We start from the raw sequence: 126,011 nt of genomic DNA on the forward strand, positions 1-126,011 counted from the left end.
TTAATACTCGAAATCGATGGGCAGAATCAATTGAATTCTCATCATCATCAACAACAAGAAGCCTTATCTCAACAGCATGAGATTTGGTTTGATAAGTCCCTGTCAATTCATCATCTTCTACCAAACAACTTTACTTCTTTCGTGTTTCCATGCTTTTGCTAATTGCTGCTGCTGCTGCTTTGCGCAGCTGGTCTTGGGATTTCCACTTGTAAAAAAGAAACGACTTTGGAACAACCTTCTTACCATATACAGCTGCATCTTTTTTGTCCCAAGCACAAAGGGTGATTAATGTGAGATGGAGCCTTTGGGTTTCAACAAATTATCTTCATTTGATTGAATAGCAAGCCGCTGAAAGATGTTCAAGGAATATTTAATTTGGGAGACATCTTTAAACATTGCTTTGTGTTCAAAACAGCATTTAAGGTATGTTTATGAAAACCCAGCGACGTTTTTGAAAGGGCATAAATGGCCTATAAAACATCGTTTTTGTCGTGTCGGCTAAACAAACAAATCATGCTTTAAAAACTAATTAAAAAACCAAGTTGTCACAAAACCTAGTTTTCACAGGACATCTTTTTTGAGGGCTAAGAGTTGATCTTATCAGATTATGTCAATAGAGATGCATTTGGAACATATCCGAACTATTAATGTCATTTAACTTAGAAGCCAACTATCCTTCTCCATCCGGTTCAGAGTTGCTTTGGTATACCCTTTAACTCGAGTGTCAATTATGCTGTTGTTTGTAGTTCAAATGAATAGAACTCATAAAAGATTGTGTTGAAGACACATAGGTCTGCGTGACCTTCAGTCCGACCATCTATGTTATGCTTCTGGAAGCCAACTTACTTCTGGCCAAAATGAACAAAGGGCATTCATGTTGGTAAGTTCAGTTCAAACGCATGGAAACCAATAACCTTTGTGATGCAGTAAATCAAGAGAAAAGTTACTGCAGTAAACTTAAGGGAATCATCATACAGATAGCACTTTATTTTTTTCCTTTTTTTTGGCGTGACGGCAAGAAGTGCTTTCGTCACAAAGTGGAGATCACAGAGTGCACTGCCATTCCGCATTTTTCATGTGCATCCCAAACTTCAATCATTGAACAGTGGCAAATGATTTTCTAGCGCGTAGAGAATCATCAAGCCAATTTTTCATGTGAGGTCAGCTTTTACGTACTTGTTACAGACAAGTGCCTCGCATTTCTGAATTTTGCTGCGACACAGGGTTCTGCTTTTGTGCCGACATGCTTAAGGTTAAGAACCAGAAAACTTTTGGGCCCTTATCTGGAGTTTCAGAAATATGGGGATATTTTCTTGAATTTAATGACAAAAGCGTACCACTGTGACCGGCATTTGGAAGATGGAAGGCAAATGAATGAATGAAGTATTTTTGTTTCTTTTATGATGCCCTTTGAGCGATGGCAAGGGACATTAGGTGGTTCTGATCAAACATTGAAAGGGAAAAATTAAACGCCAATGTTTCTCAAAAACCACGTGAGGAAATTGAATCTTTTAATTTCCCTGTGCCTTTTCTTGTAAAATTAGTTTAGATCCAATAAGGTGCAAAACAAAGAATTTTAAAATTAAAAAAAGTTGGGACCGTTTGGTACCACTTATTTTCTGTTTTTAAAACATATATGCGGCTCTTCTTAAAGATGGTTGATGGGTAGTTGACAAAAGTATGTTCTAGTCTTTTTTTTTTTTTTTTTTTTTTTTTAAATAACACTCAGTTTGCTTGCCGCCGTTTAAACTCTAAAAGTCTCCTTTTTATTTTGAAAAAATTAAGAAAGAAATTTTTGAAACTTGTATTATGCATATATCTATAACTGGGCTGGAAACACTTGCATGGTCTTGAAAAAAATTACATATGCACAACTTATAAAATGACGTCCATTAAACAGACCGGATCGAACAAGTTTTGTGCCTCCTGAATATCCATTAGTTTTAGAGTCACCATTTAAGGACTCCCTAAACTTTGACTCTAGAACTAATTGACACCAACACAGTCTTATCCATTTGATAGACCGTTGAGAGAAAAACAAGACAAGTATGTGCAAACTATTTTTATATGACAAAAATGCCCATCATCTTTTTCTCTTAACGAACACATATATTAAAATTCTTGAATGGTGACTCTAAGGACAACAGGAGACGCAGCAATCTGATCTATTTGATAGATGGTTGAGAGAAAAACAATAAGAAAAATATGTCCTCCTTGTATTTCTCTCAACTATCCATCAGATAGATTGGACATACCAAGTTTAGTCTTCTTTGGTATCCATTAATTTTAAAGTCACTATTCATGGACTCTCTCTCTCTCTTCTCTTTTATATATATATATATATATATATGTGTGTGGAAAGAGGGGAAAAGAATGGGTTTAGGAAACTGCTCACTTTTGAGGTATAGGAATGACTGTGGCATATAGGGACATGGGACCATGACCTAATGGAGAAGGACCTAACCTCGAATAGGTGCTTGCCATAATAGAGCAGTAGATAGGGCAGCACAGCACTGCACAGATAAAATGTCCCCTAAATATGTTTGGCAGGGATGAGGGGGCGCATCTTGAATTGAATTATTAAGGACCAATGAATGACTCCTGATATTCACTCCCCAAAGGGAGGGAAGGGTTGTTCGGACCCAACCATCAGTTCGGTCAAGAATTTAGATCCGTCCAACCAAAGACGCAGATCTCCATGCCGGTTTGGGCATGATGTACGTGTGAGCTTCCCGGCCTAACGTAGATCTAGATTAAATTAATTGGATATGGATTAGATTCTAGGGTACTCTTCATGGGAGCATGTTAGATTTGGTTTAGGATTCCATGTGGTTTTGAATCGAGATCCGAACCTAATGAATATTCAATCCCTGTTTTATTCCAACCTGTAAAGGGCAACGGTAGATACTAACTCCTCTTCTTGTGCCCTCCTGCAAGGGCACAGGGACATTAAAATCCAATTTTTTAACATTTTATTTAATAGGCAAGTTGGAGTTAGGCAGATCTGTACCAAATCATACCGCTAGATGCGTACAAAGGTATTAAATTCTTGACGGCCTTCAACTTGAATGTCTCGAGCCAAAAACCCTTGCTAAGTTATATGGTACTATAATTGGCAAGACCCCATTCTCCATCATGCTAAAGTAAAGCAGTTTGTGTGTGCGTCTATTTTCTTTTTCCCGTCATGTACTTTGATGTAATTGTGGGGCGTAGTACACCTGGTCATGTAGGTAGGCACGGAGAATGCATGTCGCTTGTTCAATTTTCGTCAATGGTGTACCATACTCCACCCAAGACACTAGAGGCAAAGAGAAAGAAGAGGGCCTATAAGTTTTTTTCGAGCGATGGGTTGTTAACCTCTTACTCTGCCCATTTCGGGATTGGCCCAATTTTCAACCCCTCATCATGCAGGGGGGGAACAATGCATAACCATTAAGTAAGGCGTGATATTTTGAACACCAAGATATTTACGCGGCTTCATGAAGATTATATCTGGCTCATCATGGAGATGGTTTGCTACTTAGCTGAGGCTACGTTGAAAGCGAAACCATGGAATTAGGAAAGAAGAAGAGCTTTGAAATGTCTTTTCCAATGAAAAGTGACCTTTTCTGAAATATAAGGAAAATCAAAACTCTCAGTTCACCCTTCTTCCAATAGAATGGAGCAGAGGGAGATAAAACGGAAGCCAAGCCGCGGCCCATAATATATAGGCCTGTGGCAACCACGAACCCTACCCTATATGATGATTTGAACTCTGAAACAAACAAAAACTTGTCTGGTCGAGTGACGGGTCATGGACTAAGCAAAAGCCAAAGCCCTCAACTCAATTTCCTGTCGGTAGGGTTTAGAAATGAGTCGGTCTTTAGGTTGAAGCCATATCAACTATAATTCATTGCTTTTAGAAGAACCTATCACTCAAGCCACTATGAGTTGTGTCCGCTGTTATCTGTGCACAGCTTGGGAGATATTTTAGTAAATTCTTAAAAAAACGACATTTTACTTTATTTAATTTTTATTTCCCCCTTCCCAAAAAGTTTATTTTAAAGTGGAAGTGAATGAGAGAAGTACTTTTGTCATTAACCAAACAAAGACATAGACATGAAATTTCATGCAGCAATATATATAGTGCAAAGTTACCCAAGTCGGCATCAAATTCACCTTCATGCCTAATTAACTCTCACAAACCCTTTTGTAAAAAAGGAAAAAAAAAACTTTTTTTAATATATATATATATATAAGATGAGAGTAAAGTTAAAAAGGCAAGAGCAGTGGGCATATGAATCTCATGGCCCCCCCACCAGGAAACGTGTTGCATTGTTTTGTTAGAAAGAGTGAGTCCTCCATGCAGTAAAGGAGCTACAGCTTTTCCTCTTTTTCAACATTCTTGAGTTATGAGAGGCAAACAGCCTCGGTGTTCGAACCTAACTGCGAGGTTGAAGCATCGACAAAAACTTTCCTTCGTGGGCAAGGAACAGACACTTGAAGCTAGAAACTCTACCTTGTTTTCCTACCGGCAGAGAGAGAGAGAGAGAGAGAGAGAGAGGATTTAAAATCTTGTATTTGACTTGTTCTTGAAGAGCAACTACGTGTTTGCTGCGATTTTTACGGTTGATAGATTAGATTTTTCTTTTTGGTGATTAGAAAGTGGATTAAATATTCCAAATTTTAAGAAAATAGAAAACATCGTGCCATTAAATTCCATCTACACATTGAAAAGGGTTGGTGTACTTGTAGTTTCCCGTGTATAACTTGAACCATGAAAGAATATCCGCACTGCCGTTTTTAGTAAAAGAGAAAGTTATGCCACCAATTTATATTTAAGTTGAGAACTCCGAGAGTCCTGCTGCTTCATCTTTGAGTGAGCGAGAGGATCATCCCACCGTTGAAGCAAGGCTCGAAGGCCTCCCTATTCCCCTTACATCTAGGGTCGAGCGAGTTGCGTTGGTGTCAGTGATAGAACAGTGCACCCTTCAACTTGAATGTCACACCCTACTACCTTAAGATATAGAAGCATAACACCCACGAAAATCGACATAGAGGCCTACCTTATACAGCTATGCTATGCCCCTTGAGGCCTTTCTGCTTCACCTTGGTGAAATGAAAATTCACATGTATATTTTCAAAAGTTAAAAATGGCTTATCTTTTTTCTTTTAGCTTTGGTATACATTTTGGTGGTCACTAGAAAAAAATATTTGAGCCAAAGCTCCCATTTAATCCCTTTTTCTTACCCTAGATGCCGTTTCGTCGCCCTTCAACTTACGCTTCAGTATTTTCTTTTTTTTAACAGTATATAGAGTTGACACCCCATGAATTCAAAACGAGAACTGACTACCTATCATCACATCACATAATCAAATCAACGTTGAGATTGATTAGTTTCGAACTGCGCTGGGAGAAACAATTTTTCATTCTCGGGCCTGTTTGGGAAGCAGGAGCCTGAAGATCACGGTTTCAGATGGACATTGCCATGTTAAGCAAGCAACGAGTATAGCATAGTGATGATAACATAATGGAAATCCAGGTGCGCCAACTTCCCGCCCTTATCCCCTGTTTTAGGTTCTTTCATAGAAAGAGGAGCTAGTTATCATCACTTAAGAAAGTTTTATATTTGTTTTGTTGCCTCCAACTAGATGTTTATTTTAGAAAAAAGTATTAGTAATCCTCTTTAGCATATGAACATGAAGAATATGCCTTCTTCTCTCTCCATACATATGCGTGCATTATATGTATATATATATACATATATAAGCATTAGCTAGAGTTTCAAATGCAGAAGAGCCATCTGAAAAAGAAGGAAAGACAGAGAGAGGTTTGAAGAGGGGCTGAAAGCATCTTTGCTTTCTTGTGAGCTCAATAATGAAAAGTGGAGGAAACCCAAATTGGAGTTAAAATTAAGCTCAACTACCATGAGTGTTGAAATGAGATGAAGAAAAAGCAATGAGCACCATGTGGTAGAAACTGCCCATGTCAGATGAACATCACAAAAAGAGGCCCAATAAGGGAATCACTTTGGTGGGCCAATTTCTTGACAACCACCTATAACCACCCCATCTTTGATTTCCTCTCTTTCTCTCTCTAGAAAAGCAGGCACGTAATGGGGTTGCTTTATGTGCCCACGAATTCTCAATGTGGTGTTTCTATAAAGTCCATCAAATTCCCAAAAGAAGCTACAGAAAGTGAGGTTTTGATATATATGTCCAACATCAGTGCAACAAACTCGTCGAATCAAGGCCCTTCTTAGTCCTCTCCAGCTCATGCTCTGGTGAACTCTTGTTCAATCACTTTTTATCTAATAAAAAAATAGCTTGATGGCTGGTGCCATAATCTAATCTGTACTTTATTTGATGTTTCTTAATGTTATTTGTAGGTGGATTTGTTTATATAAGTCTATTTGAGTTGGAAGCTATGTCACATGGATACGACGACTAAAAGAATACGAGACATAAGAGAGAGAGAAGGGACATAGCACTAAGTCGAGCCGCTAATAGAGAAAGTCGTCACTGTTTGTGGAAAGCAAAGAAAGTAATCGCTTAGATATGAGCACGAATTTCAAACTGTCTTTCTGCAAGTGAGCAAGAGGGTGCGGAGACAAAACTCCCCATGTTTCCCTTGTTACTGAAATCCAAGGTTGTGTCGATGTTTGGTGTCACACAAAGGTATAGTTACCGATGAAAATCAAACATTTGCGCCCTCTTAAGCTACCACATCAAAGGGAGGGAGGCGTTTCAATAATTCCGCAAAAGTTACATTGTACAGTTCACTTTTGTCCTTATAATGGGCAATTTTACTTTTTTTCACTTTCTCATGTCAAAGGTAATTTGGTCATTTTGAGCATCTGGGTATTTTTTTAATCTCTTGAAGACACAGTTTGGTAAAAATATCGCCTAACCTTAGCCTTTTATATGCAAAAGGAAAAAGAAGATTGTCGGTTTGATAATTTTATTCACAAGTCACTGATAAACCTTAATGTGGATTTGGATGATAATGTTGACAGTTTAAGCTACTTTTGGGGAGACAAAGCGTCCGTGGATGATTGTGTCGAAACCAAATTTGATGTACATTGCGCCAAACACGACTGTGGGACTAGTATGATTTGTTATGTGCCCAAAACCTAAACATTAATTGAAACCAATTAACTGCTGATTACTTCTTCATGACAAGGACTTCTCAAAAGAAAATTAGTCAATATATTATGTATTTATTGCTGTTATTGAAAAAAATGAGGAATCAAAAGAAGTGAGAGAAAATGACATGGAACGAAGAGAGAGGGAGTTGAGTTGGTGTTCCTTGTTGGGCTTATAGAACACACCAATCCGGTCGTAAGATCTGTCTAATAATCTATCAGGGGTCTGCCTAACCAAAGATTGACAATCTAGATAAAGAAAAGTCATGTATATATAATATATATGTGAGAGGTTGTTGAAACAATTTAATGTATGAAGTCTGTCCACCTGACTAGGAGATTGAGTCGAGGTCAATAGTTTAATCCTGACGGTGAATCTCTTGGCATAAACTAGTGGTGCTCTGCCTAACCTCAGCCCGCTTTAGACAGAGAAGGTCATCCCATTCAAACAGTGTGAGATTGCGGGTGGTGTTTGAATGGGCCATCCCATACAAACAGTGAGTGAGTGTGTTGATGGAGGCCAACAAGTAAAGGTAGGAATAGAATTAGCTCCCCTGTCGCGAGCCCGCTACCCGACGGGCGACCGTGCTTCGGCCGAGCCCCCCCCCTCCCTTTTTTATAAAGCCAATCCACCGCAACCAACAACATGCACATGTAATTTATGAAGACGATCCTGCTCTCGTAGTTTAATCCACCTGCCGGGACGACCTTCATCACCATCCACTCAAAACAACGCCTACGCCTCGCTTGTTGGCGCAAGCAAGGCATCTGATCTGATCTCCCTAAACAAACCTCCACTCCCCATCAATTATTGCACCTCTTCTTCATCAGCAAGGCAGCTGTTTGGAAAATGAAATCCCGGAGATTAATTATCCCTCCCGCTAATGTGGGGTCAGGCGGCAGTGAACGGGTCAACGGCCTCGTCGGTCCTGGGGAAGGAAGCGAAGGGCGTAGAGGTAATTTGGGGGTGAGGGAGGGCATATGCTGCCAGCTGCCATGCGGATCTCGAGGGAGGGAGGCTCGGAGCTCCCTTGTCCGGGAGCGGGAAGTGGGGGTCAGGCTGGCAACCCGATGACGTGGCGGACGTCAGAAAGCGGCTGGTGTGGGGACCGAGCCGAGAGTGGCTAACCGTTTCGGGAAACGCCGCGCCTGCCACGTGTACCCGCGGTCTCTGCCGGAGGCAGCAGCCTAAGACGTCCACGTCGGTTGCTTGATGACGTGGACCGTCGCTCATCCTCCACCGTCCGATCGCGTACCGCTCTTCAACCAATAATAGATGAGAGAGAGAGAGAGACAAGAGAAAATAAAAAAAAGGAAAAAGAAGAGGAGACGTCTCCTCCGCTTGGCCGGCGCACGTGCGGTGGCTTCGTACGGGGTTTCGTGGAACATGTCGTTCCGTGTTTTTCTTTTTTCCTTGAGGCTTTTTCTTTTTCGTGGTTTTTTAATTTTATCAAAACCAGCTCCCCCGTGCATTCGACATGCATTGATTGCATCACATAACATGGATGCCGACCACACACATATATTTTTGTGCCTCGGAAAATAGTGATAAGGACGAAGGCTGAAAGATTTCCGCGTGTTCTGAGTTCAAAACTTTTCGCCGGGATCGTTGGTAAAGAACGATGCTCATCGCTTTCGCTTTTGAGCCGCAAAATATCAAATTTTGTAACATAACATTTTGATTTTGAATATTGTTTCATTAGTAGATGGTCGGGTGTCAATTATTTGTTGATATTCCTCGTATTGTTTCTTTTCCTCGCAGCACGGCACTTGAAGTCTAGAAGCTACCGTTGGTGCCGGAAAACAAAAAGAGTCGACGGAAGTGCGACTGTCTTTTGGGAAAAGAGAGACGAAAGCAAGCCGGAGAGAACCGAAAGCGAGAGGCCCTTCCGTGGGAAAACGCATTAAAGTTTGCGCCGGAAGTGAATTTTGGTTTTCCCCTTCTTTTAAAAATGCCCAACAGTAAACTGCCGGGAACGTGACATTCATGTGGGCTTTCAGTCATCTTCCGGGAGAGGGGGACTGCTTTGTCCTCATTCTTTTGGGACAATGACGCGCCCGCTTCCCGCCTTCGCTCCGAACCCAGTGAGAGCAACCTTCGGCGTCCGACGCCGTTGGTTTAGTAGATCGTCCGATATCTCGTTGTCGACGTCCGCAGCTAAGCACTTCAACATCATTGACTCTCAGTCTTGTCAATTTCTGAATTGCCACAGCCTCGCTTTCTTCTTCTTAAAAGCAAGTTTTAAATTATGTTTAAAAAGTAAAAGAAAATTTCCATCCGTTCAAAATCATCCGCCGACAACGAATAATCTCTAGTGGAGACTTGTGAACTTGTTGTTAATATGTTATCTGAATGTTATATTTATGCGTACCATGGTTAATATCAGAGTAAATTCAATTCAAATGAATTTGCAACTGCTTGGATGAATTAATCACGCGACGAGTGAACAATTCAAAGACTAATTATATATATATATATGTCTAGAACGAGAGAATAGATGATAAAAATGATAATCGAGAGGTCATAATGCTACTTTATGCAGATCAGTTAGTAGTCTAAGTCCGATCGGACGCGTGCTTAACTTGGATAACGATTTTTACCTTAAATGCAGTAGGTCGGCCAACTTTCTTATGACTTGGGATTTTAGAAATTGAAAACAGGTATTACTGACGAAACGGTATTCTCTTTCCGGCAGAAAACCCCTGAAACAGCATATAGAGAAGATCTTCATACCTCAATAATTTCTCACAGGCATCAGGTCCGCTAAGTGTTTCATACGAAACTGGTGAATTGATATAAGAATAGATGGTTATAACGGCTCTGAGTACACATTTTATTTAACATATTATAAACATACAACTTTTAGCTCGTATGCAATCAGTTTATGTATCAATTTTTTCTGTTGAAATAAAAAAAGCATTGATATGCAAAGTTGAAGCATAATAAAAACACTTCTTCCCATTCACTCAATTCAATTAAATAGTAAAAAAGAAGTATGTAAAATATTGGAGCTACTATGATTTTCCATCGAGGTGGGTAGATGCGGATATGAATATGAGTCGGAGGTTGGTGGGAGGAATCCAGATATAGGAAGGGTTAGGCGAGCACGCCAAACCAATTCCCAAACGGCCAGGTCCAAAGCAGTGAAATTAGATCCACACGGAACCTGAGGAGGTACCTGAAAACCGACGGAGGACATGTCGGTCATTTCGCGCGGGGGGTCGGCGTGAGAGCGAACGGTCAAAGAGGGCGGGCGGACACGTGTACGTCGAAGAAGAGGCGGTTCGTGCGAGGAGTCACCGTCGACAGCTGTCTCCTACAACCGTTCGCTACCTAACCGTTGCACGCCCAAAGTACGGCTCTCTCTCTCTCTCTCTGAACTTTCTTTTTTGAAATTTTTTTGGTGTTTCTCCCTCTTTGCCGTTTTTTCTGTTTCTCTCACTACTGCTTCACTCTGGTGTGCGTGTAAAACCGGCAACTGCCCGTCGCGCTGATCTGGCAACCAGCTGCACCGACATCAAAATTTCAGGTGAAAAAGGAAGAGGTTATTTTTGAATCCAGAGGCCGAGGGAAATTACTTTTTACAGTCCGGGGCCGGTCACTCCTGGAGAGAAGCGCGGTAAGTTAATTAGCTCTCGCTTATCCAGCTGCGGCAAATCGAGAAAAGCTTGGAAATTCGATTTAGTTTTCTCTTCCCGCTTACCTTTCCCCTTTTCCAGATATTCAAGTCGCGAAATGGATAAACTCAGACTACACTTGCATTATCGTTGAAGCGTAATTTTCTCCAAAACAGAGATAAAAGTGCAAATGCTTTCGCTTTAATCATCTCATTATATCCGGAACCGAGATAAGTTGTTCAAACTCTTCCGTTTTGATCTTTGCTCTTTGCAGTTGAGACGATAAATGACAACCGTTGGATATTTATCTCGGAAGGACGGATGAACGAGACCTGCGAGAGAACCTTCGAAGAGAGCAAAACCTATTGAAATCTCTAGCTTGAACGCCATTAACTCTGGAAACTCGACGCTTGGAATTGAAGGACTTTCCCTGTTTTTTCTTCCTTCTCGAACGGAAGATCGGACAAGCAATTAGGTCATCCAGAAGACATCGTACAATGCTTCCAAACGCAGGCCCGTGAGTTTGATTCGAACCGCCGAACCGATAAGAACGATCGAAAAAAAAAAAAAAATATTACAGGAATCATCAAACGAGGCAGATGCACAGGAAGTCGCAATTTAAAATAGGAGGGATGAATTCGAACCGGTGGGTACGTCGGAGGGGTGACCCTTATTTTTCTTTTTCCGAGTCCACCGGCTGCGATTCCGTGTGGCTCCTCCCCCCCCCCCCACTGATTCCCAAGCGCCATTCTTCCCCGATCCGTACGACCCCACCAGGGGCAGTGTGGTCATTGAGCAAATAAAATGGGAGTGAAGCCAGGAGGAAGGTACGTACCTGCCAGTACAGTGCAGTGCAGTGCAGTGCAGAGAGAAAAAAGGGGGGAAGGAGAATTATATGCGCCCTTCGCCCCTTTCTCTCTCCACCGTCCCAATTTTTTAAAGTTGTTTTATTTCAAAATTTCCAACAATAATTAGTGAGGAGAGAGAAGGAGGAAGGTGCGAGGAAGGAGAGTCGTCTAGAAGGCCGCGCCTCCTCTCCCTCTCCGACGAGTAGGATAAAGCAAGTGTGCGTGCGTGCGAGCGAGCGAGAGTTCGCAAAGCAAAAAACCGAAAAAAAGGAAGGAAGGTGGTACGAAAGAGCGGGCGGGAGGAGAAATGGGCAATTTCGGATTCAGTACAACTGCTTCCTATGTATTCCCATATAGAGGCTCATTTTTATTCTCAAAGTCGTATAAAGGCCCGTCCGCAAACAAAGGCAGGGGAGGGGAGGTATAAGTAAAAACGAGAGAGGCTAGGGCCACTGGAAAGGATTTATGAGTAAAGCGGTGGTGGTAGGAATGAAAAAAAAGGAGGAGGGGGGAGCCGTTGGGTGGGTGGCGTCCTCGTGGGCAGGTGTACAGGCTGGCCTGACAGGAGGGCAGTAATGATCCCGCCCTCCGATTCGGCGACCCTCGCCTTTGTCGTTACTCGCCAGTTCACCTCCACCCTTTTATTTAACTCTCTCAAAATAAAAATCAAAAAAATAAAATAAATAAAAACTGATTCCGATAAGAAGAAGCGGGAGAAAACGAAGCCCAAAAAGGAAAAAAAAAAAAAAAAGATCTCAAAGGAAATGCTCTCCAGCCTGGCTTAGTCAAACTCAACACCCATCGTCTCTCCACGTGACGACGCGTGTCCCGTCGACAGTTATTCGTAAGCAACCGCACTCCCGCCCGCTACCGGTTACCCTCTTTTCCTCTCTTTCCGCTAACGGCTAGGGCGCCCCACTTATTTATACCCGACGCCCCCGACCTCTCCCATTCGCTTCTTGTGTGAGAGTAACCATTTCTTCCTTCTTGCTCATCTTACAGCGGCTTTCTCGTTTTAATCTTGGAATTTTTGAGGGATAGATAAAAAAAAAAGAACCGGAGAAGGAGAAGAAACTGGTAGACAAGATGGCAGCAACGGCAGCTGCAGCAGCAATGGCGGTGGGGATGAGTAGCAGTAATACTAGCAGTGGGAGTGGTGGGAGAGGAGGGGAGGTGGTGGATCGGATAAAGGGACCTTGGAGCCCCGAGGAGGATGAGGCCCTGCAGAGGTTGGTCGAGAAGCACGGCCCCAGGAACTGGTCCTTGATCAGCAGGTCCATACCCGGACGCTCCGGCAAGTCGTGCCGACTCCGGTGGTGCAACCAGCTGTCGCCGCAGGTGGAGCACCGCGCCTTCTCGCCGGAGGAGGACGCCACCATCGTCGCCGCACACGCGCAGTTCGGCAACAAGTGGGCCACCATCGCCCGCCTCCTCTCCGGCAGGACCGACAACGCCATCAAAAACCACTGGAACTCCACCCTCAAGCGCAAATGCGCCACCTCCGATGCCCTGGTTTCCGCCGGCGCGCCCCCGGCCAAGCGCTGCCACAGCTCGAGCGGCGGCGCAGCTGGCTCCGCCGCGCCAGCTGGCGGTATTCTCTGCCTCAGCCCCGGCAGTCCGTCTATCTCCGACGTGAGCGACTCGAGTTTGTCCCTGTCCACCCCGCCGCCCCCGCCGCCGCCGCCGCCGTCGAACGTCTTCCGGCCGGTGGCGAGGCCGGCTGTACCGCCACCGCCGTCTGCGGTTAATCTGGAGACGGAGAGCTCCACGAACGATCCGCCCACCTCGCTCAGCCTCTCCCTCCCCGGCGCCCAGGCCGATTCGTCCGATTCCGGCTCCGCGAGATCGCCGGTTAGGAATACAAATCCGCCGGCGGTCTGGCCGTGCAGCAGCGGTGGCGATCTCGGCGCCTTCGCGGAGAAGGCGGTGGTGTTCGGGCCGGAGTTCCTGTCACTGATGCAGGATATGGTCGCGAAGGAGGTGCAGAAGTACATGTCGGTGATTCAGATGAACGGCGGCGGTTTCGATCCGGCGGGTTTCGGGATGAGGAGCGCGGCCGTTAAGAGGATCGGCGTCAGCAGGCTGGACTGAACACACGAAGATTCCAACTTTTCTTTGACTTGGTCCGTGAGAGATTCGCTGTACAGAGAAATGGCGGAAGAGGAAGAAGAAGAGAGATGGAATGAAAAATCGGTGTTTGGTTAAGTGCCATTCGAGGAAGTTTCTTTTTTGTTCTGCCATCATCGTCGCCTTCGCCATGATCACTAGCACTCTAGTGATGCTTTAAATTTCCTTTTCTTTTCTTTTTGCTCATAATCTTTCTGATAAGAGGAGAAAACGGAGACCTTCGTTGCTGTATAAAAACTGGAGAAAAGGGGATGAAATTTTCCATGCAAGAACACCCAAATGTGAAAAAAAAAAACCGAGAGAAAAAATTTGATATATATGATGCATTGAGCATTTGCCCATGAAATTTTCTTCAAAATAAAGAGGACTACTGGACTGGTTTCACTGATCCGAGCAAAGATTCTTACTTTCTTTTCTGTTGCAATCTTCGAAATTTGGTGCAGGGCAAGGAACCCCATATTAGAACAAGGAAAAATGAAATATAAAAAAAACCCAAACGGGTGCCCCATGTCTAAGATTGGTGATGACTGCCAATAAGGGTTCCGTGTTCCGTACACCTGGCTTTTTAGGTAGCTGGTTCTCATTTACATCTTCCATTCGAAATAATTTTCTTCGCTTAATCTGGTAGAGATTTCTTTAATTCCTTCTCGCCAACCAGCTTTTATTATTACACTATTGTTTCTCAGCTTTCAATTTTCGGATTACAATACAAACGTTGGTCCATTGAAAAACCATGTTATGGAAGAGAATAAAAACGATTAGAGGTGATTCATCCATGAAACCCACACACAAATGTTTTCTAGTGATCTTTGTGAGTCTGTTCAGGATGCGGAAGGCCAAGGAGCCGTCTCTATCCATGCAATACAGCTGTGGTGTCTCCGCGTAATTTTTCAGAAACAAAAGAAATGTAAGGTAAACAAAAGAAAGTGAGATGGGTGGCAGACCGGCAGGCATCCACTCATCAAGATAGCGACCTCACAGAAGACCAAAATCAGCACGGCCAAGTCTTCCCCTCTGAGTTGCAGTTTCTCTGCGCAGTTAATCCAAAACAGAAAAAGGCAACGGCTTCCATAGGCCGGAGAAATAGTTGGTTTTCTATGAAATTAGAAAAGAAAAGATGGTAACGGAGAAGAGGGGGATTATGGTTGGTTTCTCTTATCCCTGCACTGTTGATTTTTGAGAACAGACGGTTAACGGTGGAGCTTCCGGACTAGGACGAGCGTTTCCTCCGGTGGATGACAGTCAAATTAGTTGTATGGTGGGAAAAAACAATCTGAACAATTGAACTGAAGAACTCTTTTTTTTTCTCAGTAATACGTTACAGAGAATAAGAAGAAGATGATGTTGGTAGCCTCTGTGCCTTTGTTTCTTTTCTTTTCATTTCTTTTCTCTTCTCAGTTGGCTGATGGCGCCACTCCGCGGAATCCTTATCGGAACGACTACCACAATAATCCCTTGGAAGATCGGATGCTCGGTTGGCTAAAGCAACTTCTCACCTACCATGGAATTCAAACCTCATTAAAGCTGCAGATTTGTGACTTAACCACAGTGTGCCCCTCAGTTTTGGTGTTCATTAAAGACGAAAGTGACTTTTATGGAAACCATTCAAATGTTTTGATATTTTGGTGGGGGCGTTGCAGATACAACTGTGCAACTCGTAGTTAAAGGTATTGAAGGCTCGGTATCATCTTGGTCATAAACAGATTGTTGGACCGAGTGGACAGATGAGGCCAGCTTGAATGGCCCATTGTTAGAAGTCCAGCTAGCGGATGAGCAAAGATGTAACTGTCTTTGCAGTTTCTTTTCTCGCTCTTAATGAGAGAGATTTCCTTTTTCGAACTGAAAGCTTCGGATTCACTGCAGAAAAACAAAAGAAGCGGGGAATTCAAGTAGAGTAGTCCCCCAACGGCAAAGGCTGAAGATCACAATGCCCCTAATCAAATCCTCGTTCGCCGGCCGCCGGAGACCGTCGGGTGAGTCCAGTTAAGACCTTCAATTAAGTGCAGGGAAGGAAGGTTTGATTATGAGGTCATGCGCCCTTGGCTGCACAGTGGAAGTGATTGGGAAGTGGGTATCAAATCCAGATATGCACCAATTTTACCTTCCAAAAGGAACACATCCCATGGCGTTGTTAAAGCCATATAAAATCAATGCGACATAAATCTTGTAAAATTTTATCTTCCATGTTTCTGACACCCAGAAAGTTAATGTTGCAAAACTGAAGAAAAGCCTTATTTTAAACCATAACCAACTTACATATGAGTTACATTGATTTGCATTGAGTTGAGATGGATGATGGGATAGATTTGGTCTTTTGAGTTGACTTGAGAGTTGAGACGGATCGACCACATATCAATTTGGGTTCTGCGATCTTTGACCTTATTGAACGGCGTTGGCGTGATTGGAAACCGGCTGTCATCTCTTTCTTTAAGGTTTTCGGCTCATATATATATTATGTTTACTAACCATTGTTCATGTTAAGTAACTAAAAGTTAGTTTTTTGTGCAGCAGAGTAATAAAGAGAATAGTGAGGGATCTTAAGGTTGTAGTTGTTAGCATTTAATTTTTTCCCTTAAAAGTCAAAACTTTTGCATTATTTGAGATTAATGTAAACACTTGCGATGAAATTTTGTACAAGACGACTTTTTACCATGTGATTTCTGGTCTATTTCAGATACTTAAGTTTCTCTTCGCTTAAAAAAGCAGATTTAAGGATAGAAACATTCAACTTTAACTTATTTTATATGTTACTTCAGTTCATAATTATTAACTCTTACAAGTTTGGATTAATTAAAGAATATAAAAGACTATTAAAAAAAAAGAAATACACACATAGGGAAAGAGAAAGAATCGTCAGATTATGCCTCCCGTCCGTGCCTTCTAATGTTTTAAATCATTTTTCATAAATCTATCTATTCAGGTAGATGCGAGAAAGCATAAGAATGTCAAAAAGAAAAACTTAGAAAATCTAATCTTCAAATGGAACTTTATGAGTTTAAAAGGTGAAAACCATTAATTCTTATTTTGAAAGTTTTGATTTGTGCACCTCACTTGCATAAATTTGATTTTTTTTAAATTATTAAAAAATTTAAGGAGTTGTTTAGGTAACAACCCAAAACCAATTTTTAGAGTGAAAAAATGATTTTGCTTCCAAAATGCCATTTTAGGAGCGTTTGAATAATAGAAAAATAAGTTTTGCTAAATCAAAGAAAAGTAAATTGAGAAACATAATTGATCGTCTCTTTAATAGAAAAAAATAATAATAAATTGAGAAACATAACTGATCGTATCTTCAATAGATAACATCGTATAATTATTCAGCCGACATGTTTTGAAAAAAAACTTTATATAAATGCGAAGCACGGTGACGCATGACGGACACCAAACGGTTGGAAGATGGGAGCGTCGCCGATGGGCCGCCTCACGAGAGCATCAGCGGCGGCATGTGGTGAGATGGAATCATCTGCCGGGGATGGGACGCCTGCGGGGCACAACAACAGCCCGAACTGGCCTCCAACAAATTGCTGGGCCAAAAGTATGGCCTCCCCCTTATTGCTTTCTTCTCCCTCCATTATTTCTTTCCTTTATTTGTCAAACACCCTCCCTTTTCCGTCTCCTCTACGCGGAGATGGCAGTTGCTCATTCAATGCTCATCCGTCACTCCAACTCCAAGCCAACCACAAAATTAATTGGTGCCTCGCCTTCTTGTGAACAGAGTCCTAACTTCGCTCAGTCTTCGTCCCCTTCACATTCATCTCCTTTGTTAATTGTCTTGCCTTTATGTTGTCAGGGGCGAAGAACGTCTGAGCGCAGAAGTCCAAGTCTTCCTCTTCTAGCTTTTTGGTCTTCTGTACTTTGTGAGCCTCGTGATTGGTGCAGGTTACAGAGAAGTCACTGCAGAAGTTGCATCGTTGACGTAAATGTCTGTGACTTGGTATATCGATCATGTAGAAGCAATGAAAATTGACAATACTTCAGGACCTTAGGTTTGAAGCGGTGACTTCGTAAACATGTAGCTTCTTTTTCTTGCTGACCACTGTCAGAGTCTTGCTTTGAATCTTGTTGGTCAAAATGAATAACCTTCTGGGATGATTGGTACCTAAATTGAGCAAGTTTTCCGGAAGATTGTTGTCGTTGGACATGTTTAGACGTGCTAACTATAACTTTGTGAAAGCTTCAAGGCTCTGGAGCAGACAAACAATTTGTTCATTTAGTAGGTTCAGGGGCTTCTTCATGGCAAACAAATTAAGAGACTCATATTCATGTCAAGACCATGGTTTGGTCATTTGTCTAAGTAGACAAAAGTTCATCAGTATAGATGCCTTTGAGGGCAGCCATGTACTCAACAGTAGCTTTTTCCTTTGCGAAGGGATTGCAGCTTTGGAAAAGCGATGTTCTTGTCGTTGGGAATCTAAAGCAAAGTGTCCCTCAACTGCAAACCATTGTTGAGCCTAACTTTAAACGCCAATGGCAAAGAATGTACCAGTTCCCCACCCTTGCAAGAAGCAACATGACTTTTGCTAAATTTATGGCATTCATAGTTTGCGCACCACTTCCTTTATCGATGTCCGTTTGGAGGTAGTACTACTCTTTACTATGAAGTATGAACCCTTCTGCAAATCTTAGTTTTCTGTCAAGTTGTGCCTTCCATGACAGGTGAGGTGATTAAAATTTCTCAGATTAATTAAGGCAAAATTTTGCAACATTTAATGCAGCAATTGGTAAGTATATGTTGATTTGAGTCGTGGAAAAGGAGGATGTGTTTGAGTGGGATGCCATAATGAATGATGACGCTTATGGTTCTGAGCTTAATAGAACATGCACAAGAAGTACACGGAATAAAACAAAGATGACAGTAAAGGAGGGCACCCATTTAGGTGGTTCAGCTAATAGTACCTGCATTGATGTGCATAGTGATGCTGCTTATCAATCATCGATTGTAAGCAAACATTATCCGTCACTGTACTGTATGGAGATTGTTTTCTCCCACAGCCTCTGAATCTTCTGTTAGTGTGTATGATATGTTTTAATAATGTTTCTGCTGCCTTTGGTTTTGTCCACTTTAATGGAATGATCGCAGGGATCAAAAGTGAGATTCTCCAGTAGATTTGCACTTACCATCTGTATCTGACTTATCATGTTGATGTTGAATCATACTAATTTGGCAGGACTCGGAGCCACCACTGCATGGCATTGTGTGGTGGTAAACACTTTTTCCACTGCTAAAGGAGATAACCACGATCAGGACAATGGTAGCCAAACTCTTCCCCTGCGATTTTTTGGAAGAAGTCATCATCTGTAACTCGTAATTAATTGTGAGAAAGAAAGTTCCTTACAAAAGCGTTGATTAATTGGTAAATCAGAAGTGGTTAATCTGTCTGATCCAATAAAATGGTTACTTACATTCTTTTAAAATTCGAATTGTTAAGTAGATATACATTTTTGAGCATTACTACTAATAACTTCAGCTATAATATTGAATCTGGAATTTTTTTTATTCTTGGGTTCAATTAAGAAGCAAACATTGCTGCTGGAGATAGGCTTGTTAGGTAAAGATTGCCACATTAATATCCGGACAAATCTCTTCCTTTTGGAATACTAACAGATGCACCACGTTATCGTTTCCCTATATTATCAATCAATCAAATGACTTTAATCATAAACAACAACCATGGTGATACTTTCTGCATATCATTATCTTGATATCTTTCAAAAGCCAGCTGATATTATTAGCAAAATATCATGATATTTTCAAAATGCCAACAAAACGCTGAGTACTGAAGTAACACCTTCATATTATTGACATTTAGCGTGATATTTCCGTGAGAAATCTTTTGATAAACAAGTCAGCTTGTGTCTTCTTCTTTTCTTATGAATTTATACTTCATTTTCTTCTTTAAAATTTGGAAAATATTTTTTTTTTCAGGTCTTCTCTTTGTTTGTTTCTTGACGTCTGTTCTCTTTAGAAAAGCCAGACCATGATGGGAATTTTCAAGAGAAACCTGTATCTTCAGACGAAGGACAGTGGCTTCATCTGCTTCGCAAGCCTCCACATAATTTTGCTAGTAATACTCTATCTTTGACAACATCAACATCATGAAATGTGATTTACACAAAAATGCCAATATTTAAGGACATGTTTTGTTTTTCGTATATTTTCTTTGATGCACCAAAATCCGAACCATATATCTTTCCAAGCTTATGTGTTTACTTACCTTGGAATCTAATCGACGTCCCAATTAGAAGGGTTTTCAAAAGAATAATACTTAATTAATATCATAATCTCCTTGTCCGTTCCTTGCAAGAATATTCCACATTGAATGGATGGTGACAGATAATGTAGTAGTGGGCTGAAGCTGCTTGTTGCGATCAATATTAAAGTGCCCTTGGTAGCATATTCTCGCAGTATCATCGATTTAATAGTCCTAAATTCAGGCATGCTCTCCTCGCTATCATAAGATCTCCATTTTGTTAATATTAAAGGTGTGTTTGATGACCTCATATCTGATTTAGTCTAGAAAGTAGGAACATGAAGTGCGACATTTACAATGAACAGCTTTTCAAGAGCTTTCCTCATTTCCTCTTAACAAATGAGCACTTCATCTCTGCAATCTCATATATTTGTGCTCGACAAGTCATAACTCAATATTTATGCGTCTTCAAGACACTATGTGCACCACTAACCTAATATATACTCAAAATGCATCAGGATAGATCATGGGGCCTCCAATGGTGCGGTTCGGCATTGGAAACAATAATAAACTGTTTCATAATCTACTCTAATGATTTAGATAGGTTCCTAGAACATTATAACATAGTGTTCAAATGAAGCTACCCCAAATTTTAAGGTAGCTGTATGAAACAATTTGTTACTATTTCTATTGTCAAACAACTTTTTTGGATCATCCTATTGAAGGAGCTGTTTGGCTCAGATTTATTTAATCATGCATTCGAGTTTGAGTTCTACCAGTTGGGTTTGGTAAATAAAATGCAGTCTAGTTGTTTACGAGGGATTTGCACTGGATAGTGTGAGAGCTGGTTGGCGGTTGGTTTTCATTTTGAGTTATTGAAGCGTCAACTCTATATGTTGTAAAAAGGAGTGATTGATGCCCAAGTTCAAGTGTGGCAAGTAAAGTATTCTCAAACATTAAAAGCATGCTCTGTACTTTGAAGTATGACTGGACGAGGGGTTGGGTGGAAGTTTCAACTCTCTTCTAAGCAGTAAAATAAAATACTCCTCTTACTTACTAGTTATGAGTCAGATCCAGATTTAATATGCAGAAAATTAAGGTTGGGTGTCAGGTCAAGTACTCGACAGGTACCCGACCCAATTCGGGCTCGAAAAAAAGGCACCGAACCAGCCCGACTATGCCCAGTTCAGCCCGATAAAATTTTTTAATACATATTTTATTGATTTTTATATATAATTATAATAATTTATTACAATTAATATTATTTATATTAAATATATAAGTTTTTTAATTTAATCAAGTCGAAGCCAGGTTTGAATTTTAGGTGTCGGACCAAGGTTGAGCTCAGGTTTTGGGTGTAGGTGTAGGGCCGATCCAAACAGAACTCCACATCGAGCCGGGCTAGGCGGAGCCTTACATAAAATGCTTCCAACTTCCAAGCCTGATCTCGTCGGGTTAGATCGGCCAGATTCACTTTCGGATCCGAATCTTAACCGAGAAGGGTCACTTGATTCACTTCATCGTGTCTGCGCGCGCGCGAGAGAGAGGCACTGAGAGATCGGAAGACTGTAGAAACCCTAAACCCTTAAAACATTGGAATGGAAGCGGAAAAGCTGGAAGAGGGGAAACCAATGGGATTCTCAATGTGGTAGTGTGAGGGAAACAATTAAGGTTTCGACGATGTCTAGGTTGAAGAGCGGGCCGGAATCGGATTGGAAGATGATTCCGGCGCCGGATCAGAAGAACCTCCCCACTTCTTCGGCTTCGGCGGCGGCGGTTGTTCCATCCGAAACAAACGCTCTGGTAGAGTACAGTAAACCAGTGCTGAAGGAGGAGGAAGAGGATCTCGAAGTGAAGCTGCGACGGATCATAGACCACGTCCCCGTTCGCGTGAGCAATACCTCCGGCAGCTCCGCCGGCTCTGGTTCCGGCGACTTCCATCAGGTTCGTCGACTCTCGTTTAACTTAGCGGAATTTCGCTTCTTTTTGGAATTTAGTGGCCTAGAATGGTTTGGGATATCTGCTGTCCTTGTTATACAAATGACAAAGCTAGCTCTGAAATGGGTTATGACATTGCGTGTTCTTTATTGCAATTGAGTCTTGTTGAATAATTTTACCTCTTTAGAATGGGATTGCTCTATAGAGGTCGTATTATTGAATGAAGAAAGTCCATGCATTTGTGAGTTTGCCTGCTTCTGTTAAATTGGCAGATGAATTTCTTTCAGACAATGAAGAGAAAAAACAAATTGAGAAACTTTTAGAGATACAAAACAGCTACTTGTTTTAGAGTTGTCTTTGAAGCTTTGTTCCTATGGTAATTTGGTTCGCCGAATATTTCGAGCCTCCATTGCTCATACGTAATTCTTCTTTCCCTTATGTCTTCTTTTTTCTTTGCAGAGTGATAACCTTGTTCATCGTTTCCTGTGACTGTAAAGTCTATGCCAAAAATCATATGCTCAATCATGCACTAGCTTGCGAATCGGGTCAGCAACTGTGCGCCTAATGACTTGATTATTTATCCTTTACTGTATAGACAACTAGTTAAGAATGAAAAAGTTTTTAGTGCTAGATATTCGGCCCTGTCTATTTAAAATGTTCTAATTATGCGTATTTTGAAGGATGAAAGCTTTTTTGTCTACGTTTAGGAACCTTTTGTTTTGTTTTGTTTCTTTTTTGGTGATGACAAGCAACCCTCTGAGGATGCCGCCACCTAGTCAGCGTACTCTATGTAAGTCCCGTATGAGGCCTTATCATTGAGCTTACGAGGACAATGCCATGGGAAAGCTCTGGGAGCAGAGTCGTGGGGTTTGATACTTGTTTCATGATGTTCAACTGAGCATCCTTCGCCACTCATTCCTTAACACCTTCTCTCCACCTACGATCATGAGACACTTTCTTTGTTGTTACTAAGAAGTCCAATATATGAATTCAAAATGAAAAACAATGAAGGGCGTGATTTTGCTTTCATTTGTTGTATACTTGTATTACATCAAAAACAGTAAAAGCGCATCTGATTCTGAATACCCTTGGATCTCGAATCCAAATAATTGTAGATCTTGGGGTCCTGAGTCCTACATTTTCTGATCTTGGGATATTAAGAGAGATTAAATCATTGTTACAGGATTGGATTTATGATTCCATGTTTGATGCTGATTTCTGACTGCACCAATATGAACTAAACTTTAGCCATCTTTCATCAAACTTGAGAGGTGAGTTCTTTTTGGATTTTTGCTATATACAACAGAAAACCTATAATGGTGCACAAGAGTTGGCAACAGATGAAAAGTCATGAATAGCTGGCTTGATGCATAATAGTCAACTTATTGGACCTCTTAGTATACGAGGGGCAACCATTAAAATTAATAAAAGCTTTTGACTATGTTGATGCTATTGTTAATAGCACGTCTTAGTTATGCTTTGATGCTATTTCCCACTTACAGATCAGAGTTTAAGAATAAACTTCGGTATTAATATTATATATTTATTTTTAATAATTAAACTATAAATATCACTGTAACTAATGAAAGCCTCTTGCAGTGAACAGATACAAGAGTATAATTGTGAATAGCAGGCTGCGTGCAACCTAATGAACCTCTTAACATATGAGGGAAAACAATTTATGATTAACAAAAACTTGTGAATATGTCAACAGAATTGTTAAAACTTAAAAGCATGTCTCAGATCCGTTTTTATGCCATTTGGCCCATTTCCCACTTGTACATGGGAATTTTCAAAGTGGAAGTGGATTCTTGAAAGTAAAATAAAGGTGATGTTTTTAGTATATCATGTTGACATAAATGGCTCTAAGTCATGCATCAGCACTTAAAACATTATTGGATGAAAAGGGAATTTATCAAACCTATTAATCATATGAGGCAGCAAAAGCTTCTTCTGGCTTGCGTTGTGTCAACCAGTATTGTCAAAATCATTTTTGGAATTGAATCAGCCAAGCCACTGATTCTGTAAATCGGGCAATTCAGCAGAATTGGTTGTGAATCAGTACAAAATATTTAAAAGGCCATTCTTTCCAATATATATGTATATATATATAAGAAAAAAATTCTTAAAATTTTTCTTCAAAAGATTAAAAAATGACACGTCAAACTTTTGAATTGGCCACTGAATTGAATTGGTTTGCCACTGATTTAATTTGAATCAGCTGATTCAGATCGATTCTGATTACACTGGTAGCAACGGCAAAGGGAGAACATAATATAAGAGAATATACCATGTCTAATCTTGACTTTACCAAGAAGTTGGAAAAAAAATAAGAGAAGATGTTTCAAAGTAATTGCCAATTGACCTGTCCGTCAATGACAATTTTGCAACAAAATGTGGATCTTTTGTTCAATACATAAGATTGATGTGCTTGGGAGATTCTATGAGGAGGCAAACAGCGAGTTTGAACATACAACCAAAGTGAAGAATTCCCTTCAAAATTTACGTGGGTTGGTAGACCACAAAAGCTTTTGACTTCACCATAGGCTTTCATGCTCTTCGATTCGGCGCTCCTTGAATGCCCTTAAAGTGAGTGAGTGCGCTACTTCAACAGTTTCCTTTTGTTGACAACTTAGACAAGATGCCTCAAGGAAACACATTGGAAGGTTGGAGATTCATCTTCAACTACAAGCAAAAGATCTATCTGTCCCTAATAAGAAGTAAAATTTTCGAAGAAATCTGATCACCAAAAAAGCCATATGGAGGGGTGATGAGACGTACTTTTATAGTCATATTTAGTTCTATAGAGGCCATGGTTGGGAAGTATGCATTTCAACTATCATATTTGAAGCTGTTTGCTTCTCAATGTGTTTGTAACATAAGTACATATTACTTCCAACAGCTGCAACAAGGAAGATGGGACTGGGTTTGCTCCTATCCAGTGGGTTGGCACAATGGCATAGTATGGGAGTGCTTCATGGAGCCTGGTTTTGAGTCTGACTAAAACCTTCTTCATCTCTATCAGTAATACAAGAATATAGATATGTTGGTATCTAGAAGTATTTCACCTCTTTCGCTAATATTATACCTGTGGAACAGACAGCAAAATGAGTTCTTTTGTTTGTCATATTATCTGTTCGTGTCTCCCTATCCATTGCCTTATCTCTCGTATTGTTATCCACCACAATAATTTTCTTGAACAAGGTAGATTTTTGCAGTTTCATATTATAACTTTTTTAGAGTGATTGGATTCATATTGAAGTATTTTAACCTTTAGGCTGCTTGATGCTTAGTTTTTTCTCTTGCATGTTTTGCTTGAAATAGTATCGACAAATGAGACGAAAAGAGCAAGACAGGCTTGCAAGGATGGATGTTGACTATCAGAGGAGGAAAGAACTTGCAGAATTCAATGCAAGGAGAGAGGAAAGGTTGAAAGCTGCTGAGGAAAGGACTGCAAAGAAGCGTCTGAAAAGGCAGAAAAAGAGGCAGAAAAAGAAAGAGAAAAAAAGTAATTCAGATGTTCAGGCTGGAGATATAAACAAAGAATCTTCAACCATGTCTCAAGATGAGTCTTCAGATGGAGGTTCTGGTGATGACTAGGAAGAAAAATAACCACGCTATTCTGCGTTGTGTTTCTCCTGGGAAAAATGTTATTCAGAGAATGTCTTGATAGATGTTCGCTTGTTGGTCGGCTCCAATTTCAGGTGTATAATGTACACATGCACCGCACTTGAATTAACTTCATGCGTCTTCATGGGTGAAGTCCTGGAGGGAAGGTTCCCTTTTAACGCTACCTGGGATGCTTGTTTAATGTTGATCAGGCGAGTAGCTGGATCTCCTTAACATGCATTTTTCTACTTTCTTTGTAGTCTCCATGTTGTTGGCATTCACAAATGACGGCAAAGGCCTTTCACTATGTAACTTATTATCCTGATGTCCTCTAGATACTTTGAAAGTGAATGTCATTTACCAAGTTTTACAGAGCACACGTTGGTTTGCAGGAGGTCTTCTGTTGTGTCATCGTGCTTGAAACCATCACATCTTGCCTGTGACCTTCATTGTTAGCTTGCAGTTTTTGGCTATTGATGATGTCAGTGCTTCCATGTGGTGGCTGCATTTATTATGCTTGTAAATGTTGCAGGTTTATCTAATCAAAGTTAACCATATAGATGTGATTTGGTTGATTTTTTAAAAAACAGCCCTTGATTGGATTTGTGTACAGGATTATCTAGCATTTCAAAATTTTATTGTCGTAGAAGTTTTGCCCGACTTTTGTGATTTAAAGAGCCTTTTTAAAAATGCAAAAAAAGAAGACCAGGTAATCACAACGTTGTCCGCTCCCTGCTTCAATAGGCAACGCATCAATTCTATCAACTTGATTCCAGAACTATTATTGAGGCCCTTTTGTGCTTCAGTTCAAGGTCGGATCTTCTTAACCCTTGGCTTTAAACGTGGCTGAGCTTAGTCCCCTTTTTCATGACTGCCTCAGTCTGAGAGCAGAATAAGCAGCTTGTGGTTGGATTTAGGAAAAAAAAAACAAAAACAACTAAGGCACGCATATGATGGCCCCAGATACCAGCGGCTCATAGCGATGTGGATGAAATGATGAAAGTTTGGAGTTGCAAACTTTATGGAAGGATAAGAAAAATTATTATCAGTGATTGGCAGTAGGGAACTCCATGGTCACATTATCAGTGATTGCATCCTTTTGGTTTATTGATATGAAAGATGACTACAGAGTGTTTTTTTTTTTTCGAGGGAGATGAATACAAGGTCAGTTGGCTTTAATGAATGGAAAAGCTATTCCAGGATTTATTTTTCTTTGAGGATGAATTTTAGCCTTAATTTTAAAGGCAGTTTGTATTTATGATATTACAATATTGCTTCTGCTAACAGCTTAGTAACTAAAAGTTCGTTCATCTAAAATGTTCATTCTTCTGTAATTGAATGAAATAATAATAACACTTTTTGTCTTCAATTTGAGGACAAAAGTGCACCTCACACCTTGGAAGAGACAATTTTCAATTGTGGAAGCTTTTAGGAACTAATAAGCGAACCAAATTCAGTAAACAAATTTTGCAATTTTTTTGGGTCAATTTGAATCTAACTTTCAATATTTTCATTTGATCTATATCTGTTCATTCCATAAGAATGAATTTAAGAAAAGTGTCTTTTGGGTTCTTGGATATCTTCAGTGAATTGAACGCATAACTATCAAACAAAAAACAAAAAAGAGTGGCTTCTTGCAATGTAATAAAAAATTGCCCAATTATATGGGACCGAGCCTGGTTGGGGTCGGACGGCAGTCAATGTGCAGCCTGCAAGCAAGCCGGCCGGCGGCCGGCCGACCGACCACTTTGCTGGAAAAAGAAAATAACAAAAAGAAAAGAAGACGATGAGAAATTGAAAAGCCTGAACTGTTTTTACGAATTCAACCCCAAAAGAGGATCGAACAAATATTTCATGGTAGTAAACTATCGGGGTTAATTTTGTAACTTCAGGTTTTAAAATAAGTCCCTTCCGCTACAAAAGCCACCCCTCCTCTTTCCTCCTTTCATCCTCTCTCTCTCTCTCCCTCTCTCTCTCTCTCTCTCTCCCCCATAGAAAGCAGGAAGCGATTCGGACTCCGTCGTCCCCTCATGATGATGGCCGAGAATGACTCTTCGCCCTCTTCCTCAGAAAAACCCAATCCTAAGAAGAATGTCCATAGATTCCTCGGTGGAGGACAAGGTTTTCATCCATTCTTCTTCTTCTTCTTCTTGAAATGAAGCAGTAGTTTGTATTTGCGTTCCATCCTATTGATCTGAGTGCTGATTAGGGTTGAATAAACAAATCTTGCAGTGGCCGATATCCTGCTTTGGAAGCGAAGAAACGTCAGCATTTCAATTGTCGCTGGCGCTACGGCATTCTGGTGGCTTTTCGACAGAGCCGGATACAGTTTCCTGTCGTTCGTGGCCAATGTCCTGCTTCTTCTCGTCTCCATCCTATTCTTCTGGGCGAAATCCGCGACTCTTCTCAATAGGTGAAGGTCTTTCCTCTCGATTTCTTTTCTTGTTGAATTTGGATTTGCTCATCTTTTTATCAAAATGTGGACGCTGGTCTTCCCAGACCGCTTCCGCCTCTCCCAGATCTCAAGCTATCGGAAGATCAGGTGGCCCAGGCTGCCGAATCGACACGGTTGTATATCAATGACGTATTGGCGATTGCGCACGATCTTACAATTAAGAAAGATGTGAAGGTCTTTCTTGAGGTAACTGCATTCTTCATTTCTCTGCTTGTCTGATGCAGGAAGTTTGGGCATTGAATTTCCAAATGCATTTGACCAGGTTGTGATTTCCCTAGGACTGATGCACGTTGTTGGTTTCCCTTTGACTAGGTTTTTATTGGTTTGTGGATTGTTTCATATATCGGAAGTTTCTTCAGTTTCCCAACAGTCGTCTACGTTGGTTAGTCTCTAAAACAACTGAATAATCATATTCAAAGAACTAATCTGCTGCTTTTTACCAGATCATATACTCTAAATAGTTCTGTTGCCATGTGCTTTTATACCTTTCAGGAATTATAATTTCTTTCACCATTCCGGCCTTGTATGAGAAGTACCAAGATAGAGTCGACGAAAGATTGAGCGCAACTCACAATGTTGTCGTAAAACAGTATAGAAATGTCCATGGAGCTGTCCTTAGCAGGATCCCAAGCTCTGCAAGAAAGGAAAAGAAGACCCAGTAGGATACAATTCTTGCTGCATGCGTCAATGCAAGTTTTTGTTCTCTCTTCTACAAGGAGCTGTTTGGAGGAAGAAGGTACTTGTTAGGTGTTTTTGCAATGGTGGACGAACATTCACTAAGGAATTTGGTTGTTCAAGATAGCTTCAGACAATAGATTAATTCTGAGTTCTGACCTCACTTTTTCTTCCTCTAATGTGTTTTGTTAGTAAGCTAGGATGGTTCATTCTGCATAATGAACAGGTTGGGTAATCTCCATGGTGAGGTATAAGCCTGCTTGCAGATTGAGCTAAGAATTGTCCTTTGACATGAACATGTATACCACGCCTGCTTGGTTAATCTCCTGCGCCACATAGCTTCATTGGATATATCTATTTTTTGGTATTTACGGGTGCCGTTGCGCTTCCAACGTTACTTCCTAAGCTAATACTTTGATGGTTAATGTGGAGGCACGTTCTGAAGGGTAACTGAAGACAAAATGTGTATGAATTTTCTTTTCATTGACCCATTCTTCGGCTTGTAATAACTTTGCTTAATCGGTCCTGGCTATACAAGTCTACTTCCCAAAATATTCATGAGAATAAGCACAAATGAAGAGAAACCATTATTATCACCTAAACAAGGTTAGACTAATCTTAAATATAGAAGAGACTAGCAGGTAAATAACGTTGAAGACTATGATTTAATGACATTGCCTTGATGATGGAATCAAACTGCCTATGATCACATAATAATCTAGTTCACGTTTTTACTTTTTTCTCAAAAACCAAAAAAGAAGAAAACTAAGGTAGAAACAGGAACATGCATGAAGCATCTTTTGACTTTTTATGTTGGGGAGTAACTCATCATCTCATTGGCCCTATCTATTTCTACAAAGGCGAATAGCTATGAAGTTTATTAATTTATCTACTTTGTCTACTATACATATATTCACTTACAGTATTTAGTTATCTAAAAGTAGTCAACACTAATCTAATACTTTTGCATATAGTCAACGCAACGTAAGTAATAACATTTTAACAGTAAAGGAATTATGCAAGTTAATGCACATAGGTGTGGCAGAATGTGAATGAACTTTGATTTACAATTCAAAACTCGAAGTTTTGCAAAAGAGGGCCGCAAACAGTTTCACTCCAATAACATGTTGGGACTTTTAAATCCTACAAAGCGATGCTGCAGAAGTGCAAGAATTTGCAGTGCATTAAAAAGTTATGCACATCATATGAGGTTTTCCTAATAAGGTATACCTGCCAAATTGTCTGTTTCTATCTTTTTAAACGATACTAGTGCTTATGCAAAAAAGAAGATTGACTCATATTTCTTTTTATACAGTCCTTTTTGTCACGTGTTTATGCTATGTTAGCGTATGCGCGTGAGTGCATGCTAGCGAATGCATGATTTTATAACATTTGACTTAAGGCATGGAAATTCTGGTAATATCTATCAATGTTGATTTCACTCTAGAGGCTACGGGCGAGCCATAATGGGTACAGAATGTGACGCACTGGCCTTGTGGATCTATGAATTTCCAAAACAAATTAAAGCATTAAATAATCAATTCCTGCCAAATCCACCATGTAAAACAGATTTGCAGGAGTAGCCTTAAGCAAATCAAACACACCAACCTCTCTCTCTCTCTCTCTCTCTCTCTCTCTCTCTCTCTCTCTCTCTCAATATGCTGACAGAAAATAAGATTGACTTTTTGTATTAAATCATGTGCAAAGATTTTCATGCACAGTAAAGCTTGATCAGGTGGCCAATGTGCAAGGAAAAAAGGAACAGAAGAACTATAAACAGAAAATGAACATGCAAGGAAAAAGGAACACCAAGAACTGTTCGTAATGATGCGAAAGATCGCTACGAATCGTCCGGGTAAAAATTGAACGCAGAAAGGCGATAAAGAGTCCACCTCAGCCTATAATAATCATCAAACATGTGGTAACCTTTGGAAGCTTCAAACCTGTCCTGCTGCATATTCAGATACAGCCGATCATGTGCAGAGATTTTCATGCACAGTAAAGCTTGTTCAGGTGGCCAATGCGCAAGGAAAAAAAGAACAGAAGAACTATAAACAGAAAATAAACATGCAAGGAAAAAAGGAACACCAAGAACTGTTCATAATGATGCGAAAGACCGCTATGAATCCTCCAGGTAAAAATTGAACACAGAAAGGCGATAAAGAGTCCCAAACAGACACAACCTCAGCCTATAATCATCATCAAACATGTGGTAACCTTTGGAAGCTTCAAACCTGTCCAGCTGCATCACCAGCCACCCCTTAAAACAACCGGCACTTCGAATTTCTGATATAGCCGAGAACAAAAAATTTATAGTAGCATGGGAACCTGCACAAAAAAGCTAAAGTTCAGGAAATTAATAGTAATAATAATAATAATAACATGATTCGCAAAGCATCCACAGCTGTTTAATTAATAATAAAAAATAACATGATTGACAAATTATTGCTCAGAGACCCTGAGTATTGATTTTAATGACAATATTTTACATTATTTATGTTATTAAGAGAACACAACCAAGATGGCCTTGCAACTGGAGAAGGCTGACTTAATGGCACATGTAATCAACATTTTCAGTTACCTGAAATCCATGGCAATCAGAGACAGTTGCAAAGCAAAATTACGTGCCTCTCGGCACTGCAACAGCTTCCAGTGGCAGTGTCACAAAGCGTAGTAACTCCAATGACAACACAAGCCCTAAGAAATGAGACAGGATGGTATTTGCAGAGGCCTGTAAAATCATTAGGAGACATGGAGACTTTCAGGTAAATAAAGCACCAATCAACTGGAAAGAAATGTAAACAATAAAAAAGATGGTCCTTTCACCAGTTAGGAATGCCATAAGTTTCTTTTAATTTAGAAGAGAAATCATAAATAAACTTTCTACATTTTTTGTTATTTCTATGTTAACAAGCACTTTAACTTTCTCTCTTCTTTCTTTCTTTTTCTTCCTATTTTGTTGCTTTAAAAGTGGTGTGAAAGAGCAAAAATCCAAAAGCGCCTGCTCTTGTTTGAAGATAATTTTGCAGAATGGAAGCTCAAGCACGTAACCATCTACCAGATTGGAAGAGTCATGAGAAGCAAAATCCAAAACGGGCCTGCTTTTGCACGAAGAACTCATAATTTGCAAAAGGGAAGCTCAGACATGTAGCCATATACCAGACTGTACCATGGTGAAAAAAAGTCGGCAATGCAACCCAAAATTGGATTCTCCATTTAAGTGTGCAACGTTATCATTTCTTGAGGATGAGATCGGCATATCAAATTGAAAAATATTGTCACCTAAAGTCCTCTCACTCTAGTTCAGCAATTTGTTTTTCCTTCACTTTGAAGTTTGAATGGAAAAGAAAAAGAAATAAACAAACTAAAACCATCACTTTTCTCAAGGCCAAAAAAGTTTTAGTATGATCCTGCATAAGTGCAACTACAGCATAAATGAGATGAGAGATGAGTAACAAAGAAACATCTCCTACATTAAGTACGTCGACTAACCAGATACTGGAGATGCCAAAAAAATTAAACAAGTTAATAGTGAGAAAAATATAAGATGATGCACCAGTGCTTACAAAATGAAAGATGAAGAAAAGATAAGGAACAGGGAACTACCTGTACCAAGAATACGTCTAATGCTAAGACAGGGCTGTAGCCAGGACGCATCCCTTGGTAATACGGAGTTGCTGATGAGGTAAGAGCCTTGGCAACCAAAAGTCCAACAGTCGATTGCATACCAAGCACTGCAGCACCCATTCCCAGAATATTTATGAGAATAGCATTTTTTAAGCTGTTGATTACTTCAGCCCGAGGAGGTGCCTGCAACAATAATATATGCACTATTATTTAGATACTTCGTTCAAAAATAGAAAAATGACCATTATTACTACTCAAAGCACCATACAGAACTCTGGGAATGACTATTTGCTACAAAATCACCTAAAGATGCTACAAAGATTAGTATCCAAACATGCAATAATAAACTCAGCACTTCTCACATCAGAAACTTACCTATTTGAGCACTAACCATGGATAACCAAAGGCAATTCAATCATCAAGGAAATGAAAGGGACGAGTTACACTACTTGCCAGTTGCCATCCAACAGATAAGTTTGTTAACACAAATTGACACAAATATTGTTGAACATCTTCACCTTCCAAATTCAAACAATCAAGGAGAATAATTCATAAGAATCATTCGACAACAATACATGATGCAGTTCCTACATTGGAGGTTATAATTAACATTTGAAAGATATCCAGGTAAACCAAAACTGGTAGCTTTCTTTGCTTTATATAATGTTGAAAATTGAAATTTGGCATGTTCAGTAGCTTACAGACGTATTGGTAACTTAACATGTCCAATAAACAAAAGATATTAGAACCTAAGAATATCTTGCTGAAAGCCCCAAAAATTCCTTATCAATGCACACAATCTGTGTCCCGGTAAGTTCAAGAATAACCCAGACAGGACTACTCAGTATGTCAGTATCATGAACCTAAGAATGAAAAACAGGAAGTGAATTTACAAAGAGCCATTGTTGCTACAACAACACAAGACTTATTACATAGCAACCAGAACACTACTGCAGAACTTTTCAAACAACAACCATAAAAGGGCTAATATACCTTCTTAGGGTCCGTAGCTGTTCTTCAGAGCTTTTCAGATAAACGCATAGAGCCAAAGGTCCAAACAATCAAGGAGCATATCCATTCGTAAGAATCATTCAACAACAATACATGAAATTAAGATTTGAAAGATATCCAGGTAAACCGAAATTGGTAGCTTTCTTCGCTTTATATAATGCTGAAAATTGAAATTTGGCATGTTCAGTAGCTTACAGCCTTACACACGTATTGGTAAGTTAACATATCCAATAAACAACAGATATTAGAACTTAAGATTATCTTGCTGAATGCCCAAACAATTCCTTATCAATGCACACAATATATGTCCTGACAAGTTCAAGAATAACCTAGACAGGACTACTACGGTATCATGAAACTAAGAATGAAAAACAGGCAAAACTGAGTTTACAAAGACCCCTTGTTGCTAACACAACACAAGACATATTACATAGCAACCAGAACACTACTGCAGAACTTTTCAAACAACAACAATGAAAGGGCTGATGTACCTTCTCAGGGTCCGTAGCTGTTCTTTGGAGCTTATCAGCTAAACGCGTATAGCCAAAGGACCAGAAGGCTGACATAAAGGCAGCTGAAATGCCTCCAGCAGTGCAATAAAATGTAACTGGAGATGTAACTCTCCCAGTGATAACAACAGAGAATGATAAAATTACAGCAGCTACCACAGTGCAGACAAGCTGGCCCCAGAAACCCAGACTGCCTAACCTTTTAAGGTAGCGAGAAGTGCTCTCCAGCCTCTTAGAAACCTGAAAGTCTGATTGTATTAGTTAGCTGATCAAATGTGTAAGATGGCATCAAATTGTTGGTCAATCAAATCCAAAATGTGTGAGATGGCGTTCAGTAGTTGGTCAACCTGGATATTGTTCATCACTATATATGTTTTATCCTTGAGGCACAAAATGTTAGGAATCTCACCTGTTGCCACGCATAAACCGTTACTTCATCCCACAAAAAATGTCAATAACAGACTGCCTGTCTGTTAAAAATAGAAAGATATAGGTTCTCCCATTCTTTATGGATGGCATCAGTGTAACTGTTATGTTATGGAATAGGCTTTCTAGACAGATTCATCAACTATTCACGCTCACATTTATGTGTGTGTGTGTGTGTATGAAAACCATGTGCACTAAATCAACTTAAAAGTTGAACAACTGTTTGTAAGGTACAACAAGATATTTTTTAAAGCTAAGTATTAATTTTCATCTATTCTATTTGTTGAAAAAATAATCAGTACCTTCAATTCAATAAAGTTGTTTAGACGGGCTCATAATCAGTAAACAGAGTTCTCATGTTTACTTAGTTCACGTATGTGTCTTTGCCTTCAGTTCCCAAATTTGAATTTTCCTTTTTATTCTTGGACCATGGTCCTGAGGAGTCACCTTCATATCAAAGAACAAGGCCCATAAGATGGATTTCTAATTGAATTGCCGGATTCCAGCCGGTTACCTTCAAATGCTTACTAGGTTTCACCAATAACCAGATATCCGGTCCTCCTTTTTTCAGGCAAGCTGGCTAGACAGAACCACTGTCAGATTGAGCCAATAGAGGCACACTGTGGTATTGACCCTGACATCCTTAAGCTCATAACTCCGATCCTATAGCCAAGTGAAGAGAATCTGTTGCTACAACACTAGGAAGTGCTTTCAGAGATGCCCCTTATTATCAAAATAAATTACAGAAAATGAAGTCGCCTATCGTGAATGACAACGAAAGTCCCATCTTATCGTGTTTCCTGAACAAATAGGTACTTCTATTTGAAGTTATTGTAAATGGCTGGTGGTCCTGAAATTTCCATAGGTTAGCTTATCTTCGGGTTAAGCAAACTAGTACTTATTCAAAATTTTAGAAGAACACCTGCATTGGCTTTTGAGAAATTCATTGATTCCTCTTGCTCCAGGCTTCGCACGTAAAACGTCACCGTAACATTAACTTTATATCTACATTTTTTTGCCCAAAAATAGCAAGCAAGACCCGAAAGCCAGAAGATGATTAGTAATAATTTGGTCTTCGGCAAACAACCAACGACTGCAAACCAATTTGGGACCTCAAAATTTTTCATACCAACAAACAGAATTACATATAAAATAAAATTGACGCATCATTTTTAGAGAAATGTCCTGGAACATAAAAAGGAAACATTATCACGGAAAGGAGACGAGTGGAAGGAAACCTGTGCAAGTTTCTTCTCCAGTTCTTCATTTGAATAAGATGATGGGGCGGAAGAAGCAGGAGACGAAACACGGAGGGGGGTCGAGGAGGACAACCGGAAGGAGAGCAGAGGCGATAGAGGCGAACAGGATAGCCTGGACAGGGTTAGTGGTGGTGGGGCTCTAGTAAGAGGAAGAGATGATGAATTGAAGTTGGGTGCCTTTGGAACGTGAGAACGGCGAGGAAGAAGAGGGGAGGAGATGGCTGTGGCAGCTCTTCCCTGCCAAGAGAGCCCTGCCTGCGTAATCATCATCACCACCAGCAGAAGTGAATTGTTAAGCAACTTCTTGCAAATGAGCTGCTGCAAATCCCTGCCCCGGCAAAAGCTCAACGCCACGAAGAATGGTAGCTTGCTTCCTCCCTCCCTCTCTCTCTCTTTCTCTGACGGAGGGCTAGTCCAGTCAGTTAAAAGAAACGCTTCTGAAGTAATTTAGCAAACCTACTAAAAGCTCTTTTACCGAATTATCAATCACTGATCAACTTTTCAAGGTAAACACTCCGGAGAAAGTTCGTGCTTTTCATGATATGATGAATTCGTGCTTTTCATGCTATGATGTATGTAACGTTTCCATCATTTACGTAACATTTTAATTCCATTTTCCCACACTTCACGGGGAGAAAGACTTCTAGTTACCTAGAGCATTTCGATCATTCCCAATCCGTGACACATGGTACTTTGTTAAAAACTTAACATATAACATGCTACCGTTATTCTTCTAACATAAAACAGCATATTAGGAGTTGGAAATGACAAAAAAAAAAGCCTTTGATGGTAAGCCAGAAGTTCCCCCTATATAAGGATAAAAAATAGAACTTAGAAATTAATATTTATACAAAACAAAAATAGACCTCTACACCATGGGTTCCTATATTGGCCACCTATTAGGAATCCAACCTATCAACATTGACGGGGAGTTTGTTGTCTTACAGTTTTGTTTTAAAATTAAAATTCAAAAGTCATTTTTTTTACATCAATGAGGAATTGAAATGAAAATTTCGATTCCTAATTTTCTTTGAGTCTAATAGTTTGGAATTTTGATTCTAAAATAAGAATGACTTGTTTGATTAAAAAATGAATTAAAATCATAGAATCAATGAATTAAAGCATTCAAACCTTGTCCCCATAAAGAGAGATGAAAAGTTTTAGAATTTTGAAATCATAATTTTACTTCCTAAGTTGAGATCATAATTCAACAATCTTGAGCATAGAACAAGCATATAATTCTCGAATCAAGATTCACTGTTTGATAATGCAGCTCCCATTATTAAAGAATGAGATTAATTTTTAATACCAACGATTCTAACCCCTTAAAAGAAATTATCAAATTAATGTTTATGAATGACAGACATTGAATAGAAAAATATTCATAAAATGCTCTCTCTTAATCAATATTTTTTTAGATAACTTTGATTGAGAAAGGAAGTTTGTGGATTACTTCCATTGTAGTGTCTTCCATCCAGCGTTGTAGAAATTTCTCAAAAACTTAAGAGCATACTTGTCATGCTTGAAAGTTGGATGATAATTTGCTTTCTTTTCTAATGATTTAGCAGTTTTTTAAACGTTACCAAGCGTTTATATTGTGGGTGATGTTTGAACACAATGTTCATGGTAAACGCTGGAGTAGAGACAAAGCTTTCCACATTTTATATAGGGCAAAAAACAAACAGAAAGGTTAAAGAAAAACACGATGCAAGTTGAAGCTTTTTTTATTTTTATGTTTTTAAGATTGTGTTTGATTTCTACGAATATCAAGCCCGATGGAATATGAAATCAATGTCACGAAATCTTAAAAAACTGTGGATTTCAGCATCAAGCCCTTCTTACATTGTAAAATATGCGGTTTTAGAGCTCGGGAAGAGGTATGAGTTAGACCTCAAAACCGCGGACCTGAAATCTACAATGATTTGTAGACCTGAAATGTATGGTGATTTGTAGATCGCAGGTCACAATAATCAAACACAAACCTAGCTTTTTCGACGCGGTTACAGCTTTGTTAACTGGCGTTTGATTCCACCGGTGGAATTCCATGATCAAAATTTCAAACGCCGTGCCGGAATCAAAATCCGACCCGGGAATTATTTAATCGCGCGTCATGGCATAAACGCGCGATTGTCTTGTGTAATTTTTTCCCGCGAAGCATCGTTCTAATCACTCTCGGGCGAAGAACCCGCGCGCCGCTCCTCCAGGCCGCAGTCGTCCGTTCGCGACTTCTTTCTCCATCGTTCACTCTCCTTCTACCTGCAGCTTGTGACTCCTACTGGCCCCAGCAGGTGTGCCCCTCTGTCTCTCCCTCTCTCTATCCACTGGTTCATTTCGCGTGCTCACCTTCCTCCTTTTCTTTCGAAAAAAAATGTCTGCGCTCCTTGGTCGGCCATGACCGACGGATAGAGGTCTTCCTGAGGGGAGGTGTGCATCGGTTTCTTCTTCTTCCTTTTCTTTTACTCTCTCTCTCTCTCTCTCTCTCCTGCATCGTGCCCTAACCCCTTTCTTCCTCTTTGGTGCGTGAGGTTATTAGATTTATCAATGGTTGTTTTCTTTCGTCATCCTATTTCTATTTTCTAGCAACTGTTGGTTGGCTTGCCAGTAAGGATTTATTGAATGAAGTATTTGTTTTCTATTTCAGATTTCATGAACCGTTATGTTTCGTGCTCCGGTTTGGAAGTTCTCAGTCAAATTCTTGTTTTTTTAATGGTCTTTCCTATCGTTCGGGTATTTTCTCTTCTGGTTTTAACATGACAGAAAGCGTTATGTTTGCAGTTATTTTTTCTGCTTATGCCTTGCTTTACTTTTTAAATAAGATCTACCTTTGTAAGTTTTCTCATCATGTACTATGTATTAGTGCCCCTCAGCCAAAAATTCCTGTCCGCCACTGCGGTGGACACAACCAAAATGCAGCTCTTTCTGGTTTTCTAAAAGAATGAGAAGGATCTTTAACAATGGAGATGCCAGTCTGACCAAGGTAGGTTTCCGCAGTAGAACGCAGCTACGGGGATCATATCGTTGTTTACACCGACAAGAGAAGGCAAATCTCAGAGAAGAAGTGCTTGAGAATTGGAGTGCTAGTTCTTACGCTTTTCTTCTTGGAGAGTGTGCAACAAGGAGATGGGTTCAAGGAGGAAGGTGGGTTCACTCCCACATGGTCCGCACTGGTTTCCCCTATCTCAAATTGAGTATCAAGCTCATCGACATGTACTTGAAATGCGGTCGCATCGACGATGCCCGCAAACTTTTCAACAAAATGCCTCCTCAGCATGTGGTTCCCTGGAACGCCATGATTTCGGCCTATGCCCAACATGGGTGTGGCAAAGAGGCACTTAGGTTGTTCATGATTATGCATTTTGGTCATGTTTTTCCAGATGAATTCACATTCACAAGTGTGTTTAAGGCTTGCGCAGACCTCGGTTATGCTTTGGGTGGGAGGGTAGCTCATGGCCGGATGGTTGTGTCCGGTCTGAAAGCCAATGTCTTTGTGGGTAGTGCAATCATAGACATGTATGTGAAGTGTAGCAGGGTCAAGGATGCCAGACTTGTGTTTGATGGAATGGATGAAAGGGATGTGGTCCTATGGACAGCACTGGTTGTGGGGTATGTACATAACGAGAAGGATGAGGAAGCATTGGAGATGTTTGGTGAAATGGTTCATGGTGGAATGAGACCAGATGAGTACACAGTTGCTAGTGTCCTAATTGCATGTGGAAACTTATTGGCACTAAGGGAAGGGATTCAGATCCATGCAGTTATCATCAAAGAAGCACTCGAACTAGATAATTCTTCTCATACCTCTTTATTGAGCATGTATGCAAAATGTGGCAGTGTTGGAGACTCTTTCAAGGTTTTCAATGGGATGAGCAATGCAAATATGGTATCTTGGACTGCCATGATAACGGGACTGGTTCAGAATGGGCAGGAAGAAGATGCCTTGTCACTCTTTCACAAAATGACATCATTCTCCATAAAGCCAAATCAGTTTACATTTTCAGTAGCACTTAAAGCATGTGCTGGAGTTGCTCTGTTTGCGGAAGGTAAGCAAATCCATGTGCTCATCATGAAAGCAGGCTTTGACACAGACGTATTTGTGGCTGCAGCACTTATTGACATGTATGGGAAGTGCGGGTGCATGGGAATGGCACTCTTGGTGTTTAATAACAGGTTGCTGGAAAAAGATGTTGTTTTGTTTAATGCAATGATTTCAGGATATGCACAGAATGGACATGGTCAGGAAGGTCTGCAACTCTTTGAGGAAATGCAACAATTAGGTATAATCCCAAATTCTGCAACCTTCATAAGTCTTCTATCAGCATGCAGTAACTCTGGAATGCTGGAAGAAGGTCGCAGAGTTTTCCGTGTGATGTTTGCCCTTGGCATTGTGCTCTCAAGAGAGCATTATGGCTGCATGGTTGATCTCCTTGGACGGGCTGGGCAGTTGGAAGAAGCTGAAAAGTTGATACGCAGCATGCCCATGGGACCAGACACTGTAATTTGGCGGACATTGCTCAGTGCTTGTAAAATTCATGGTGAGATTGGGATAGGACAGAGGGCAGCTGAATCTGTGCTTCGATTGGTAGAGGAAGATGATGGAACTCATGTCTTATTATCTAATCTTTATGCTTCCGCAAGCAACTGGACTGAAGTTGCTAGGATAAAAAATAAGATGAGAAACATTGGTGTGAAGAAGGATCCTGCACTAAGCTGGATTGAGGTTAATCACAAAATATATGTTTTTGTTGCTGGGGACCAATCACACCCAAGAAAAAATGAGATATATGCCAAACTAGATGAACTAATTTTAAGAACTGAGGATCTAGGTTATGTCCCTGATACCAGGTTTGTATTGCAAGACTTGGACGATGAGATGAAAGAGAGATCTTTGCACTACCACAGTGAAAAGTTGACAATTGCTTTTGGGTTGCTTTGCTTACCACTTGGTGTCCCTATTCGGATATTCAAGAATCTAAGAGTTTGTGGGGATTGTCATAACTGGATAAAATTTACTTCTAGAGTTGTACAAAGAGAGATCATTGCTAGGGATGCAAAGAGGTTCCATCATTTCAAGGATGGAATCTGTTCCTGTGGAGACTATTGGTAAGATCCATCAAAAAGTTATCTATATCAGGGGTGAAATGATGTTTTTATCCAAAAATTAGCAGAGCGACTGATGCATTTCAAGCACAAAAGTGAAGAATATGAAATGTGGCCCGTGGTTGCTGCATTAGATGCTGTCGTCTTGTGATGATACTGATTTTCCTTGGTTCCTCTTCGAATGTTTTCTTACAGTTGTCAATCAACTGAGTGACTAATGCATTTCATGTACAAAAATTTAGGCTTCAACACCAATTCAAGTTTTTATCTATGTAAGAGTTCCTAGTTCACTGTCTCTTCTTGGTAAAAGAACCCATAACACGTGTAAGTGGAGTTATGGCTGTGCTTGGCGATATTTAGAAAATTTTCTTATGCTTGTTGGAGTGAAAACTGGTCAGGCAGCTTAAATTTTCCTTGAGATGCTTCATTGCAGGTTTGAGTGATACTGATTAAGAACGATAAGGGTTCAAGTGTGCATGCATGCCCATGAGCAATCACATTTTTGTGTGTATTTTGCATGTTCATGTACCTCTGCATGAACAGCATAGCTTAGTGCATCCATAAACGGGCAAACACAGGGGGATCAAACAAAGAAAATGCAGAGGCTTGCTGTAAATAGAAAATGTTCTCGCAAGCTGAGTCCAATTCAGATTGATGGGGCATCATGAATGAGTTCAGATAAGTGAAAGCATTGTGAAGAAACTAAGTGAAGAAGTGAACGATTAGGAGGCCTAACGACTGACAAGTGACAAATCTATTTGTTGCAAAGACTTGGAATACTGCCTACTGCTTCAAAAGTGATATCAACGACTCTTGTTTTCCGGCTTTGTCATTATATGAACATGGACTGGGACTCAAGCAGCTGGCTCTTTGGTTAGCTCCACTATTAGCAGGGACTTGAACACCGATATCAGTCTGCTACTGTGACTAATCTATTTTGGTCTCTTTGCTCAAAAGGCGAGACTACCAAACAAGCCTGCCTTCTTGTATTCACCTCTATCTTCTAGTACTTTCATTCTTCTTTGGTTTTGGAAACTGGAAAAAGCTATTCTTTTTTTCCTCACTTTGTGGGCCTCTTGTTAGCAGTACTTGTTTCAGTCTTCACTGACCTCCTGGAACACGAGCCTTACCACCCAGCCTGATCTGACCTTCAAAACTTTCTTCTCCTGATTGCTATGCCCCTCTGTCACATAACTTTCTTCTGATTGATACTTGAAGTGAATTACTGATCGGAAATCAACAATGCCAGGTTTGAGGTCAAACTCCATTGGATGGCTAAGCAGATGTGTTTGCGTGTACAGGCAAATACAAGTCCAGGTAATTATGGTCCTCGTTTCCTATTCCACTGGATTCAGGTGATCTATAAACCTGTCATGACCAGGCTCATTATATGTGGGCAACCATGAAAGAGTTGCGGTATTGGGACATGGAAACTGTGTTGTTAAAATGGCTAGCCCAGCCTAGGCGATGGTTGAGCCTAGAATGTGGGTGAGATTAGGCACACTGATCTGTACATAACATTTTTAAAAGTGGAAATTATAAATTGTAATATTAAATGCTAAATTTAATTAAAAATGTATACATTTTTCAATAAAAAAGATATCGTTATCCATTTCTAACAGAACAACATAGTGATAACACATGATAAGTATGTTGACATTAATATTCATCATTTTTCATTCACAAAGCATGAAAAGTATATTAAATTCCTAAATTCAATTGGCAAATCTCTAATTCTAACTTATAATACCTCGAAGAACCTACTCTAAAACTTCAAGTACTTGTCTACTTGGAAAAGAAAAACAGGATGGATAAGTTTTCATCGATACCTTCACTGTCAATGACCTGGGTAATGGATCTTTTGTGGTTAGATGAATTTGCAGAGAAAGGAAGTACTCTGTTATCTTAATAGCACAAGCGTGTTAGGTTGAGAGAGGTCAAAGCACTTGTGCTTCCTGCCTTTGGTTCAGGTTGGTCACCACTTGGAACTCATTGGTCATGCTTGGGTCAGGTCCAGTGTGCTAACCTAAATGCTGCTTTATTCCCATCTATACGCAATACGCAATGGCAGACCCACATATGGGCAGGTGTGGGCACACCAGCCCCATAAAGACTCTGTATTTTCCTATTGATGCTTTAAAAGATTTGCTTATTTACATATTGTGACGCCCCTTTAAAGTGTGAGGTTTTTTAATTAGTGCCTCTCAGCCCAAGATCCTTGGCTCTGCCACTGCAACATATCACTTAATCTCTTGATATATCACCTTTATCGTCACAAGGTAGTGGCATTCTCCTGATTCAGAAAGCGATGGTAACAAAAAAGTTCGAAAATTTTATTGCTTGTTTTGTCAAACAGTAGAATCTTAGTGCTGAAATGAAAATGTCATGCTATCAAACACAAGACAATTGGAACCCAGAATTTTCATTTTGTTCAAGTTTGAACTGAAATTATGATACTGGAATTTTCATTCCGGAATCATAAGTCCAAGCTGTCAAAGGACCCCACACATTTTCACGTGAAAGAAGCTTCAATTGCACAGCGCATTCCCAGGGAGGGAGCTACAACTCACCTTTGATAAGAAAACAAGAATTATGTATTTACTGGTGTAGTTTGCACGATGTTTTTTGTTTCAGGCCATCAGTCCATGAGACAAAAGCCCAATCCTCTTTAATATGGAAGAAGCTCGTAGCCTCAAAAGATATTAAAGACAACTATAACAGTGGTACCATAGGAAAAGAGGAGCTGGCCGATAGTAGATATGCATATACAACCTTTGATCTTTTATGGGTTTTGTGGACATTTTTCATTATCTTAGATAATCTGTTCAGACGTAGATTGGGTGTCTCGTTCATGACAGACAGGCATTGCAGTCTGATTCTTTTTACCATCTCTGCAAAAGTGCGTACTTCTAACCTGATACTGGTAAGTTTGCATGAAATTAGTGAAAGAAGTTTACTATCTTCCAAACCTGATTCACACAACATTGTGTGAGATTAGTGAAAGAAGTATCATTGGATTATGAAAAATGTATATGTCAAGCATATGGTCACAGACTTGCGACTGAGTTGGACATGGTAAAGGGGTTTTATCATTTTTCATTTTAGCTGTATTCATCATGTTGTGCTTGATGGGAATTCATTTTTCTTCAAACTATGTGGGCTTCTAACATATTCTCTCACTTTGCAACCTCAATAAAAGCGAGAGAATGAGAGAAAGAGGGAGGGAGGGTTATGTTGCATTATTTAATGGTGGGTATTGCTCTATTGATCAGTTTTGCCTTGTCATCTCCTTCCTCGGTCCACTTTCATTGCTAAACTCTCCCTGTTCTGTAATCTCTCAGTATTTGCCTCTCCATCTCATTCTTTTACTAGATACCCCTTTTTCCAGCTCTTGGTTCTGCAATGAACTGCTGTCTCGAGCTCTCCTTCCTGTCCCTGCAAAATTGGTGTTCCATCCAGGGTAAGAAGATGAGGTCTCAAAGAAAGGCTCCTTCAATGTCAGACTTGTGCAGAAAGGTTTTTTGAACATTCTGGACCGTGCATTCTTGCCTTAGTTGTCAAAACATCTAGCCGCTGCCTAGGCACCAGCCAATGCCTTGCCCCTAGGCGCACCTGGCCTAAAAAGGCGTCCAATATCTACCAGACTTTTATTCTGTTACTAACACTTCAGTTCTTTGAGGGCTTTTCTGTAATTAAGTCATATCTAGCTAAAAAAGTTGCCATAATAAAAAATTGCATTTTGTCTGTAGATGAAGATGAGGAAATTTACCCATATTTAACAAATTTTTACTTTGTTACTTGTGTACTGAATATTTGATGACAACGAATTGATAAGTATATGCATCACAGAGGATTTTTACAACACAGTAATTTAGGAAATGTTTTATGCTTCATGTGTGGACTATCATCCACATAGTTCATATTGTTTCTTTGCAGCTCTAACATCAGACTATGTTGAAGTGAGGTCTGCACATATTTCTCTGATTACTAGACATACACTAAACAAGAGAAACTGATGGTTTTTTTACCATAAACCTAGGCTTTAACATGGGGAAGAAGGCTGGCATAGGTAAAACAAAATATGTTGTAGAGCACATATATATACAGAAATTCATGGTGTTATAGAATATGTACTTAACGTATGGTTGAGACTTCCACTTGATGAGTTGATATAGATTATGTAATTAAGTATATAAAACTGTACTTAAAGAACAGAAGTTATATAATATAACTGCACATAATATAAGTATATGCAGTATAACAGTGTAGAATAAAATTACAGGACTTAATTTGAAGGGAAGGGCGACTTTTCACCTTCCCATGGACTAGGCGTGCTAGTGCCTAGTCCAGCCTAGGCGCACCTAAGCACCAGTCTAACACTTGATGCCTAAGTGATGGACTTAGGAGACGGATGCGGACTCAGGCCTAGGCGTGGACTAGGCGACGCCTTAACAACTAAGGTTTTTGCCCAGAACATATATTTGCCCTAATGGCTGTTGGCATTTTTTGGTGGATTTTTCTTGTTTGGTATGAGTGCTTCTATCTGTTTTTCATTTTCGAGTAACCTTGTTGTTACAGCTAGTTCTCAATCTTGGATGATCCATTGAGGCACTGCTAACTTTCTCTCAGTTTTGCAAGCCTTTGAACTTAACTTGAAGAAGCTCATTCTCACAATTGAGCATTGATTGCTAGCTCAGAAAGTATATATGATAACTACGATGTTCAGATTGTCTATTTGAATTTTTCATTTGCAGGGGTTGGGATTCTTATGGTACAGTGTTGCTTGACTTTTGGGGTTTCTGACTATTAAAGGCACTGTCATCTGAAATGTGTGTTGGATTCCTGGTTGAAATTTGAACAAATAAGGATTTGGATTCCTGGTTTCCTGCAGTTATGTATCCTGCAAGGCCATATTAAGCTTGCAGAACCCTGCAAGGATTCTCTGATTATCTCAGGATCTCACCATTGGAGGATGACAAACTATGATGCTTTCTCAATTTAGTGAAACAAATATGATTATGGTTCTTACTTTTGGGTGCTTTAGATACACAAGCGCTATCATTATGACCATTTAGAACTGTAACCAAGAGCTTTCTCAACTGTGGTATTCTTCCCATCTGTGATGCTGGTATTTTCATCTAGAGTAAATTTTTCGGGGGCATCAAATGGCCCCAAGTATCTTAGGCGTCAAGCAATATCTTCTTCTCATTTTCTGATCTGTCCATTTTCTTGGTTGACCAAGTGTTTGTGAGGTAGATAAACATGCTTGGCAATATAATAATTATAACAAACTGAAAGAGGTCGATGAGCAATTTGTTTTTTTGACGTTCTTAAGATGACAGTGTTGCTTTAGATGGTTCTCTCGAGAAGAGAATACAGAAGAAATGTGGGGATGTATATGTTGTGCAAATTTTGGTTGTTTAAGCTGGTTGTTTCGTGTCAAAACCTTATAATGACCTGGCCAGGACATGATTCTGTTGTTAAACTGCTAGTTGAAGCAAATGTTGCTTATTTTGTCACAGAAAATATTGAATTGATCCAGTATCCTAACTTAAATTTCCTGCAAGCCATCCTTTTTGAATTTGGGATTGGTGACTATACATGGAAATATTGATGCTGATTATGGTGCAGAGTTAAGCATTTAATGGTGATGGTGATGAGTAATTCTATGGATTCCGCTAACAAGGTTGGTATGACATTCCCTGGTTCTGAGAAGATGAAAGAATCAGCAGCAACTTTTAAAAGGTTGGGGCGTAGAAATCCGTTTCTTCGTTACGGTCTTCCACTTATTTCAGTCACTGTGCTTGGTGCGATGGGCCTTGCTCATCTTTTACAAGGGAGGCAAGTAGCAGTCTTCTGTTTACTTTGTAGTTTCAACTTGTTCCTACTGTGTATTCAGGGTATTGCTAGATAAATAGAATTCTTCAAAAAATTCTCCACTTTTTGGGACCCTTTGGGCAGTGGTACCATGCGTTGAAATGCAAGTTATCCTCCGTATGGGTGATATCCAAAATTCTCCTGAACTTGCAGTTATGATGTCATCAAGCAAATTCCAGATTGCCGGTTTTGACCAAGCAGTAGTTCTTTTCTTGAAAATCTACTGACAGATTCTATTCTGCCCGGTCCTACAGTTGGCCGTTAGTGTCTATTTTCTGATATATTGTTTTCATATATATTGGTGCAAATATCATATGCCTCGAAGAATGTAAGTTTTTTGCGTCAAATTAGCTAAATTTTTAATTCAACTTGCAAGCCATTCCACAATAGACAAGCTTGTATCTCGAGAGTTGCTTTCTTCTCACTGGAGGCCTCTTGTTTTCATCCAGCAAGGAGGTGGACAAAGTGAGAGATGACAGTGCATGGGAGGTTATTCAGACTACAAAGGCATTGTCGAGGACTGGACCTTTGGAGGGTACAAATCCGAAAAAATTTTCTCTTGAAGAGGAGTTAAAGGTATTGTGCTTCAGATTGAAGGGCTTGGGTCTCTGCTGTCATAAAATCTTCCTGTAGGCTTGATCAAAGAAACTAGTGCATTTAGTGTGTATAATCTGTACGAATGTTGTTTCTTGAGTGCAGGCCCTGCAAAAGAAGGTGGACATAAACAACTACGAGTACAAAAGGATTCCCAAACCAAATGAGGGCCGCAACAGCTAGAAGCTAATCATCCTCGTAACTTGTCTTTTGGGTTTCTTTTTTTTTAGCTAATAAAAATATATGCTGCCAACTGCCAACTCTAGTTGGCATATGTTGGTTTTCTGTCATCTACGGTACGTTGATAAAGGAAAAATACTTGTAACTAAAATGTAGAATGTGAGTGGCATCGGGCTGGCTTTATTCCGCTAGTATGGAAATGTACCCTTAAAAAATCATCGTGTGGTAATTTTCATGCATTTTTGGTCTGCATGCAAAGAGTGGTCTCTGTTCTTTTAATCTGCGGAGCTGTAGAAACTCCTGCCAGCAGAAATCATACGGATGCTCTTCCCGACAACTATATCACAGGTGAATAGTGTGGATCATTGTTTATGTTATGCCTTAGTAAATTTATGCGGAAGTAATTTAACTTGTACATGAAACAGTAACATGCTGAAAATGCTTCCGTTATTTTGTTTAGTGAATTAAATGGTTGCAAAGCCTGTCTTAGTTACTTTTCTTTGACTCGCTTAAAGGGTCCTTCCCTAGTCACTGGTCTGCAAAAGCAAAATTGTTGGATTTAGTGACTTTTGATGGCTTCAACTTATTGATCAACCGCATGTTCCTCACATTGGGTTCAGTTTGTTGGGAAAGAATAAAAAGAGGTTTTGCGTGATCAATACTGTCAAGGGCGGTATGCATAGTTGAATGGCGAAGAAAGCTTATGTCTCATTAAAACTAAAGTCTCAGCGAGTTTGCTTCCTCAACGGGACGACATTTGAGGTCCCGATGACTCCTTGCTCTTCGACTAGAACCTTGGGGGTAGAAATTTCACCCGGTCTAACACGTAGACAAAAATGGTTGATTCTGTCGGTTAGCTTTGTAAGTCCTTGATAATGTTGTTGAAGTATTAGATCCATTATTAATTCGTGTCTGTAGACATAATGTGAACCTTTTCGAAGTGAGAATAAGGGAAGGATAATATTTTGAATGACAAATAAGGAGAATATTTTGAATGACAAATAAATACGAATCCTCCTAATATTGAAGTACTATAAATAAGTCCTGTACTAAATTTTCTGCAAACAAAAGGAATACGGAAATTTGAACAAAGTTTTAGTTGTAACTTTCAGGTGAGTGTTGAAGTGTAACTTACAAAAAAATGTTGGAAGTGGTTTTGCGGCTTGCATGTTGTTTTCTTAGTTAAAGTTTCTAGATCATAAATGTTAAAAGACCGGATAGGACAAACTATTTTTATTTTTGTGCTCTTAGGTGTCTAATTTTGGATTTGTGCGTAATATGGGTGTCTTTTTCTGCTCCGAGATGTATCTCTTCGGTTTTCAAATTAAATAATCAGAACATAGATTGAAACTGGGCTTTTTGGAGCTTCAGAATTGACAATTAGCACCTATGAATTTCCTTCAGTTGCCTTTTTCCTCGAGGGACAACCCACTCTAGCTCTGCTCATTTACAAATACTGATCGTGGTGCCATTTTTCGGCGTCTTATCTCGCTCATCTAGAGGTGTCCTTCATGGAGGCTGGCAAACTGCTCTGATTAGTACACCTCCATTTCTGACGGTCCAACTTGTTGGGCAGCAGACGGTCTCAATTCCTGGTTTACCTGCTGTACTTACTGCTGCCTGAATGAGTGTAATATCCTATGCAGAAACCCTCTGAAATTTTAGGGTCTTTCACTCGGGCGGCAGGTGCAATACGGCTCCGCCACACCAATTTCAAATTTTCAATTCATGTCCTTCACTGGTAGTTCGCCGGTTTAAATCCGTGGGCGTCAGTTTTTATACATTCTTCTCCGTTTTTTTAGTATTTCTTACAAATAGCCTGAGTTGAAAGAAACCAGTTCTGCAGTATGGTAGGGGAGACACCGGCAAACCCTCCCGTGTATGTTTTGGTGTTGAGATATGGCTCTCAGGATAGAGTTGCGTTATCAACTCCATCTGCAATACAATGTTTTGGTGGCAGTACTTCTCCCAAATATCAAAATGCTTATCAATGGGCACTTTCGGCTTGCAATTACACTCGTTTCTCAAACAGTGCCTTAGATATGTTAATTGTCTCAGCCAAGATATCTAAGATGTATTTGAATTCTTGGAGTTCGGTGGAAAATTTATGGATGCGCTTCCTTGACAGTTACCTTTTCCCCTTAATTTTCGACTGAATCAATCAATAATGTTGGCTATGTACTGGAAGTCGGAAAGTCTCGATCCCTTTCCATTGTCGATCTAAAAAGTCTGATTGTGTTGATCTTACAAAACTATCAAACTGCAACACCGTCATCAGATTGGAGGCCTTAAACTCAGTCTAGCTAAACATGACAAACTCTCGCAGGCGACTTGAGAAAAGAAAGATCAGTCGGCGCTTAAAATTCTAAAATTGTGAAAAAGAAAAGGACAACTTGTTAACGATAAAACTTACAAGAAAAAAACTGTTCAGGACATCTACTCCTGCAACAGGGTGGTCCCTAAAGTATCCATGAGAGTGAAAGCTCATCTACAACCTAGTGTGAAGGTACGGCTTTGTAACTCTGCTTCTCCATTAGAGGTTTGAAATTTGACCATCGACCCAGACGGGCGGAGCTTTTTCTTCCTCTTAAATAAAGACTGAGACCAATATTTTTTTCACTGGCATGAACTTCCCAACCCAGAAAGTTTATGTTTACCGTGCATTTTGTTGGTTGGCCCTCAGATAAAAACTATGATTGATGCTGGTATGTTACCAAGCTAATTTCCATTACAAACCAACTAGAAACTTTTTAACTACATCTGCTCATGACCAACAACCATGTGAAGCCAATAAATTATTTTTTCGGCCCTTTCCCGCAGTGTGTCTCTATTGGATATAAATCACCAAACCCGTTTCCTTTGTGAAATTTAAGAGAATGTGACAGGCGAGGCATGTGTACGAGAAGTTTCTGTGCCGTTGTTTGCTGGTGATTTATGGTGCTGCCAACTCTGAGGGGATATACTAGCCTCCATGTGAGCTGTGCTGGCTGTCCCGACCATCACACAATTTCCTCTCATGGCCGCCGACCTTACCTTTACCGGAGCTTGAACAACCATCGACCAAGTTTTGGCCGAGCTTGACAACATGAGACTTTCTAAGGAGCCGGATTCGAACAGTTTATGCTGGGTTCCAGCTCGGCTGGAATGCAACCATGACCTGCCATTCTGCATTATTGGTAGGATTGACTTTCATTGGGCCGATCCTACCCAAGAGAAGGACTCCCAAGTGAAGGATTAAGACTTGTTGGAATGGGCGAAGTGAGTGACTTTATGATCCATAAGCTGCCAAACAGGCCCCTACAGATAAGGTCCACTGGTTCAATTTGCTAGGATTCGGTGGCATGATTTGTCATTGCCAAGAAGACTAGGATTTGGTAGCACGATTTGTCATTGAGGAGAACGACAAACAGCTTCCGTTGAGATCTCTCATTCATGAGAAACACTAGTGCTGGACGACCGTCTCCCTCCTCTACATCTCATCAAAAAGAAGGGGAGAAAGGACATTCAATAATTTGTCCATATCTTCACCTCTTCTTTTGTGATCCTACACTTAGGTTATAGGAAAAGACATCCAATTTGTTCACAATTCTCTTTGGATTACCAGCTACTTCTCTGATCTCTGTCTCTCTCTCTCTTTCTCACGCCACACACGCACATACATATCTAGCGCTTATGTAGTAAATGTGTACTAAATTGCTTTTGTTTGGTTTACCTGCTCGTGTATTCCAACATACATCGACATTAAAAAGCGCATGTTTTGTGCATCTCGTTTGGGCCAGGTGTGAAGCCCGTAAGTATCTGTTCCATTGCCCATTAAGAAATCGTCCTAATTGCTTTCTGGTTCTATCTGTCAAGTATTGATCTTCTACTACTTTAAGGTCTTAAGCCAATCTGCCCAGCCAGATTTAAGAAGCTCAGTCGTCATTTCATCCTGCTTCTTAAGTTTCACAATAAACCAAATACTAAATTATATCAGGTATATAAATTCAATAAAACTCCGCAAAAGCAAGCATGATGTCCCCAATAAGCCTCACCTACTTTACAGTCAGGTACCATGATAAACGGAAGCAATTCTTTGAAGATCACAACGCCATATAGATCTTTGGGAAAGCACATTCATGATTGGGAGACAAAGATATTTGAAGAAATTGATATTCATCTCCAATACACCAGGCTTCTGCTCATATTGCAGCAGAATCATAGCACTGTGTGCAATTATTTGCATTCATTTATTGCTTTTGAATAGGCCCAGCAAAACCCTGGAGGTCCTCTTTTGCCCATCACTCTCAGAATTCAATTTTGTGGCAAAAGGCACAATGTTTGAGTTTCAGATACATTTGAGATAACGAAACAAATGGTGTTTAATGTCTTCCATTGTTGCATCATGCCTCGGCTTTCCTCATGTTTGCTTTGCCCTAAACAGGAAGACAACTCTCATCATGTTTGGAAAACTTAATCACATTACGTTTAAAAAAAAAAAAAATCCTTCTGCAAATAAGAAGCATAGCAGTATCCTGATATGGTACAGATAAAGAAATTGGATTAGCAAGGACAAATAAAAGAAGATAAGGTAAAATGGTGGATTACAGTATCAATGTAAAACGATTAGGATGTGATACTTGTCCTGTCCAGCACTAAAAGAAGCTATGGACCCCAACAAAAACAGGCGTGGCTTTATATTCGTCGTTTTACATCAGATATCTTGTTTCTGCTCTTGTCGTTGATCTATATAATGAGGGATTTGCTTATAGCTAGCAGCATGAAGATCATAAACTTGCTTTCTGTTAGAAGTAACGCTTGCAATAGTATGGAGCACCAAAGAAGGTGTTCAGTCAACCACAGTCAAAGGTATCTTCCAACTTAAATGACAAATGTTATTCTTTCTTGAAGAAAAGGGAAGGATATTATGCCATGGCATACTTAAAACCTCAATTTATCGTGTACTAGTTTTTATAAGACTGTCAAAACCCTGCCAACTTGTGGACAAAAAGTATTAGCTAATATAATTGCAACGTAGTTTAACGATATAGGGCAACTCCGGAAACAACTAGTCAATTTCTTTCATTTCTCAGGTTAACGACAGTTAGGCTATTCTTCGATAGTTTTCATGGAAATCTGATCCTCATTAGGAAAATCACAAAACTTGATTTTCTTCCAAAATTGTAGGAAAAAATAGTCCTGAAAATAGGAAATCTTCATTTTAGATCATCATATATATCATCAGAAACTTGAGAAACCCAATCTGTGTCGGCAAACATGTTTCTTTTTTAGTAAATCGCTTATTAATGAACCACACTTCAAATCGGCTTTAGCGTCTAGAAAAAATTAACTTCTCCTTCTGAGAAATCGCCTTCTTATCAACATGTTTCTCCACCTATTTATTAATTATTCTAGCACATGACATCCTTCTGGCAGATTGACCAACTTCTACCTTGGCAATCAAATACTAAGGGGAAAGAAGCCGGAGAACAGATCAGCGTACATATTTTTCAAAATAGAAGAGCCACTGTTGCCAACAAAGTGAAGCAACGGCAACACTTTAGAGAACATCCACAAGTTATGCTTGGAGGAGCCTTGAGTACCAAGATACACCACCTGTTAGATTCCGATGTCTTGGAGGCAACAGTTGACATGACTTTCGTTTCATTTGTTGCCGTGAATGGCGAAATCATTCGGAACACAGTGGGTTCACGCTCGGCTTATTCTTCTCGCGGGTTGATCATCTCATTGAATCTGCATTTTAATGGCAGAAGCAACCATAGTTTCACAGTGAAAATTAAAGAGCCTCCAAGTAGCTTCCTTCAACAGCTACATGCTTTGAACTGAACTCTAAATTTGTTGCTTGCACAACTACATGCTCCAAACGTCAATAATGCACGGTATGAAACTAAATTACGAAAACTATCATGAGCCAAAGATGCTATTAGAATCAAACCAAGGCACAAACAACCACCTATTTCTAAGACGGAAACTTTTCGTTTTAAAGAGTCCAAAGTAGAACCCATTTTCAAAAACTAATTGAAGATGTCAGTGGCGAGGCCCTAGCTAGGACCTGACGGCTAATCCCTCACACTCCACGGCCTGTCATTGCCGAGGTGAATATGGCTGCAACAGGGAGCTGACACCCATGAGAATTAAAAAATGACCGCCCGTCAAATCGGCCTATTCCCACCCTACTGCACCAACCACCTAGCTCCTAAGGTCTGCCTCCTGAAACAAACAACATGGCAGTAAAACTCTACAGGCCCTCACCGACATCAGGCGATAGTGCAACCTTATGATAAGCAATTAATTAAAATGCGTTACAGGTCGAGCTACAAGATCAAGCTAGTCTCGGTTTCCTGCCATGTGCATGGCACATGTCTGGTGTGATGGACCACAAAACTTGGAACTAATGGACTCCCTCCTTTCCCCAATGAAAGAACAAACAAGTCCTCATAGAGCGGGAAGTCAAAACTTTCACTCTTCTTCTTTTGGCTTTTTGGGCATCATCATGGGACCAGATTTAGCACAATTTGCGTTCAAAGGTGGTGCTAGGAAATTCACGAGTTCAGTATCGTCCAAGCATTTGAGCGAACGAAAAAAATGTACTGTTCGAACACCTTGAAGAGACCTGTGGAATTCTAGGTAATATCTAAACCCTTTCTCAACTCGGAGCAGTAGTTGTCTAACTTTAAATGCAGAGAGAACAATGTGCAGTTTGACATACCAGAACTCCTTTTCACAATCAATTATACACAGCTGGCGAATTCAAGCGCTCAGAAGTCCTCATTCCTCTCTGTGAACTCTTTGGCACTTCATTATACAAAAAATCACAAGTACTCATTTAAGGGGATACCCATCTAGCCCTACTGCAACTCAATACACATCTCTGACACAACCAAGTCAATGTATACAACATACACAGAAAATAAATCACAACCGGCCAACTTGGTCACATGGCAAAACCAACAGAAACCCTCTTCCTCTATCTCAGACACCTTTTATATCACACACCTTTTTTTTTTTTCTCTCTCTCTCTCTCTCTCTCTTCCCCCCACCACCACCCCCCTCGCCCTCCCCCACCCCCCCTTCACATGACTTCCAAACGGGAAAATCAACATCCAGAGCTCTAAAAATGCACACTAATACAAATGATCAGTGAGTCAGCAGGACCACCAAAAGAAAACAGAAAAAGAAACAAATTGGGTGCTTTCCCCCTTCTTTTTTTTTTTTTTTTTTTTTTTCATTTTGTCTTGGTTTGAATCAACAGTAATGAGAAGAAGAAAAGGAAGATGGGATCAAGAAAGAAGAGGCAGTGGGGATCCTCTCCAGAACCTGCACCACCTCCTTCATGGCCGGCCGCCGCTGCGGCGCAGGAGAGACGCAGGCGAACCCCAGCCTCAAGCAGACCAGCAGGACCTCCTCATTCTCCTCCACCTGGGACCGGAGGCCCGGGTCCACCATCCTCAGCGCCCGGTTCCGCTCCTCGGCCGGACCATCCTTCCATAACGCAAGCTCCGCTTCGGTTACGAGTCGACCCGTGATGAGCTCCAAGAACAGGACACCGAATGAATAGACGTCCCATTTCTGGGTGGGCTTGAGGGTCCGAAGCACTTCGGGCGCCTGGTAAGGAGAAACGTAGTTGGTGGACCCACCGAGCGGGCTGCTAGCCGGCGGGATATCAGCCGGGAGACTGTCCCGCGAGAGCGTCGACCGCCGGCTCCCGCCAAAGTACACGGCCGAGCTGCTGCCGTTGCTTGCCTTCCCGTGTACCAGCCGCTCCAGCCCAAAGTCCCCGATCTGGGGATCCATATCGGCGCCCAGCAGCACGTTGCTGGGCTTCAAGTTGCCATGGACGTACTTCTTGTCGTGCAGGTAGGCTAGCCCCCGGGCCAAGCCTCGGCAGATCCGCAACCGCACCTCCCACTTCAAATGGACCGGAGACGAACCCGATTTCCCTAATAAAACCAACCCAAACAGACAATTAACCTAACCTACAATTATGAGTATGCTCCCACGACCTATGTCTCAACCGATTGAGAAACCTCCAACTACATAATTTCATGCTCTTTTTCTTACTTTTCTTAAAATGTATAGATGAGCACAACAAAAATAAAAAAAAAACTCACATCGCAGCAAAAAAAAATTGATGGTAAAAAAATAAATTTATTTTTCGCAATAGTATTTATGATGCAGGAAAAAAGAAACCACGAACAAGATAAATAACGTACTTTATATTTTTAACAAGGTGTTATTTTATCCTAAAAACCTTCACGTTTTTCTTGGTGTATCGCTTTTCGAAACCGTCACGAAATGAAAGCGAAAGACTTTTCAGTTTTCACCGAAAAGTGCAGGTATCTGTTGGCGTGATTAATGAGGGGGGAAATCGGATTTATCCGGTTCCGAGGATGGAATTTCAGGAAATGAAAGCCGGGTCGAGGAAACGTACTGGTGTTGGAGAAGCTAGAGAGGCTCCCGTTGGGCGCGTAGTCGTAGATGAGAAGCTTCTCGTCGGAGCCCCAGTAGAAGCCACGGAGGTGAACCAGGTTCGGGTGGCGGAGCTTCGAGATGAGCCTGACCCGGTTCTCGAAGTCCTTCATCCGATACACCGCGCTTTCTCCGATTCGACGGACGGCGAGCGTCGTGCCGTCCTCGAGGACCGCCTTGTACACGATGCTTGTTCCGCTGGCGCCCAGGATGTAGGCCGACGCCTTAAGCAGACGCTCCAGCTCCAGCTCCACCGTCTCGCCGTCCACCATCACCAGACGTCCCGGTTTCTGATCCCGCGGCTCGTCCTCGGACTCGGAAACGGACGTCGAGCTTTCCGACACGCTCTCGTCGTCCTCGTCGCCGCTTCTTTTCCCGCTCGCTCGAAGGCACGACCATCTCCCGACACCGTCCTTCTTCTTCGGGTCGCGGGAAATTCCCGCCACGGACGCCCCTGCTGCCTTCTTCCGACTCACCTGGTACCGGTAGATGAAGATCATGAACACGAGGCTCAGCGCCGCGAAGTTTCCAACGACGATACCCGCAATCGTCACCGGTGCCAGCACGCCTGTCCTCTGCTTCGGCTTTTCGGTTTTTGCCGGTTTCACGGGCGGAGCGCTCCCGTTGTCCGTCGGCTCCTCCGGCAAGCTCTCAGGCATCGCCGCGATCGCGGGCGGCGAAGTCGTGGCGTTCAGCGACGAGTTGGAGAGAGTAGCCGGGACACTGCAGATACTCTTGAGCGGGGCGCCGCAGAGGCCTGGGTTTCCAGAGAAGGACTGTGACTTCTGGTTCAGGAAGGCCCCGACGTCAGGCACAGGACCAGTGAGGTTGTTATAGGAGAGGTCGAGCGTCGCATTCTCAGGGATTTTCCTGCCGATTTCCGGCGGTATCTCGCCAGAGAGTCGGTTAGAAGAGAGATTCAGATACAGGACGGTTCCGATCACCGACGGCAAGGAGCCGTTGAGCAGGTTCGACGACAGATCCAACGCCTCCAGTGGCTGGGAATTGGCCCCGAAACCCGGCGGAATCTCTCCAGAGAAATAATTGTTGCTCAACGACAGAAAGCGTAGAGACGGAGCGGTCGTCAGCTCGGCGGGGATGGTTCCGGCGAAGGCGTTGTCAGAGAGGTTAACACACTGAAGCTGACGCAGGCTGCCGATGTTGGCCGGAATGTCCCCGGAGAGTTCGTTATCGGCGAGAGCGAGGATCCGGAGCTCGCGAGCATTGAAAAGCCCCGGAGGAACCGTACCATTCAAGACGTTGCGCGACAGGTCGAGGTGGCGGAGGTGCTGCACGGAGCCGAGCTGCTCCGGAATCGACCCCAGCAGCTTGGCGCCCGGCAGCACCACCCCGACGACCCTCGACTCGGCCTCCCCCGCGACCGGCGCGCAGACGACGCCGGCCCACCTGCAAGGGCTGGCGTCGCTGTGGTTCCAGCTGTCAAGCACCGCCAGCGGGTCGCTGAGAGCAGCGTACTTGAACCACAGAAGCGCCTCCCCGTCGGCGTTGAGCCCCAGCCCGGCATTGAGCAGCGCGAGCACCACCCCAAGCACCGCGATGCCCGCCGTGATCATCTTGGCTCAGTGCCGAGCTTCTCAATCATGGCTTGCTTCTCGCCGAACAAAAGTCACGCCGGCCACCGGATATTATATTAGCTCCCGGAATTCGTTCCCAGCCGTTTCGTTGGCTCACACTCTTGCAGAAAGTAAAGGGAAGGGAGACCTCTCTATCTCCCTCTTGGTCTGTATGTGTGGAGGCGGAGAGTAGGAGAGAGGTACTTAGTAAATAAACATATAATAAAGAAATGTATAATATTAAAGAAAGATTAGTAAAGTAAGTGAGGTTAAGTAAGGGACTGAGAGGGAGAAGCAAGCACCAGCTCACTCACCCTTCACCCTTCTCTTTTTGAGGGCCCTGGCCACTACTTAATTGTTATTTTTCTGAAATTCCATTTCTACCCTTTTGGTCCTGCACGTGCTGGCGGGTAGTCTTCTCCTACGGCCCGCCCCCACTTGGTTACTGTGCGTCCGAGGGCGTCCATTCTCGCCATGCTTTCGTTCTCAAACCAACCGACGACTCTTGGCTCGGCCCGGCTCGATTGGCCCTTCCCGAGCTTTCTTCCTTCGTTCACCGTAGCTTCTCTTCCTCACTTTCTGGTTTTAAATGCTCAATTTATTACGGACCCACTTTAGAAAAAGCAAGGGAACAAGGTGAGCTTCTTGGCGTCGTTCGATGAAGAGACATGCATTGGCTCGCTAACAAGCATGTTTGACTTGCATTTTATAACAAAAAGTGTGTTTTGCAAGCAATTAGTGCTCGAAACTTCAAAGCAATTGTTATTTATTTTGTGAAGGAGGTAGCGGAACCTTGACTCCGTGGTTTCGATGTACAAATCTTATCGTTTTATAATGCTCAAAAGTTTCAGTAAGCAAGAAAAATTCATCACGGCCTCCTTTTGCTCGTTTTAGCTGTCGTTAACTCAAAGCTAGAAAGGAATCACGGCATTTGTTTTGTACACTTAAAGTAAGGAAGGACCCACGAAAGCTCTAGATATCAGTCACAATGTTGGTTCCCTAAAGTTCAACACACGACCTACGCGCTCTGTATAGCAAAATCAAAAAGGCCAATATGTTTTCGATTATGATTGTTTCATGAATATAACCTAAAGACTGAAATAGATTAAGTAATTTCTTGAAAAAATAATTTTATAAGTATCTTTATGAGACAGATTTATGAAACAAACTGTTTCATTGATCAAAGTCTCACACTCCAGCACTTTAACGTCTTTGTTGTCCTTTTAATGAAATGAGATCTAACTGCTAATGGCATTAATATTCCTAAAATTCTCAAAGGAATCTAAGGAATCCCAGTGTTTTCTTTAAACGTAAAGGGCACAAAGGTCATTCTAGGCTCTGCATTTTTTTACAATTTCCGAAAGACCTCAGTCACGCTATTATACTTCTCAAAAAAGATGATAATAATCTTTTTGACCCCATGTAATGATTAAAACGGACTTGCTTTTCTTTCCAAAGCAAGTAGATGGGAATAGGGCTACTATGGGCATTTCACATTATAGTGGCAAACTTATTTATTTTATTGAGAAGTTTCAGGTAAGAAGCGCAACCAAGCTTCTCAAACGAAAGGCAACAACCACTCTGAATTTAGATCATGTAATTAAAGTTTTCATTTAGGCGACCGTTACCACGTTACTAAAATTGTCAACGGGAATCTTGTTAACGGGGGGAGTATTAGTAATGACAACCAAATCCAGTTGTTTCTTCGATCTAGATCCAAACCACAGTGTGGACCCGGGTTCGGTTTCGGAAAGTCAGGTTCAGACGCGAACTAACCAGACCCATAAGGTCGGGCTACGTTAGACTCAGCAAAGCCTGGGTTCGAGCCGAGCCGAGTACACAGTGTTCACATTTACGTTGGTTCCTAAACAACGGCATGTAAGTTTGATGAACATCCCGTCCGTTTGGATCCCGTAGCTTTCGACCTTTAAGAAATTGGTGTCAGTCCTTTTTATGGGATTCAAGTCGCTGTAACGACTAGCTCATTAAGTGGTCTGGTCCTCGAAACGTCCTTCCTCACTGGAAAATTAATAATATAATCAAATGACGCTCCGGAGAACCTACTCAACGTTTTCCGGTGCCGGAGAAGTCAATCTTCCTTGCATAAAATAATGACGCTCCTTTCATCTTCATTTTGTTGCAAGACGAGCAAGTGGTGAGAAAGAAAAACAAGCTCAACTTGGTTTTCAAAACTTCCCTTTTCTTTCTCTAGAATGCCAAGTTTCGTTTGAACGTGATTTATTTAGAGTGCCGGTTTAGTTTCATGAAACATTGTGTTAATATTCCCGGTGCCAAATACCCTTTAAATGGATCGAATCAACTCATTGAATGAATCGGGTCGGGTTCTGCAATCCAAATGTGGATCGGAACCACTCTCAGAAGTCCATACTCATCGCTTTTCACATGCTTTACTGTGGGCCCCACTGGACACCTTAGCTTAGCTTCAGGGGCAAGGCATTCATCAAAATTAAATGCAACAGAAATGACGGTAAGAAAAAAAAAAAAAAAAACATGGGAGGGACCCGTTAAAACAGGCTCCCTTTAAAGAGGTAGCTTTTTTTTTTTTTAACTGTGGGAACAGTAAAACGATTGCACCTGACCCGTTTGCAGGAGCCATGATGGTAGAAGGAAACCCCCTGCGAGGGCATTTATGTCATTTGTAACTTTCTGTGGGGTCAACACCTGCTTAGTGGAGTTCAGTTCATCTACAGTTGGATGGCTGAAATGGCCTTCATGGATGTCCAGTACCGAAACGGATCCGAATCACCAATTTCAAGATCCGGACTCACGATCCAAGAAAGAGTGGGCCAACTGCTGTCAAGCTTTGGATCCGGATTCAAAAAGGAAATCTAAGTACCGGGCGTACTTGAAAATGGCAAGTGAGAGTCGGATCGGGCATAGACGTATCCATTTGCAGCCATCGGATCGGGTGTGGGGGAAGAGTCAGAGAACCGTGTTTGGGAACAGCGAGAAGATTGGTCAACGCCTATTCCCAACGATTGACCACACCGGTCTGATCATGAGTGTCTGATAAATGGATCGGGCCAGTACCCGATCCATAAAGGACCTAGGACCCGTCCTCCGATCTAACCGGAGCTAATTACTTTATACCAGACCAATTGGAAAATGACACGTGGATGTGGAAATTTGATAAATTTGGAGACATTTTTCTTAAATCCTTGGATTATGAAGACAGATAATTTCATCAACAAAAGAAATATTGGCAGCGAATAAAAGAACGCTAATATAATGTGTATAAAGGTTCGTTTGAGGCCTGATTTTCAGCACATTTGCTTGAACTATTTTCGAAGAAGAGAATGGTAGGCGGCGTTTCATACATGAAACTCTATCTATTGCACGATTTCTTTAATGAAACTCCGAAGAACATGCAAAGAATATGAACAAATGTTCTTTTTAAAATCAGGTACTTCTTAAATTCTAACTCGACTTTGCTCTCGCGTCTCTGTCGTTACTTTGACTTTGCTAATCAAAAGCCATACTGAACCTACCAGGCTGTTGTTAAAGTGGAACCTAAAAAGGATGTATGGTAGCTTTTATGATTTAACTCCTAAAACTTCAAGTATATTGTTCAAGTTTAAATTTATTGAAAATAGTGGTTGCTATTTTATTTCTTTGGTAGTCGAGCTTATTGAAAATAGTGGTTGCCTTAACTATATATTTTATTTTTTTGGTAGCCGCCCGAAGAAGGACTAAAGCTCTCACCCCTTCCTTCTGTCGTTCGGAGCTTCTTCAGACTTGCAGTGAGTCTGTGGTATACCCATCAATTAGAGTGTTACACTACCATCATTTGCAGTTTAAAGTGGTAGCACCCCATAAGAATCGAATTGATGCCTATGCTCTCACCAATCCGCCATAAGGGCATTCTGTTTCTATGCCAAACATTAAAAAGCACAAAAGGTTTTGATTTTTTATGAAAAATTTATCACATGAACAAGCAAGATGAGCTAATTTTCATTTAACATGACAAATTTTTGAGGCTCTTCTTGGTTAAAAAAAAATTATGTTTCTCCTGCCATTATACAAGATGATCTAATGATGTAAGACCAGAATTTGCTCATAATTAGGTGCTGAGTGCCAAAATCCAAGCTTTACGAATATAATTAATAATCTCTCACTGGTTAAGTTCATGATTTGCAGATTCAAGTTCCTCGCATTTGATGCAGAATCACAGACACTTATGTTAGACAATCAACTTTTGATGTTCAGACTTAATTATTCAGTTGAGCTCAGCCTTTGGCCCCACTCTCACGGCATTTAGCGAAGACAGCATTCCTTTTTTTTTTTTTAAATTACTTATAAAAGGAGAGAACATGAATTGCAATATGATGGTTCTCCAACTCCAAACACAAATAAGATAAAGTGCTTTCCGTATTAATATACACATACTGTTTTCAGAAAATGTGGAGTTCCACCAAAAATGTATGAAATTTGCAATAGCAAGATAAAGTTTCCTGTTGAACGTATGGATGCGAGAAAGTAAGGCCCAGATTTTAATAAATGAAGAACGCCCACATGAACAGAGTTGCAAGTATCTCCCTCTCCTTTCTTTCCCAGTCAAGATGTTGGCGTTATTTCCTATACATTGGCAGGCCCCTAGTTGGTGAAACCATTAATGTTCTTGAGCCATTAAAGAGTATATCCAGCTTCGACCTTGTGGCTACCAAAGTCCCTGATCTTTCATAAACTATTCCATTGACTTGATGACGACCGCTGCTAATAAAGGCTGGGCCCAAGAACTTAGGTAGAACAAACTTTCCATATAAAAATCTGGCAATTCTTTCAATCCCATTGGGCACTGCACTGTAGTAATTGCCTTGGAAATCAAAACCTGAAATTAATGAAATTGCGTTAAAAAAACATCAAAAAAACAACTGTATTATACCTGAAAAAAATCTCGCCATCTTTAAATGATATTTGTGGCAATGAATTAATGGCTTCTTTCCCATGTCAAATTACTTTGCATGCGTTATTTCTGGGAATCAGCTTATAATCAGTTCATATAATACTTATGTTTACTAAATCAATATATGTCATGAACCATAGAAATATATACATACATATATATAAGTGAAAACTAATGACAAAAACTTTGGAATTATTTAAGTTGGTGAAATGAAAGTGATAAGATCAAGTGAGCTGCTGTCGTGGAAGAAGTGAGAGGAGGGGAGGATGACATAAGGCAAGGCTCATGCTGGTGAAGCTGACGATGCCCATGATGGAAGGGTGGGGAATCCAAGAGCTTCTACTAAGTGACACCAACATGAAGAAAAATAATCCTTTGCATCCCTTTTCCCCACTTCTGCCAGCCACAGTACTGTCTCTGACTGGTAGAGAAAGAAAAGCAGAAAGAGCAAAAAACAGGAGAAAGTGAGAGTTGCGCTCTCTCTGTCCCTCTTTATCTCCCTCTGTGCATTGCTTGGTGATTGACCAGAGTCGCCATCGGTTATGAAAATGCCTGCTTTCCCTTCTTTGGCTGCCCCCATTTGTTTAAGCCACAAGGGGCCAATATTACCGACAGAAGTCCCCTCTGTAAAGGCTCCCCTCCTGGCGCTTTAGTCATTTCATTACGATCAACATGTCATACTGGAGTCACAAGTTGCTTTTTGAGTAATTTAATTAATCGATAGATGCATTTACCATGTTCTCTGTAGCAGAGGAAATATAAAGTTAATTGTCGAACACATGCATGCTTTTTAGAGGTGAACAATCAATCGTTTACTATGAATGAAAGCTTGATCATGCAAAGCTCAAACTTCTTACAGAAACAACTTGCTGCCGTCATGGTTCTCGCTCAAAGAGTCCGCAGCAAAGGCATCTATAAGTTTATATTGAAAAAAGAGTCATCTACTGTTTCTTCAGTCATCATTTAGTTGTGCTTAGAGAGAGATTGAGAGAGAAGGAGCACACATAAACAGATTCAGTAGCGGTGAGAACTCTGACAGAGCTGGTACTGTAAAGTGGGGTATATTTAGGTGGTCACACTACCCAAGACCTTGCACTCACCACAGACGGCAGTTCTTTTATAATGGACAGATCTCTCTCTCATTTCCTTGGTTTTCGTTTCACGGTGAATGGTGAAATTTTTAATGTAAATGTCGGCAAGTTTGTTTTATTAAGTTGGAATAGCGACTTGGGCGTTCTATGACTTGTTATATTCTTCTATTTTATATTCGGACTACCTTTGTCATCGGTAGTTGGCCCTTGTTTAACTTAGTTTTTTTTTGCTCTGATTTCTAACTACTCCCCTGCAGCTTACATCCATTATATATAATGTGACGTGCGTTAAACATAATTTAGTTAACTGCTGACATTCTAAAAGAAATGAAGGGACTGACAGAGACAGATTTAAAAGCCCATCTTACCTACAGGAAAGTTAAATTTTAGTAACTTAATTTCCAAAACCAACAGTTCTTACCTTCAGCAAATGTGGCAGTGGCTGGCTTCTTATGGAAGAATATGTGGTTAGTACACGATAAGTGTGGAAGGAATCTGGTCGCAATTAGTGTAGACAATTGTACTATCTACAGCCATCTCTTTGGCTACTAAAACAACAAACCATGGCGTATGTTCTGGGTTGATATCAATCAATCTATCTATGTTTCTACCACAGCATGTAATTAATGCAGTGATCGACTAAGAGAGAACCTTCAACGCAACATTGTCATGATCTAAAAGGAAGGAAGAACAGGGACTCAATGTGGTCGTGTGGCATTAAGAACAGTTATGGGTTTGAGTTTGATTTATGAAACACCCACAGAAAGTTGCCAAGAAAAAGCACCACTGGTGCGGAAAGAGTGCATTGGAGGACGCATGATGTGGGCGTAAGAGAGAGAGACATGACTCGGAATCCACAGAAAAAGGATCGATCACATGAGTCCAGGAAAACTCCATGAAGGTCCAAGACTCGACTGAAACTGACTGAGAGTTTGGAGCAAGTGTACTGGACTGACTGAGACTGGGAGTTGGTTGAAAGGCCTCGGCAGCCAGGCATGTGTGTCCAAAACATGGGATCCAGCTTCAGCCCCATTTCACATGAACCACCTGACTAGCTCAGACATGGGTCACACCCAACTGCACCCGACTGATCCTTCACTTATCCCCACACCAATATCCTCATAGGGTCCACATGCATAGGTGGATCTGTAACTAGCAGGTTCTCTCTCCCTCTCTCTCTCTCTATATATATATATATATATATATATATATATATATATATATATATATATACATATATATATGTGTGTGTGTATATGTATATACACATACACATATATATACATATCAAGCATGCGCTGTCACCTACCATTGTTGGCAAGCATGCATAATGAAGAAATGGGCGTCCATGAATTCTTTCAGGCTATTTTTATGGAAATGATGCACATTACCAAGATGTTCCAATACCCATCGGTTTACTTAGGCTATTTATATACTTTTTTTTCTTTAAATGAAAATGGAAACCACAAAACGAGTGTTAAATTCATAAAAAATTACCGGCATCTCCCTGAACATTAACGAACACGGAAGACACAAGCATGTGTAACTCGAACTCAACTCGTTTATAACTCGAATTTTAACTCAAGCCCGAGCTCGACACATTTATCGAATGAGTAGAGCTCAAGTCGAGCTTACAGGGGCATGTTTGCATCGAGTCCGAATTGGCTCAACTCATTGTACATCTCTACTGCCGAGCTATGAATAAATAGAAAATTGACTGGCATCGAACTCGTTTCATATCCTGAAAAAAGTTTTAACCCATCTACTTAGTTCCGGATCCGGTCATGGGTCCCAAATGGCTTTTTTGAAGAGCTCAGATCTTTACTTTATAGGACAAGAAGGATCTGGATAGCTAGCTGGAACCCCCACTCATGTGCAGCAGAAAAGGCTCTGTACAACCCAGAGCTTCTGTACTGATTATTATGCGACCAACAGCGTCCTTTTTGTAGGAATACTGACTGGCCCGTGTTTGGTTGGATCTGGATCTAGGCTTTGTCGAATCTCCATAGCAAGGTCCACAGTCGGACTGATTGAGATGAAAAGTTTAAAACCAAAACCTGAGATAACCTTTTTAAATGACTAGACAATTCTGGTAGTTCCTTGGATCCAGAATTGGTTCGGACAATTACTTGTTGAAGATGGGTCCAGATCAACGTGGCCTTATCACTAAATACAGAACCAAGGCAGCGAACAGGTACATCTTCTGTCCTGTACTTTTTGCAGATGTTCTTTCTCTCTGTCCCACATGCTCCAATTTTATAAGCAGTAATTTGTTAATAATATATGTGTGTGTGAACCTCCTAATTTGTTTATAAGCACTAATTTCATATAAATTATACTTTAGTTTACTACTATCAAAATTTGGAGGTTATAAGAATAGTTCATTTTTCAATTATTAATATATATGTGTGTATGAATGCATGTATGTATATACATGGATGTGACAGCCATGTCTTCCCCCACTACCCAAAAACATCAATGGCAGTGCTTTTTCAGCCAAGTATTCTCATAAAGCGAGAAACACAAAACATGGTATCCGTTATAATTTTCATGATACATATGTCTTGGTTCTAAAGCCGATAACAGTCATTCAAATGATGCAGATATATTGAGGCGTTACCTTTAAAATTGATATAACGATATGCCTTAATTATGCAGTATGTTTATGTTCGGACCATGATCAATTAAGCAATGTCCAGTTAGTGGAGTTTAGTAATAGCTACATCAATCCAAATCAGATCTGTTCACGGGATCCCAAGCTTTTTGATCCATAATTTCTTGACAGAGAATCAAACAGATTATGCCACAGCTTTAAAGGATGAAGACAACAGGCTCATTATCACAAGGCAGCAAACGTGAGGCCGACGCGTCAGCTTTTAGCACCATTGAGAGAGTCTTTACAAGCGAATCAGAAGGGGCAAACCTGCTCTGTCATGAACACCTTCCCTAGTGGCCTCTCCAGTTCTTCTTGTGGTGCCATTACACAGTAGAAAAGGTTCGATCATCATCGGCATCTAAGAGCTTCTTATACTCCCTTGGACGGTGGAAGAATCGTTTGAATCCGGTACGAACCGCTATCATCCCCTCCCAAACAACATTTTCTTTCAGACCTTTCAACCAATCAATACGACCACGACCCCCTCCGGAACAACATTTTCTTTCAGACCTTTCAACCAATCAATACAACCCCAGAGAGCATGGTTGGCTAAAACTCAGTTTCCTGAAAACTAGCTTTTGATATAAAACTTTGAGTATTCAGATATGCTCTCATTATTCCCAATAAGATGGCTCGGTAATAAATAGACGCTTCCAAAGCACGACCTGCATGTTTTGCACGCAACAATCCGATTAGTTCCTCAAGAGATAAGCAGTAGCGGAACTAAAAAAAGTGGCTGGCGAGACATTTGTTTAAAAATACTCATATCTGGTGAGACAAATATATATATATATAAAGATACCCATTTAAAAATAAATAAAATTTTAAGAGATTAGTATGGGCAGTTGTGGCTCCGCCACTAGGGATAAGTAAAATCTTGCTTCAACCATTTTCAAGGTAGTTGGCGCAACGGTCGGTTTCTGTTTTGAATTTTTGTGGTATTAACCCTCTGGGTTGCAAAAGGAGGCTATTAACTGCAAGCTGGTGCACAACAAGAGCCGACACCTCAAAGCATGCCTAAACCCTAAACTGCACAACAAGAGCCGACACCTCAAAGCATGCCTAAACCCTAAACCCTAAGGGATAAAGAGTTGTGAGGACTCAGGCTTCTTGTGAGCATTGGAAAACCCAGCTCACCCAACAAATTTTGCTTCAACCGATTCAATAACCTTTTGAATCATGAAGAGGGCACCAACTTTCCAGGTTTTCTGATCGGCCAGCTTTTGGCATTCATCTACCAAGCATTTCTAGAGAGTATAAAATCTGACAACTTGGTAACAGTGACTGAAGCTTCTCCAAATCGTCTCTTAGAAAGGATTTTTTTTGAAATAATAGAAAAGGGCCAAAAAAAAAAAAAAACTATAAGCGGAAGGTTGGTGCCTTTTGCTACACCTTTTTTTGAGAGTTGTACTCACTACTGATGTGCTACACTTGATGAGGAGCACTTTTCTTCTTGCTGGCACATAAAGGAAAATGTTGAGAAAAGTTTATAATTATTGATGCAGTGGCAGAGTGACAGAGTCAAGACTCTTTTTGGCTAAGGGTCACTTTAGTGGCCAACCCAGTTTTGGAGTGAGCATCACATATGGCTCGACTTGAGTCCAACTTCATTGAGATCTCAATGCTGACTGGCTGGTACAGGCAATGACTCACACCACACCAGCCCACCTAGCTCTGCTACTGTTCCATCTTTATATGGTATCTAAATCACATATGCAGGTTCAGGCGTGGGTATATACTCAACAACTCTCTCTTTCTCCATATATATATATATATATATATATATATGTATATTTATACAAAAGCCAGATCAAAGACTAAAACCAGACCCTTTAACTATGACAGTTAAAGCGTTTTGTTTTTTAAATCTAACCTTGTGATCTTAAGGATAGATTGGTGCTATGTATTATATCCATCATTTTTTGGATTTTAATAGAGTTTTTTTAAAAAGCAAAAATGAATGGCTCTCATAGCATTAATATTTTGATAACAAAAAACTCAACATCTTTCATAAAATATAACTTAATTCAAAGCATATTTTATAACAAAATAGTTTTTAAATATATTAGGATGTTTATATTTTATTTAAAATAACTTTTTAACAGACAATTAAAGGGTCCGGTTTTTACCAATTTCTCTTTCTCTTCCTCTCTCTATGTATATATGTATGTGTTACCCTTGGCTGGCATACAAGCTGTGTAATGAAATTGGTTACGTGCTGCGGGTGTGGCAAGTAGAACAAATCAACTACAAAAAGCTTTTACTGCCGTCCTCAACCTCCATGTAAATACTTCTTTCAAAGCCACGATTTGTCTGCAACTGCAAACTCAAAACAGACTCTCTGGTAGCCTTCTACTTGGTCGTCTGATGATATCATCCAACGGAGAAGCTACTTTTACTGGTTAATGACCATGCACCCTTGCCTACCATGGATGGTCTGCAATGCCAGTTAAGCCCAGGATTTCTTCTTCATGGCCATGTTTGATTGCCTCAATAATTACTTCATGTGTGTGCTAATCCAGAAAGGTAGATAAAGGATGGAGAGTTGAATCAAAGAAAGGGTCGACAATGGACGTAGAAGACCGAAAGAACAAGAGGCAATAGGTAGGGAGAAATAATACGATAGAAGTGAACTGACCTACAATGGGGAGACCGATCGACTGCTCCATGCTTCTAAACTGAGTTGAATTTGTCCATGAAATGAGGAGGATCAGGGATGCTTCGAGAGATACTGGGGATGGAGAAAGCTCCAAATAGCTCATAATAAGAAGTTGCCCATGAGAACTAAAGGCAAGGCGCTGCTTTTTGTCAAACAGGTACTTCGGGGGGGTTGTTTGACGACAGGAACACGCTGTTATTATCTCATGAATATACCCGAGAAGAATACCTGTGTTCTATGAATGTGCCCCATTTTTCTTGGTCTATTGATGAGACAACAGTAATGTGTTATGATTGTCAAATGGACTATTATGGTTCTAACTTTCATTTATGTGAAGTCTTCACAGAAGATGTGGCCTAGTAGCAAAAGGCATTTACTACAGCTTTCATGAGAGTTAAAGGCCAGATTTTCCATTTGACCGATTAGAAAAGTAAGAATTCACCCATCTGCAACCAAGTTGGGATTCCTAATCCAAGTTCCCCGAACTTGGCCTAGATGTTCACCATAAGATCTAGCTTTAGAACACTGATTTAAAGATGTTCATACTTCGTTTAACATTTTTTTCAATGACTTGAAGAGTCTTGGTGGAATCCATTTTATGTATGTACGCTGGCCATCTTTCTGCATTACCGATCATGTCAGCCATCGGCATCTCCCTTGAGTGGGTGTTGGACTCTCTAAAATTTTTAAAATCTTTCCATCTTACGTTGTATACTTCTGTGAATATTGCAAAAAATATCAAACTTCACTTCACTTTTGCATTGACAAAAGGTGATCTCCAATCAAGAGGGGATGCTTGATCTTAGCTTGATAGTTCGTCAGGATTTAAGATCAGCATGATTCTGCAGCCATTTGTCGGCAATGCATGGATCTTAAATCTTGACGATCTTAGATCATAGCAGATCGAATGCAGTCAAACGCCCCTTGAGTTTCTTACCTTTTTTGCTGCGTTTGATAGCCTCCCATAGAATAGAATCACAAAATTTTTAACTGATCCTCCGCCATTCCCGTCCCCTTCCTCCTCAAATCGAGTATTTTTCACAATGTAACGCGGATCTCACATATGCAGTGGTGCAAACATAGCTTTATTATACAATTCTTGTAAACAAAGTTTTGTCAGCACCAAGTTTGGACAGAAACTTAGAAACACTTAAGTCCATACCAGAGCTGCAATAGAGAGCACCCATCATATTTGATCCATAATTGCCCACTTGAAAGCCAAGACGAACATAAAAAAATGTCTAAGTAGCTCACCAATCTCCATTTCAGTAGAAAAACATTTAAGAGAGTATTTAGATGACACTGGAAACTTGGTTTTGTGGAAAGCAATTTTTTTGAAAACCGGGTTAAAAAACCAGTTTTGCAAAACTGCTTGAGATGTTTGGATAACGAGTGAAAAACTTAGTTTAGCAGGCTCTTTATGAAACAAAGTTTGAATGTCATCCAAACATTATTGAAATAGAGTTTTTGGGGCAAAATCAGGCTTTAACTCCCAAAACCTAGTTTTCGGTTGTCATCCAAACACCCCATAAGTGTGAATCTCATTGTTGATACTGTACAAGACCAATACAATTTTTTAAAACTTGTACAATTAAAAAAAAAAAAAAACTAAGGAAATGCGCTGCATATGATGAACAATGGGTATTTACCGATTCACAACAATGAGCATCAACTATTGACCAATGCTTAGTGAACAAACCTATATGATCAAGGGTGGAGCTAAAATCTGGGCCAAATTATAGTCTCAAAATTATTTTAACAGGAGTCAAAATATAATTTTTAAAATTTTTTATATAAGATAAATGAATTTTTTTAAAATTTACATGTAAATTTAAAAAAAAAATTCCCTTTGGCTGAGCTCCTAGATATGACTGCTAAACCTTCTTTCTTTTTTTCAACATTGGATATTTGGTCATTTGCAGAAAGCGCCCAGAGCCACACCCTTCTACTACAAGCGGCAGGTAATACAATCTGCCTTGTTTGCTAAATGCAACGACAGGTCACGATGCCACTTTAACTCTCCTCGATTCAAATTTCGAATACAACAGTCCCGTTAAAAACCCACCCATTAAAAAAACCAACTAAAAAGTACAAATCGTCTACCAAAATGTCCAATTCTATCCCTCACGTTAACAAATAATCCCCCCTATTACCACTAAATCAGTGGTGTCCGTCCTCGTCCGTTTGAGGGCTACTTTAGTCTGAATGGAAAATAGGAACATTCTCGACATTTTAGGAAAAGATGGTGCCCCTGAGAAAATAGAATCTCCCGCTAGTATAAAGAACCCATCTTTCCGCCCATTCCCCAATTTCAAATTCATTTCCAGAGAATCTTCCCGTTGGCTTCTCCTCCTCTTCCTCCTCCTCCTCCTTTCACATTTTCTTGCCCTAATTTTACGCTGGTATTCTTCTCGGCGATGGCGGCCACGAGCATCGGGATGATGGATTCCGCGTACTTCGTCGGGCGATCTGAGATCCTCGCGTGGATCAATTCCACTCTCCAACTCAACATATCAAAAGTTGAAGAGGCATTTCCCTTGATCCGGTCTTTTTTAGTGTTCTTTTCCTTCATTTTCTTTGTCTTCTTGGGATGACCTAGATTCTTGAATCTTCTTGGTTGCCAGGCGGCTTCGGGTGCTATCCAGTGCCAGTTGATGGACGCGGTCCATCCGGGGATCGTGCCGATGCACAAAGTGAACTTTGATGCGAAGACCGAGTATGAAATGATCCAGAATTATAAGGTTCTTCAGGACGTGTTTAATAAACTTAAGATCAATAAGGTATTCTTTGTGTCCTTCTTATCTTTTCTTTGCTTCTACGCTCAATATAACAGTGCTTATGCATCTGGTTGTTCCGTTATTAACTTTTTTTCATTTGTTTTCTTTTCATAACGCTTCAGCATGTAGAGGTGAACAAATTGGTGAAAGGTCGTCCTCTTGATAACCTGGAATTCATGCAGTGGATGAAGCGATACTGTGATTCTGTGAATGGTGGTTTTGTTGTAAAGTAAGTCCCTGCGATTCTTGAATTTTACCATGTTTGCTGCTTTTCATTTGGTTTGCTTGTCCCTGTCAAATCTCGGACATGAGACAAAAGTAAATTTTTCTAGATTGCTTTTATTCTTGAGATAGTTGCGAGGAGAACTTTTCTTATTGTTTATGGTTATAAAAACTGATTCAGAGCTATGACATAAACCTCAATTTGTTGATTTTCTTACAAAGGGACCTCTTTACTCTTTTTCTCAAATTATTAAGGCGAGTAGCATCCGTTTTATAGTTTTAAAATTATAAGTTAGGTAGGTGTCTGATTTGCATTGGTTTTATTAACATTAGAGATTTACATTTTTGATGACTTCGAATTGATCATTCCTAGGCACATGCTACAAACATCCTTCTAAATGCTGCTGTCACTTTCATTTGAACATATTCCAGCAAAATGATGCGTGCTGGCAGGTCTCGCATAGGTTCATACATCGCCAATTTCAGAAATGATTGTCCATTAAATTGACAGGTTCTCTCTTCTGATTCAGTTTGAAAAAGCTATCGTTGGTGGAACTTACGGTAATATTGGGAAACAGCGTTGTTTTAAAATGGGTGGAAGGCACGGTGTAGAGACGCTTTCAAACTCTTCCGTTCAAATTCATCAACTTTAGATTAGGAAAATTTTCAAATTATTGTTTGCCCGTTTATGATTCTAGAAGAAGTTAATCGTGGAGGAGAGAAAAATAACTAATATGCATAATGAAGCTGAAGATTTTTCTTTGTTAAATAGGAGTCTTCCATCATCTGCATAGTAAACTTCAGATCCCAAACTGGTCGCCTTCGTTCCTGTTCATTCTGAGCAGTTTGAAACAAACGAATGTAGACAACAGAGAGTGCCTGCTCACAATCTACTGTTGTAACTTGGATTAGACCAAACATGATCGGCTAAGACAATGAAAATGATCCTAATTGTGATGGTAGTTGGTAATTTCTTGAAAAATCGAGTGGGCAACTTACTAGTGGTTAAGATTGGGTTTTCCCTGAGTATGAGGAGAAGCCATTTCCTTGGGTGAGGGACTACTAAGTCGGAGAAAGATAATCCTGACAATGAGCAAATTAGCAAATTATTGTTTATAGTTTTGTACATGCGAGAAAAGTGTGAAAATCTAATCGACAGGCGTGAGATGCTTTTCACCGATCCTTACTTAATGGTCTGAAGGATGCATTTACAATCTTGTTTTAATGAATACATGTAATTGTTGTGCAAGGATCTGACCAGAAAATATTCCATCTAAACTAAAGCTTCAATGGCATTCAAGAGGGCCTGTTTACTGGTTCTAGCATGCCATCAAGTGTTATGGGATCTACAGCAGTATATGCGTATGTTTCTACGCACATATGGACGTGTCGCATCCATAGTTATGCATCACTCTGGATCTCTCTTTTTTCTTCTTGTGTCCCTGTCCAGTGTTTAACTAAAAACCAGCTGTGAAAAGATTTAGATTCTTTACATATTTGAAAACTTTGGGAAATTGAGACGTAGACTCTGTGAAAAGCCTGCTGTTAAGGTTCTTGCTATGTCTGTTTTCTTTTGAAGAGGTGCAAATGCTTTATGCCTATGAGGTGTTTTCTTCGTTAAAATAAAACTAGAAGCATATTCAACATTATAGCATCATGAGAATGAAAATAAATCATTCACTCTCTTTGGGAAAGCTTTCAGATATTATCTTTTCACTTATATGCTTGGGATTTGAAAATAGCTCCTTTACTTGCAGCTATAATCCTTTAGAACGAAGAGATAATTGCAGAGGGGGAAAGGAAGTAAGCAAGAGGGTATCCTCACAGTCGAACAAACAGCCTTCTGGGGCAACCAAATCACATGCCAGTGTCAATGCACGAAGGAATGATGGACACTCAACAAATGCTGGAGTTAAGGCCGGAAGGCCTGGTTCGGGTGGAGTTAAGGACATTTCTTCACATGGCATGCCAGCTCAGTCCATCACTCCTGCTCAGCAGCAAGCTTTTGATGAGCAGGTCCTTTAAATTGATCATTTTCGTGGAGAAAGAAAGATAATTTTGAAAATACATGCTAGTTTCTGCATCCTCACCTTGCCATTTTCTTGAAACATCTTCAGATTACGGAACTAAAACTTTCAGTTGACAGCCTGGAAAAGGAGAGGGACTTCTACTTTTCTAAGTTGAGAGATATAGAGATACTGTGCCAATATCCAGAGATAGAGCATTTGCCGGTACGTGGATGACACCTCTTTCTATCTTGAGTAGCTTTCTTTGTGTTTTGTGCGCTTGTCTGTGCCTTCTACAGATTCCTTCTCATGGCAGATTTCTTTTACATTGTTTTCCTTTTCGCCATTTCAGATAGTTGCTGCAATTCAGAAGATATTGTATGCCACCGATGATAGCCCTTCACTTGCTGCAGAAGCCCATGCACTGATTTCCCAGCCACAAAGTCCTGGTACGGGAAAAGAAAATGCAGCTCCTAGAGCGGAAACTCAAAAGAGAAAATCAATTTTAAATGCCGAGGTTAATGAAGTCGCCCTTTCTGCATTATCCCCAAGACAGAGGCTATCAGATTTCTCCGATGTGCATCAGAACATATCAACATTTAAATGCTGATTACTTCTTGCGGATTAGGTACTTATCAGGTTTGAAGTTACGCATCACCCCTCGAATATTTCTTGCTTCTTTTCCTTGGCTTATATGCTTTCTTTTTTTCTTCTTTCAGACTTTCAGTTGCGTGAGGTTGCCGCCTTGGCTGCCTTCTAAAGACGGAAGCCTCTTTCTTCGTATTTTTGGTGAATGGGCAAAACTATTCACTGACTGGTCGGTCGATATAGTTTGTGCTCCTTTCCATGACACCGTGAAACGGTTTCTCCATGATGTGATTCAGCCAGTGATGAACCTGCTAGTGCTCTTGTTGATTGATCCACTTCTTTGATTCTTGTTTTCGAATATGTATTGTGAAGAAACAGTTTTAAGAATGATTCAATGATTTTTTTTGTGTGTAATTTCGAATACTGTGATATGAGATAAGGATCTCTTTCAAATATAAAAAAGAACTCTCATGTCTTAGTAATATGCTTTTTAACTAGAGCATCTCTGGAATTATTATCTTCCAAAAAGCGTTTAGATAACGTCTGCAGGGTGGCATCGAATGGCTTGTGGACGAAATAAGCCACATGGAATTTAAACTTGTGGATGTTTAAAGTAAATGGAATGGAAAAACTACGCGCGTTTTTGTCGCGTCCTGGTTGGCGGGGATGGTGATTGTTTTAGTATTGAGGCTTGGCAGCATACCTTTAGCAATGTAGCTAAACTCTTGAGATGACACCCAGGGAGAAAGAGGGCTTCGAGGTATCTCCCTCTCGAGAAGACACCCACAGGAATCTTTTAATAACCAGTCAGTGGGCTCGGCATCAGTGGGTTAGGCATCTGCACGAAGACAAGGCGTTGAGGAAGCCCAAGTGCAAACTGGTAAGGTTTGTGACTTAGAAAAGAAAAAACAAAAATCATCACATGATCTAAGGTCTTCAACTTGGAGCTTTTCACCATTCTTATTTTATGACATCTTATGACATTTTTTTATGACCATCTTAACTATGTTTTCGAACCCCTAAATGCCATTTCCTTGTTACTTCAGAATTTTCTGACGATGACAAGTAGTACTGAGCACTTATGTGAGGCCACCATTAATGTTTCCAATTTTTCTATTTAATCGCCTATTTGCTTAAGTGAAGCGGTCGAATGTAAATAATTTCAAATTAGACCCCTCTTTTGCTATTACTTCAAATGTCATAATTTCTTTTGTGAAATTTTTGTTAAAAAAATAAATGGGCGTCTTTTTCTCGTTGAAATGTGTGGTGATTGCATGGACTGCCTTCAATCGGATATCAACTTGTTGGCCGACCATGGGAAGCATTACAGATTAAAACTAACACAGAATTTGAGACGTAAAGGCAGACTCAGCGCCGGCAAAATTACAGAGAGTTGAGGAGACCAACCCCAAGAATGTCATGGCTCCTCATTCGCTTAAAGGAGCAAGACTTGTCTCGGGAAACAGATAACAGATGGCGACTCGTCCTTCACAGTTTTTATATCCTTCCTCTCTCAGACGGCTGTCTTCAAACCCCCATCTTCTTTCGGTTCATTCCTATGATTTCATTTCTCCTAAGAAGGGAGGAAGAGGAAGGAGGCGAAGTTGCTTTACTGTGAAAGCAGTTTCAGCCAAGCCCACCATTCTGGTAACGGAGAAGGTAGGGGAAGCGGCGCTCGATCTCCTGAGAGGATTCGCCAATGTAGATTGCTCCTACGACCTCACGCAGGAGGAGCTCTGCACCAAGATCTCCCTCTGCGACGCCCTCATCGTCCGGAGCGGGACGAGGGTTGGTCGTGAAGTGTTTGAGTACGCTAACGGGCGGCTCAAGGTGGTGGGGAGGGCCGGCGTCGGCATCGACAATATCGACCTCGCCGCGGCCACCGAACACGGGTGTCTTGTCGTCAATGCGCCGACCGTAAACACCGTCGCCGCCGCCGAGCACGCCATCGCGCTTCTTGTCGCCATGGCCCGAAATGTCGCCGCTGCCAATGCTTCCTTGAAATCCGGTTAGTCTTGGTGAACAGGAAATCAGTCTCTTTCCCCCTTGGCATTTATAATTTTGCTCCGGTTGGTGATGTTGAGTTAACTTGGGTATTTAAAATTTGAAATTTGCGGAGATTTTGTGGAGTAAAAACAACTTCGCGGTACCTCGCCCTTTAAAACCCATATACGATATTTGTGTTTGACAGTCAACTGTCCGTTTCTCCTTTGAAACCCATAAACAACATCGGTGATTATGGTTTTGACAGTCAACTGGTCTTGTCATTCTTTCTCACTTGTTTGGCATATTTCTCTTGCTAATAAGTAATTTGGTGTAAGTTTTTGTATTACAATTGTGTTATCATGCTTGCTTTTGACTTGTATATAGCTCGGCTCCAATTGTATCTCCGAATACAAGTGGTGGGACTGAAAATCAATTTTTAGGCGCTGTTTGGGAAAAGTCCCTTTACTTCTTCTTTTTGGGGACACTGACTTTACTTCATCCTCTTGAGGGTTGGCAACCCTCAAAGCTTGCACTAATATGGTGATTACCTGCACACATAGCAAAGCAAAGCAAAGCGGATGTTCCACTTTCCCAGGTCCAAACCTGAAAGAAGCCACTTTGAAAGAGAATGCTTAGAGTATAAGGCATGGAAGGTTGGGATTCTGCACTATTGTGCTATACATATTGCTGGTGTTAAGTATGTGGTGTGTGTGTGCATGCTTTCTTTTTAAAACCCTATGTGCATGTTGTTCAATAACTTTGTCAATGTACAGATAACTAAAATTTCATGCGCCAATGTACCTTTTACTTTTCAGCATGGAAAATTATTGAAATTCTGGGTGCAATAATTTGGATTTTATAGGTTCTTTAACATGCAACCTAACCTTGTATACTTGCTGCTTTTGGGAAGAGCAGGAAAATGGCAGAAAGAGAAGTTTGTTGGTGTGTCACTAATTGGGAAGACTCTAGCTGTCTTGGGGTTTGGAAAGGTTGGTTCTGAAGTTGCTCGGCGTGCAAAGGCACTAGGAATGGATGTCATTGCACATGACCCTTACGCGCTTATTGATCGAGCGTATGCAATTGGTGTTGATTTGGTAACCTTTGATGAGGCCATAGCAACTGCAGACTTCCTCTCCCTCCATATGCCTCTTACACCTGTCACGTCAAAAATCCTCAATGATGAGGCCTTTGCAAAAATGAAGAGAGGAATTCGAATTGTTAATGTTGCCCGCGGAGGTGTAGTTGATGAAGAAGCTTTACTGAGGGCGTTGGATGATGGAATAGTTGCACAGGTTTGTTCTTTACACATACCGTACTCTAAATGTGGAACGGGTTCACAGTATAATCATTGCATGTGCATTCATGTAGCTGGTTCTTCTTATTGATATATCAGTCTCTTTTCATTAGCATATGTCCTTTCCATTGCAATTCTTTTGCAACTAATCTCAATGAGTTGGATTGGAAGGTTCGAGGAAACTTTAGTCTCCCAATAACAAGTTGCTTATGATATTTTCACATTTGCTGGTATATGATTGTTTGTTTAGGCTTGATAATCAATCACAAATGATTCATGTGAACCTTTGGTGTTGCTGGGATTAGGCAGCTCTTGATGTCTTCATTGAAGAGCCTCCACCAATGGGTAATAGGCTGGTGTTGCATGAAAATGTAGTAGTGACTCCACATTTGGGAGCAAGCATTGATGATGCTCAGGTATTTAGACGCTAAAATAGATTTTTTTATGCAATAAGTTTCTATTTTGGGATAAAGTCATTTGAACATATAATTTTCAGGAAGCAGTATCCATTGAAGTAGCAGAAGCTGTTATTGGGGCATTAAAAGGAGAACTCTCTTCCACCACAGTAAATGCTCCCACGGTTCCTCCTGAGGTTTGTCTTTCACATGCCACCGCAATGCAACCTTTGAAATCGAGCGTCTCAATAGTTATCTAAGAGGTCATTTTCAACAGTAATTCTGCATAATGGAAGCATCCAAATGCAGATATGACCTATGAAAACTGAAATTGCATGATCGACTCTAAACTACATTGTCAATACACATAATTTGCTCTTTCTTCGACGTCATTGCAATATATATAGCTAATAGTCATTACATTAATTATCTTGTAGCTAACATGTGACAGTTGCCATGTGCATTTCAGGTTCTATCGGAGATTGCACCATTTTTGACACTTGCAGAGAAGCTTGGCAAAATGGCAGTGCAGTTGATGGGTGGAGGAAGTGGCACAATATCTGTGAAGGTAGTCTATGCTTCTACAAGGTCTCCTGATGATCTCGACACTCGGCTTCTTCGTACAATGGTCATAAAAGGGCTGATAGAGCCTGTCACCAATTTGTCAGTTAACCTAGTAAATGCAGATTATGTAGCGGAACAAAGAGGCCTTGACATCATTGAGGAACAAGTGATGCTAGAAGGATCACCTGAGAAACCTCTGGAGTCCATTCAAGTGCAGATTGCTAATGTGGAGTCCAAGTTTGCTAGTGCCATATCTGAGGCAGGGGAAATTAGAGTTGAGGGCAAGATAAGATACAAGGCTCCTCATCTGACAACAGTCGGAATATTCAAAGTAGATGTGAGCTTGGAAGGGAGTCTAATACTTTGCAGGCAAGTTGATCAGCCTGGTATTATTGGTCAGGTGGGGAGTATCTTGGGAGAAAATAATGTTAACGTGAACTTCTTGACTGTGGGGAGAATTGCACCAACAAAGCAAGCTGTGATGGCTATTGGGGTAGATGAAGAACCTACCAGGGAGGCCCTCAAGAAGATTGGAGAAATTACGGCCATTGAAGAATTTGTTTTCCTAAAGTTGTAGCTCTTATTGGCTCTCATGTCTGATACTCAATGTTGGAGAGCCTCTATCTGTCTTGGGGCAGTTTTTCAACTTTTTTGTATGGTGACATTTAACAATGTTGCCTTCATTGAGAAATCTGTCGATAAAACATGCGTTCAATCTTTTACCAATACCATATATCTATAAATACATGTGTTGAATATTTTACCACGTCTTGGCTTATCTTCTCTCAGTGCTCTGCATAAAATGAAACTAACCGTGCCTTTTTAGACAAAATTGAAGAATTAGGCTTTTGGTGGTTTGGACGGCTCAGCTGCCAAGGAATACTTGGCTAATGCAGATCAATGTGCAAGTTTTGGACCAACCAATGCATGTTTCTTGATGGTGACGTTGGACTCGATCAAGAAGAGAGATTGAGCAGGTCTCTGAAATCCAAGCGTTCAATAAAATTTTAAAACTTGGAGATTTATATGCTGATCATATTTATTGTGTATCAATAAGCGCAGCTGATCATGAACACATAGCTTTGGCATTTAGGCAGGTCAAATGAACAAATTTTTGGTCCTTTCCGTTTAGAACTCACATTCTTTTGTCCTTGAGTATTATCCTCATTTACCCCGCTAAAACAATATAATACTGCAAAGAAAATTTTATTTTCTAGGATTGCTTGTAGCAATTTGCTTTTGATGATATCGCAAACAAATTGTACCCAATGACATGTGAGCATAACATCTTAGAGATTACCAAAGTTAGTGTTCTGAAAAGAGAGTTTTAGCGGTCTTACTCTTCATCAAGCTAAACTGGACTGTGACAGGGACACGAGCCTTCTGAACAATTCGGATTGTTCTCATCATGGTCATGAAAAATTTCAAAACTGAGACTGCCCAAGCTTTGGGTGCAATGAGTACAAAGCAGTAAGGATATACCATTGTTAACCTAGTGCCCACCTAGAAGGACGAAGCTCGCATTTGATACAAGAGCAAAAGGTTCAATCTTAATGACATTTCCCCTTAACAATGATTAAAATCTCCCGATGCTCTATTTAGGGAGATCAACGAAGACTAGTTGTCCTCATTTTATCCAAATAATGGGGTCACACCAACGTTGAAAACAAGTGAATAATAGCTAAATTTTCAAAATCATACCCAAAGTTTAGTTAGTTAAAAATAAGAACATTACTACTTGCTTCATAATTAGTTGAAATAGTTCATGAGGTCTTTTTTTTTTCTTTCTATCAAGTCTGTTAATGCATTTCTATTCGAATAAATCTTAAAAAGACATCTAACAGTGTTTTCCAAAGCCTTGGAAATTTTGAGAATGGCTTATAATACTACACCTTATCTTTTGGAAGTAATCCTAAGCGGCACCTGATCCTTTAATATTGTTAAAATCTACATCTAACCAATTTAAGCATAGATGGAAAAAATTGTGCGAGAACGACATAACCTCACGGGAAAATTGGTGCTGTTTCATGATAGTAGGGGTAAATTGATCGCCTTAGACATGCTGCAATGTTTTAATATTGCAATGTCCAACAAATGTTTCTCTTGTAACACTCGTTAGAACAATGTAAGTTTTCTCAGAAATTAAAAAAAAACAGACTCTTCTAAGTTAGGACCCAAAACATAGTGATGGTGACGTTAAACTTAGGATTTTCGTATATGAAACTACGAAACTAGGAGACTACAGAAATTGACTCTAATTAAGGCACGCAAACTGAAAAGCACAACATAAAGAACTAAGAAAAAATGGAGTAAGGACTATGATTTGAAAGTTGAAACATCATCAACTTACAAGTGGGTTTTTTTGATCTATCTAAGTGGGTTTGGATCTTTCTGGATCCAATTTTACATATTTAGATTCTGGATACAAGTTAAGGTCCAAACAAAAATAAACGCCAACATTATCCATTGATAACATGTTGGACATAGGATTCTGCTTCTTAGCTATTTTTCGATTAGATATATGATTGTTCTGAATTCGCTCCTGCATCAATATCCCAAGATTGAAGAAGAATCGTCCTAATTAGATCACTCAAACTGCAGCAGAATTGATTCTTCATCTCGCTCAATGAACTGATGTCACCGTTCTAAAAGATTTGGGTTGTGGGTTGTGGTTCGGATATAGTTTTACAGCCAAAGGTGTTTACGGAGGCCAAAATCTTGCCACCTAATCGACAACGAAGGCAATCCACACGCGCCTATGGACTCGGAAGGGCCAAAGGGGCCGACGCTCCCCGTAGGCCCACAGACCGAGAGAGAGGGCGAGAGGGAAACAGAGAGCCTTGGTCCCTTGGCGGCGAGCGAGGGCGAAAGAGAGAGGGAATTGGTGGGGGATAGGATTTGAGAGGCTTCCATTCACAAGGTTGGCCTAAAGAGGAGAAAGAAGAAAGCAGGACGAGACAGGTGAAGAAGAAAAGGAAAGGGAGAGAATGGCTTACGCTCAAGCATCTCAACCCATCTGCAGTCTCATAAGCAAAGGTTTTACAGATGGGGGCTCTGCGTATCTCAGACCTTCGGGCACTCTACTCCACCTTTCATCTCGGAAGATATCGGGAATGTCCACTACCTTTGCTAGGGGCTCCCCACTTCGTAAGTTGAGAACCCAATTTTCCTTCCTTCGTTTTTATGATGCATATACTTAATCTGATGATGAATGCCAAAAGTGGTTCTTAATATACTCAAATAGAACATGGTTCCTTGTTCCACAGAGTGTGAGAGAATGACGGCCGTGACCCAATTTGATTATTGTTTTATTTAGCAATCACAGCCTGTTAACCGATGCATTGAAGGGGAAAGCTGGAGAGCTAATTGGATTATGCTTTCATCTAGTGATAGTAGTTATAATGTGTTGGCAGACCAGATTCTCTTTGGATGGTGTGGCGGAAATATGCTCGGATGTTAGTGAATGATTTTTTACTTGTATTTGTTACTGAAGTGTAATTCACTGACCAATGGACATGATATCTTGCGTTTGCATGCTCTCGTTTTTTTCTATTTGTATTGGATGCTGAAACCGTTATTAGCTTACACCTGGCATGATATCTAGTCATTTACGTACTCGCGTTTGTTTAGCAATTACACCATTCTTCGGTAATTGTTGTTGTCATGTATGGTTTACACGTAACTCAAGTGTTTTCTTTTTTTTTTTAAAAAAAATCATGGTGTGATAATTTGGAAGCTTACTACTTGATGCACTTAGTTTGGAAGACTTGCCAGCATACAACCGCAAGAAAAAATTGTGCACTTTCCATCAGATGTGAGCAAGGTACAAAGGGAAGCAACAGCTTAGATATATGGCTGGGGCGTTTAGCAATGGTGGGATTTTTATCGGCAGTTTCAGTTGAAGTGGTTACAGGGAAGGGACTCTTGGAGGTCTGTCTTTTCTTTCCCATCTTATATAATGACACTTTCGTGCTTCTCTTGTTCAAGTGATATCTTGTCATGCGTGCTTCAGAATCGTGTTGTGGCATCCACTTATCTAGCTAGATGTACAAAAGTCATCTTCCTTGTGGAGCCTCTTCTTTGGAATCACTCATTGTTTCATTTTTCCAAGCATATGGTTCCACACCTTGTTTGTTCAAACATGATTTTCAGATTTTAGAGTACTTGTCATGTATCAGCATATCGTTATTTAGACTTGCTATGCATGTTTCTTGTGTCAGAAGTTACAATGGCATTTTTTTAGTTTAACTTTAACAAGATGATGCATCCACCCCTCAGCCATGTGATCATCAATCTTCACCTAGATGGTAAAAAAAATGAGTGCAACAGGACTTCCTTGGAATCCACCTACCATACGCAGGCAGGGTTTAGTCTAGTTTCAAATTTATGAAGTTTCACATCCTTGAGCTGGGAATCCTGATGGTAGTTGTTTTTCTGATTCATTGTATTCTCATGGTTGTAATTGTGAACACCTGCCTCTTCTCGATGTTTCTCTTAGAATCCTTTTCATGCTTGTGTGCCGCATGTGCAAATCTATTGTCAATTAGGAGATATGCGTTTCTCATCTTTTCTGCATGGATGAGGGTCGATGAATGACATCAATATATATTCATGATCTCTGATACATATTAGTTCAAGGGGAAAGCTTTACATTTTATGAAATTCTTTTCTGATGCATTCTTGGTCAAATATCATGTAATTGGTCCATGTTATGCTTGTCAAGGATGCTTCATAAGAAAATGAACAAGGAAATGGGAAGGTGTGACTAAACATTCCTCAACAAAAAGTTCACATTTCTCTGATAGCTTCTTAAATTTATTTGCCTCACACAGAATTTCATGATTGGAGATATTCAACTTACTAAACTATCGAAAGCAGTATAAAAGAGATCATAAGGATTCATGAAAAAACTCTTAATTAGTCTATAAAAATAGTCAAGAGTTTCAAATGTGTGCAAAAACTGCTAACAAATTATAAAACTACATGATGTTCTCCTCAAAATTCGTTTATGTTAAATTATTGTTAATACATGAACAACACTAAAGTACCCTGAACTTGTGTGTTTCTTATATGGTTGCTTATTTGACATCAATTAATTATAGAAAAGGCTGCCATAGGAGAAGTGCACAATCTGGAAAAGAGAGCAATTTGTAATTAAATTTCAAAGTTATCTTCAGGAACTTAACCTCTCAGCTCAAGTAATTCCTAGTGACTAAGTGCCTCGCTTATTGATTCTTTGTCAGTTAATCACTAATAAACTGCTTCAGCATTAACCTAGAAACCAACCTTTAAAGTTTCATCCTATCTGCATGTGCCTGTGAATTTTTTTGTGACCTTTATATGTTGGGAAGAAGGATATAGGATGGTAATATCTGTGAGACTAGTATACATGTGAAGGTGCTTTCTTTTGGCATATGTTCAATTTGTCGCTTGATGCCCGATACACTCGATTCTCAGGTAGCATTTGAGACCTAATTCAGTATTCTGATACTATACCAACTGAATATCGAGTTTCTAAGATGCTTTTAGTCTACACGTTTATCCTTTAAATTTTCGATGAAGCATGGCACAAAGGACATCCTCAAAAAAAGTAATACAAGCTAACTTTGGGTTGTTGAAGAATGCTGTTTTTCGGTGGTGGCCTTCAAAATACTGACAATCAGATTTCTCCTTTGATTTTTCTTCAGAATTTTGGGCTTACAACTCCTTTACCAACGGTAGCCTTGGCTGTTACTGCATTAGTTGGAGCGCTGACTGCAGTATTTATTTTTCAATCCGCAGCAAGAAATTGATAGATATAATTCGAGATTCGGTCTAGCGTTTAAGCTACGACCGATTTTTTATTTGTTATCTTTGTATTTTAGACGCAATACTTGTGCTCAAGTTGTTTGCGGCAGTGGGAAAAAGTTGCGGAAAGGAAAATTAGGGAATTTAATGCATCTCACGTCTTGACTTATGCGGTGGTGGATGTATTAAGTGTGTCGTTCTCCTACGCTAGAGTTTGTGCAGGTGTTTCGGTTCTTGGATTTAACTGATTCATTCAAGTGCTCATCCGAGTCATTGCGCCGTGATTACTTCATTGGCAAGTCATTTTGCTTCCCAAATTCACGGTGATTTGACAGAGTACCCATCAAAGTATCAACTTTGAATGACAATTTTGAATTTGAGGGTGTGATAACGCCTGAAGAACAGATAATCTCGTGGGTTTTTGCCATTATATTGTATGAACCTAGCGGACATACGGTTATATCTTGGTTGTGAGCGTGGGGCTAAGTAACAAATTTTGCTTTGCATCTAGAATCTAGAGCAACCGAACAGTGCGCAAGTTACCACGTAACCAGCAGGTTTCTTCTTGCTCTGATTCCACCAGCTGCATTGTAGTTACTGATAACCTGATTGGACCGGATTATCTAAGATTGTGGTGAATGCTTACGCCAACTGTGCTCTCACATGAAGGCATCCTTAAAATTGCATCCCATTACAGGGAGCAGGGGATGAATCCTTAACTAGTTTCTAAATGGGAAAGCAGAAGTTGTAGCAAGAACATCATCTCGGTTAAAAGAATGTGGTGGCCATATGGCTGGTTTTCAACTACGAGCCTTTCCAAATGTGAGCACCATGTAGGGTGTTTGATTGGTGGAGCTGTCTTTAAGTAACTTCTAACCATGGGTTGTATTTTGTTTATGCTAATGTAAGTCACATGGATACCGGAGGTATAGTTATGGACGCGGGGATACTGGAAGATAGCTCAAAATTGCTAGTGTCCAAGTGTGTTGCCATACCCATGTCGTTGTTGATGGGGGATTCTGCAGCCTTCCATCTTTGTCTGTGTTACGTAGATGCCAATCAAATATCATGAAACTTTTTTCCATCATTCCCCTTTCGCCTTAAAATGGCACGAAATTCCTCTTATGCGTGTTCTAACAGTGTCTAGGCCACTCCCACCAAAACTCGATAAATTTTGCCTTAAATGGCATACATTTCATGTATAGGTTTCTAACACAAATTATGCATAAACGACCTATCTCTACAATGGCCTGGTTTAATAACTTGAAAGCTTTCCATGTGGTCGACAAATTGGATCTCAGATAGGCTCTCTCTCTCTCTCTCGCCCGGTCCAACTCAACATAACGAACACAAACTCGTCGATTTTAATCCAACGCATGACACTGCCTACGTACACAACTGAGTTCAAGTAAAGTCGTATACACAGAATTAAATTAGAACTTTTCACGCGGAAGATCTATTCACATGATCGGACATTTTTGGTGTACCCCGTAAACCGTTACACCAATGCAAATCTGAGCCCAATCGACCATCATATCGGTCCCAGATTCTCATCTGAGCTGCTTAATGTTTGTTTTTTTTTTTTTTTTTCCTCTGTGGATCGGGTGTTTCCTGTCATCCATCCAACTTCTATGCAACTTGTTCTCATAGGCCTAAAGTCTGGGAATACTAACTTCAGCCCAAAACCATATTACAGCAGCAGTAAGGTTGGCATGGGTTAGAACTAAAAACCAACCCCAGACTATCACCAGCGTTAGTCCTGTCGAAGGGTTATTTTGCTAGCTCCACATCAGAAAAAGGATTGAAATGACGAGTCATTCACTAACCAAGCTGCTTTACATTAGAAACACAGTGCACTATAATGTTAGAATGGCTCGAGAAGTTTTTCCTCCAAAAGAATATCTTGCTTCCAGAACTCATGAACTCAAGCTACATTCAAACAGACCCTGACCCCGCCACGTTCCAAGCACAAGTACATGCTTGTACTATTCTCTACCAGATTTTCTGCAAAAAACAACAAAAACGAAGTAAAGATGCACGATTTATGCATCTTCGGACCCTTCTAGAGTACCTTCAATGAGGGCTCCAAACTGGAAAGACGGCACGGACCATCAAAGATTTAGCTGCACCTGCACCCACTTGAGTCGCATAAAGGGCACTTCATTCAACGAATTACTAAGATTGCTTTTGCAAGTGATCACATTTTTATAGATCATACCGAAAGGCATGCCGTCATAGACAATGGGGGACAAAGTGATTCAGACATCAACAAACACTAGAAAAAATAAAACTGCCTGGCATTGCTTTGTAATCAATTAAAAAACCATTACGTTGAACCAGCCAGACATCAAAACAAGACTTCTTTTGCCTTAATTTTGATCCCCATGCAGATAAGAGGGATGTAATTGGATGTGAAACCTGTGTGTGCAGAAAGGACATATTCAAGCCACCGAGTCACACAGTTCTTGATATTTCCATAGGTTGGATTTTCTTGAACTTTGAATGCTTTTTCTGATGCTTTCGATCACCAGATCTCTTAGTCCCATCTTTGGGTCGAATTGGCTGTGGATCTGCTTGTACACAGATTGTTGATTTCAAATGTTCTTGAATGGCAGACACTGGATCTGACTGGAATGCTGAATGATCTAAAACTGCTCTTAACTGCTTGGCTTCCTTCTCCCTGATGAAATCGAGTTTCATTAGTCCATAATCAAATTAAACACTTCCTATCATACAGAGAAAACCAAGAGCCAAATAAATGCTAATGAGTACAAGTAGTCAAATGATGATACACCAGTGAGAAAGCATGCATGCCAACAATGACAACACACATTGGAACTGCTTATGTCCTAGGACATCCAGTGTCCAGAAACATAAGAGAAAGTTGGATGTTTTCCTTCTTAATTGAAGCCTAAGTTTTACCAAGCGGCAACCAATTGTACAGTCCATTCAATAGAGTACCAATCAACATTCTCATCATACACAAATACATGTTGACATAAACACGTTCCCACAAGTATGAAGTGCTTTCTTAGATGAGCATTTTTTTTTTGCCCGAGACTTCTTAAAAACCTCCAAACATGCAGAGACATGCATGAACATTAACAGAAATAAAGAATGCCATATGTACTAAGTATTTTCATAGTGAATCCTGTCCATTTACCCTAATATGAACTGATCTTTGTAAGGCAGTAACTAAGAGGATAGATGACCTACACTAGCTTTTGCTTAGACTTGCATTTCAGCTTTGATGTGGTTGGAGTTGGCACTCGACTGCTAGATACCTCTGGAAGAAACTCAGCAAGAGCAGAAAGGTCATACGCTTTTTGGTTCCTCCGATGACCCCTATGCCGTTTTTTCTGAGCAATCAACAACAAAGAAATTATCACAGGAAATTATTTAACTGGCCAATGGTCTTAAACTGTGTGCTTAAATTGACAAAGAAACTCATGGAGAAGTGCAGGAAGTTATCAGGAAAATCATGCCCTGAAATACATGCCAAACCTATATATTAGACCTAAAAGTGAGACAACACTTTTACAAAATAACTTGACAAAGCACTAGCTCGAAACAAGACCATATGCCCAACAATGAGTTTTTGGAGATCACCTCCCATTCCACTCAGATACACAAGGTATAAACTAATCCCCTTACCTTCACAATTGCCTTGGCTGCACTTAAAGAAACGAAAGTATCTCTGATCTCTGAAATGAAGAATGACATTATGGTGACACTATAACAGAGTCAATTTACTTACAGTCTAGAGGGAAAAAGAGGAAAAAACAGGAACGAGAGAAAGCAAATCTCCATAGGAACAATGATCAAGCAAATTATTCAACAAAACAACTTTAAAAGGCTCTCATGCCTAAGTATGCACTATAGCTACAAAGCCCCTTTGATCTGTTTAAAATTTATACTGTAAATCAGTATGCACCAACTTTTCAAGAAATACAAAACTAAAACCTGCTCATAAACATCATAATAGGTGTCCACATAAACGATCCGTTTATCAGTTCATTAAAAAAGAATGTTTTATCTTCGCAATGACGTACAGATAAAAAGAATGTTTTATCTGATCCGTTTATCAGATCATCAGTTGCAAGAATAAGTTCACATCGAAAAACATTTTTCAAGTTCTCACATAGTCAGAAGGAAGACAGTGACGTCATTGAAGTTATGGTACTTTATGTGTACACCACTAAATCCCACACCACCACAAAACCAGAATGATGATCTGCAGCAAGCATATGTTTTACATAAGATACATGAGTATGTGGTTCAAATCCACTTACCCGAACCTTTGTGGGTGTACAGGGAATTGGGCGCACCTGAATCTGGTTCATGTCAGGTCCAGATCCAACCCACTTTGATAAACCTTTAAACACCTTGAAACCCTAGACCCCACAATGATCATTATTTTTCTGTTTTCTTACTCCATCTGCACCACTCTCTGCGCAACCTGCACCAGCCTCAGATTACTAGTAGCTGACTCCAGTGATGGACTGCTACAACCAGTTCGCAGCAAGGTATGCAATGTTTTTTCTTTTATACACTTCCCTTTCCCTTTTACTTTTATTAACTTAAATGTTGGGTCAAAGTTTTTTTTCTCCAACTATTTCTAATAGGAACAAGCTTTTTCTTTTTGTTGTCGTTCGCAAATTTTAGAGTTCAGATTAATTCACACACTTTTCTCAAATTTCCATTAGCGATATGTTGTGGCGTCCATGGAAATCTGATTTCTTGATCTAGTTAGCTCTTTTGGGTTGGTCTGATTTCTGCTGAATAAAAAATGTCAAGATTTGTGTATCAATCTAATGTGTTAGATTTAGTTTCTGCTGAACAGCATGCACAATAGATTTGCTAGGGCCTAGGCTATTAAAAGTTTGCATGGGAGCAATATGGGGCAGCTATTGTATCTGATGACTGGGCAAATATGTCCTTTCATTAATCTTCTTATGACTTTAAAAAAGTGAGCTAATTTTTTTTTAAAGCAATAGACGCTTCAGAAGAATATAGGGAGTGCAGACTACTTGAAAGGACCTTCTATCGACTTGATTAAAGAAGTGGGGGAAAAGAACATTGTCAAGATAAGTACAGATAATGGACCCGAATGCAAAGCAGCTGGTACTAGTACTGGACATGATCACCCTCACAATTTTTAGATACATAGTGTGACCCACAGTTTAAATTTGGTCCCACCATAGTAATAAAAAACGCATTTTTTTTGAAAAAAAAAACGATAAATAAGTTCGCCGTTTAAAAGTAAAAAAACATCAAAATGAAAAACGTGTTGTTTTAACGGTTTTTCCTTTTTTCCATTTTATTCATTTTTTCACGTTTTTTAGCACCGGACTTCTTTTTTATTTTCTAATTTTATTTTCTGCAAATATGTTTATTTTTTGTCATTTCTGTTATTAGTTTCTCGCTTATTTTATTCTTTCCTATTTTTTAGTTTTTAAATTTAAAAAAATCCATTTTTTTCCCATTTTTTTCAAGCTCACCACATTATACCCGAGAAAAACCTCACCGTTTAAAATGCAAGATAGTTTTTTGTGACTATTTATAGCAACTGCATCACAGAAACAGCATTTTATGTGTATCTCAAAAAACCCAATTCTGACTCCCAACAAAAAAGGGAGAAAAGATTGCCATAGTTTTTATAGTAATCAAGAAGCCATACACAAAGCAACAGAATCCTTTTAAGCAGGATTCAATTAGAAGCCACATCCATTTGTCATAAAAAAACCACATCAAACTTCAAAGATAATATAACAGGAGAATAAGTTTCTCACAGTCAGTGTCATTCAAGTAGAACGTGAAAGAATAGATAATCAAAGGGGCAATCATCAGAATATCTCAAGAGAAAAATTCTCATGGTGTGTCAAAACAAGCAGTCCTATTGGCAAAAGCATCAATAAGTTTTCTAAAGTTATCCTTCATTTGGCAGATAATGGTGAGACCTCCACTCTAGTAACAAATTCAGAGTCATTGCTTGAATCAAACAGATATCCTGCTAATGCAGAAGTTTCAAGTCCCATTTTGACGGGCATGGATACACCAACATGCTGGAGATGACAGCCATGTAATAATCATATTCAAATAGCAATTGTCAGAATACAGTGCAGAAGGTGCATCAAAGCAGAAATAAATTAAAATAATAGAACTTACTGTCCAAAAACTGAACTTTCTTTTCAAGCTTATGCTTAGCTTTTAGCAAGGGATCTTTTTTAGCACGAGACGATGAACTGCAGCAGCCAGAAACATAAATAAGTTAACCAGCAAAACAGGCAAATCTTCTGGAATTCTGAGAATTTTTTTTTATTCAATCTGAACTCTCTAATATCTCAAAGTCCAGTAATATGCTAATAATTCAGCAAGTTAATTAAATGTTTACAAAATAAACAGAATAAGATCAGTTAAGTGACATTGTCATCAATCCAAGTGAAGGCAACAATTGCGCCTCCAGTAACATCATGGATTAGCAGCCAGTACAACAACCATAAGCATGTTGACTTATGCAAGTCTATCAACAATTTAATAAATCACAAAAAATAAGTTTCAAGCAAGTGGAGTTAGTGTACCCACAGCCAGCTTCTACTTGAGCCCAATGGGATACAAGTCACACACACATCATGCATACACAGACACTCTAAGTCCGTGGGTGTGGGTGCAGGTAATTCACAGAATCACAATAAGTCAGCATACCTCTTGTTAACTGGAGCCATTGACGATCAAATTTGAAGTTTGCAGCTGGAGAAAAAAAGGGCGATAGATAATTATGTTCAGTTACACATTCATACGAACTCAGAATGCAATTAAAAATAGCAGATGACGAATGAGTCATCATCTTCCCATTTTAACTTCTGCAATTAGGTCAATTTGGATGTTCCCACTTGTTTTGAAAATCTGGATAGGTCATGTGACTAGCATGATCTAAAAACCCAATTCATCCAAATTTATGAGCAAGTGGATTTATTCAAGAATCAAGACTCCAACACCAATGTTGGGGTAACAACGACAAACCAGAAGATCATATGGAAGAAAAACATTGAAATATAAACAAATAAATAAATAGACATATATATATATATATATATATATATATATATATATGCATAAATTCTGAACTCACACCTATAACAAAATAAAAGGAAGATAGCAGGATCAACACACGAAAAACAAGGAGTAGAAAATTAGAAATTACATAATTTTCTGAATGTGATTTTTCAAATAAACCCAAAAAAGTCTAAGAAGAAACAGCTACACAAAAGAATTACCATTTTCCATAACATCATGAAATTTGTTAAATGCATACAGAAATTTCCAGTCATTAAGCCACAGCCATCAACTAAATATGAAATAAAAAAATACCATTCATCGACAAGTGTAACACAACCACTGAGCACATAGTTCTTGTATGTGTTCTGATTCAGCTTTGCCATGTAAGCGTTGTTGCTGGTCATCTAAATACAATATTAGATTGCAAATAATGGCAAATTAATAATGTTCCCATGTTCCAAGGATGATTGAAATCTTTTGTTCTAAAAATATGAAAAATTTTCAATGCCAATCATGCACACAGTCTCCTGAAACTAGTTGATAGTTGATACTAGTTGATAGTTGTTACACTGTTTGAATGGGCTAATTCAGCCCTAATTGGCCCCATATTCAATAAGATGTGAATGATTTTGCTATATGATCCATGTAGTTCATATCCATACATCTGATCCAAAAAAGCACAGAAACTGCAAGCATCGGCTTTACCAATGCATAAACGAATCTGTGCTTAATAGATGGATGATTGTTCATTGTCTACATAAAAAGGCGAGGGCAGTGAATAATGGAGTCTTTACTGCACGAGCATTAAATGAACAATGGAGTTGATAGCTTATAAGTTACTGCACACATCAAAAACAGAAATCATAAAACTAAGAACACAAAACAAATCAAGATAGAAGTTGCATCATTCTCATCACAGAACAAAAATATTGAAAAAGAATTTAAAGAAAAAATTCAGAACACAGGCAAGTAGATTATCTCCTGATTCTGGACGCTACCTATTAATATTATCAGAGGAAAAGAAAACATAAAATGATAATACACAGCCACCATCACGCGGATATTGGATCTATCAAAAGAATAGCTGGAATCAACTTATGCAAGTGACAAAAACGAAGAAGAGACCTTAGTCAGCCAAGGATTGCCTCCTCAAATCTAAGTGCCAAGCTTTTCTCCAGTTCAACAGTATCACATTTGACAGGAAAATGTCCAGTTCAAGGGATCTTCACGAGCTATACATTAAAAATGCTAGTTGTTGACAATAAGGCATGAAGCGAAAACTTAAAAACGATAAGAAAAAGTGATGACCGTTCAAATGGACATCCTGTTGACGATTCGAACTTTCATAGCGTGTATTGATTGGCCATCAAGATGGGTCTCTGAGCCCTCTACTTCCACTGCTGGGAAAAGAGGACTCAAAGCCCTTTATCATCATCGACCCAAAGCAAGAGGCAAGGAGAGAGAAAGAGGGAGGGAACAGCCGTAGAGAGAGAAAGAGAGAGGGGAGATGAGATATCCCTTACCCCTCACCGGCCGAGGGAGATGCGACGGCACCGGAGGAGGAGGAGCAGCCACCGTTGCTGAGCGACGGGGAGGAGGAACGCAGGTAGCGTCGAAGAGGAGGCACAGCCCAGGAGGCAGCCCTGGGTCCGACTATTTACTGGGAGCGGGGGCGTTTCGGGGTAAATCTGTTTCTGAGTTTCCGCGCCATCAAACTAGCGGGTGCCCTCCTTTTTTTAATATTTTTATTTTTTCTAATGTTTCTTTTTAAATTATTAAAGTCTTAGACAATAAACTGAATAAACAGCAAATTGAACAAAGAAAAAGAGCTCATGAACAAATTACACAGAAATCCGGAATTCAGAATCATAAACATGAAAACATAACTGAATATAATATAATGAAGTCGCGAAAAGAAATAATGTACAACGCACCTAAAGTGCAGGAAAATGAATAACGAAGGCACAAGATTTAGTGTTTTAGTAGCTTTCTTATGAAAGCATTTGACGAAAAGAACACTATATTATCAGCATACGTGTTTGTGGGATACCTGTCTAAAAACGCCACTAAAGAAACGTGACGTGGTTATGGATATTGCTTTGGACATAATTACATCATGTTTGTCTATAATAAGAATATGGTGTTCGAGAAACATGTGTCACAAAAATTTATCTATTTAAGAATGCAATATTCTTATCAAAGGGTTCAGATCTTGGGCAGCTTAGTATGTCGCTGGTAGGATTGAAGTTGGATCTGGGAAGACAAAAATGTGATCCCATATTAGAGGGATGGAGCCAGAAATTTTTTATGAGAGAAACCAAATTATGTTTTCAAAATTTTGACAATGACAAGAGTAAAAATATCATTTTTCAATATTTTTATATAGGATACATTAATTTTTTAAAATTAATATGAACATTTTTAATTATGGTTGTTTCTGGTAGTGGACAGAATCCAATTTCTAATGCATTTAATTAGCATAGAGATTTTTCCTTAATGGTACTTTCTCAGAACATTGAGTGTGAATCAAACCCATGTTTGAATTGAAACTGAGATACTGATGCAAGTTCTTCCCTTCTAAATCAAATAGATTCATATTTGAAAGAGGCTGACAATAAGTTGCAAGTTCTTCCCTTCAGAATCAAATAGATTCATATCTAAAAGAGGCTGACAATAAGTTGAAAGAGGCTAAGATCTTAAAATCCAGCTGGGTTTCTATTTTTTTCAACTTTAATATCTACCCTGCTATTTCTTTAGACTTGACTGCTCATATTATATGATTCTCATCCAGCCTAGCATATAAGGGTCTGATAGCTACTCATTTTCCATTTTATGTTTTATACTTATATCTATGTTTGCCCTCAAACAAAGTGTAAAACTGTCGTTTATTAATTTGACAGTTCCCACCACCCAATTCAGCAGTCATCCATTTAAGGATGGATTTGTCCACGTTTAAGAAAATGGATCATAGATTTATAAAAGTGAAAGCAAGAGTCGTCCAGAATATAGCTAAAAACATAGAACAGTTCATAGAAAAATTTTATAGACGACTCTGTTTGGAGGATGATTTGAAATCGATCTCACTTCCCAAACCGGCGGTAGATTTCATCTAAACAAACAAACATAGCGTTAGTTTAAAATGCAGCAGTTTGGGTTGATTCCTCGATGGTAAAAGAGAACCATATTAGTGACAAATGAATAAACAAAAAGTGCAAGACTCGATAATCGGCCCCACGCCCCTTAAAATAGAAGAGGACGAGATGAATATGAGGGTGGGTGTTGGGGTCAGGGCGGAGCCAGGATTTTTTTTAGGGTTGGGCAAAGACGATTTGCGAGCTGGGTCAGGATTGGACCAAGAGGAGCGACCAGTCAGACCAAACTAAAAAATTTCACCCGAGCCATGGCCTCGACAAACCCCCCATTCCCTCCACCCCTGGTTCGGGCCCAACACCCAAGATCCCTCCACTGATGAAATGAACAAGACAAGAAAGGCAGAAAGAAGAGAAGCTGCCAATCTTTCAAACTCTTAAAGGAGAATATTCAAACACGAGCAAGTATCTAGGCCCACTACGTCACAAACAACACAAGAGCAAGTATCTAACTACGCCACGTCTCTCTCTCTCTCTTGGATAAAAGATTTGAAGCCACCAACTATGAACAAGAAAAAGGCAAGTCCTAAACAGCAAGATGCAACTTGTGCACGTCTTTCCATCTTCCTTCGGACATGCACAACCAGGTTCATACCACACACACACACACACACACACTTAGCTATATAGAAAGATACAGACTAGCCATGATCATTAAGCAATGGTAGATAAATCTTCATTTAACATGCTCGAGCATGGAAGCACGGACGCATGCATAACTGGGTACACCAAATCCATAGAGAAGCGACTATGTACACACATCCATAGCTAGAGGATTAATTAGTGAAGCACTTGGCATCACAACCTAAGCAACTTATGAAAGGAAGAGCAGACGCGGCTGGTACTTCCAGAGCAGTCGGGACTCTGCGATTCGAGCTTTGGAAACTACCAAACGCCGACCTCGAAGATCCCATCTTCGTTAGCGCACCCCCTGAACATCCCCACACAGTTGAACCCAAAGGTGACGTCGCCATTGCTAGAAACCGCAATGAGGCCGCCCTTCCCCTCCTCCAGCCTCTCCCTGATGGCCCAGTCCACCGCTTCCTTGACCCCCATCCCTTTGTACTCCATGAGGGCCGACACGTCCCGCGCGAGCGTCGCCCGGATGATCGCCTCGCCCTCGCCCGTGGCCGACACCGCGCACAAGTCGGACGCGTAGGTGCCGGCACCAATGAGAGGCGAGTCCCCGATGCGGCCGTTCATCTTGTTCATGAGCCCGCCAGTCGACGTCGCCGCCGCGCACCTCCCCAGCACGTCCACCGCCACGCACCCGACGGTTTCCGGCGCGTAGACGGAGATCGGCAGCCCGTTCATCTGCAAAGCGTGCTCAATGGCTGACATCCCTCCGGTTCCTTCCTCGAAGCCGCAGGAATCGCGTCCTATGAGAGGTATCCGGTAATCAAACTGCCATGCCCAACAAATTTTTGTTCAGATTAATCAGTAGATGAAAACCATTACTTCCCAGAGTATTGACCAAACTGAGGAAAATGCAATATTTGAACTCATAGTCGTTTCCCATCTCCATACCACAATGCTATTGGCCTCCTTGGCCAACTTCAACATCTTTCGATTATCCTCTGTGATGAAGAACTCGTTGTCCACCACTTCCAACCCCTGCACCCACAGAAAATCCAGAAGGTGAGAGAGAAGCACAGACTTTACCTGATGAGAAGGCCTGTAATAACTAATAACCGTTGTCCAACACGGTTGGTTTCGAAAGTACTACCTGCTGCCGAGCGAACTCCTCGGCACCATCAAAGGCGAGGTAGGAGTGAGGGGACTTGTCCATGACAAGGCGTGCGAGGGAGATGGCGCTCTTCACGGTGGAGACGCCGGAGACGGCGCCGCACCGCCTCTTCTCCCCGTCCATGATGCTCGCCTCCATCTCCACCGTCCCTTTGGTCGTCAAGGCCGACCCTCTCCCCGCATTGAAGAATGGATTCGACTCCAGTTCTCTCACCTGCATTCACCACCAAATAATATTTACGATCATCGCAGGAATCAGAACAAGAAAGACTTCTTCCATGATGCCAATCCCAACGAGGGAGCAAGAGGGAGTTCTTACGACAAGCTCAACAACGTCGACGGCCGGAAGGGAGGATCGGAGGGCGGAGATGCCGAGACGGAGGCAATGAGAGAGGATTTGCTTGGCCTCCTCCTGACGATGGGGAGGAAGCCTCGGATCAACTCCGGCACCACCATGAACAGCGATCGCCCAACCTCCCATTCTCTTCTCTCTCTCTCTCTCTCTCTCCCTCTCCCTCCCTCGTTGTTGCGCCGTGGTGCGACCATTCCCTCTGCGTCCCGCCGCTTAAATAGCCGCCGGATCTCAAGCGCCCCACATTGCCAAATTTGAATTATCGAGTTGGATTCCACTTCTCCTTGTGCTCGCCACGTGTGGGAGCCTCCTTAGTTCCTCCATCTCCGGAAATTGAATTAAAAAATTTTCAGGAGATTAGGACAACTCAGGCCTTTGACTCCATAGGACGAACTTGCCCCCCCGTCAAACCGACGTGGAAATCTGCCACGGCAATTGTCGGTTGCCCACGTGAATAAATAGTGGGATAAGATAAAATGTCCATTTTAATTTTCCGATTTGGACAATTGGATGAAGCTCCTCTGGTGGTTGCCAGAAATAAAAACCATTGATAAAGAATAAGCACACATAATCCTACCGACCAAATCAGGCAAATAAAACAAATTTAACACTTAAAAAAAAACTTTAGAAAACATTTGTTAAATCAAAGGAAAGGTATATACGAAGTAAATATACCGTCTTTGTTACATAATAAGATCAGGGAAATGCCAACTTTGCGAAGTGGGAGATTACTTGGTTCGTTGGTGGAGCTAGGGGTGACGGAAGTGATGAAGAAGATGATAAGATTGTCAATTTGGCGATGATGATGATGAGGCGGTGAGATGGAGAGGAAGATCAAACAAACCAAGTGGAGATCGCGTGAATGGTTTTGTATCTGAGCGAGCGTCTGAAGTTTTTTTTTAGTATCTGTCATGGCTGGTTCCAAATTAGCAGCCAGCTTTTACCAAATTTTTAATTTAAGGGAATGGTTGGTGCTGATTTGGAGGAGGTGGTATCAGGGAATCACCGGAAGAATATGTTTTAGCATTCCGATGATTGTGTTTCCTGCTAATTGCTATATTTAAATACACACATATACCTATATATATATATATACTTGTTCGTACTTAATTGTTATATTTAAAAATAAACACACACTTGGTAGAGATTAAGTTAAAAAAAAAAAGTAACTCAGTTATATTTTCAAAAGATCAAAGTACTCTTCAAATGAAGAAACAAATGGGTTTTTTTAATTGAAGCATCTTACCTATGAATAGTTAGGTCTTCTGAAAATATAATTTGGAATGCGTGTATAATAAGCTGAACAGATGAATGGATAGAGGATTTCAGTTTATATATATATATATATAACAAAGATTAATGGCCATTTGGAGGTACCCGATCATTCACGTTGCATTGAGATGCGTGCATGATAAGCTGAATGACAAAATGCAAGTGTTTGATTTTTCCCATTGTATCCTTAGAAGAAGAGTTCTCTGGTCCTTACTAAATTTAATTCAAGTGACCGTCCGTTTGAATTTTCTTCAATTTGGAATGCTTAAGAATGTAAGCTTGAAAAGAAACAAGGTAAAAAATTTTAAATGTAGTTCAACTTTTGTAAGGAAAATTTATTAATGGTCTTATATTTGTCGGCTCATGAAAAAATATATTTTTATATTAAATCCTTGTGATTTATTTATAGGCATATAATTTAGTTATTTAAATTGCATTCATGTGGTTGGGTCCACGAAAAACAATTTTGGAAAAGTTGGAACGTCGATGTATGTGTTCATTATTTTTAATGTCCTAAAGTATGTCAGGATATAAAACAATGGGTCTACAAATTGCATCTCTATAGTTTTCGATTTTTTTTTTTTTAATGAAGAGAAATATTTATCATGGAGAATGAGTCGTTGTTGTTCCAAGGAAAGTGCGAAAGTTCCTCAAGATAGGGATGTGAATTACAAGTGGGATCTTGTCCGACCTGATCGGATCTAGCATAATCTAGTATCAAGTTGAGGTTCATAATTGGATTTAGAAGAGCTATGACATAAGCTAAAAACTACAGCTCTATGACAATAGAACTTTTATATGATCAAATTGAGAAATTATGGGCCGTTTGATAGACTGGAAAGTTTTTCAAGAACATGTTTTCTTGTGCACTCCCAAGGGAAATATTTCAGAAGTCTCAACTCGTTGAGACCTTTCCCCTTCTCTTAAAAATTTTCCCTTTCAAATGCTGAATGAGTGAAACTTGTCATGGACATTTCGTCCATGTTTGACATACAGAACTACAGATGGAAAACATCATAGCAGGTCTTTTATGTTATGGCATCTAACAAGGAACCATGTGTTATCGATAAGAAAGGCACACAGATCGGAAAAATTAGTTTACCAGAAAAAAGCCTGATACCTAAGTGCAGCCAAGCCAACTTTAATGGGCCCAGTCTGGTCAGGCCTTTTTCAGGTCCGATCTGAAATTTGACCCATTATGCAGCCAGCTGTCTATTCTTAACAGCGAAATTTATATGCATATGGCCTTGTTGCAGTGGCAGAGATACATGGAGCGCCCACACCAACCCATCGAAAGTTTCATAGAAGAAAACTGAAGCCAAACTATAGTTTCAAAATTTTAACAGGGGTAAAAATAAAATTTTTTAAATTTTGTATATACATTAAACTAATTTTTTAAAAATTTACATATAAATTTTTAAAGTTTTTTAAAAACTGAAAGCCCCCTTTCCCTTGGCCTCTGGTGACTCAGGCGCCTCAACCAAAATATATGGCTTTCCCACTGCCTAGTTGTTACCAACTTACCATAGTTTTATTGATCCACTGAAACTAAAAAAAATTCTGTCAAAGTAGATTCTTCAAGATTCATCATCTGCCAAAGCAGCCTTTTCCAGTTTGTAGCAGCTGAAGAATATTCACACTTTTCGGGCATACATCCATTTGTTCGCCAAAGACAAGAAAGCGGAGACATGGCGAATCCCTAAGAGGATTTGGCAAGTATGAAAAGTTCATATTTCTGATCCCTGTTCTTCTTCTTCATTTTCTTGGATTTACATGCTGGACAGCTGATAAAGATGTGAGAATGAGCTAAGGACCACAAATATTTCCACTTTAGTCAGTGGTTATGCACATGCATCACCAACTTGTGTTCTTTACAGTAAATTCTGCAACTTGAATCTATCGTTCTTTCGAAAAGTTTGGTAACATGAACACCATAAATTCTTACCAAGCGAACCCACCCATGGGACATGTCATTAACTACAAGCACTTCCAGGCTTCCCTTTGGAGTCCTTGGGAATACAAGCACATGTTTGTGTGTGTTTCTAAGTATATGTGTGTATCTGCACATGATCTAATACGAGGAATTACTACTCATAGAAACATAGTTTCTAAATATATGTGTATATGCGCATGATTCCTACTCATAGAAATTCAGTCAATCAAACCGTATATACCCTGAGGGGTGGTAGCATACTGAGCGGCAAAATGGTCCGGCTCCTTTAAGAACTCAGGTTTGAGTCTTAGACTGGTCACTGTCACGTCTCAGTGCGCTCTACTTCTGGACTGTTAAGGTCTCAAAGCATGCTCTCTGAAAACTCAAGAAAGCGGACACAAGGGAGGGGAGACAGTGGTCTCTCTTAGGGGCGGTGGAATGAATGATTTACCCTTAAAAAAAACAATTAAACAGTACATGTTAACAGAAATTGCCATTTTTTATATGCTACAATGACATCCAAACTTAACTTTGTGTTGAAAGCCCATTGTAGAAAGACTTGGGCCGGGGGCATGGTTGACACTCTTAAAAACTCTAATTTATGAAAACTTGGTTCCATGAAAACCAAGTTTCTTAAAAAACTTGCTTTTTATGTTTGGGTGACAACCCAATATAAATTTTTTGGTGAATAACCTAGACAAGAACCCGGTTATTCGATCTTCTTTCAAAAATCAAGTTTTTTCAAAACTGGGTTTTTCTCAAAATGTCATCTAAACACTCCAAAAACACCGTTCTACTTGTCATCAAATGCATCATAAACTGCAATATTTAGAACCAAAAAAAAATTGTGAGAGATCTCAATCGTCCAACCAAAGCATTTACATCCTAACTAAAGTATTTGGGATCGATTAGACTTGATTGAGACAGATACTGGAAATGTTTCTAATTCTCGATTGGTGGCTGACGTAGCCATGCCCATGGCCGCCACCGGTGCATTTCCAGGCAAGATGGCAATGAGAATCTTTTGGGACGTGTCCCAATCAAACATGTTGGCCACTAGAGAAGAACAATTTAGACTAAGGGAATCATGGTGTCGCCCTTCTTCTCACTCCCGGAGTTCCACCTGCCACGGAGCTTGGATTCTTATGAGATTCCAGCTCAAGACAACGACGTTCATGGAGAATCTTCTTTTCCAATATAATGAACAGGATATTCATTTTGAAAGAAGCCACCTAACTTTTAGCAAAAGAACAAACTATAAAGTCATGATCAAACGTCTTGAAAATCAAAAGAACAGAGTCATGACCAAACATTTAAGTAAAAGAAATTCAAATTTTAGTTACTTTAACAAAATGGGTGGAGGGATATAATCGCTGTCGAAGCAATTTTGGACTGTAGGTGGAATTAAACGTACCACATGATTTGACCGTCCATGGCGGATACCAAGTGGGATTCCATGAAAATACTTTGTTTATGTGTGTTTTGAACGGGTTCACATCGTTTTCAAGGGCACTGTTTTTACGAAAACCATGGTTTGCCAGGACGAACTGAATATCGCTCTGCACACTGAAACGATATTGCCGGCCCGTGCAGAGTTGGAAAAGAAAGTACTTATTAGTTAACTTTCGAACAAAGAATAAATCAATAAAAGCTTATATATAAGTATTTTAAAATATTTATCAACTAGTGCAACCGGGAGTCTCGTGGTGTCTGACATGCTAGTTACTCATATTCATCTACCGGTAATAAGGGTGACATTCGAGTTGAAGGGTGTATCGTGGAATCTTGTGTCTTGACGAACCGATTTGATGCCCGTACATGGGCACTTTAACCACAGAATTAGGAGACCAATGCCCGAGATCATGGTATCTGCACCAACTACCACGCAAGCCAGCACTGACTTTAGCAGGCCATTTTGGTGGACCTACGGCCCCACATTCCACTAATAAAAGAGCATGGTCCAGAGCCGTGTTGAATTAGGTTTTGTTCTCATTTTCAAGATTGTGGTTGCTCTAAACTCTTAGTGTAGAGAGACGGTCCATTCAATGGATTCGTTAACGGTCTGATTTCAAGTTTAATCAGTCTCTAAATTGATCTAGTGTTATGTAAGAAGCAAACACCCAAACAAAAGTAAATTGCTTGCGTACTCTCCGAATTGCATCTCATACAGTGTTGTTTTTCAATGTGTCGGTTAAATTTTTACCGCACGAAGTGGTGGAAAGCATACAATCGCTTGATGAGATATTCTCTGTTGGGAATATACGAAATAAAAAACGCAATAACAGGGATGAAGTTGCTTTCAATGCCCCTCCATTATCAGGGAACAAATGCACATGAAGCTTAGTGTGCCCATTCATTTAGATGACACTGGTTTCCAACATAGATCACAGAGTCTGATTCATCTTCATTGTGTCACTGGAACTTCTACCGCCCAATTAGGGTCCAGAAAGATTCGGACACAATAGGTCTCGATAATTGGCATATGACTCAGCAATTCGTTCAGCAAAATAATTTTTTAAAGTTATGGAGCACATCTAGTGGTGGGATCTCAAATCCCGAGAAACATAGCATAGCTGGTTGAGTTGGCGGAACAGTGAAAGTCCGGTCATGAGTTTGATTCCTATGGGCATTACTTTTCTAAACTACAAACAGAGGATGTGTTTTGCTTTAGTTGATGGGTGTCCCACTTACCACCCAAATCTTGAAGTAACTCGAAACCCTAAGAGCAAGAGGAAAGAACGTGGTTTCGACCTGTCATTGAATTGCGAGTGGTAGGATCTCATAAATGGCCACCCTCCAACTCATTTTGCATCAATCTACAAGCTTCAGGATTTAGAGGTTCAAGATATACAGCTTACGGATGGTTAATTAGTGCATCCCCTAAACAAGGAAGGAGAGCTCCTCCTTGAAATATAGGAATTTGGGATCTACCTTCTAGCTAAATGCAAACACAGTTTTTAAGGGGAAAGTAAAAAGGGTTTTGGGCCGCTACCAAGGTGGGATATGCATCGATTACCTGTACCACATGTTGGGCTGCTAGAAAGGTGGCGTGTTTGCAAACACACGTTGGGCTTTGGGCTTCTACCAAGGTGGCCTGCATGTCAAACCCATGATAGAAGGAAAGAAGAGGTCTTGTTAGTGTCAAGATCAGACGAGATAGCGATTTTAGACAATTTGGCTGTAAAGCGTTGTGAAATCCAAGTAATGATATATTTTCTTTAAGGGGCATAGAGCAGTTGGTCAAATTGATGAGTCGGTAAAAAATTTGGTTGTCAGTTCGATTGTTTTGGATGCTACCATTTTATACTGCTAACAATAGATGTGCATCACTCTAGTTGACAAGCATACCATTACCCACTCAGGTCCCGAACCATCCCTAGACCCTAGCATAGGGCTGCACACGAGCCGAGTCGAGCTCGAGCTTGCCCAGCTCGAGCTCAAACTCGAGTTGAGCAGCCTAACACAAGCTCGAGCTCGACTCGATTATACAAAGTCGAGCTCGAGCTCGACTCGCTTAACTCAATTATGAAGGGACGCTCCAAGGATGGGCTCCAATCAGTAGTTTGATCGAAGAATTCCTGTTGCAAATTGTTGTTCCATTCCCTAATTCATGCCTGCAACGAGGAATTGAGGCGATTCAGAGGGAAGATCGAGCAATCCCGAATGAAGGTCATCATTTTACTCGGTTCTTTGCTCTACCGCCAACATATCCCTGATCAGTCGTAAATCTAAAGAAATCAAGAGATCATTTTGGCAATCAGACACTTGGGTCATCTTTCCAACATCCTCACGAACATTCTGACCAAGTTTGAGCCCAATCCATGCAGTATCGAGAGAGATATGCTCTTTGGCCAGGAGAATCAGGTGGAATCTGGCAGTGCTGAAGAACATATTGCCACTGATCAGGCGGATTTTGGATTTTCTGCAGCAGATGCGACTCTGATCCAATCTGGTGCTCAAATCTGACCCTTCCAGTCGCTAATTAGATTTCTAATCCTTTGATTTGCATTATTGTGATTGATTTGGGGAATTCCCCATTGTCTGTTGGAGGAATCTCAACCCACGTCGTAAAGTTCTCTATTCACGCCTGTGAAAACCTGTGACAGACTGAGTCACAAATTCGGGGCGCGTTTCTTGTAGAAGGCTCAGATTGATGTGAAATTTAGGGCGTTTTAGGGCGTCTACTCCCTGGAGTGTCCTCTGTCGACAGACCAATTTTCAGAGCAAACAGAGCTTTGAGTGATTTTCTATGATTTTGGAGTGTCGACCTCTCCTAAGAACCGCAACAGGCACTTCCTGTTCATCGCCTGAGTTAGAACCAATTCTGCGTTTGCGACAGTCAAAGATCTTCAAGCTCGTCGCGATTTTTGTCGGGAGTTCGGTTGAAGCCCATCATTGGAGCTCGAGCAGGAGCTGTAACAAGAGAGCAGCGAGAAAGAGGGGAAAGGCGACGGATGCTTTTGGGGCAGCAACGGCAAGACGGATGCTTTTGGGGCAGCAACGGCAAAAGAAGGCAGCAACAGAACAATAGGAAAGGCAGGGGAAGAGTGAAGACCGAATGCGAACAACAAAAAGTTTTACCCTGAATCGGTTTCGCGAACCGGTTTATCTAATATAACGAGTCGAATCGAATTTAAACAAATCAAGTTCTTGCAACCCGAACTCGACTCGTTTATTGATTCAAGTTTAACTTTCAACTCGAACTCGACTCGTTTATAAATGAGTCGAGCTCGAGCCGAGCTTTTTCGAGCGAGTTCGAGTCCAACCCGAGTTGCCTCGACTCGTTGTGCAGCCCTACCCTAGCATCTCCATCTTCTATAACAATAAGTCCATGTCAAATATGAAAGCCATAATACGCTTTCGAAAGCACGGGTGTTAAACACACCATCTACGAACTACTTTTCACCTTGATGGACCAATTCAACAAAAGCAGTCGATTTAAGCAGCCAGTTTACAATTCCTGGCATTCCAGCTTCGGGAAGAGACCATGCGACCAGCTTAAAGCAAGTACCAGTGAAAGAATTTGAACCATAAAAAGATGACCTCCGAAAGATTAAATTTCATCTATAAGAACACCATAACGCAAAATCACCGTAACCAACCTTTTTTATTGCACTGAGATGACCACAAGGCCTTTTAAGTAGCATTTTTTCACAAACATAAGCCAAAGAAAATATTTCAATCGCAATTTTTTTTTTCCTTTCCATCCCAATGAGGTTAGGATGGAAAAGGAGGACCAAGGGACTAAAGGAAATGAAGGCAGAGAAACATGCATAATTATCTGCACAAAAAAAGCATACATGGACGTGTTGTGTCAGCCATCAAGTAGACAGTTCTGTATTTCTCTGAAGCACTACCTCACATAAATATTTAGATAACCATGAGTTGATTTACTGCCTAACGCCAAGAGATGATGAAGCCGCCTCAATCTTTCTGCCGTGACAAAGCTACATCTAAAACTAAAAGCAATAACCTCCACTTCCCCTTGAAGCTTCAATTAATTGATCATCTGATCAATATACATCTGATTGGAGATCCCTCAGAGCCAACCAAGCGAAGCGGTAGGCAATGTAAAGAGTAGATACCAGGCTCAACCTCGTCAAGCATTAAGCCTTCCACAAGGATAATTTCCTGCCACATTTGGAATCAGTCACTGTTTAATCTAACGTTGTCCATAGTCAAAGCCACAAACATTTTTTCTTCATCATAAAATTGGGAAAGACTAAGCATACAAAAGTTATCATATTAGACAAAAACAGAATCCTCATTAACCTAAAATCTGTATCTTAGTTCATATCCCATACGTCATATTTTGTAGGTAACCACAGATAGCCATTCACCGAATCAGTATCACCATATGTGCATCAAATGGCAGGTACCGTATCAAGAAAAAAGGAGAACCCAAATTTAACTTGATCTTCTAATTTGAGTACAAGAAAACTTGAGGAATGACAACACATGCCCCTTCCAAATTTGGTTCAGTTACTAAAGTTCAGCATATTCTGCTTCTTAATGGTAATGCACATATTATAGGATAATGGCCCTAGACAGGTAGGATTTTGGATTAGAAGTAGACTAGTAGGTACACCGTTCAAACTGTGGAGACCAACCCTGAATGACTTTGTAATTCTCATTTACGAAAAAGTCTCATCGTGCTATATTTTTTTATTTTTTACAGGAACATGACGCAAATAGGCTACTGTACTCAAATCATGTGCACCGTGGATATGCAGCTACCAAAAATTGAAGATTATTATACTTTATGCTCTAAATAAATGCATATATTTCTCTCAACCATACCAGCATTCATGTGAGAAAGACATAAGAACATGACAATTGACATGATCGAGAATACATGGAAAAAATTATTTTTATCTGATATATATATATATATAAAACATAATCTGTTAAAAAATAGCTAATTGAAAATTTATCCCTGGGAACTATGTCAGCATTTTGAAAATCTAGTGACACAAATGAGAGATCCTGAAACATACAGCAATCCCTTTACCTAAAATCATTTTATTCAAAATTCACCAATTTTACGACAGCCTTGGCCCCTTCGACATTATTTCAGAGAATGTAATATATAATAACTTGTAAACCGAGAAAAGCCTGCGTTCCTAAAGTAGCAGAAAATGGAAAAGCATGGAACAAATATTGTCTACATTAGGGTGTGAGTGGCAAGATGGGGTGTCTCAGACTCTGTCTCTTGTCGCCACTTTGCAACTCCAGGAGTGTGAAAGCTCAGTGTATTTTCAGGACAAACGAGAATGAATATCTTGTGTTTGAGACACACAGTGGTTGAGATGGAGTGCTTCAAACGTAGTCCACCTATGTAAATATGTCCTTGATAATAAGATCCGGAATAGGAGCCACTCTCTCAGATCTCATGTCAAAATCAAGGTAGCAGAAGCATACTTTCATAATGTAAAAAACCCACATATAAAACAAATTCTTTCAGATGGTTGATAATAGTCAAAAAGAAAAAAAAAATCTTCGTACAAACAGTAAGTTCAATATCACTGAACAGAACAATAAGAGATAGTGCCGAACCTTGCTCTTCAGAAGAACCAAATGAGCTGGAATCAAGTCATTTTCATATGCAGCAACAGAAAGATAATCAGTTCCTGTTTCAGATATAGAAGAGAAACATAATGTCAGGAAGTAATTGAAAGCATTGAAGTACATTGAAAGCTGTACAAAATGACCTTAACCTCAGCAAAGCTGCAAAAGATAATTTAGAAAGGAGAAAGGCAAGTTCAAAAACACAAAGTTAAAAGAAAGAACTTCATATGGAACATGTAGAATTCCACCAGTCACTAGAATGTTAAAGCTTGCCAGACATTATATAAGAATGTAAAACATTTTAAGCATATCTTAGCTTCCAAAAAAATAAGAAGTCTCGCAGTAACTACCCTATGGCACCTAGTGAATTAGATGAATATGAATTTTCTGTCAATGAAGCTGAGCAAGAAATAGGTATGGCTCATAAATATAACAAAATAAACCAATAAGAAAATAAGTATCCACCAAAAGTATTCAGTAACGGAATCACATTAAATGAGAATCTCCTCTTTGTAGAGAAAAATAGATGTGTAGATTGGTTTAGACTTTCTGCCTACCAATCAGTTTAATATCAGTATTGTCCACCAACCACTGTGCACCATCTTCTGTGAACCCCACGTAACTTGTATCAAACTCCTTTTTCCACATGAGCTTCCTGAGGGAAGAAGAAGCATGTATCATCTCATAAATGTACCAACATATAATAATTGAACAAGAAAGTTTAATGCTGGAATACACATGAATAGTTAATAATCACAGATCCATGAGCTGTAACATAAAACATCACCATCACCTTTAAAGGATGATGTTTCTTTTTTGCCATTTCCCTACAGAGAAACAACATGGAGCTGCATCTATTGAAATGGAGAGCTAAGAATGGATAATCAACAAAATTCATGGACACAACCAAACATCGAAGAAACATCACAATTTCCATTATCGACAAAAGAATATGCACTATACATTGCGATTATGGTACTCCTTTGACATGAATATCCTTCAACAAATATTGCATTGCTAGAATTATAAACATAAAGGCATCATATTTTACCCAGATTCTAAAGCTGTAGAATTTTTAACCATGCTCCCACCACAAGAAATCTAGCCTAAGTACCTCTGTATGTACTTCTGTAAACCATGCAGTGCCAAGAAAAATATGCTATATGCTACTTTCTCTTCAAAGAAACCCTCAAACTCAAATATGCAAACAATAAACATATCAAAATGTCCCAAGTCTCATTAAGGTCAAGTTACTATTGGTCACAGTACGTCAGTTCAACTCCACTAAAGAACTGCACATTGAAGTTTGAACAACTTACAACCTTTTTCTTATTTGCTATACAATGCAGGAAAATACAAGTATATGTACATGATACATTTAAATAAACGATTTGCTTAAGCTACTATCATTATATTTCTAACAAAATGTATATTTGCTATCCAAACAAACCTACAATAGGTGCATGATTGACTGTGACAACAGGCAAGAAATTGAGGCAGCAAGAATAAAAGGCTATAAGGTCATCTCATATCTACGTTAATCACATGGCAAACATTGCATCTCCAGTGTGCCTGTGTGGTGCAAAGACCTAAATGTATATATCAGTATTCAAGGTCCAAACATAATGCAACCAAAATATGCTCTCAGATTTGAAGAAACGGAATGTCCAGAAAATATTTAATGAATATGACACCAAAAAATTGAAGTTCAGGACTATCTATAGACAAAACACAAAAACTGAAAAGAACATGGTAATAAGTAACCTGTCTGTGTTTAATGTTCTAAAGAGAACACGCCGTACTCCCTTTGGAATGTTTAATGATTTCATGGCTTCAGCTACAACAACCAAAAGAACTTGCATATTAATTGAATCATTGATGACTAGCTCAAATCAATCAGCAGATCAACCTTTCAGATAATTGTGTCCTTTATATGACTTCTCAATACCCTTCTTTTGGTTACTAATCACTGATTTCAATAAAAGACAGAAAATTATGACAAAGCACAAAGGCTAGTTTCATCCAATGATTAACAGAAAATACAAAGTTCTTACATTTCAAAACCACAGCTGTAACTGATTCAGCCGAGGAAATTCGTTTTTTTTCTAAACAGAGAATCATATAAATAAGAAAAACATCAAGTTAAAGATGAAAAGCTGTGCTACTAAGAAATGGATATTGAATCAATCTCTTTACTGCAAAATGCAGGATAGGATCCCCAAACATTTAGAAACAAGCTTCAAGGATACTTGGTTACATGTGTAAGTGTTATATTGACAGCTACTAGCTTCAGTTTTTTAATGGAGCCAAAGGCAACAGAAGGCCCGTGAAGGCTCCAACTCAACTTTACAGCCATGGTGCTATTCTCAGGCAAGCAATCAAAGAAAAACTAAATGACAAACATCGGCACAAGATACCCTATGCATAGGTTCATCTAACACTAAGAAAGAGCTAACGAATATGTAGCTTAAAGTGCTTATTGAGGACTGCAAGCAAGTAACTCGATGTCCAAAAATTAATAGGAACATCTTAAAAAATGTTATTGCTGTTGATGGCGGTACACTTATTTTAGCCACAGACATACATCTCTCGCACACCACACATGCACATATGTGCACACACATCCACAATGAAATTTGTGCACTCAGCAAAGATATAGACCGTTAGTAGATGAAAATTGACATGGCAATATGCAGTAATCATTTCCAACCATAGTCATTTCAGTTGTTCTACAAAAGATTCACCAAAGAAACTTTGCACTGTTTAGAAAACAGCCACTAAAGTGGCATCCAATCTTTATTAAACTACATAGGTAGCAGTGAAAGTTAGTTCAGCAGACTCACAACAAGAAATAAGTTTGTTAATTTGAAGTGTGGCAACATCAATATAATCATGGAATTTAAACAACTGTTTGATTGATTAGCCACTAACGGACCAATTAAGCAACCAATTGACTAGTCCATGGGCACAAAACTGTTAAGACCCAGTTCTCTGGTCTACTCAACTGACTTTAGTTGACTAGCCAAACAGGTCTTTGACTGACAACTCCTTACATTAGGTAAGGACGTAAGGTATATATATATAAACTTCTTTTAGAAAATATCTTCAAAAAGATGCTATGTTAGTGTAGTAGGAGTGGGTTTTGCGTGTTTAGTTCTGCTTAACATGTTTTGCTTGCAAAAGGAGTGGGTTTGGGTTTTTACTGTTTAACAGATTACCTGTTCAACCTCTAATAAGTAAACCAATATATAACACTTCCTAAAATGCATTCTAACAGTAGTCACGAAATGATCTTTCTTGTAGTCAAGCTCCAATACCAGGTACAGTGCGTCTATCATTCAACGGCCCTGTGGTGCCATTCCTCTCTCCCTGTTGTGCCTTTGCAATCTTAAATAAGGTTATGACTAGCGCTTTGGGTGTTACATTGTTGTTAGAATTTATTTTGTCAGATTGATACAGGAAGCTTGCCTCCTCTACTGTTGGGGAAATAAAGGGAAAAGATGTGGTATTGGATAAATATGGAAGAAATAATTTTTTTTTCATTTTTTATTCCTGGTTTCCATTTTTTCCTCTTTTTCATTTACCACTAGCAGGTAGTATTTGATCTTCTTCAGCAGTTTGAAACCCCAGGATTCCAAAACCTAGAGCCAAGAGATTTCCGACCACAGTTGGGAGAAATTTTGCTCCATGTGCAGTTTCAGTGTGTCGTTTATTATCTTTTATTAATTATACTCTTGACACCAGACTTGTACCGAACAGACCTACCAGTTTCCACTAGCCTCTTTAGGGCTTGGATAACTAGTGCTTTCTAGAGGCTTAATTCACTTTTTCAAATTTCTGATCTCGATAAAAAACACAGGAACAGACATACAAGCGCACCTACATTGTGCATGCAAGCACAAAGACACACAGAGACACAAAATAAACTGGAATATAAATAAAGGTCGTGAGAAACAGAACATGCCTGTTATATTTGTGTCTCTAGGCACGTCAACTAGTAATGCATATCCTGCAACCAGAAAATAATTCCTTCAGATTTCACAGTTGAAGCAACATAGGACAAACAACAGTAACTTTGAAATCTTGAAATCGGAAAAAAGTAAACATTTCAACAGGAAGCTTAGTAGATTACGGTCTTAAAGCATAACATTTATGAAGCAAAGAACCCTAACTCCAAAGTAGAAGGGGATCGACGACGAGTAAACCGAAAAATGCAGAAGAACAAGTAAAAGGGTCGGGAGCAAAGAGAGTACCGTTGAGAACGGCGAGATCGAGGGTGTCGACGTCGAACCCGGCTTCGAAGTACTCATCGTAGACGTGGCCGGGGGCGTCGACGTGGGTACCCGAGTGGGTCGGCATCTTGAACTCAGAGTTGTTAGCGAGGGAGCCATTCTTCATGCTTTTGGCGAGCCAGACGTAGCGGCCCAGACCCTCGGAGGAGTCCCACGATGGCATGTCTTCTCTGTAGGCGTGGGTGATGTCGATAATCCGGCGGCCGGAAGGGTCGGCCTTGTCGAGCTCGATGACGTCATTTCTGACGGAACACTCCCCAGAATCGTAACCCGGGTGAGCACAAAACGAGGCCGAGATTATATCGAAAGATAACAAGAGGAGGAAGAAGAAGAAGGAGTATGCTGTTCTGAGCACCGCCATGGCAAGAGGAGGAAGCGAGAAAAGAGTGCCTTCTGTGCAGGGAAGTAACCTCCCGGGAGTTCAAGTCTCTGACTTTTTCTCACTCCCAAGTTTTGATCTACATATCGATCCCTACTGTCAAGGCCCAATGAAGTGTAACGCCCAATGAAGTGTAACAATGGGCAAATTCATCCAACGGATTTTTTTTTTACATAAAACAGATAATTTAAAATTTCAAAATAGTAAGAAAATTTGAAAATTTTGGATAAATACAATTATAAAAACACAAACATAAGCAAAACAGGGAAAACAAAAAGAAATCATATTTGCAAGAGAAAGTGGTACTTTTTTTGGTGGAAATCAGGTTTGTTTTTAGCAACAAATTTCCCAATTAAAGTGTTTTAAATTCAAATAAACGAAAAAAAACGAAAAAAGAAAAAATGGTGTATATACCCTTTTTGTTCAAGGGCAATAAATATAATTAGCGGCTCAAGTGAAAATGGGTACAAAGTTGCCAACTTCCCACCGGTTCGCGCGTATGCGGCCATCTCTCCCGCCCAGACTTCGTCTCGCTTCTTCTGAGGGTTTAGGGTTTCTGCATCAGAGGCAGGGAGGGAGGGAGGGAGAGGGTTATCGGCCATGGACGGGGCTTCGTACCAGAGGTTTCCGAGGGTGAAGATCCGAGACATGAAGGATGACTATCTGAAATTCGAGCTCAGGGACACGGACGCGAGCATGGCCAATGCCCTCCGTCGTGTGATGCTCGTGGAAGTGCCCACCATCGCCATCGATCTCGTCGAGATTGAGAGTAACTCCTCGGTTCTGAACGACGAGTTCATTGCCCATCGGCTCGGTCTCATTCCCCTCACCAGTGAGCGGGCCATGGGCATGCGATTTTCCAGGGACTGCGACGCTTGCGACGGAGACGGCCAATGCGAGTACTGTTCCGTTGAGTTCCACCTCAACGTCAAGTGTACCAGCGACCAGACCCTCGACGTTACCAGCGCTGACCTCCGTAGCTCCGACGACCGCGTCGTGCCTATTGACGTCGCCGGCCGTGGGTCCTACTCCAATGCATTCGAAGCCTCGGAGCAGAGGTCAGTTTTCTCTTGCTTTGTCTGTTTCGTATCCTCACAATTTTCGGAATCCTTCGTTTGGTTCATCATCTTTTCTCCTGTTTCTGTATCAAGAAATTACTGTATGGATGCTTGAAAGTCTGTAATATGCTTTATCCCAGAACCAGTAGCATGTTGGTATGTGCTAGTGTTAGAAATTCATCGGAACACGAGACGTTCATGAATATTTATGCGTTAGGGTAGCGTATGGGTAACACTCACTTGCTAGAAAAATGTGGGTAGAGGTTTAAAGTTGCATTTTTTTTTTAACTCAATTATTGCTCTGGCGTTTAGGAATTGAAAGGTAATTTTTTACGACACGTTGACATATGATCGGGAAAGAAAGCCGGCGAGTAGACACGAGAATTGGACCTAATAATGTATGACAGAAACGTGGCGTGTTTTGGCTCATGCCGTATTTGAAGTACAGCAATGGTAGTAATAATCGTAGTTCTAGATAGATCGTACTTCCAGATAACAGCAAAATTTTGTGGTGGTTGAGAATGTCATTGCTTCTTTGGAAGATCTATTTCTTCTTGATGGGAACAGACATCATGGAAGTTATCTTTATCACCATAACAATCTTTCATCAGTTGAGCTGAATTTACTGTAAGTTGGACGTCCTCAATAGATATCAATAAATGATGCAGCTCATCATTCCTTAAAGGGTGTTGATTGGACGGATCAACTGAACTGGGATAAGTTGGGAAGTCATATTATGGGGCAATATGGAACGTCCGACTGAGAAACTATGTTATGTTGTGGAATTTAACGGTGAAATACAATTGGAGCATTCCTAGTTGCCAAATGTTATAGGAATAATGGCTAAATCTGAGTTTCAATCCCTAAAAGTAATATCAATGTTTGAATTCCGTAAGTTTGATGGTATATCCGGTGAACCTACATTCCTTATAAGAAGGTGAATTATCATGTTGAATGCTCACCTTCTGTTATTATTCTTGTATAGAAATTAATAGTCATATTTGCTTCCTGTTTGTTGGAGAAGTTGAATGTGTTTTTCTAAAGTGATAGTGCATTTGGAAATGAACAATCAGATTTACTGTGTACCTTGATCTCAAAGAAGGTAGGTATGCGCAAATCACTAACAGCACATGGTGTCCTCATAGGGAAGGAATTGCGCCCCCAGGACCCATTAACTAAACATAAACTACGTGGTTCATCTCTGCGTGCACGTATGCATTTATTTCCTCAGCATACTTTGCCCTTGATGTTGAACAAGAAACTGGAGAGGTATAAGAGGATATGGCTCAGCTCATGCACTAGATGGAACTGTTGTCTCATTCTGTTCCTGACATCTTGGGATAGCAGAAGAGATATTGCTCATGCTAAGTCAATTTGTAACATAAGCATCCTTGTTATTTCCTTTTTCTTGTATATCCAGTCTTACGTTAGCCTTCAAAAATTAATGCATTGTAATTTATGAATGTTAAGCAAGCTTATTTCAAGAAGCAGTGGTCATAAGTAAACTCATAGAAACTGAAAATATGAATAACCTGCATATACATGTACAAGAAATTTGTGCCCACCTATCTAGCATGATATGAAGTATTGAAACTTCAATAATGCACTGACAAGTAAAAACACTCTTAAAGCACAGTAGAAAACACTCATAATGTCTAACAGATGTTGTATACATGCATACTTAATCGCAAGTATCCCAAGTACAATGATAAAATTGAAAGAATTTTTGTTGTTTGATCAATATGTTGAATAGACTCTGAAAGCCTGCATACAGGAGGATTGCAACCCAACATACATACAAGTGGATTATCGTATTCGTAACTCCTCGACTAGCTTTGATATATATATATATATATATATATATATATATATATATATGACTCAAGTTGTGTTTGGATTTTTTGTTCTCCAATCTCTTTTTTATTTGGTTCCATTTAACTGCCGCTTTTTGTGCTTATAATATTTCTTTTTGAAATGCTTTTCAATTTGGTGGACCATCTATTTTTTATGTTTTGTAGGGGCATAATAATTGTGAAGCTCCGTCGTGGCCAAGAACTTAGATTGAGAGCCATAGCAAGAAAGGGTATTGGCAAGGACCATGCAAAATGGTCACCAGCTGCTACAGTGACTTTCATGTATGAACCAGAGATTCATATCAATGAGGATCTAATGGAAACTTTGTCGCTTGAAGAAAAACAAGAATGGGTTGAAAGCTGTCCCACTCGAGTTTTTGGCATTGACCCAAACACGCAACAGGTTAGTGGGGTCCTTTCCTATAACATATTTCCCCAAATTAAATGCCATATCTAGTATTCATAATTTATTTTCTCTAATTTGTTATATTAGTTAAGGTTTTGTTTTCCAAGAGTTCCCCTCTCTTTGCATAGCTTTGTATCTCATATATTCTATGTTGGACCTCATGTTCATTGCCATGATTTTCTGTGCTTTGCCAAGATCTTCAACCAATTAGATAGTATTTTGATCTTCATCTAGCTTTTTATTCTCTTGGATCACCAGGAGAAGGTCACCTTGTTTTGGCAAGTAGGTCCCTTTGTCCAAAAGTGAGTACTTCATCATGATAGATACTAGATGATCAAGGTATGAGTTAATGCTTTCATTCTTGTTCTAAATCCAGGCCATTCTTACCATTTTGGTTGAAAAACTTCCCCAAGAAATTTGTATTTTGCTAGGCATTTCATAGGATATATATATATATATGTGTGTGTGTGTGTGTGTGTGTGAGTGAGTGTGTGTGTGTGTGTTCAAGCTGTAGAGACAATGACATGCGATTTGTATGTTCTACACAATGCACAGATTGTCAGTAAGTTAAGTGAACAATGCAGGTGCATTTGTAAAAGCTTGGAAAGTGGGGAAAGAATTAGATGCACCTTGTGAACAGTCAGATTATGGCCTTATGGGTCTTAGCAGTTACCACAAAGAGTTTGGAGAACGAAGAAGAAAAATTTGGAGAGATGGTTTATATTCTAGTAACAGAATGATGGTTGTTACTGCACACAATGATGATACTGACTGATTTTGCTGATGCCGGTGTTTCAGGAGGCAAATGGTTTAATTTCTAAAGACTTCCTGTATAGGACCATGGAAATTGAAGTTACAGAAAATCAGACCATGTTGAGTCAATATTCTCAGTCACTGACTCATTGGGAGTAGGAAGTGCAGTTACTTGTACAGGGCTCCGATATAATCATTGACAAGTTTGGCCTAATTGACATTTGATGTCATTAGAGTTAGCAGTGGCCTTGTTTTCTTCAAAAAAAAAAGTCAACACAGATAGCACTAGCACTATATCCAACTGTTACACGTGCAGGTATTCAGATTTTAGTTGATCTTGGACTTGGATACAGGGGCAAGGCTGCACGCCAAGCCCCAAATGTGTTATCAATCAATCTTATTCTCTAACAAAAAGGTTTTTTATTTATCCTCTTGCCCTAATTTTGTAAAATCATTTGATTTGCATCCCTACTGGAAAATGACTTTTTTTTGCCTGAAAATTAACTCTTTCTATTGATGACCCTGGAGCTTCTAAAAATTTTGACTCCTCTTCCGCACCTTGAGTAGTGGTTATGGGTTGATAACATGGTAATGCTGTGACATTGACATCTGACGTTTTGGTCCATTAACCCTGACCTTAGGCCAGGTTGTGAGTTAACTAACTGGTCAAGCAGGTGTTGAGTTGAGAGGGTTAATTCCAGGAGTTGACATTTGAGTAGTTATGTGGATGTGTTTGTGCTATAGACAAGGCTTCATTTGGAATTTTGGATGCTACTTCAATTTCATGTTTCTAGTTAAAAATTTGACTGTCTCATGGATTGCTTCTAAAAGTAACTGAATGATTCTTGGGTAGATAATGCTTAATGTTTCATTCATTTCTTACTGCGTCACTTTGCTTAATTTTATTGTTCGTTGATAATTCGCTGCTTTGTGGTTTGATCGCTGCTGTTGACTACTTTATTCATCATCAACATTTTGATGACTAGCCCAATTATAGGTTGCTCTTTCACCAGACCTATGCCTTACAAACTATTGATTTTTCTGCGAAACCACTTGCCCAGGCTTCCAATTCCTCTTCAGTAAGAAGCTGCCTGCCATCAACGGGTTCCAATTGCTGTTGAACATGCAGAGAACTGTTATGTTTAAAGAATGGCAGTTCCCTTGAGGGCTGGCCCTCAATTTTTGTATAGCTTTTACTGTAGTAAAGCTTTTTAGCCTCCATTTTGTCCTGTACATATATTTTTTGTGAAGAAAAGGTTAGGGGGACCTTTCCCCCTGCAGCTGTTTTCTTGGATTAGTTGAATAATGTATCAGTGATCCGGGGGTATCAGCCATGGTGCTCACTGCTCAGTCTACTGGTCGGCATTGTTAGTTTGTTGAATATTTTCTGAGACGTTAAGCTATATTGATGCTCAATGCTTGGATTTCAAATTGAGTCTGGATATTTCTGTAGAGCTTTTGTTGCCAAAAACAGCTTCTTCATGAATCTATTCTTTTTTGTTTAGCTCTGATTTAATCAAGATTTGCTGATTTTTACCATGGAAAAGAGAGAAAAAAAGAAACAAAAAGAATCCTGCTTCCATGCTTTCTGAATACAACTTAATCGGTGGTTCTACATTCCTAGTTAAGATGTTCTTCATCGTTAACGGTTCTGCTTGAGCACTAAAGAAGGAACAGTGTTTGCTTTAGGAATTTCATCTGTAACACTTCTCAGGGGTGTTATTTTCTTGCAGGTGGTCGTGGTTGATGCTGAAGCATATACTTATGATGATGAAGTGATCAAGAAAGCAGAAGCTATGGGAAAGTCAGGGCTTGTTGAGATCTATGCTAAGGAGGATAGCTTCATCTTCACTGTTGAATCCACTGGTGCAATCAAAGCATCACAGATGGTTATAAATGCAATTGAGGTTCTCAAGCAGAAGCTTGATGCTGTTCGTCCATCACTGGACACAGAGGAAGCTGATGAGCAATTTGGGGAACTGAATCAGCACATGCGGGGCGGAGCAATGTGATAGAATTTTTGTTAGGTAGATGTTCGGTCATGGCTTCATGCTCCATCCCTTTATGTAAACACTATATTTCTTGTGTTATCCAGATCCTGGTCAAAATCCTCCCTGGAGGTCATCTGTCCGATTATGTCTTCCTTCTGCTAATCTTTTCTTACTAACTCTATTGTGTTTATTCCTCTTGAAAAAGGAAAAAGAAAACTATTGCTGAATCTATGTGCTCTACATACCTGGCCTGGTCTGATTGGCTTGTGACAATACCTTAATGGTTATCTGAATATTGTTTAAACATCTTTGGTTCCTTACTGGACCTGCCTGGCTGCCTCACCTTGGATCTCTATATAATATAACTGTACTAGGTTCAACAATAAAATGGTTAAAACTAAAACCTATGCGTGTAACATGAAATAAAGCATACTCATTTGCTCCTTCTCTCTTGTGCATGCATATGCAACTGCACAGGTTTCATAATACCATATAAATGTACATTGTCTTCAAGAAATGCAGAAATTATGTTAGTGTAATAATCTATGTATAAAGCTACAAAATCCCAACTACAGTAACTTGTAAAAAATGTGTTGTAAGCAATTGAAAATTAACGGTTGACAAACAAATGGTTAAAATGCTTAGAATGTGAAGCATTTGCTACGCAATTTTTTCAAGGGCTCTATAGTGGATAAAATGGACCCAGTTGAGTTTGAGAAGTAGCTGACCCATGCTATAAGTACCCAGTGCTGGCACGAGATAAGTCTTGTGCTGCACGAGCCCGATCTACGCACCAAACTACATATGAACTACCGTAACTGTTCTTCCAGCATGAATTTTACAGTAAACTGTGTGTCCCCATGAGCACAGTTCGTCTGCCACTGGCATTGGTACGTCAATGGTCTCGCCTGATTCTAGATGCCTGTGATGAACCTGAACAAATGAAGGCAACTGTTAACTGACAGTGGAAAAGTGATTTCATTGTTTGCTTTATTTTAATCTCTGATATTTTTTTCTCTCCTTTTTTATTACAATCTTATTTTGTATCTCTGGACAAGCTGGCATCTTGACTTCTATTTCCTTACTGCTGAAACGTGAAAAAGTGGTTAATTTTATTTGTTGTTTCAATCCTCCTAAAAGCGGCCCTGGACCCCAGGGGTAGGGGGAGGGGCTTCAGCCTCTTCAGGGTATCTCCCCTTAAAGCATTTTATTTTTGTTATGCTTATTATACTTAAGGAAATGTATGATTTTCTTTTAGTTTCTTGTTGAACTTGGATTTATTTCCACAGTAACCGAGATAAGTGCGTCTGCATCTGGGGAGTTTGCCTGATTTCCTTGCCGGACTGTTATCTGCCTCAGATTTTAGTTTAACGAAGCTTTTTTTGTGCGCAATTATGCGGCAGATTTTCATTAGATCTTGTCATTTCATTTTCTACATGAATCTATTATTTCCTACTTGCATCCAAGTGCATCCAATGAAGTAGGTATTTGGTCGAAATTGGATCAACTGTTTAATATACGCTGATCGTACATTGACACGGAGAACATGGGGTTCATATATTTTTTCTCACTGTGTACGTTAGTAGCAAAACCGGTGAACCAATAATTATGTTAGGTAGAGAGAGAGAGAGGTGACAAGGGTAAATTATCTTTTACCACCAGGTACCGTAAGCCTTTGCTTTTATCCAACCTGCGTGTTGGAACCCCAAGGTCTCCTGTGCAAAAGACGTGAAATTGGTAGCCTGGATTTCGGTCCTGTCAGCCCCTGTTCTTCACTTTTCTTTCTTTTTCCCTCCCTTTTTCTTTTCTCTTCTCTCGACTTTAGGGTGTCGCAACCATTGTTCAGCCCTGTCGAGATGATAATGGCCACAATGATTGTCGAATGGTTCGAGAAAAGGAATGTAAAATTGAACACCAGTACATCTACGCACATACATATAGCTTGTCCATACAGTCTTGATCGATTTACTATGTTTTGTCATTTTGTTTAACTCAACTTTTTAACGTGATCTTTGGAGCTTTATTAATCGAGACTTTTTTTCTGCCAACCCCTCTGTAGAACTGAACTATCAAATTTCTTTTAAACAAGAAACTGCTAGAATTGGAAAAGGCATGTTTTGGTGTTTCGGAATGATTAATGGTCTGTGGCTTTTATTCCTTTTGCATCTATCATGTAAGAAAACAATAGGAAGTGAGGTAAAAGTATTGATGTATGGTCACTTCTTAGATGGGAGCTGCATTGTTTCGAAAAAGCCGTAAATCTTTGGCTGCTTCAACAAGAGATGTAATGCTACATGAAGAAGTGTGAGCTTTCCCACGAATCTCCTTTCTCTTTTCATGAATGTCAAAGGCACTCCTCCCTTTATATGCGAGGCAGCATGATGATGCTGGCTTGACTTTTAGATTCATTTGCGTGTGACCCACCAAGGGTAGTTTTTTTGACCTATTGTTTTCCTTTTGTTCATTTGTTTCTAAAGGCAGGGCATTTGCTTTTCCTTGAAAGCACATGGCAGAGGTATGAATCTGATGCTTTTGGTCAAAGATGTTTATGACTGGGAGGCCTCTCCTTTCTATTAATCATTGGTGATAAGGTATGAATGCTGCATTTATATTCAGCTTCCCCACATGGAAAAGCTTCTAAAAGCACCTTGAATTTATGTTCCCTTGTTGGGATGTTTGAATTCACATCCAGTTGCTCATGAAGTGGGAAATCCAGAAACCCCAGAAATCTCTTGAGAATTCTCTGCTGTTTTTCCTAGGAAGTCTGCTGTTTAACTTGACATAGTCAGTGGTACACTCCAATCTTTTGAAGGTAAGAAAAGGTATCCACAGTTGGCTACTGATAAACTGCATGGAAAAGCATTTCTCTGAGGAACCCGATCAATATTTGCACTAGTAACAGAGGCAAATCCGTGGAGATCCTCTTTCTACCATCTAATCTTTAGTTGGAGCCATTACATCATTTATGCAGTCCCCAAATTCAATTCCAGCAAGACTAGTCAACATTGCTAGTCTGTGCTTACTTATGGTTGAGAAAAAATGAGCCTCCAAGCTGGCCTATTGGTATTAATATTACTTAAATCCTAGTTTTGACTGTATGAATGCATACTGGTACTCGCTTTGCTAGTCCAGCTCATGAATTGAAAATCAAAAGTTACACCTATGATTTTTTTTTTTCTTTTTCTTTGGTTTTGATTTTTGAGGACTCCCTTTCATCCCCATTCAAATTCATATTTTGCTCCTGCAGATTTGGAAATTATGGTTTCCAAGATGCAAGTTAGCAAGCAATGGCTGCTTAGCAACAAATTTCACTTGTAAATCCAAGTATTTTCACAATTTGACAGATGAAGATTGCACATTAAAGTTTAAACGATCATCCCTACTCCAGACCTGTAAATTCATCTGAGGTTAGATTTAATTAAGTTGGTCTTTTTAAAGTCTAAAGCCCGAAAACGTCTACATCCTTACGCTGCAGTTAGAGATGCTTAAACAAGCTGAAGAGAGGGACAACTGAACAAAGATGCAGCTGATTTCCATCTCAAATTCAGGAGTCTTTCCTGACTTTTTTCTGGTCACGCCAATTGGTTGAAGTACTGGGTGTCCTTTGCCCTGCACGCATGCAGTAGTCCCGGAAAGAAAAAAAATAAAGCAAAAGGAGAGCCAATTAAACACACGTATTCCTTCTGCTTCTTCTTTTCTTTTGCTTTCTTTTATTTTCTTCAGGGTCTCCCCAAAATAATTTCTCCCAAGAAGAGTAATCTTCTTTATTAAAGCACTTAGAGAGATCAGCATTGATGGATATTAGACAATACATTATATGGACCCCTCACTAAAACGATTCGAGGCTGAGACTGGGCCGACAGGAATCAGCCTATACTCGATGGATATATCGACCTGCTCGGCTCATAATTTACTTCAGTTGAGTGATTATTAAGTTATGAAAAGCACAGTCTATGACATTGTTTGATATTTGCAGTTCAGATGAAAATTATCTGCAGGAACTGATGACCAACTTGAGGGGCTTACTTACACGTAGTGGAATGGAAACAGAGCAGGCGATCTTCTGTTTAGTAAAATAACAACAAAAAGCTGTTTTGGGAAGAATTTTAAATGATTCAACTTCGATTCCGATATTGACAACACTGCACTGGAGGGTAGGTGCATATTCAGATATGAGTTTCATGAATGACGATATGGGTGTGGCGCTACAGGAATCACATTTAAAGTCGTGTGTTGGAATGAAATAAGAAATCATTATCCTTCCCTTTTTTTTCTTTTTTCTTCTCCAGCTTTTTCTTTTTTCGGTGAAAGAGTGATCAGAAAAAGAGGGATTGAAATGTAGCTGGTCAGACCAGAATGATGCAATTGCTGTGTATATTTGTTGTTTTCTCCTTCTTTCTTTTTAAATTTTTGGGTGTTGGGGAGAGAGAAAATTATTTGACAAAACAATGCCCAAAAGCGTACTTCAGAGGAATTAGGCCTAGAATGCATTGAGGGATTAATCTTTCCTCCTCTCTTTTTTTTTATCTGGCTTTTCATTGGGATTTTACAGCAGACGAAAATGGGTATGCAGTGAGAGAGAAGGGGAGAAAGGGTTGCTATTTGATTTATGTCCGGAATCTACTCCTGATTTCAAAATAACTTAAACTCAATTATCTGAATAGTTTTGATATTTTTGAAATGTGTATGAAGGATATCGACGGTCTTTGACAGTTATCAAGAAAACTTTGGTGCTTGAGTTCAGGAATTGAAGGCACCAAGCTCTCTCTGCTTTGCTTTTGAGTAAAAGAAAATCCTTACTCAAAGAAATGTAGAGAGAGAGAGAGAGATACTGTTACTGCTTGTTTTCGTAGAAAAAGAAAAGATCTAACAAATAAATGAGAGAGAGAAAAAAAGTATTCTATTTTATGCTTTCTTCCTTTTGTAGGGTTCGATTTAAGCCTTTGCGTACAAGGGAGAGGTGGTGCTGCACTATGCTGCCGTCTTCAAGGGCACTTGAATCCTTGCGTCGGAAACAGTATCTGCCGCTTCTGCACAGTACTCCACTCCCCTGTGCTTTTCTCATTCTTCTTTTAATGCAAATTCCACTAAAAGAAAACAAAACAGACTTTTTTTTAAGTGAAAAAAATATTTTGGCGTGCTAGCTAGCTTTTCTTACTCAAAATACAATGTCAATTAAGTCAAGTCTTCTCCACAAAGTAAAAGGAGATGGAACTAATCCCAGTGTGCATTATATATATATATATATATATATTTTATCATTTGTTATTATAACTGTTTGATGCATTATATCATGTAGACATGACTAAACACACTGCATCCATGTTGCAGAGGCCAAAGGATTTGAATAGAGAAATCTACAAGGTGTATATATATATATATATAGGTAGCTACAAATGCAGTGGGATGGTTGAAAAATTAAAACAAGTTGCTAGTTACAAGCACCATAAAATATCGCTAATACCACTCCACTTGAAGACTTTTAGTGGTATATTTTAATTTATTCATCCAGCAACATCTATTGAGCCGGCTGGCTTCAAATCCTATATGTACACATTCTTTGATTCTCAGGCCGTCCTTATTTTCACAAATGGAAGAGGAAAATGTTTTTGATGCGTCGAGTTGCACAATCTGCCTTTGTCAAGCGAAAAGAAAAAGGCTGAACTGCAGCATTCCTGGCGCAGTTCAACGTTGCCTTTGAAAAAGGCCGAACATGAGAAAAGTGTGGGTCCCGTACAACCGGTTCAGGTTATATTTTCCCAGCATTTGACGTTGAAATGAAAGGGCTTTTAAGAAATAGAGATCACATACATGAACAAGCAACGCAGGTATAGAAGAGTTGTTACGTGCAATTTATTTCTTAGGAGCAGCTGCCGAGGGCCTGTGAATGTTTCCTTGGGAATGGGAGTTTACTAGGTGAGTTCGAGCTCAGCTGGGCCAGGTTGACTCAAGTCTTCGACCTCGAGTTCACTAACTTGAACTTGACTTGATTCAACTTGCTCAATCTTGAACTCAGGTAAGAATTCATCATGCATGCTTTGAACAAGATTAAATTCGAGCCTACGTGAGCCAAATCAGTCTGGGCTTAAACTCAACTCAAAATATTCTTCATATATGTTTTAAATGAGCTTACTCGAGCCGAGCTTGCCAGTCTCGAGCTCAATTAGACGACAAGTTCTCGATTGGAGTCGAGCAACTAGGAGAGTGGAAACAATCGACTCCGACTCAGCTAGGCTGATCATTTTCCTATGCATCTACCCTAGTTTGAGTGAGCTCGAGTTGGTCGCAGCCTATGATGTGGACCCCGTTGATGAAGCGAAAAGGCCGGCCATATGGGACCACGTTCAATTGCAACTTGCAAATATGAGTGCTGGGTCTATCTATATATTCGATCAAGCAGATAGGTCCGGGTTTCGCTATGGTCCTAGGGCCCTTAAACTAGCCCATCCAACTACTGTACGGCGATTGGATGTACGTTTGGCATCACGTGAAATCCCACCAAACTTCTTGAATTCTCATGTTAATACACAAACATTGGAGTTGAAGAACTTGATGAGGTTTTATGTTGCAGAAGAGAATGTAAGCTAATTTGAAGAAATTGTGCTTTGGGTGTTCAAGTTCAACTCCTTTCTTCACCTAAGTGAGTTGAGTCCAAGTTGTCTGGTTTATATATAAATTAACTTGACACAGCTTGATGGGCTTCTCTATCTCTCTTTTCATTATAGGGCATGAGATTTTGTCCTCCAAGGGACTGGTTGTCCAAGAGAGTTAGTTGCTTTTTGTGAACCCAGTCCTATGAATAGAATGTGAGATTTAAACAGATACGGACATTCGATGAATAGGTCAAGTTTAAAAGAGTGTTAAGGTTTTATGAACTTAGATGAAGAATCACATTGCCTATAGAAATGTCTGTATATACTACGTATATTTTTTGTTTGCCTATTTGTTAACTGAGCCACATTATATATATATATATATATATATATATATATATATATATATATATATATATATAGAGAGAGAGAGAGAGAGAGAGAGAGATTCATCAAGTTTCAAAGAGAGCCCCAACATTCCTAGCTTTATTTTTTGCCAAACTCAAGTTGTCAACTTTGGTATGAGAGATAATATTGTAACTGCAAAGCGATGGGCTAAATTTTGTAAGTTTATGTAGTCCAGGACTGGTGAAGGGTACAGAAGGAGGACGGGAAGAGCTGGCTAAACAGGAAAAAGGAGAGATGTCCCATCTGAGGTATTGTTGTTTTGTATTCCATGTTCATTCCAAGATAACAAAACCAGATCCTCAATCGTACCAACACCCAATCCCTATTATTCAGGATTTAAGGCATGTTTGATAGCCTTGGGTATAAGATCAGACGTTGATCCAAACTCCCTTTTATATGGGACTCACTGTGTAAACAAACACTGAATTTTACCACTAGATGAAAAAGAGAATTTGAGAACCTTAGTTTATTGCAAAAATCTCAGATTTGAGGTTGGAAGTGAGGCGAGTCTGACTTTAAATCTGCTGATATGAGATTCCCAATTCACTTCAGATCTTATATCCCAACACCGCTAAAATTTATATATATATATATATATATATATATATATATATATATATATATATAGAGAGAGAGAGAGAGAGAGAGAGAGAGAGAGAGATGTGACCAAGCTGCTAAAGGAGACGAAGGAAAACCCCCAAAGCTACGACAGGGAGACGGGTGTTTTCGAACCAAACAGGCCCGATCCAGTACAAGTGGTTTCTTACTTTTAGCAGTAGCTGTTTCTGAATGCAATTCCAACATATGCATATTTATTGTCTCAGATCCAGCCTTTTAGGTGTTATCTACGAACATTAAACTGCGGCAATAATTAATTCTAAGAACTCTGAAAAACTCTTGCTGGGGGTCATCAATTCTAAGAACTCGAACTTGGAAGAGATGAAGAGAAGAATTAAGATAAAATAACAAATCTTGGTAACATGACTTTTATTTTAATCTTTCTCTCATCTCTTTCAAATCAGAGTTCTTAAAATTAATGGTTGTCAAAATTGTGTGCGTGTGTGTGTGTGTGTGTGTGACTGCCTGTGTGTGTGTAGAGAGAGAAAGAGAAGGAGAATGACATTATAAAAATCAAAATGACCAGCTACTATGGATGGTAGAGGGAACATGGGAAAAAAGAGAGAAGAGAGCGAATTAGCAAGAGGATCCACCAACTGCCTCTTTTGTCCTAGTTTCCCTCCTTTCCCTCCCATCTTTCTTTTTCTTTCCCTCCTATTCTTCTTCTTCTTCTTCTTCTTCTTCACAGTCACTTACATTGATGGGCCCAGCCTTGGTTCTTCGTGCCACTATATTCGTGACGAACATTGCAGGACAAAAAAGGCAGACTCCAAAGTCCAAACTCACTCACCAATTGTATATTTTATTAGAAGAAAAAATTATCATATGAACATCAACATGAAAGTCTACGTCTTATACACGCTGTTTCTCAGACCTCGATCTTAATGGGACTCGGACTCCACACTCCACAGGGTGAGTCTGGTG

General features: G+C 40.0%; 13 protein-coding genes across 26 annotated transcripts; 8 read left to right on the top strand and 5 right to left on the bottom strand.

Annotated features, from left to right (window-relative positions):
- The first annotated feature begins 12,533 nt into the window (after nucleotides 1–12,533).
- LOC116261074 (transcription factor MYB44) lies at nucleotides 12,534–14,105 on the top strand. Its single transcript, XM_031639681.2, has one exon. The coding sequence runs from the start codon at nucleotides 12,677–12,679 to the stop codon at nucleotides 13,679–13,681; it is 1,005 nt and encodes a 334-aa protein (XP_031495541.1). The 5' UTR covers nucleotides 12,534–12,676; the 3' UTR covers nucleotides 13,682–14,105.
- A 7,278-nt stretch (nucleotides 14,106–21,383) lies between these two features.
- On the top strand, nucleotides 21,384–25,832 carry LOC116259857 (uncharacterized). Its single transcript, XM_031637814.2, has 2 exons — nucleotides 21,384–21,852; nucleotides 25,171–25,832. Exons 1-2 carry the CDS (start codon nucleotides 21,589–21,591, stop codon nucleotides 25,444–25,446), a joined length of 540 nt encoding a protein of 179 aa, XP_031493674.1. The 5' UTR covers nucleotides 21,384–21,588; the 3' UTR covers nucleotides 25,447–25,832.
- A 1,551-nt stretch (nucleotides 25,833–27,383) lies between these two features.
- Nucleotides 27,384–28,952, top strand: LOC116261223 (reticulon-like protein B11). Of its 2 annotated transcripts, none has more exons than XM_031639878.2 (5): nucleotides 27,384–27,576; nucleotides 27,688–27,868; nucleotides 27,955–28,096; nucleotides 28,223–28,292; nucleotides 28,403–28,952. In XM_031639878.2, exons 1-5 carry the CDS (start codon nucleotides 27,486–27,488, stop codon nucleotides 28,570–28,572), a joined length of 654 nt encoding a protein of 217 aa, XP_031495738.1. In that variant the 5' UTR covers nucleotides 27,384–27,485; the 3' UTR covers nucleotides 28,573–28,952. The 2 variants fall into 2 exon arrangements, with proteins under 2 accessions (XP_031495738.1, XP_031495739.1); XM_031639879.2 differs by having other exon boundaries at nucleotides 28,372–28,576.
- A 1,526-nt stretch (nucleotides 28,953–30,478) lies between these two features.
- On the bottom strand, nucleotides 30,479–35,850 carry LOC116261222 (protein TIC 21, chloroplastic). 2 transcript variants are annotated; one of them, XM_031639877.2, is made up of 5 exons: nucleotides 35,397–35,850; nucleotides 33,715–33,972; nucleotides 32,192–32,395; nucleotides 31,167–31,316; nucleotides 30,479–30,926 (listed from the first exon to the last, which is right to left on the bottom strand). In XM_031639877.2, the coding sequence occupies exons 1-4, from the start codon at nucleotides 35,685–35,687 to the stop codon at nucleotides 31,206–31,208; spliced, it is 864 nt and encodes a 287-aa protein (XP_031495737.1). In that variant the 5' UTR covers nucleotides 35,688–35,850; the 3' UTR covers nucleotides 30,479–30,926; nucleotides 31,167–31,205. The 2 variants fall into 2 exon arrangements, with proteins under 2 accessions (XP_031495737.1, XP_031495735.1); XM_031639875.2 differs by having other exon boundaries at nucleotides 30,479–30,913; nucleotides 35,397–35,849.
- A 1,452-nt stretch (nucleotides 35,851–37,302) lies between these two features.
- On the top strand, nucleotides 37,303–47,423 carry LOC116260171 (pentatricopeptide repeat-containing protein At5g65570). Of its 8 annotated transcripts, XR_007574259.1 has the most exons (6): nucleotides 37,343–37,705; nucleotides 38,059–38,144; nucleotides 41,764–41,831; nucleotides 46,146–46,359; nucleotides 46,845–46,967; nucleotides 47,091–47,423. XR_007574259.1 is itself a non-coding variant. In XM_031638299.2 (2 exons), exon 2 carries the CDS (start codon nucleotides 38,353–38,355, stop codon nucleotides 40,519–40,521), a length of 2,169 nt encoding a protein of 722 aa, XP_031494159.1. In that variant the 5' UTR covers nucleotides 37,306–37,705; nucleotides 38,285–38,352; the 3' UTR covers nucleotides 40,522–41,577. The 8 variants fall into 8 exon arrangements, 2 of the variants coding, with proteins under 2 accessions (XP_031494159.1, XP_049935533.1); XR_007574261.1 differs by lacking the exon at nucleotides 41,764–41,831 and having other exon boundaries at nucleotides 37,346–37,705; XR_007574258.1 differs by lacking the exon at nucleotides 38,059–38,144 and having other exon boundaries at nucleotides 37,352–37,705.
- Nucleotides 47,424–53,859: 6,436 nt separating this feature from the next.
- LOC116260962 (probable LRR receptor-like serine/threonine-protein kinase At4g37250) lies at nucleotides 53,860–57,507 on the bottom strand. The gene is made up of 2 exons (XM_031639516.2): nucleotides 55,597–57,507; nucleotides 53,860–55,105 (listed from the first exon to the last, which is right to left on the bottom strand). The coding sequence occupies exons 1-2, from the start codon at nucleotides 57,206–57,208 to the stop codon at nucleotides 54,411–54,413; spliced, it is 2,307 nt and encodes a 768-aa protein (XP_031495376.1). The 5' UTR covers nucleotides 57,209–57,507; the 3' UTR covers nucleotides 53,860–54,410.
- A 13,357-nt stretch (nucleotides 57,508–70,864) lies between these two features.
- Nucleotides 70,865–74,613, top strand: LOC116261025 (microtubule-associated protein RP/EB family member 1C). Of its 2 annotated transcripts, none has more exons than XM_050079577.1 (7): nucleotides 70,865–71,066; nucleotides 71,163–71,318; nucleotides 71,438–71,544; nucleotides 73,295–73,553; nucleotides 73,655–73,768; nucleotides 73,896–74,182; nucleotides 74,263–74,613. In XM_050079577.1, the coding sequence occupies exons 1-6, from the start codon at nucleotides 70,956–70,958 to the stop codon at nucleotides 74,151–74,153; spliced, it is 1,005 nt and encodes a 334-aa protein (XP_049935534.1). In that variant the 5' UTR covers nucleotides 70,865–70,955; the 3' UTR covers nucleotides 74,154–74,182; nucleotides 74,263–74,613. The 2 variants fall into 2 exon arrangements, with proteins under 2 accessions (XP_049935534.1, XP_031495455.1); XM_031639595.2 differs by having other exon boundaries at nucleotides 73,896–74,171.
- Nucleotides 74,614–75,447: 834 nt separating this feature from the next.
- Nucleotides 75,448–79,136, top strand: LOC116261586 (D-3-phosphoglycerate dehydrogenase 3, chloroplastic-like). Its single transcript, XM_031640420.2, has 5 exons — nucleotides 75,448–76,139; nucleotides 77,033–77,409; nucleotides 77,717–77,827; nucleotides 77,908–78,003; nucleotides 78,276–79,136. Exons 1-5 carry the CDS (start codon nucleotides 75,605–75,607, stop codon nucleotides 78,945–78,947), a joined length of 1,791 nt encoding a protein of 596 aa, XP_031496280.1. The 5' UTR covers nucleotides 75,448–75,604; the 3' UTR covers nucleotides 78,948–79,136.
- A 2,030-nt stretch (nucleotides 79,137–81,166) lies between these two features.
- Nucleotides 81,167–84,309, top strand: LOC116261535 (stress enhanced protein 1, chloroplastic). 2 transcript variants are annotated; one of them, XM_031640339.2, is made up of 3 exons: nucleotides 81,167–81,517; nucleotides 82,107–82,300; nucleotides 84,058–84,309. In XM_031640339.2, the coding sequence occupies exons 1-3, from the start codon at nucleotides 81,358–81,360 to the stop codon at nucleotides 84,160–84,162; spliced, it is 459 nt and encodes a 152-aa protein (XP_031496199.1). In that variant the 5' UTR covers nucleotides 81,167–81,357; the 3' UTR covers nucleotides 84,163–84,309. The 2 variants fall into 2 exon arrangements, with proteins under 2 accessions (XP_031496199.1, XP_031496200.1); XM_031640340.2 differs by having other exon boundaries at nucleotides 81,175–81,517; nucleotides 82,128–82,300.
- A 1,987-nt stretch (nucleotides 84,310–86,296) lies between these two features.
- Nucleotides 86,297–92,900, bottom strand: LOC116261112 (uncharacterized). Of its 3 annotated transcripts, XM_031639727.2 has the most exons (7): nucleotides 92,740–92,900; nucleotides 92,342–92,448; nucleotides 90,863–90,907; nucleotides 90,326–90,402; nucleotides 87,812–87,861; nucleotides 87,374–87,516; nucleotides 86,297–86,837 (listed from the first exon to the last, which is right to left on the bottom strand). In XM_031639727.2, exons 3-7 carry the CDS (start codon nucleotides 90,880–90,882, stop codon nucleotides 86,612–86,614), a joined length of 516 nt encoding a protein of 171 aa, XP_031495587.1. In that variant the 5' UTR covers nucleotides 90,883–90,907; nucleotides 92,342–92,448; nucleotides 92,740–92,900; the 3' UTR covers nucleotides 86,297–86,611. The 3 variants fall into 3 exon arrangements, with proteins under 3 accessions (XP_031495587.1, XP_031495588.1, XP_049935535.1); XM_031639728.2 differs by lacking the exon at nucleotides 92,342–92,448 and having other exon boundaries at nucleotides 92,740–92,899; XM_050079578.1 differs by lacking the exons at nucleotides 90,863–90,907; nucleotides 92,342–92,448; nucleotides 92,740–92,900 and having other exon boundaries at nucleotides 87,812–87,890; nucleotides 90,326–90,396.
- Nucleotides 92,901–95,013: 2,113 nt separating this feature from the next.
- LOC116259988 (probable isoaspartyl peptidase/L-asparaginase 2) lies at nucleotides 95,014–96,652 on the bottom strand. The gene is made up of 4 exons (XM_031638036.2): nucleotides 96,431–96,652; nucleotides 96,092–96,325; nucleotides 95,893–95,979; nucleotides 95,014–95,769 (listed from the first exon to the last, which is right to left on the bottom strand). Exons 1-4 carry the CDS (start codon nucleotides 96,590–96,592, stop codon nucleotides 95,251–95,253), a joined length of 1,002 nt encoding a protein of 333 aa, XP_031493896.1. The 5' UTR covers nucleotides 96,593–96,652; the 3' UTR covers nucleotides 95,014–95,250.
- An 8,104-nt stretch (nucleotides 96,653–104,756) lies between these two features.
- On the bottom strand, nucleotides 104,757–111,515 carry LOC116260339 (cyclase-like protein 3). Its single transcript, XM_031638591.2, has 6 exons — nucleotides 110,990–111,515; nucleotides 110,701–110,745; nucleotides 108,501–108,573; nucleotides 107,294–107,391; nucleotides 106,725–106,798; nucleotides 104,757–105,299 (listed from the first exon to the last, which is right to left on the bottom strand). Exons 1-6 carry the CDS (start codon nucleotides 111,387–111,389, stop codon nucleotides 105,174–105,176), a joined length of 816 nt encoding a protein of 271 aa, XP_031494451.1. The 5' UTR covers nucleotides 111,390–111,515; the 3' UTR covers nucleotides 104,757–105,173.
- A 284-nt stretch (nucleotides 111,516–111,799) lies between these two features.
- LOC116260338 (DNA-directed RNA polymerases II, IV and V subunit 3-like) lies at nucleotides 111,800–117,697 on the top strand. Its single transcript, XM_031638590.2, has 3 exons — nucleotides 111,800–112,465; nucleotides 114,484–114,721; nucleotides 117,211–117,697. The coding sequence occupies exons 1-3, from the start codon at nucleotides 112,008–112,010 to the stop codon at nucleotides 117,487–117,489; spliced, it is 975 nt and encodes a 324-aa protein (XP_031494450.1). The 5' UTR covers nucleotides 111,800–112,007; the 3' UTR covers nucleotides 117,490–117,697.
- The last annotated feature ends 8,314 nt before the right edge of the window (nucleotides 117,698–126,011 follow it).

Source organism: Nymphaea colorata, chromosome 9, assembly GCF_008831285.2.
Source record: "Nymphaea colorata isolate Beijing-Zhang1983 chromosome 9, ASM883128v2, whole genome shotgun sequence".
In the NCBI taxonomy this organism is placed as follows: Eukaryota; Viridiplantae; Streptophyta; class Magnoliopsida; order Nymphaeales; family Nymphaeaceae; genus Nymphaea; species Nymphaea colorata.

What these genes read in the sequence shown, in the direction of transcription:
- LOC116261112 (XM_031639727.2), bottom strand. Translation starts at nt 90,882, where the DNA reads ATGGCTCCAGTTAACAAGAG. An exon ending in ATGGCTCCAGTTAACAAGAG is followed by an intron (nt 90,403 to 90,862) that starts GTATGCTGACTT and finishes TGGCTGCTGCAG; the next exon opens with TTCATCGTCTCGTGCTAAAA. An exon ending in GAAAGTTCAGTTTTTGGACA is followed by an intron (nt 87,862 to 90,325) that starts GTAAGTTCTATT and finishes TCTTCATTTCAG; the next exon opens with AGATCAGAGATACTTTCGTT.
- LOC116260962 (XM_031639516.2), bottom strand. Translation starts at nt 57,208, where the DNA reads ATGATCACGGCGGGCATCGCGGTGCTTGGGGTGGTGCTCGCGCTGCTC. An exon ending in CTCTAGCTTCTCCAACACCA is followed by an intron (nt 55,106 to 55,596) that starts GTACGTTTCCTC and finishes TGGTTTTATTAG; the next exon opens with GGAAATCGGGTTCGTCTCCG.
- LOC116261074 (XM_031639681.2), top strand. Translation starts at nt 12,677, where the DNA reads ATGGCAGCAACGGCAGCTGCAGCAGCAATGGCGGTGGGGATGAGTAGC.
- LOC116261535 (XM_031640339.2), top strand. Translation starts at nt 81,358, where the DNA reads ATGGCTTACGCTCAAGCATCTCAACCCATCTGCAGTCTCATAAGCAAA. An exon ending in TGCTAGGGGCTCCCCACTTC is followed by an intron (nt 81,518 to 82,106) that starts GTAAGTTGAGAA and finishes ATAATTTGGAAG; the next exon opens with CTTACTACTTGATGCACTTA. An exon ending in CAGGGAAGGGACTCTTGGAG is followed by an intron (nt 82,301 to 84,057) that starts GTCTGTCTTTTC and finishes ATTTTTCTTCAG; the next exon opens with AATTTTGGGCTTACAACTCC.
- LOC116261223 (XM_031639878.2), top strand. Translation starts at nt 27,486, where the DNA reads ATGATGATGGCCGAGAATGACTCTTCGCCCTCTTCCTCAGAAAAACCC. An exon ending in ATTCCTCGGTGGAGGACAAG is followed by an intron (nt 27,577 to 27,687) that starts GTTTTCATCCAT and finishes CAAATCTTGCAG; the next exon opens with TGGCCGATATCCTGCTTTGG. An exon ending in CCCAACAGTCGTCTACGTTG is followed by an intron (nt 28,293 to 28,402) that starts GTTAGTCTCTAA and finishes TATACCTTTCAG; the next exon opens with GAATTATAATTTCTTTCACC.
- LOC116261222 (XM_031639877.2), bottom strand. Translation starts at nt 35,687, where the DNA reads ATGATGATTACGCAGGCAGGGCTCTCTTGGCAGGGAAGAGCTGCCACA. An exon ending in TGGAGAAGAAACTTGCACAG is followed by an intron (nt 33,973 to 35,396) that starts GTTTCCTTCCAC and finishes TCAGACTTTCAG; the next exon opens with GTTTCTAAGAGGCTGGAGAG. An exon ending in CAGCTACGGACCCTGAGAAG is followed by an intron (nt 32,396 to 33,714) that starts GTACATCAGCCC and finishes TTATTGTTGCAG; the next exon opens with GCACCTCCTCGGGCTGAAGT.
- LOC116259857 (XM_031637814.2), top strand. Translation starts at nt 21,589, where the DNA reads ATGTCTAGGTTGAAGAGCGGGCCGGAATCGGATTGGAAGATGATTCCG. An exon ending in GTTCCGGCGACTTCCATCAG is followed by an intron (nt 21,853 to 25,170) that starts GTTCGTCGACTC and finishes TGCTTGAAATAG; the next exon opens with TATCGACAAATGAGACGAAA.
- LOC116260171 (XM_031638299.2), top strand. Translation starts at nt 38,353, where the DNA reads ATGAGAAGGATCTTTAACAATGGAGATGCCAGTCTGACCAAGGTAGGT.
- LOC116261586 (XM_031640420.2), top strand. Translation starts at nt 75,605, where the DNA reads ATGGCGACTCGTCCTTCACAGTTTTTATATCCTTCCTCTCTCAGACGG. An exon ending in CAATGCTTCCTTGAAATCCG is followed by an intron (nt 76,140 to 77,032) that starts GTTAGTCTTGGT and finishes TGGGAAGAGCAG; the next exon opens with GAAAATGGCAGAAAGAGAAG. An exon ending in CAAGCATTGATGATGCTCAG is followed by an intron (nt 77,828 to 77,907) that starts GTATTTAGACGC and finishes TATAATTTTCAG; the next exon opens with GAAGCAGTATCCATTGAAGT.
- LOC116261025 (XM_050079577.1), top strand. Translation starts at nt 70,956, where the DNA reads ATGGCGGCCACGAGCATCGGGATGATGGATTCCGCGTACTTCGTCGGG. An exon ending in AGCAAGCTTTTGATGAGCAG is followed by an intron (nt 73,554 to 73,654) that starts GTCCTTTAAATT and finishes AAACATCTTCAG; the next exon opens with ATTACGGAACTAAAACTTTC. An exon ending in CAGAGATAGAGCATTTGCCG is followed by an intron (nt 73,769 to 73,895) that starts GTACGTGGATGA and finishes TCGCCATTTCAG; the next exon opens with ATAGTTGCTGCAATTCAGAA.
- LOC116259988 (XM_031638036.2), bottom strand. Translation starts at nt 96,592, where the DNA reads ATGGGAGGTTGGGCGATCGCTGTTCATGGTGGTGCCGGAGTTGATCCG. An exon ending in AGGAGTTCGCTCGGCAGCAG is followed by an intron (nt 95,980 to 96,091) that starts GTAGTACTTTCG and finishes CTGTGGGTGCAG; the next exon opens with GGGTTGGAAGTGGTGGACAA. An exon ending in AGGAGGCCAATAGCATTGTG is followed by an intron (nt 95,770 to 95,892) that starts GTATGGAGATGG and finishes TGGGCATGGCAG; the next exon opens with TTTGATTACCGGATACCTCT.
- LOC116260338 (XM_031638590.2), top strand. Translation starts at nt 112,008, where the DNA reads ATGGACGGGGCTTCGTACCAGAGGTTTCCGAGGGTGAAGATCCGAGAC. An exon ending in TTCGAAGCCTCGGAGCAGAG is followed by an intron (nt 112,466 to 114,483) that starts GTCAGTTTTCTC and finishes TATGTTTTGTAG; the next exon opens with GGGCATAATAATTGTGAAGC. An exon ending in TTGACCCAAACACGCAACAG is followed by an intron (nt 114,722 to 117,210) that starts GTTAGTGGGGTC and finishes ATTTTCTTGCAG; the next exon opens with GTGGTCGTGGTTGATGCTGA.
- LOC116260339 (XM_031638591.2), bottom strand. Translation starts at nt 111,389, where the DNA reads ATGGCGGTGCTCAGAACAGCATACTCCTTCTTCTTCTTCCTCCTCTTG. An exon ending in CGATCTCGCCGTTCTCAACG is followed by an intron (nt 110,746 to 110,989) that starts GTACTCTCTTTG and finishes TTCTGGTTGCAG; the next exon opens with GATATGCATTACTAGTTGAC. An exon ending in TACTGATATTAAACTGATTG is followed by an intron (nt 106,799 to 107,293) that starts GTAGGCAGAAAG and finishes TATCTGAAACAG; the next exon opens with GAACTGATTATCTTTCTGTT.